The following is a 144179-nucleotide window of genomic DNA, read 5'->3' as shown; positions in this document are numbered from 1 at the left end:
TGAGGGAATTAAATGCAGCATCTCCAAGTTTGCGGATGACACGAAGCTGGGTGGCGGTGTTAGCTGTGAGGAGGATGCTAAGAGGATGCAGGGTGACTTGGATAGGTTAGGTGAGTGGACAAATTCATGCAGATGCAATTTAATGTGGATAAATGTGAGGTTATCCACTTTGGTGGCAAGAACAGGAAAACAGATTATTATCTGAATGGTGGCCGATTAGGAGAAGGGGAGGTGCAACGAGACCTGGGTGTCATTGTACACCAGTCATTGAAAGTGGGCATGCAGGTACAGCAGGCGGTGAAAAAGACAAATGGTATATTGGCATTCATAGCAAAAGGATTTGAGTACAGGAGCAGGGAGGTTTTACTGCAGTTGTACAAGGCCTTGGTGAGACCGCACCTAGAGTATTGTATGCAGTTTTGGTCCCCTAATCTGAGGAAAGACATTCTTGCCATAGAGGGAGTACAAAGAAGGTTCACCAGATTGATTCCTGGGATGGCAGGACTTTCATATGAAGAAAGACTGGATCGACTAGGCTTATACTCACTAGAATTTAGAAGATTGAGGGGGGATCTTTTTGAAAAGTATAAAATTCTAAAGGGTTTGGACAGGCTTGATGCAGGAAGATTGTTTCCGATGTTGGGGAAGTCCAGAACGAGGGGTCACAGTTTAAGGATAAAGGGGAAGCCTTTTAGGACCGAGATGAGGAAAAACTTCTTCACACAGAGAGTGGTGAATCTGTGGAATTCTCTGCCACAGGAAACAGTTGAGGCCGGTTCATTGGCTATATTTAAGAGGAAGTTAGATATGGCCCTTGTGGCTAAAGGGATCAGGGGGTATGGAGAGAAAGCAGGTACAGAGTTCTGAGTTGGATGATCAGCCATGATCATACTGAATGGCGGTGCAGGCTCGAAGGGCCGAAAGGCCTACTCCTGCACCTATTTTCTATGTTTCTATATGACGGGCAGGTGGATAAAATGAGGGAGGAGATCAAGTGGGTAGTAGATTAATGGAACCAGATTGAGAAGTGGTTGAAAATGAGGAGGGAGGTAGGACCATGACAGGGTGTATATGAAAAAGGCAACAGAATGGGAAGACTGGTGGTAAATTGAAAGGAGAGACTGGGGAATGTGAGGGAGTAGGAACACTGGAACTAAGCATTATCTAAAATTAGAAAATTCAATGTTCATACATTGGGTTGTAGACTACCCAGGTAGAATATATGGTGTTTTTCTTCTAGTTGTGTTGAGTCTCCTCATGCTGGAAGTGGAGAAAGCTGAGGATAGACATGTCAGTGTGGCATGTCATCTATAGCTTTGACAGACTTTTACATATGTATGATGGAGAGTATATTGACTGGTTGCATTACAGCCTGGCATAGAAGCACCAATGCCCTTACAAAGCTTTTAAAAAGTAATGGTTACAGCCCATACCATCACAGGCAAAGCCTTCCCCACCATTGAGCACATCTACATGGAGAACTGTCACAGGGAAACTGCATCCATCATTAAGGACCCTCACAATCTTGACGGCACACTCTTCTCACTGCTGTCTCAGTGAGGAAGGATGTAAAGGAGCCTCAGAACCCATACTATCAGGTTCAGGAATAGTTATTAGCCCTCAATCATTAGGCTCTTGAACCAGAGTGGATGACTTCACTCAACTTCGCTCACCCCAACATTGAACTGGACACAACCTATGGACTCATAGTCAAGGATTCTTCATCTCATGTTCTCAATATATATTGTTTATTTTTTTTAAACCTTTTTGTATTTGCACACTTTGTTGTCTTTTGCACATTGTTTGTCTGTCCATCTTCTGTGCAGTCTTGCATTGATTCTATTATGTGAATAACCGCAAGAAAATTAATCTTAGGGTTGTAAATAGTGAGATGTATGTACTTAGATAATAAATTTACTTTTAATGGGAAGAGAAGAAATGGCTTGCAAACAGGCACTAAGTAAAATCGGCACTTCTTACTGTTATCCACAATACTAATACTATTACATGTGGAAAGAACAGAGCTCGGTCCTTAAGTGGCATTTTGGTTGATAGATGAGCGATGGGTGGAGTCTGTAGGATGGTGTTTTCTGTAAATTATTTTTAAGAAGCATATTTCCTGAAGAATAAAACTGCATCTCCATCTTCCTCAAACAATCATATACCTCAAGATTTCAGGCTTCTCCCAAATAGATCATGTTTATATCTTCTCAATGGGATACAAACTCCAGAAAGCAACAAAAGTTCCTCTTTTTGGAAGAGATGGCAGTTCTGCAATTAACATTGTTGAAAAGGAAGCTTATTAGAAATAAGGAAGCTTAAAACTTATTATAAATGGGGCCTTGTGTTGGCAAAGCAACGCAAAGGAGTTGATGCTCCATTACCACATTTGGCAATGCTAATACAGGCTGCTGACAAAATCCCATTTTTGCAAACATCAGTAAATTGATTTTGTCCACACATCAATTTTATTGTTAGTTGGAAAGTACACCTAAATCTCTGTATATGCCAACTATACCTCCATAGAATTGTGAACAAAAAGTCATCAAAAGCACATAAGTACAACTACTGAAAGTAGAGAGTGAGAGGATATCAGTTCTACCATTTAAAAGAATGAATGTATATGTGTACACCACACTTCTGAATGTAATATTATGGGAACCCTTTCATAAGTACAAATGTCCATAAGTCAGGCGTCTATAACCCAAGGATAACGTGTAACAGGTTAGTGGAATTTACTAAATACAGGTAGAGAAACTGAATAATATAATCCCAGGTAGAACAGAGCAATAAGTTAAGCTTTTTTGTTCAGCAATTTTACCTCTTTAAGATTACTTCTGAGTACAATTTCAGACCCCTGGGGCTCACTATAACATTTTATCTTATCAAATGCAAGTACACTGTAAATTATAAATGCAAGTACACAGCATGCACTGGTTCCTCTTGATGCAACCTGGTTGTCATAATCTCAAAGAACTGTAAGAACTGCCAAATACCATTTCCATAGTGACTCTGTCTGATTCCATATTGTTTTCCAAATATCTTGATATGTAATGAAGTGACACTGGAAAACATGGAATGCTGCATTTCTGGGCCGTGCACATGATGATAAATTTGATGTTTATGGATGGCAATAAGAAGCATTGCTTCAAGGGACTGTGACACTGTAGGCATGAAACTTACGCTTCACTTAATTTAATGAAATTCATACTTGAAAATGACCCACTGCAGAGTTGCAATTTCCACTACCACTTGTATGTTTTCACTGGGTTTAGTATGGAACACTACTGCAATAAAGCAGCTCCCTTAAATCAAGTAATAATGAATTGATTGTCCCAAAAAAATGATGATCCTTTGCTTTAGCTTAATATAAACCATCATGTGATTTGCTGAAATTATAAAAAAGCTGAAGACTGCATAATCTATCAGTCATCGGTCAGTTTGCAAATTGCAGCACTGGGTGGATTAATTTGTTTCTCTATGAGTTTTGGTATTTTTTTGCTTATCCCCTGCAGAAGATGTGGAATAATTCACAACACCACTGGGCTCACAGAAAGCATTTACCCTCAACAAGACCACACTGAGTGCAATGAATCATACGAAAAAGTCTAATTTGTCTGAGCTTTGGATCCAGGTGCATTACTTGAGCAGCAGATTGAAACCTGTGTTCTCTATTTTTCCCTCACAAATGATTTAGATGTTTTTTTTAAGCTAGTCATCCATCAGAGGCGATGCTTTATACTAGTGTTAACTTTCTTACCCTCAATCAGCAAAATAATATGGAAGAAATGTAATTAAAATATTCTGATACAATTTTTTTCCTTGTAAATGTATTATAGTATAATTTTACTTTAAACCATAAGCAATCATGAATATATCAGACCTTTTATGCTATCAAACATTTGGGTGCACAAAATTCACTTAATTGTTAGAGACAGGAGATGTCAGAAGACCTACAGTAAATCAACAGAAAATTACTTACTGTGACAGATAGCATTGTGCGTAACTCAGAATTGAATTGATGACGTAAAGTCACTCGACAGCTGGAGAAACTGGATAGCTTTAACAAATAAGGGGAAAATCACATAATATCATTTCTAAAATAAATACTTATGGGTTTGGAAAGCTGACAATTCCATGAAATGTGATAGAATGCAAATTGTTATCTCATTGCTATTGTGTTGTTATGGACTATGCAGTGACTTGATAAAGTAGTGTATTTTTTTGGTGTAACGGTCCAATTTTTTTAACTGGACAGCGGCAGAATTATGATGTCTATAAAAACAACACAATTCACAAAGTTTTCACTTCTGAATTTGTACTTTATTCTCATTTTTATTTTTATTTGTATGGAATTTTAAAAATGCATCACTTTTTATACAGTTAGATAGATAGATAGATACTTTATTCATCCCCATGGGGAAATTCAACTTTTTTCCAATGTCCCATACACTTGTTGTAGCAAAACTAATTACATACAATACTTAACTCAGTAAAAAATATGATATGCATCTAAATCACTATCTCAAAAAGCATTAATAATAGCTTTTAAAAAGTTCTTAAGTCCTGGCGGTAGAATTGTAAAGCCTAATGGCATTGGGGAGTATTGACCTCTTCATCCTTTTTCAAAAAGTTGTCCTTTTTCAAACATAGTCATTTCCTGAATTCATATTGTTATTGTATTTTCACTGAATCTAGGTGCAACTGACAAGGACAGCCTTAATTGCCTTTGAGATGGTAAACTGTCTTCCTGGATTGCTGCAAATGATGCTGTAAAGGAATTTTGACAATTGATAATGAAGGAATAGTGACTAAGCTCTAAGTCAGAATGATGTGAATCTTGGAGGTGATGTTCCCTGATGCCCTTTTGCACGTTGGAAGTTTATCAAAGAAGCCTTGACGAATTGCAGCAGTATACCTTGTAGATGCTACACAGTGCACCATGATGTCCTGGTGGTGGACAGCAGGAGCGGCATATGCGGTAAATACTTCAACAAGATTTTTTATCAAATGCTCATTCTCTCATTCTCAGGTACATACAAATCTCAATTTTACCAATAGGGGTATTATTTGGAAACAGCTTTGTCCTATTACATACTTTCTGGTGAAAATGCTTAGATTAATACTGCTGTTTGAGCTGAATTATTAGACATGTTTACATTTCATACAACATGGAACATCGAAAACCTACAGCACAATACAGGCCCTTCAGACCACAAAGCTGTGCTGAACACATCCCTACCTTAGAACTACCTGGACTTTGCCCATAGCCCTCTATTTTTCTAAGTTCCATGTATTCTTCCAGGAGTCTCTTAAAAGACTCTACCGTTTCCGCCTCCATCACCACTGCGGGCAGCCCATTCCACACACTCACCAATCTGCGTAAAAAACTTACCCCTGACATCTCCTCTGTACCTACTTTCAAGCACCTTAAAACTGTGCCTTCTCATGCTAGCCATTTCAGCCCTGGGTAAAAGCCTCTGACTATTCACACAATCAATGCATGTCATTATCTTGTACACATTTATCAGGTCACCCCTCATCCTCCGTCGATCCAAGGTGAAAAGGCTGAGTTCACTCAACCTATTCTCATAAGGCACGCTCCCCAATCCAGGTAACATCCTTGTAAATCTCCTCTGCACCCTTTCTATGGCTTCCACATCTCTCCTGTAGTGAGGTGACCAGAACTGAGCACAGTACTCCAAGTGGGGTCTGACCAGGGTCCTATATAGCTGCAACATAAACTCTTGGCTCTTAAACTCAATCCCACAATTGATGAAGGCCAATGCACCGTATGCTTTCTTAACCACAGAGTCAACCTGTGTCGCAGCTTTGAATGTCCTCTGGACTCGGACCCCAAGATCCCTCTGACCTTTCACACTGCCAGGAGTCTTGCCATTATTGCTATATTCTGCCATCATATTTAACCTACCAAAATGAACCACTTCACACTTATCTGATTGAACTCCATCTTCCACTTCTCAGCTCAGTTTTGCATTCTATCAATGTCCCGCTGTAACCTCTGACAGCTCTCCACTCTATCCACAACACCCCCAACCTTTGTGTCATCAGAAAATTTACTATCCCATCCCTCCACTTCCTCATCCAGGTAATTTATATAAATCACAAAGAGTAGGGGTCCCAGAACAGATCCCTGAGGCACACCACTGGTCACCGGCCACCATGCAGAATATGACCCGTCTACAACCACACTTTGCCTTCTGTGGGCAAGCCAGTTCTGGATCCACAAAGCAATGTCCCCTTTGATTCCATGCCTCCTTACTTTCTCAATAAGCCTTGCATGGGGTACTTTATCAAATGTCTTGTTAAAATCCATATACACTACATCAACTGCTCTACCTTCATCAATGTGTTTAGTCACATCCTCAGAAAATTCAATCAGGCTCGTAAGGCATGACCTGCCTTTGACAAAGCCATGCTGACTATTCCAAATCATATTATGTATCTCCAAATGTTCATAAATCCTGCCTCTCAAGATCTTCTCCATCAACTTGCCAACCACTGAGGTAAGACTCACTGGTCTATAATTTCCTGGGCTATCCCTACTCCCTTTCTTGGATAAAGGAACAACATCTGCAACCCTCCAATCCTCTGGAATCTCTCTCGTCCTCATTGATGATGCAAAGATCATCGCCAGAGGCATAGCAATCTCCTCGCTTGCTTCCCACAGTAGCTGGGGTACATCCCGTCCGGTCCCGGTAACTTATCCAATTTGATGCTTTCCAAAAGCTCCAGCACATCCTTTACCTTAATATCTACATGCTCAAGCTTTTCAGTCCGCTGTAAGTCATCCCTACAATCGCCAAGATCCTTTTCCGTAGTGAATACTGAAGCAAAGTATTCATTAAGTACCTCTGCCATTTCCTCAGGCTCCATACACACTTTTCCACTGTCACACTTGATTGTTCCTATTCTCTCATGTCTTATCCTTTTGCTCTTCACATACAAGCTAATGTGTTAAAATAAAACAGTTAACCAGATTTACCCGGATATAAATTTTATTTTTCTATATGATTTGAATCATTAATTGGTCACTGCTTATATTTTATTTCATTACATAATGTCCCAGAAGACCTGACTTATGAAAATCAAAGCTTATGCAAGTTCTCCTAGATTCTGATCTCAGGGACAGTACACAAATCTCTTCATGAGATTCAATGGAGAGATCATCCATTGAAAAAGCAATTGCTCTCTCCGAATTCTCCCTCTGGTAAGGTCAAACTTTGGAATCCCAAAGCCATTTTTTGTTATTAAAGAGTCCATAGTTTTCTGGTTGAATACAGGATCAGCTCTTCCCTCCCTCCACCCATTCCACCCCATGTCACTGCTCCCGGGCTGCATTCCAATATTTGTCAAGTTGCAATCCTTATCACAGACGCTAATCTTCTCCACTCTACTTTTTTTGCAAATCAGTCCCCAAGAGCAATTGTGGCTAAATAGTTCACATTATGAATTCGGGAAATTGTTCATTTACAACCTACAGTAAATTCAATTTGTGGATAGTAACCCCCAGGAACAGAACCCTGGCATTTATGTTTGTATTTATGTGAAAAGGAAAATACAAAGCCATATATACCTCCAGTGAATTAAAAAGAGATTCTGCTATCCATAATGTATCAAAAAATTAAGTCAATGTCATTGGGTTACATGGGTCATCTAAGTTCATTAAGGTGGAAGAATTTCTGTTGTTGGCATCTGACAATTCATCAAAATGCCCAGATTTAGTTATCCCTGCACACCTTCAAAATCAAAGACAACAGTAAATTTATAAGTACAAACAGAGTATTCCACTATATTCTACCTTAAAATCCATTTTCTTGCCAGCATTTACAAGATAATAAAGAAATACAATAGAATTTAGTAAAAACTGTACATAAATAATGACTGACAAACTACCAATGTGCAAAAGAAGGCCAATTGTGCAAGTAGAAAAAAATAAATAATTCTCAGAACCTTGAAAATGAGTCTGTAGATTATGAAATCAGTCAGAGTTGAGGTGACTGAAGTTATCTACACTTGTTCAGGAGCCTGATTGTTGAGAGGCAATAACTGTCCTTGAACCTCTCCTGCACCTCCTACCCAATGATAGACGCGAGAAAAGAGCATGAGCTGTTTGGTGGTGAGTCTTGTTTGTGGCAGTACCTTGTACATGCACTCAGTGGTGGGGCGGTATTTTCCTGAGATGGACTGGGTGGGCTGTATCCACCACCTTCGACGTCTCAGTTCCTGGGTATTGGTGTTTCCATACTAGGCTGTGATGCAGCCAGATAGGACCTGCTCCATTGTGCATATAAAAAAAAGTCAATGCTTTAGATGACGTGCTGAATCTACGCAAACTTCTAAGAAAATAAAGGTGCTGTCGTGCCGTCTTTGAAATAGGATTTGCATGCTGGTCCCAGGAGAGGTTGTCATTTGATAATGCTGAGAAATTTAAAATTACTGACTCTCTCCTCCTCTGACGTGGACTGGCTCATGAACCTCTGGCATCTCAGCTCTTCGATTTTGCTGACCTTGAGTGCAAGGTTATTGTGGCACCTGTTAACCAAATATTCAATCTCCGTCCTACATGCCAATTGATCACCACCAATGATTCGACCAGCAACAGTGGTATCTTCAGCAAACTTCTTACGTATGGCATTAGAACTGTACGTAGCTGCACAGTCATCAGTATAAAGTGGGCATAGCAGAGCATTAAGTACACAGCCTTGTAATTCACCTATGCTGATGGTGATTGTGGAGGAAATGTTGTTGCCAAACTGAACTGACTGGGCTCTGCAAGTGAGGAAATGGAGGATCCAGTTGCACAGTAAGGTGTCAAGGCCCAGATCTTGGAGTTTAGTGATTAGTTTCATGGGGATGACAAAGCTGAATGATGGACTGTAATCAATGAAGAGCATCCACACGTTCCAGAGTTTTCAGGAGCTGAGTGAATGAACTTTGAAACGGCATCTGCTTTTGACCTGTTGTGACAGAGGCAAATTGGAGCTGATCCAGGTCCTCCTCAGGCAGAAGTTGTTCACCTTCATAACAAACCTTGCACTGCATCACAGTGGGTGAAAATGCTACTGGATGATATGCCCAGAGGCAGTTTATCACATTCTACTTTAGCACCAATACGATTGAAGCCTGCTTGAAACAAGTGAGTACTTCAGAGTGTCAAAATGAGGGGCTGAAGGTGCCTATAGGCACTCCAGCCAGTTAATTAGCGCAGATCTTCAGTACTTGGTCAGATATGCCGTCCGTGCTGGATGCTTTCCATGGATTCACACTCCTGAAGGATGCTCTCAGATTGGCCTCAGAGACTGAAATCACAGGGGCATTGCGGGTTGTCATGGTTTGTGAAGATGCCCCCATGTTCTATCAATCAAAGCAAGCATAAAAGGCATTGCGATTACCTGGAAGTGAAACCTTGTTGTTGTTTATGTTGTTTGGTTTTGCTTTCCAGGAGGTAATGGCATTTAAACTCTGTCATGCATGAACCTCTTGTACTTTCCTGGATCACCTGTCCTGAACATGACCGTAGCAGATGGTAAATTTCTTGGTTCACTCAGGGTTCCTGCTTGAGAAAGACTCTGAATGATTTTGTGGGGACACCCTGATCAACTAAAGGCATGTTCAACTCTGGCATATTTATTCAGGTCTTCAGATGTGTCCTTGAAAATGCCCAGTCCACTGACTCAAAGAAGATCCATAGCCACTCTTCTCCCTCCTGTGACCACCTCTTGTCCTTACCTCTGGTGCCTTGTTCTTTAGTTTCTGCCTATATGCAGGTAAGAGGAGAACAGCCAGATGATCAGATTTCACAAAATGTGGCCTAGAGATGGAATGGTAGGCATCCTTGATGATCAAACATGTTTGGTCTTCTCATGCTGATGTCATGTGGGCAGAGATTTCTTAAAGCCTGATTGAAGTTCCAGGCAAGGATGTGGAAGGCATCATGGTAGGCTGTTTCTCGTCTGTTAATCATGGCACTCAATACATTGCTTGCCAGCTCGACATCTGCCTTTGGCAGTATGTAAACTGCAGTAAGGATCACAGTGGAGAAATCGCTTGGTAAATAGAATAGTCGGCAGATGTTCCAGATCATGAGAACAAGAGTGAGACAAGACCGGAATGATTGAGCATCACAATGAGCTTATCACGAAGGAGATGCTACTGCCTCTGCCCTTTCCTGATGCCACAGTCAACTTGTGAGAAAGAAGGCTTCCTGCCATTGACTTTATTATCACCATTACTAGTTTGACCCTAAATTGCTTAGTTCTAGTGGTTTAATCCTTCTCATTAACTTCCTGTATTCACATCATCAGTTAATAAAACAATTTTCCTAAAATTTCTCTCAATGAATGGTTCCATCCCTTTGTGCAAAACTTTAAATTTTCTTATATTTCTTTAAAATGAAAAATGGCATGAAGCTTAAAGTTCTTAAAATTGGCTGAGTAGAAGCTGAATGAAGTCTCCCAGCCCATCTCTTTTACATCCGATTCCTTCCCCTATGGACTGGCATTCAGAGGTGGAACAAAGTGGTGATGCTGAAGGCCTTTAATTCCGCTAGAAGCCTCTACTTCCTACAAATCCTTCACATTGCTATATCACTATCAAGGGTTGAAATTCCTATTAGTTGCAGAGTTCTACTGCCCCATACACATGCTTTGTTACTTCTTGCAAGGCTATAGATTCCTTCCTCTCATGAGAAACTCCCCGAAAGATAGTAACCCCACTCCATTTAGCTCCATGGCTTATTCCTTTCACTGTATAAGATGAAATTTTTATTAATGCATCATCATTTATCGTCTCACAGCATCCTACTGCTATCAAGTACTAATGAAGTAGAATTAAAGGTAGAAAACACAAGAAGCACATTATAAGAAAAATACAAGAAACATGAAACATCAGTGAGCTAGTTAATCATATTATCTATATTTTGAGGTGTTGACTGAGGGACTAGTTTAATCAAGGTTCTCTGAGAATTCCTGCACCTGCATCAATACAGCTTGAATCTCTGGCATACAACTAAGTGGACAGACAATCTCTCCTTATTTAAAGCAAGACAGTACAGAAGTCCAAATAAACTGCTTTACTTACGCTAGACTTGTGTTTTATAGAAAACCTCTAGTGTAAGGGAAGGGCATACTTGTATTACATTCATGTGCTAAATTATATACTTCAAAAGTCATTAATTTAAAATTGAATTTAAGAAAGTTTGCTCTCTGTGAAGATACTTCACAAATTTGAAATAAAAATTCATTTGACAGCAACACCAAGTGTAATTTTTGATTCAACTAATTTGGGTAAATGCAGCATAGTCTTCACAACAGGACATAATCTCTCCACAGAATCTACCCATTAAAATAACATCACTGCTGTGTGACTGTTCACTGTCTCTTTTCCATTTGAGGACCATAAATTGAAAGATCTTTAGTCTTAATGAAATTTTGCCAGATTCTCCAGTTGTTCAGTTGTTCTTAATGCTAAGCACAGAATGTCCATTATAGAAAGAGCTCCCTGCCAAGGCTGTCTGCCTGTGTAGATAACATTCACATTTCTTCAGAGACCATCTCGGTTTTGTGCACACATAGTTCTGCTGAAATAAGATTCACAAACTTTTTTTTAAGCAAGAGACTTAATTCAAAATTGATTCAAAATTAGTTTCTTAAAACTTTCAACAAAGCATAACAAAATAAAAGAAACCATCATTTATCAGTTTCCACACCATTTTAACACACAATTCGAAGTAATCAAACAAGACTCAAATTATTTTACAGAAACCACATTGTTATATCACTTTTCTCTTGCTGAAGGCAAGTTGGAATTTCATTGAAAAAGTTTTAATGAAATAAATATAAAGATTTGACCAGTAAAAGCAGATAGACAGTTGCACAATATATATAAAATAAATAAAACTGTTTTCCTGTAGTTCCTACCAATGGATGATTACATCCTCTTGGTACAATGATTTTGATGTCAGATGAAACATCAGCAACTTTGGTTAAATTCTCATCAGTTACTTCCAGCTTATCAAAGCTAAATGATATAGTAGCTTAAAATGTAGGTTTTATTTTCTTTGGATTATTTTCACAGGATTGGATCAAAGTATTCTGTCTGGTAACTCTTAAGTGAGTTCTGCTTGAGTGTCTTAGTCCATTTATTAGCACAATTGGTGATTATGTTTTGAGACAGGTCATAGTGGGCATAAGGAGAATTAGTTATCTTCCCTGTGCTCTAGTGGGAATTATTCTTTTGAGGTTGCAGGTCTGTTTATAGCTGACTGTGCTATGATTACCCTGGGATTGTTTGATGTTGGCACTGAAGGAGTAATTTTTTGAATCGGCACCACATGTGGGAGACTGATCAGTTACCAGCACACACTGTGCCTGATTTTCTGAGATGTGTTGCCAACAGAGGAAGCTTCCAACCACAAGGAGAAAATTGGAAAATTGCCACCTGAGTTAGCAATGCAGCAAAGTGTTAGTTTCTGAAGATTTTCTGCTCTTCTACTTCCCCTGGAAACTGAAGTGAGTCTTGCTTCCAATGATGAAATTGGTCAAGGGTAATTATAGGAGTAGAATTATTGATGAAGCTAGTGCTACATGCATAGCCTGCAAAAACAACCAAATACAAGTTGGATATAAAATATTTGTCATCATTAGTGCAGCACCAATAGTCTCATTGAAACTGGTGTATTTACTTTGCTTTTCTTGATCCTTTGTGAATATGTACCAAAGCTGATAATGTCATGTTCACATCTCTTATGTTATGTATGAGGTACAATAACAATACAATTTGCAAATTATGTTATTTTTTAAAAGATTAATTTTAGTAATTTTTGAACATGTTTTATAAAATGCTTCATTTATTTCTGTCAGTCTCTGTTATACTTTTATTAGGAATAAAAACAAGGAATACATGTAAATAGGTGACAGGACATAATTTTTTTTTCTTACAAAGGCCCATAATTAATGTTACTAATTCATTAATCAATGCTAATTTCTGCTCAGCATTAAAAATGATGAACAAGAGAACTTTTGAGAAGGTTATCAGTAATTTGGGAATACACTCTCAAAAAGGTTTGCCACTCCAGAAACAGACTCATCTTTCTTGTTTTGACTTCTGTCTCAGGGAATAGTTTCACAATAAAATATCCATCATAACTGCAGAGGCTCCTACAATTACCTTGACTACACCTCCCCTACCTTGCTTCTCATAATATCTCTCTTCATTCCTCCATTTTAAGTGTTCTGATGATGTGACTTTCCACAACAATACTTCTCTTCAGCTATGGTTTTCCTTCCACCATTGTCAACAGCACTTACAATCACATTTCCTCTAGTTCCCCCACACCTTTGCTTTCCCCTTCCTTTTCCCCACCCAGGACAAAGTAGGATTTTACTTACCTAATCTTACTTCTACTCCATTGTCTCCAAATGCAGAGAATCACAGACTCCATATGATTTGACAGCTTCAGTGAGATTCTTTCATCAGATATATCTTCCCTATCATTCCCTCCATTGAGGACTCTTATAGCAGCAGGAGCAGTAAGAAGGCATGAAAGATCACTGGGGACACCAGTCACCCCAACCATAAACTGCTTCATCTGCTTCCGTCTGGCAAACGCTACTGCAGCAATAAAGCCAGGACCAATAGGCCACAGGACAGCTTCTTTCTACAAGCCATTAAACTTTTAAATTCACATGTCTGTAACTTGCAAATAAAGTCATAATGCAAAGACTTTTACTCCTTTATGTTACGGGATGGATATAAGATTTACATAAATACTAAATTCCTTCTGAAGAGACAATTCACTCTACATTGCCCTGTTTCATTCTGTGAGCTCTCTTCCTGCAGCATTTTCTCTTGTAACTGCAGGAAGTATAATATCTGCCGTACTTCCACATTTCCTTATGAAATAAAAGACCATTTGGTCCATTCAGAATATGTTAAATCTCAGAGCAATCTATTCTCTCACTTAATTTTCCTCTCAACTTATTCTCTCTATATCCCTGTAGCTCTCCCCAGATTCTACCACCTATCTATACATTAGTAGCAATCCATTGTAACCTTCCCCCATCAGTTTCCAACTATACTACTCTTCTGCTTTAATGGTTCCCATTATCATCTTCCTTGCCTATCAAATTCCAGCACTTATAGCCTTTGTGTCCCATTCAAAAACAATGGGACATTGACAGCGTAACTGGTAGAAGGATTAAGGAGGCAAGTGGAAGATTTTCTCACCCAGAGTGTGGTGCATTTCCATAGCTCACTACTGAAACAGTGGTGGAGGCAGAAATTGTCATTACAATTAATGGTACACAAATTTGATCTTGAAGAGTCGAGGCCCATTAGGCTGTGGACCCAGTAATGGCCAGTGAAATTAAGCCAAGTCATCCAGGAGGACGTGATAGATCCAATAGCTTCTTTTTGTGTTATTCTGTAATGACCAACTCTGCCCAGTGGTATGGATCTAAATGGCACACTAGTTCAAACTAGTTCAGCAATGGAGCATCAATGTAAAAAGGGCAATAATTGTAGGAGTAGTCATTGGTCTTTGAAAGATAAGATGCAATGGCCCACAACAATTTGAGGGCACCTTCAATCAGATGGCTGTTAAGACTACATTATGGTAGGCTGTTGACATCATAATCTTGCCAAGCAAAGGCAACAGTAAGGAGGAGATCAGAAGCCTAAGGGACGTGAAGCACAAGTTGGAAAGCAGTAGGAACAACATGCAATGTCACAATGATAGCTGGTTGAGCCAACAGGATGTATAGAACTGCAGGTCAACTGGTAGTGATTAGAACATAGCAACAGATGACTTCCTAATCCTGGAAATTAAATGGTTTGTTTCAGCATTTCTGTATTTCCTCGAAGAGCACATAAAGAACCCTGATTTCCACACACAATAAACCTCCCTTGCACCTTGAGCCCTTTGGACTGTTACTCAATGTCAGCTGTAATCATGTAGTCATGTCAACAGAAAAACGTGCATTGCAACTTGTTGATCACGTTCATTGTGAAGGGCAGTTCATTAAGAGATAAACATCTCAATCTATTCCATTCAATACTGAGAGATCTATCATAAGGTTCCAACTGAAATTCACTTTGAACCGTTGTACCAAATGACAATTTCATTCTATATAATGAGAAAGAAATAATGAAATCTCATCATTATTGGAATTCGCTCATCTTGCAATGGTTCCATCTAAGCAATGTCTTGTTTTCATCTTCTACAGATTCAGGTTCAGGTTCAGTTTATTGTAATTTAGAAACCACAAATGCAATGCAGTTAAAAAATGAGACAATGTCCCTCCAGAATGATATCACAAAAGCACATGACAAAACAGACTACACCAGAAAATCCACATAACGTTTGGCAATCCCCAATCCAGAGTCCGGAGAGGCTGCTGCGTATTAATATCACGCTACCATCTTAGTGCGTTCCCCGGAAAGGAGCTCCAAATCCACCAGACAAAACAAGACCAAAAACTAAAGCTACAAGACCTGCACAAAACCACATAGTTACAACATATAGTTACAACAGTGCAAACAATAGCATAATTGATAAAAAAAACTATCATAATTGATAAATGGGCACAGTAAAAATAGTCCAAAGATGTTAAAAGACTATCAGTTCAAAAGAAACCACCACACAGTTTCCACAAGTCCTCAGGGTCCCGATAGACTCATCATTCCACGCCGGCGGCAGAAGGGAATACCCCTGCTATGGACTTACACGGCACTGGACTCAGCCTCGCAGACACAGCACACAGTGAAAGTGCCCCAACCGCAGCGGACTCTGAGTCCGCCAAACCTCTGAGCCTCCGACCATCCCCCCTGGCACAGCTTTTCCGAGCACTATCCTCTGCCAAGCATATTAAGACACCCCCGCCAACAGCCACTGACAACACGACCCCGAGGATTGGGGGCCTGTTCTTCTCAGCAGAGACCCAGACCTCACAGCAGCAGCAGCAACGAAGAAGGACGTCCTGGAGATTTCAAGGTGTTCCTCCGTGCTCCCACGTCCGTTTTTCATCAGATTAGGATTGCGCACGGTGCCCCACTTAACAAATAAAACAAATAACATATCAGCTCCAGAGTGGCCGCTGCAAGCTGCATCACACCGCCATCTATTATTCTACACGTTATTGTATACGCCATTATTGTTCTACACAAGCAATGACAATTCACCTGTTCTTGGCCAACTCAATGCTTCATATTAACGGGATTCCCAGAGAAAAGACAAAGTAAAGCAGATGTTTCATCTCAGTATGTGATCTCACTCATATCCTGCTGCCTCTCATAGGTGTGTCGCCTTCAGAGTTGGCTATTATAAACAGTGGAACAGCAGAACAAGAAGGGGATAAGAATTGCAAGATAGTAATCAAAGTTGCAGTTGCCATGATAAATAATCATGGTCATAAAAATGAGGCAGTTAAGAATAAATTAACTGCTGTTGTAAAGCTATAATTTCTGAGGAGAATTCTTCAGTCAATGTCCAGCTACAATCTCAACTTTGATTGAACAGATTCAGACATTAGCAATCTTTCTATCATTAACCATGCCAGTTCTGCAGCAAAATTGCAATACCAGCAGTTGCCACACCAGTGTAACCAATGAATGATGATATTTGTCCTAAATGAAAACACATTTGAATAGTGCTAGTGCCTTGAGAAATGTTTCTAATGAAGCAACATCAAATAATACAAAAATGGGAAATCGTCATTTATCTCTGAAATTTCACACCCTAGTGCCTTTCCCATTTGTCAAACTAGTACATGAGTTTTGATGTGCTTAAACAATATTGTAGTGGCTATTTCTGTGGCTTCAGCCTTGCTGGTGGGAGGTGCTTTAAGTCACACAAATGTCACTGATGAGCCTCATGAAGCTGTTGTCCTGGATGGAACATCTTCCTAACTTTGTCCAGAGCCATTGGGAGGTGTGGTCTAAAGTGGCTGTCAATGGGACACAAATGTCTGTAGGAGTGAACATGAGAGATGAACTGATGTTCATATGAAGGGGAAACTCTCAGAATTCTGAATCTAAACATCAGCCAACCTCTGCCCACAGAAAGTGCTCTAACTTTGAAAACCTGAAATGAGCCAGCTGACACATCACAAATCACACATGCCTGTTCCCTACTGCCTTCACCCTTCTCTGGGTGAGCTTCCATACAGTTTGAGCAGGACTTTTCACAGGGCAAAGAGGTGCCAGAGTTGGGAAATGTGGCAGCAGTGCCACCTTTGCTGCCACAGAAGAGAGACAAGTTGTCGTGTGCCATTACCCTGCTCCAGGATTGAGCCACCTGCTCGTACAATAATACATTATCTCTTTCTCTGTTTAAATTAATCTGAATCTATGTTGTTGATCCTATTGTGTCAGGGTGAAAGGGATTTTTCTGTCACTGCGATGACAATGTGGCAGTAGTTAGAATGCATTAACTTTTATCTTGATGCAACAAAACAGATGTAATAAAATGTGTCTATTGTTCATCAAATTAAAATACAAATGAAAGATTTTTTGTGAACAGATCTGGTGTACAAAGTGAAGGGGTAGAAGGTGAATGGAGGGACGGTTCATCACTCACCTTGACATGCCTTGGAGATCTTGAACTTTCTTCCACAATTTCTGTATTGTGCTGGAACTGTCACTCGTGGAGGAATACAATGATAGCTGCCTGCTGCCAATCTCCTCTCACAGTACCTTGCTTTCCTAAATATCCTCCTCTGCTTCAGTGTGCAAAATCTCTCTTGCAGGATATGTTCTCATTCTGAAATTAGGGAGTCCATTCCCTCTCCTACTCCATCCCCATTCTTTTCCACAGCAGCCACGCCGTGTGCTGCTGCTGCTGTTCATTGGCTGCAGTTCAACTGATGCTCTTCTCTGACTTCTGCACAGTACAGTGGAGCTGCATTTCATTGACTGAAACCCTTTCAACCAAAGAACAGCATATTACAGGAAAAGGCCCTTTGGTCCATGCAGGCGTGCTGAACTAACTGGGAAGTTGACAGGAACTAGAAAGGTCATTTGTTTGATTGGCATTTAAACAACAACCTAGCACTCAACATCAGCAAGATGGGGAATTTGGAAGAATGCACAGCAGTCCTTATTGAAGCATTGGTCGTGGAAAGGGTGAGCAGTTCCTTGGCATCAACATCCCAGGGGATCTAAGCTGGACCAAGTTATTGATGCAATCACAAAGAAGGCTTTATTTCAAAGCCAAAGTCCAATTTATTATCGGAGTACATACATGTCACCACATACAACCCTGAGATTATTTTTCTGCAGGCATACTTAGCTAATCTATAGAATAGTAACTGTAAACAGGATTTGTAAACTGTAGACATCAGGAATGTAGACATCTATAAACAAACTGTGCAAATGCATAGAACATAGAACATAGCACAGAGAAATCTACAGCACATTACAGGCCCTTCAGCCCACAAGTTTGTGCCCACTGCGTAACCTACTCTAGAGACTGCCTAGAATTCCCCTAGTGCATAGCCCTCTATTTTTCTAAGCTCCATGTGCCTACCTAAGACCCCATTAAGTTTGCTTTCACCACCGCCTCTGGCAGTCCATTCCATGCACCCACCACTCTCTGTGTGAAAAACATACCTCTGACATCCCCTCGGTACTGTCACGAGGTGGGGACAAGGGTGCTGGGAGAGGACCCACACGCAGGACACAAACATGTCTTTCTTAGGTACAATAAAATAGTGTTTATTACTCGCTACACAAGATCGGGAAATCGAGGACAAAGAGGAACACGAACCTCGGACTAGGGGACTAGGGACTTGGATAGCCGTGGACTTTGGACTTGGACCCTGGGGACTGGGATCGCTATGGCCCTTGGACTTGGAGACTGGGGAACATGGACAGCCGCGGACCTGGGACTTGTTCAGGGGGAACATGGACAGCCGCGGACCTTGGACTTGGACCCTGGGGAACATGGACAGCCACGGACCTTGGACTTGGACCCTGGGGAACATGGACAGCTACGGACCTTGGACTTGGACCCTGGGGACTGGGATCGCTATGGCCCTTGGACTTGGAGACTGGGACCTTGATTCACCGCCGCTAGACACTTGGATACCATGGATCGCTGCAGCCAGAAACGTGGACACCAAAACACAGGACAATGAATCTTGAACCAGGACTCCTCCTTCAGATCAGGCATCGAGCCGGGACTCTTCTTCAGGGGTAGACACAGACAATGGTTATGAACATCGAGCCAGGACTCCGCCTTCCACTCAGGCACTGAGCCAGGACTCTTCGAGGGGTAGACACGGACAAGGGGCATAAACGTCGAGTCAGGACTCCGCCTTCACTCACCCCTGGTAGATTGACCTTGTCCGGACCCACTCTGGTGACGGAAGGTGAATTGCTGGTACTCCGATGCGGGCTGGATCACTCTTGGCTTGTCATAGCGGCGGCGACTTGCGAAGGCTTCTTAACACTCTCACCCCGAACGGCTAAAGCCAGGGGCTTATAAGCTGCCGGTTCGGGTCGAGGGTAGATTACCTTGATTGCCAAGCTCAAAGGATGCGTGAAACGGAATTAGAAGGGAACAAGGCGTCAATGGTCCAGATCGCAACCTAATTAAATTTAAAGGGGAACTGATCTGTACCATGACAGGTACCTATTTACAAGAACCTTAAAACTATGACCCCTTATGTTGGCCAGTTAAGCCCTGGGAAAAGGCCACTGGCCATCCACATGATCAATGCCCCTCATCATTTTATGCACCTCTATCAGGTCACCTCTCATCCTCTGTTGCTCCAAGGAGAAAAGTCCAAGTTCACTCAACCTACTCTCATAAGGTACTCCTTCCAATCCAGGCAACATCCTAGTAAATCTCCTCTGTACTCTCTCTATACTATCCACATCCTTCCTGCAGTGAGGTGACCAGAACTGGATACAGTACTCCAAACGAGCATGAAATAATAAGATCAAACAGTCCTTAAATGAGTGTAGTTATCCCCTTTTTGTTCATGACCCTGATGGTTGAGGGGTAATAACTGTCCTTGAACCTGGTGGTGCAAGTTCTGAGGCATCTGTACCTTTAACCTGATGGCAGCAGCTAGAAAATAGTGATGAGAATCTTTGGCGATAGCTGCTGCTTTTCTATGGCGACATTTCTTGTAGATTGTCCCCAGTGGTTGAGATAGTTTTACCCATGATGTACTGGGCCAAATCCACTATCTTTGTAGGATGTTCTGCTCAAAGGCATTAGTGTTCCCATTCCAGGTGTAATGCAGCCAGTCAGAAGACTTTACACTGCACATCAATAGAAGTTTGCCAAGGTTTGAGATGACATGCCAAATCTCCAGAGACTCCTGAGGAAGTAGAGGCACTGTTGTGCTTTTTTTGCCATTATGTTTATATGATGGGTCCTGGGTCGGTTCTCTGAAATAGTGACACCCAAAAATTTAAAGTTACACACCCTCTCCACCTCTGACCCTCCAATGATTACTAGCTCATGGACCTCTGGTTTCCTTCTTCAGAAGCCTATCAGTTCCTTTGTCTTATTGACATTGTGTGACAGGTTGTTGTTATGATACCATATAGCCAAATATCCAATCCCCCTCCTGTATGCTGGTTCATCACCACCGTTGATACAGCCCACAACAGTGCTGTCATCAGCAAACTTGCATATGGTGTTGGAGCTGTTTTTAGCTATGCAGTCACAAGTATAAAGCGAATAGAGCAGGGGGCTAAGCACACATCCCTGCAGTACTCCTATGCTGATAGAGATTGTGAAGGAAATGTTTTTGCAAATCCAAACTGATTGAGGTCTACAAGAGAGGAAATCCAGGATCATACAAACATAGAACACAAGTGCACAATACAGGCACTTCAACCCACAAAGTTGTGCTGAACATGTCCCTACTTTAGAAATTACTAGGCTTACCTACAACCCTCTATTTTTCTAAGCTCCATGTATCAATCCAAAGGTCTCTTAAAAGACCCTATCGTATCCGCCTTCATCATCATTGCCGGCAGCCCATTCCATGCACTCACCACTCTCTGAGTAAAAAACTTACCCCTGACATCTCCTCTGTACCTACTCCCCAGCACCTTAAACCTGTGTCCTCTTGTGGCAACCATTTCAGCCCTGGAAAAAAGCCTCTGACTATCCACACGATCAAGGCCACTCATCATCTTATACACCCCTCATCCTTCATCACTCCAAGGAGAAAAGCCCGAGTTCATTCAACTTATTCTCATAAGGCATGCTCCCCAATCCAGGCAACATAATTGTAAAACATCATTTGGAGTTTGAGGAGATTTGGTCTGTAATTGATTTATTGATTTATTCTTTTGTTTTGTAATTTATTTTTTTATTGAAGTTCGTCATCAAACAAACATTTCCATAAGATGTATTTCAGACATTGTACATATATATCATATAATCATATATATCACAAATCTCCACAAAGTATTTATCTGAGGTATACACTTATAGAAAAGAGTGGAAAGAAAAAAACAAGCAAAAGGAAAGAACTATGTACAAATAGGGAGTGATCTTTTTTTACAGCAGATTCATTGATTTGTGAGAATAAAATCAGGCCTATGAGGCATTATGTAGTTAAACCATTTTTCCCAGTATGAATCAAATTGTTCCAGCTTATGATTAACAGATGCAGTTATCTTCTTCATTTTGTAAATGTCCGTTGTAATTTCCATCCATGTATTTAAAGTTGGGCTCTCCTGTGATAACCATTTCCTAGTAAGAGTCTTTTTACCAGCCACCAACAGTATATTCATTAAATATTTATCTCTTTTCAACCATTCTTGAGGTATATATCCAAAATATATGGTCTTACTCTCTAAGGGTATTTTATATTTAAAGAATCTCAGTTCAAGGATTGAGTCTATTAAAATGAATATGCTGCCCAGACTGTTATATCTCTTTCAGAGCCTACCAATAGAGATTAATCAAAATCAATTCAATGAATGGAACAAGATGCTATCAAGGTATATTTGGCAGGGTAAAAGGTCTAGAGTTCATCTCAAAACTTTGCAATTAGCAAAGAAAAAGGGGGGGATGGTGCCTACCTTCTCTTAGAGATTATTATTTTGCAGCACAGTTGAGAGCTGTGATATGTTGGTGCAACCCATCATATGACGCTCAATGGAAAAAGCTATTAGTAATGCTTTTTGAGATAGTGATTTAGATGCATATCATATTTTTTACTGAGTTAAGTATTGTATGTAATTAGTTTTGCTACAACAAGTGTATGGGACATTGGAAAAAAAGTTGAATTTCCCCATTGGGATGAATAAAGTATCTATCTATCTATCTATCATTGAGGAGCGGGTACTTCCCATCCCCATACAAGCAATTTTGGCTGATAACAACCTGCAAAGGTACATAAATACTATTGATAACCCATGGGTGAAATTGACTCTTAAAGTATGGAAAACTACTATAAAAGAATATAATCTAGAGGGAGATATTGCAATTCTTAAATGGTGTGCATATGACTCGGATTTTACACAAAATAAATTGGATGCTAGATTTAAGGACTGGACAGCTAAAGGAATAACAGTTCTTTGCAACATAATGGAGAAGGAACACTGTTCAGATTTGAAATGCTTAAAGAGAAACACTTAGTTGAAAAACAAGATTTTTATCGGTATTTACAGATGTGACAATATGTTAATAAGATGCTTAAAAATGTAACTAAGGCAAGTACATGTTTGATAGAGCTCTTTAGAAAAGCATATAATTCAGATAACGACAGTAGAATCATTTCAAGCATGTATAAGGGGTTGTCAAATCTTAAAACACATTCGACTTCATACATTAAAACAAAATGGGAGAAGGAAGGAGGGATAATTATATCTGAGGAAGAAAGGACAACAATATGGAGGTATCAATGGAAGTGTACCAGTTCACAGAAATGGAGGGAGTTTGGATGGAAAAACTTGATAACATATTTTATTACACCCTCTCAGAAATCCCATTATGATAGTAACCTCCCTGTTTGCTGGAGAAATTGTGGAAATCAAAATGCAAATCATTATCATATTTTTTGGGACTGCCCTGTTATCAAAAACTATTAGAGGGGGATACACGATGCTATACTATTGAACTGCTGCTGCTAAGTTAACAAATTTCAGAACACATGCTGGTGATAATAAACCTGATTCTGATTCTGAAGATTATATTAAAACTGTAAAATGTATCAGGCATTTATTCTATTCACATATATGTTGGGTTGGGGTGTAGGATTTTTTTGTAGTTTAAATTTTCTATGCTTACTTGAATTTGTATACAATCACTTATGTACATGTAATTGTACAGTTAATTTTCCAGTAATTACAGTATAGTTGTTTCTGTATTTCTCTAGAAACATCTTAGCTTTCAGTAGCAGATATCATGTTATTTGAATCCGGTTAATTGGTACCACTGGAATTTTTGTTATCTCTAGTAAAAGTCTGAGGCAGCCATGGCTTCTTTTTCCTTGTTCTCTCAGCTCTCCTTTCGTTTGATTTTGCAACATTTAATAAAACAGACATAAGCTAAAAATTTTATGCCTCATTCTTGAATTCCAAAGGACCTTTGGATTCCAACGAAGGATGTGAAGGTGCTTGGGAGGCCTAGTAACTAGTTTTAAGGATGAGGACGGGAAACCTTACACTATTTGGAGAGATTAGCTAGATATATAAAAGGGCTTTATAAGCTTATGGAGCATAGATAAGGAAAGCTCATTAGTAATCTCTTTACCTACTTATTTATTTAGGGATTCAGCGTGGAATAAACTCTACTGGCCCTTCAAGCCCTGCTGCCAGCAACCCACCAATTCAACCCTAGCCTAAACATAGGAGAATATACATTCACCAATTATCCTATTAACCAGTATACCTTCGGACTGTGGGAGGAAAGCGGAGCACCCAGAGGAAACTCTCCCATTCCATAGGGAGAACATTTAAACTCCTTACAGCGGATGCTGGGAATGAACTCCAAATTCTGATGCCCCTGAGCTGTCATAATGTCGCACTAACCAGTTTGCTATCATGACACCACAGTAGTGGTTCAAGGACCAGTACTCGCAGATTTTAAGATATGAAAAAGAGTTAAAGAAGGGATAAGAGTTAGAATGAATTCAAAAAGAAAAGTAGTCAGGACTTTGTAAAGTGAATTAGATAAGCACAAAGCAACGTTCTTTGCAGACCCAAAGGAAAGAGGAAGTTAATGTAGTTGATCAGAATGTTCTGCTGGGTGCCAACAGGCTGAGTGGTCTCCTCCTGTGCTGTAACAGTTTTATTAATCTCTGATTCAACATAGGAATTGTGCTTTAAATTTTCCTAGGACTCCAATCAAATCATCAGATTACCAGCCTGAATCCAATATATGTTAAACTATTTTCACACTTCACAAGCATTAATAATTTATCACAACTAAAAATACCTGTGTAGTTTTTTTACAACTTTTTTCCTATCCCTGCTGGTCTCTGCCACATGCATATTCTATACTTATTAGGTGGAGATCTCACAACATTCGTTTTACAAATATAAAAAGAGTTATGTTGTATCTGTTCTTGCAAACCTCTGCAATGTGAATAGCAAATCATTGTAAATACAATTGTCAGTAACCTCAAGTTAATACAGAGAGAGATGATGTATCAAGATCCATACCGTTATTTACACAAAGCTATAACACATAAAACCAGACACTGCTGGAATTATTCAGCAGATTAGGTATCACCAGTTGAGAGAGAAGCAGAACTAATGTTTTATTTCGATGACATAAACACCAACTATGAAAAGTGATCCTTAATATTCCTCATTTACTAATTCCTCTTTTTTCTCAAGCCCCTGAATTCACATTGCCTTTTGCTGGTGGAATGTGTTACCTGCAAATCAATGCTTGAAACTATTTGATGCTCCCTACAAAAACTGACAGCCAGAAGTTAAATCAATGGGTGATATTTTGTGTTTCTGCTGGAGACCAAATGCATTCCAGGGACAATTTAATTTGTGTCTGGGCAGATCTGAGGACGTGAGGAAAACATAGATTGATGCGATTGAACAATATGTGGGAAAGTAATTGGTGGTCAGTTCATTCAAAAAAACAGGGGAGCTGCTCTCACCATAACAAGTGCTGAGTGTTTGAGAACTTCTATCAAAATATTAGAATGCATGGCCCTAGGCCCTATGTGACTCCGTTTTCATAATTTATTTGCCAGACATATCTGGCAACTATGTGGTCACTATGTGCTGGGACCCTGAGGCCCCAGTGGACTGATATTCCTGTCTCATTAAGATAGATAGATAGATAGATAGATAGATAGATAGATAGATAGATAGATACTTTATTCATCCCCATTGGGAAATTCAACATTTTTTCCAATGTCCCATACACTTATTGTAGCAAAACTAATTACATACAATACTTAACTCAGTAAAAATATGATATGCATCTAAAATCACCCTCTCAAAAAGCATTAATAGCTTTTAAAAGTTCTTAAGTAGTTTACTTAAATACATTGAGTCCTAACCCCGGCACTTTAACATATCTTACTCCTGGCGGTTGAATTGTAAAGCCGAATGGCATTGGGGAGTATTGATCTCTTCATCCTGTCTGAGGAACATTGCATCGATAGCAACCTGTTACTGAAACTGCTTCTCTGTCTCTGGATGGTGCTATGTAGAGGATGTTCAGGGTTTTCCATAATTGACCGTAGCCTACTCAGTGCCCTTCGCTCTGCTACCGAAGTTATACTCTCCAGTACTTTGCCCACGACAGAGTCCGCCTTCCTTACCAGCTTATTAAGACGTGAGGCGTCCCTCTTCTTAATGCTGCCTCCCCAACACGCCACCACAAAGAAGAGGGCGCTCTCCACAACTGACCTATAGAACATCTTCAGCATCTCACTACAAACATTGAATGACGCCAACCTTCTAAGGAAACCTCAGCAATCTGGATGAGGACCAGTGTTTTCAGATGCATTGCTTGATGTTTTTTCTTGGGCTTGGTTTTTGATATCCTTCTTGTTAAAAATAAGGAGTAGATCACACGTTGGGGTTATATCAAAGTTAGATAAGAAAGTCAAGAACAGATTTTTTTCTTTCTTGGTTTTCCTTACGTGTACAATGTCCTGTGTATGTTACTCAAAATGGCTTCTTTGGTTTGTTAAGAGTAGGAATGCTTCTTTGTCTGATAAGTGTTTCTCTCGCAGTTGTTTAGCTTTAGACTTGCTGATATGGGGATTGTATTCATTTGTTAACCAATGGGGAATGTTATTTTGTCTTGTGAGGCTGGGAACTTGGGGGGGGGGGTTTCGCGGGTTTTCAGGAGAGTAGGGAAGGAAACGCTGAGGAAGGTGGACATGCGCTGCACTGCTTGGTTGACCACCGGGGGTGGTCCCGGGTGCGAAGACATGGAGGTCGGAGACAAGCGAAAAGGGGTCGAATGGTTCAATGGTTGAGCTCCAACGATGTGCACTAAACTGACTGAACTTTGATAAGTTGGCGCCTTTTGCTTTTTCTTTTCTTTCATATATATTGTATTGCCTAGTACTCTTTTAGTTTTAGTAACCTCTTTAAAGTGTATTTCATAACAGTATCTGGTGTGAATTTGATACTGTGTGCGGGCGCGAGGCATAAACTTGATTCTCACAGCACCTGCGTGTACGGGAGATGGGGTTGGTGTGTGGCTGGATCTCCTTTTCCCCTAGACATATACCAGCCTGTTGGTTAAGTGTTACATACGTTTGGCACAGGTTGATCAAAATGCATAATGAATACACTTGCTAGGATTTCCAGTGCAACTTAACCGATTTACTTTTTGGAAGTGTGGGAGAAATTTAGGTAAACATCTGGATACTCTAAAGCAAGGTCATCCACTTTGGAAGGAAAAAAGTGGAAAAGCAGATTATTATATAAATGGTAAAAAAAACTGCAGCGTGCTACTGTGCAGAGGGACTCGGGAGTGTTTGTGCATGAATCACAAAAGGTTGGTTTGCAGGTGCAGCAGGCTATCAAGAAGGCAAATGGAATGTTGGCCTTCATCACTAGAAGGATTGAATTTAAGAGCAGATAGGTCATGCTGTAACTGTACAGGGTACTGGTGAGGCTGCATCTGGAGTACTGCATGGAGTTCTGGCCTCCTTACTTGAGGAAGAATATACCGGCTTTAGAGGCGTTGCAGAAGAGGTTCACCAATTTGATTCCAGAGATGTACGGGTTAGACTATGAGGAGAGATTGAGTGACCTGGGACTGTACTCGCTGGAATTCAGAGGGCTTAAAGGAGATCATATAGAAACATCTAAGATTATGAAAGGGATAGATAAGAGAGAGGCAGGAAAGTTATTTTCACTGGTAGAAGAGACTAGAACTAAGGGACTTGGCCTCAAGATTCGGGGGAGTAAATTTAGGATGGAGAGGGTTTTTCTCAGGAAGTGGTGAATCTATCAAATTCTCTGCCCAATGATGCAGCGGCGGCTACCTCAGTAAATATATTTAAGACAAGGTTGGATAGAGTTTTTCATAGTGGGGAAATTAAGGGTTATGGGGAAAAAGCAGGTAGGTGGAGATGAGTCAATGGCCAGATCAGCCATGACCTTATTGAATGGCAAAGCAGGCTCGACGGGCCAGAAGGCCGACTCCTGCTCCTGCTCCAATTTCTTATTTTCTTCTGTTCTTATGATCAAATTGGACGATGAGGGAGGGTAGCAAATTAGACCAGTGCGTGAAAGAAAATTGTAAGGGGGAAAGAAGGAGGTTGTGGTAGTCAACATTGATAAAAGAAAAAGGTGGTTAGTTAAGTGCAAGAGATTCTGCAGATGCTAGGTATCCAGAGTAACACACACAAGATGCTGGAAGAACTCAATGGGTGAGTCATCATCTATGGAAACAAAAGGATATGGAAGGATCTCGGTCTGAAATGATGACTGTTTACTTTGTAAAGGTAAATTTTTAATTTCACAGCCAGAAATTTTAAACCAGCACAGCACTGGGGAGATCATGCTGTCTTGGCGATGTTGAACAACTGGCTGTCCATAAGTAATGTGATGCAAAGTTTCCCCACGAACCTTTAAAAGGACACTTGTGAAGGTATTATCCCACATGCAAAAGGTATACTGCAGGACAAATATTGCGGAAGTTGCAATGACGGTGCTAAAATAACTTCCATCAGGAAGAGCAAAACGAATTTCTAGTGAAGCAACCAGAAAATTATGCTCATTGCAAACACCGGCAAAATAAAATGCCGTTATGCAATCACATTTCTAGGCATATGTTCCATTGCAGTTCAACCATATTGTACACAGTTTGATAGTAATGAAAATGCAAACCAATAGATGGAGTATATGCAAGTTCAATTTTTTATGCAAATAAAGGATTTTTTTAAATGGTGTGACAATGGAATCACGCAGAATAAAAGATGCATAGAAATTGTGAGCTGTTTTAGAATTGAAGACAAATGTTATATGTTGGGTGGTGGCCTTTTTAAAAGAGGTGTACTGTTCCATATATAACTCCCAGAAAATCTTAAAATCTTCTTCAAAGCACATGTAGAATTATATACGAGTGGTTGAGCTTTGATGGAGGACAACAAACTGAAAGCAGAGTGATATTTGTTTGATGCACCATCAATAACTCACTCTGAGACGTAAAGGTGAGATATCGGCTTTTATTGACTGGAAGAAAGAACAAGCAGTAGTTGACCACCATACTACATCCTGGAGACTGAGGGCCGGGCTCAGGCCTCAATCGCCTTTATACCGGGGTCTGTGGGAGGAGCCACAGGAGCAGTCAGCAGGGGCATGTCCAGACAGGTATATGTAGTTCACCATATTGTTACAATACATGGGACTTAGCCACGCTTAAACCTTAGCTGACTCACACCTGACAACTATAGAGCTGGAACACAACAGACTGCAGCCATTCCCTTTCTATGAGACACGAATACTTTACATTGCCAATGTAGAATCACATTCCAGGAAACACAATCTGATTGCCTTACTGGAAGATTTGAGCGTATTACAGTTCCATTCTGATTTTAACACTTTGATAATTTATTTTGTATTAGATATTTAAAAAGATGTCTGTTCCTACTTTGTATTGTTCACCAGTCATTGGCACAAAACCTTAAACAACACTAAATTATAGGGCATCACTGCCTTTCAGGGTGGTTGGGGTTCTGTTGAAAACTCTGACCTGGATTACACTCAGATGCCAGCTCTTTGTAGCAGTGGAACCCGCTCCTAGGGGCTCATGGCCGGCCGCTTTTTGATATCCAAAGGACGTGGCCTAGAAGACGAGCGCGCCTTTGGGGTACCAAGCTTTCGTGGCTCTGTCGCGTTGCAGGAGAGAACGAACATCGGGAAAAGCGGATCAGCTGTCAGAGGCTGTATACACAGCGATTTGTACTCTTACTCTCTCTCTCTCTCTCTCGTTGGAGATTGTTGCCGATTCTTGGGTCACAGAACCTAGAAAAAAGCAGCAGACAGATTTTTAACACCGTAAATCAGCGAGTTGTTTTGTTATGTCTCCTCTCTCCCTTTATTAGGTGGAGAGAGCACCTGTGGCATGTCGATTTGTTAGGTGAATGATTAGTTTTTATTGTAGTGCAGATCATGGTCTCTACTGGGGGCCTTGCTATAGCTTTCTTGGTGGGTGGAGGGTGCTGATGCTTTTTTGTGCAAATGGGTGGAGGTGGGGGGGGGTTGTTGCTTTGCTGCTGTTTGTGTGTGGGGCATGGTGGGTGGCTTTTGGTTCTAACATTTTAACAGTCACTCATTGTTTGGGGCACTCAAACAGTCACTAGCCTTTTGAAGACTTCACTCAATAAAGTATAAAGGGAAAAGGATGAAATGATGGAGAAGGGTTAAAAGAACTGCACTATAATGTAAAATAAATGCATCTTTTCCAGTTGAAGGCTATTTTATTTCACATGAATTATTGTGTGTATCTCTGAATATCAAACTGCTTAAATTAATACTTATGTTTACAAATCACACTACTGAAAGAGATTGGTTTTGCAAAAGAAACTACTTTGGCCTCAGGTAAAGACATATCTTTATAACCTTTGTTATCAGAATTACCCATACACAGCTTTTCATAGCCATTCAGTACTGCATTGGCTATGCTCGTGCAAAACCTAAAAATATGTTTCCTTAAAAGCTGGCAAACAAGACAGTTTCTATGTGATAACATCATTTTATGAAAATGCTGCATTCTGAGGAACAAATTGGACATTAAATTACAAATGTAAGGGCAAATGTGCAAAGGCTGTCTTAATAATGCTATATTGAAATGAAAACTAAACACATTATTTAACCAGTTACATTGATAAAAGAAATATAAAAACAGTAACCACAATTTGTGTAATGTTAATTTCTCAGCTATTGATCTGGAAAATAGATTTCAACAGAAGAGTAAGCAATGAATCACTTCAGGTACTATGAAGTGGTATCAGGGTGTAATCTATATTATATAGTGTCCAAGTCCAGTGAAATGCTGCATTAAGAAGGACTGTGCTGCAGTATACGTCATGGGTTGATCATCTTGCAGATTCATCATTCTTCATTCTGCCCTTCCTCCAATGTCATTGCTTGCTAGTCTTCAACTTCCAGTGCTAACATCAATAGGTTGCATCGTTCAGATCAATGCAAAATTGAACAAACTTCTTTTTATAAACGTAACTAATTCCAAAAGCTGCAAGAATTTGTACAAAAGCTTTGGGGCTTTTATATTTAATTACTTTGCCAAGCACTTCCCCTAAGATAATTTCATTCCATTTTTTTTATTAAATACATTAATTTTTACTTTAAAATTAGAAAGTGGAAGTACACATATAGGCCAGGTGGTCACTAGGCAACCTCACATGGCGCTGGCCACAGAGGTAGTCAAGCATTCAAGAAAAACTGGTAAGACGCTTTAGGAATTAGTCCACCCATGCGGAGAAGCGCAGTTGTAACGTGAGTGCATCATCTGAGGATTTCCAGAAGAAAATGGTGTTTAGGAATGCAGGGACAGTTAGAAGAAAATTGATGGGGTGAATAGGCGGCATTTAAGAAGAAAGAATTAACAGCAGTTTGAAAATAAATGATGAGACCTGAACAAGTTAACAATTTCAGCCAACATGAAGATAGAAGATGCTAAATGGTTAAGGTATTAGGGATAGAATTAGAACATAAAATTAATTAGAGAGGACAAAAAGAAGAAAGAAACTGCATCAGTTAGGATTCTGGAATTTAGTGAGATGGCAAGATATTATCAAATGTGTATGGGCAATTTTAATAAGAAAGGTTATAAAGATATGCATCTCCCGGTAGCCAAAGCAGTTCCTTTTGCAAAATCAATCTCTTTTTCCATAGTGTGATCTGTAAACATAAGTATTTATTTAAGCAGTTTGATATTCAGAGAAACACCCAATATTGCCTGCTAAATAAAATAACTCTGGGTTGGAAGCGGTCTAGTTATTTCATGCTGCAGCAAACTATCTCAGTCTTAGAAAGTGTCTTTTTGAATTTAGAATGGGAGGCAAAGGTGATGGTGTGAGAAAAAAAGATTTAAAGCAATATGGAATTTTGAAAATGGAAACCCTTTGTTTAGTTAGCCAAGTAGGATGCAATTTAGTGAATGATGTATAGCATGTCATGACATAGCAGAGTCTTTTCTTAGATGCTCTTTAATTTGCAGCTTCCTGAGTTGAAGTGAGTAAAAACGGCAAATATGATGTAAAAAATTCAGAAATGGAAACCAGGGGTATTTTTTATGCATTGCAGCATCAAAAGTGATAGAACATAATAAAATAATCCTGTCATCAGTCTAATGCTGGGACTGACAGAAGACAAGAGGAAAACAAAGTGAAAGGTTCCCCGTCTAATATGGCTTTTCCTTTGTTTTTATTTCATTTCACACAACAAAGCATTTCAATCTCTCTTCCACTCCCTTGCCCAGTTTGACAGGGTCTTTTATGTCTTTAATAAGGAAAATTTTATTCTGATTAAGGCACAATATAAATACAAACCATCTTTGTAAGAATATATTATGTAGCTTTTATTTCCCTTTTTATTTCCAACCCTCCCACAAAGAAGCAAAATACATTTAATAAAGTTTGAAACAAAGATAACATTCTTTAGAAAAGACTGGATAATGAGAAACAGATTGGAATAGGACATTAAAGCTACGTGCTGAGGATTTATCAGGCACTGGTCAGGCCTCATTTGGAGTATTGTGAGTAGTTTTGGGCCCCTTATCTAAGAAGGGATATGCTGGCTTTGAAAAAAGTCCAGAGGAGGCTTGTGGGAATGAAAGGGTAAATAATGTATGAGGAATGTTTGATGGCTGGGCCCATACTCATTGGAGTTTTACAGTATCTCATTGAAACCTATCGAATACTGATAGATAGAGTAGACATGGAGAGGATGTTTCTATAGTGCTGAAGTCTAGGACCAGAGGGCATAACCTCAGAATAGAAGGACATCCCTTTAGAACAGAAGTGAGGAGGAATTAATTTAGACAGACAGTGGTGAATCTGTGGAAATCATTACCATGGACAGATGTAGAGGCCAAGCTATTAAGAATACTTAAAGTAGAGGTTGAGGTTCTTGACTAGTAAGGCTGTCAAAGGTTATGGGGATAAGGCAGGAGAATAGGGTTGAGGTTGATAATAAATTAGCCATGGTGGAATGTTGGAGCAGAATTGATAATCTGAGTGGCCTAATTTTGTTCCTATGTCTTATGATCTTATATGCTTAAGCCCTTTACCTGCTCTACCATTTAATATCTTGGTTCCACTTTCATCCACTAACACAATATTCATTGGTTCCCTTATTTTCCATTAAACCAGCAACATTTATATTGAATATACTCAGCTGCTGAGTTTCTACAACCTACTTGGGCAGAGAATTCCGAAGATCCATCGCTCTTTCAATTATTCACACAGAATTTCTCTGCAGAAGATATAACAATCTGTGTAGCTTTTGTTCAAAAGCATTTATAATTCGTACCTTTACCACACAGGGGAATTTGTAATAATTACACTGTAGATTGTTTAAACCCTCCAAGATTTTGTTTGATTTGCGGAGACGGAAGCACAGTAGATTAGACCATACAGGCCCTTGAGCCTGCTCTGCCTTGCAATGAGATCTCGACACATCTGTACATAAACCTATTCACTTGCTTTGATTCCAATTCTTATATAATCCTGACTAACCAAATTCTTCAATAGCAGATATAATTTATTAATTGAACATAATTTATTTTTGTGAACAAAAGCTCTACCTTTTTACCCTATCTTTACAAGGACAACTGTCTTCTCATCTTTCTCACTGAGAAATTTCATTGAATTATCCAGAACTGTAAGGAGCCTCATAGGGGTGATGTCGAAATTATTCTGAACCAATTGTCTATTGCAAAATAAGGGATTGATAATTCCGGAGGGTGCAGAAGAGGTTTCCTGGAGTAAAGGGTGTGTACTTTAACGAGAGGTTGCAGAAACTTGGGTTGTTTTCTCAGGAGCAGCAGAGGCTGATGAGAGCTCTGATTCAGATTTATAAGATTATGAGAGGCATAGATAGAGTAGACAGACAGTATCTTTTTCTCAGGGCTTAAATGTCTAATACCAGAGGGCATGCATTTAAAGTGAGAAAGGATAATTTCAAAACAGATGTGGGGGGGGTGTCAAGTTTTTTTTACGCAGACAGGTGGGTGCCTAGGGTAATGGCAGAGGCAGGTACATTAGGAAATCTTAAGAGACATTTGGGTAGGTGCATGAATGTGAGCAAAATGGTAGGATATCGACATTGTGAAGGCGTAAGAGGGTAGTTTAGTTAGCAATTTGATATCTAATTTATTTGGTTCAGCCCAACATTGTGGGTCAAAGGGCCTCTTTGTAAACTGTATTGTTCAAATGAGAGGACATGATTTGAGAGCTGAAGGGAAACACAAGGGGGTATCAGAGAGTGATAGCTGTGTGGAATGAGCTTCCTGTAGAAGTAGTAGAGGCCAGTTCAGTTGTGTCATTTAAGGTAAAATTGGATAGGTATATGGACAGGAAAGGAGTGGAGGGTTATGGGCTGAGTGCGGGTAGGTGGGACTAGGTGAGATTAAGAGTTCGGCACGGACTAGGAGGGCCGGAATGGCCTGTTTCCGTGCTGTGATTGTTATATGGTTATTATATGGTTATAATTAACCTAAAGCATAAATAAATTTATTTTGTAATTTACCCTATTCATGAAGAAGGAGATCAGAGAATCCACAGGAGTCTGCCTTCACCAGTTTATGTTTAGATACAGGATGTTCTATATAAAACATGGGGTACAATTTTACCAGACATCCTTTTGACAGATGTTCTTATTATGAATATAAATGTTATGAATTGGTGATCTCATCATGGGCTTGCATTTGACAGGAAGATAATAGAGACCATTGCTCACAGGAATCTGAAGGGTTTTCATGATTTTCTGACAGGAAAATTACTAATTGTTGATTCAGGAAGAATGCAAATCATTTGCACTGACCTCTGCATGGCATTGTGTGTGTAGGCTCTTTGCTGAGTGCTGCACCCCATAAAGTATATTCCTCGATATCAGAAGTGATGTTTCTTTCAGCAGTAAATGTAAAACATTTTGGAATACTCAACAAGTCAGCAGCTCCTGTGGAGAGAGAACTGAGATTAACATTTCAAGTCAATGTCCTTGCAAAAGAATTGCAAAGAATTACATATCAATAAGATTACAAATCAAATGCATTTCAAGCAATGGGGAAAAAAAGGTAAAGGGATTGGGAGAGTTTTGAGAAGGCCTGTGAGAGCCTGTGTTGCTGGCTGAGACCAGGTAGTGCCAGCTTATCAAGGGTAGATCTTCTTTCTTGAGGAGATGAAAAATAAAGAAGAAAGATGAAAACAGAGGGGGGTAAAAACCTGTGTGAGGCAAACTGCAGAAGCAATACTCGGCAGATGCTGGAAATCAGAATTAAAGCAGAGACTGAGCCCGCCATGCAACTTCCGTGGAAGGAAACAGAGGTAACGCTGCAGGGAATTGGCCATTCATCAGCCCATAGAAACAAATATGATCTAATATAAACAAAAGTGTATTTTTTAAAATTGTTGAATTTATTGTCAAATCCTGTGAAACATAATGAGTTTAGTCAGAAAATTAAATGCTGCTTCTCAATTTTATAATGAGTTTCATTGGTAGAGCTCAAATGCAGAGAAGTCAGAGAGGAAGTGGCTTGGAGAATGAATATGGCAGCCAATTACAAGCTTGAGATCACCACTGGAGACTGAGCAGAAGTGTTCTACAAAGCAAACACACAATCCACGCTGCAATTTGAGGAGACCACTTCATGAGCATCAAATGCAATTCAACATTGGAAGATGGGTCGTTGAATTGCTATTTCATCTGCAAGGAGTTTCTTTAGTTCCTTGATGACAGGACAGGTCTGTATCTCATTAATGGACCATGAGAAAAGAGTAGAATCTTGCAGAGATGGATGAATGGATCAAGAACAGAACAACCCCCACAGAATGTTGAAAGGGAAGTATGCCTCAGGTTATCAGATTGTATAAAGAAGAAATTACAAAGGAGATATGTTGAACTTATAGGCTGTTGAGGTGAAAGATGAGAATATGGTATTCTTATATTTGTAATAGGTGGAAGGAAACAGAAGTGAGAACAGAAACACGGGCAATGGAACAGATGTGGCGGAGAGCTCAATTAAGATATGGGGGAAATTATTATTGGTGGAAAATTATCAGCAACACTGGTGTGAAAAATGTGATCATTAGGTATGAGGAAGCTGCAGAAACTGGGAGAATAGATTGGAGCCTTTCCTGAAATCAGGGTTTTAAAGGAGATGTCATCAAGGAAACTGGGAGTTGGTGAGCTTGTAATGGATTCTGGTCACAAGCCTAGTTCTGAAGTTGCAGTTAGAGAAGTAAGGGAAGAGAAGATTCAAATATAGATCACATCAACATGAGGACAGGATGGAATTAGCAGCAAAGGGGAAGCTCCGCATAATAGACAAGAAGGAGAGCCAATATAACAATTATTATACAGGGAAATGAGCTGAGAGGGGCCTGGGAAAGAGTGAAACAAGGTCTGTTCCACATGTCTCACAAAAAGTATACTTCAGTCCTATATTGTTGCCCAATTAATTTGTCTGCGGTGAATGGAGTTAAAGGAGAAATTAGTCAAGTGAGAACTGTTTCAGGCGGGTGAATGAGGTTGGTGGTGAAGTGGGACTGGTTGAGCCTGAGTAAAGAAAAGGGCTCTAAGCCTTCCTTGTAAAGCATAGAGATGTGGAGGGATTGGATTTGAACTTCTAATCAGATTTTGGTCTCTTACACTGTTCCAACAGAACCCACTACAAAATTATCTCATCATCTATTGGGCATTGAAATCCAATCATTTTAGACAATCAGGATTTCCAGTTTGTATCAGAAATGGGCTGTTGTGATGAAAGGCTTCCAACTTGAAAAATTAACTTTGATTTTCTGTATATACATACTGCAGTGATTTGCTTTTCCAGCTGTATATTACAGTTCCAGCCTTTTTAAAATTTTAGTTTTCTCTCCCCCTCCACTCTATCCTAATTCTTCGATTCACATATTTCCTAGAATGAGATTATTGGCTGTTAACAAGCTTTCACTACCCTCTCTCAGCCATTACCATTACCTTTTGTTTCATTCAGTCTGTCTAGGTCTCCATCTTAAGGACAGACATTATCTACATACTGTCCACCTCTCAGCTTCTATTCAGTTTAAAACATGTTTGATTTCTACATTTTCCTTGTTCTGATAAAAAGTCATTTAATTGAAATGTTGACTATTTCTCACTCAGAAACAGGAGCAGGTGCGGGCCATTTAAATCTTCACACATGCTTCACCATTCAACAAGATCTTAGTGTCACTTTCCTGCTCTCACTTTTTGTCAAATGGACATAATGACACAGCTTTCCATATGGTTGGGTAGATAACAGAGCTGCTACTGTACTGAAATAACTTGACTAGAATCACAACTAGTTCCAGGGAACAATTCTTCAGCATCACAGCTGTGTGTTACTGAGTCTCAGCATTTTGCAGCTTTTGAAATACAATGAAGTTATGCCTTCTGAATCACTACCTTTTATAACAAGAACAAACTGTGCTTTGATTATGTAAAATACATCTGAAGAAATGTTTCCCCAAGTGTAATTTCTATTCAAAAATAGCAAGATAAAACACAAGAACAGTTTCATCAAACAGCAAGGTGAAAAGCAAAACCTCCCTCGAGTCTATCATGCAAAGCTTCTTTCTTGACCGTTCATTTCACGTGTAGTGTTTCACCTAAAAATAGAAGTGGGAGTAATTGCTTCAACAATACAAAATGACTGACTGCGTATTCCTCTCGGGTATTATTGAAACAGCCTTTGACAAAATGACTGGAAGAGCTGTCTTGCTCTTAATTTGTAGATTGCTGGGTTTTTGAAAGCTTGAGAAATGATAAGTATATCTTTTATTTTCAGTCAATGGTCACAAGGGCAAAGCCTTAGGGAGATAAGTCTGTTATATGAATCACCCCTTGTAATAATGATCAGTGAGGTACTGCAGTTTCTTCTGGCCAACAAATCCAATAAACCACAATCTATATATCTATTATACTCTAGTTTCAAGCCTGTTTAATGATTGCTTCTGTTTATACTTAATTCAAGTACATATTACAAAAATATTAGAGTTTTGTAATTGCAGGATGTTATTTGAAAATTAGTCTTCTTGATTTCCTTTGCTGAGAAAGCTGATTACACAAACAAATATAGAGAAAAAATAACTTCTCTTTAGATTTATAGTATAACTCCTTTCTGCAAAGTTTGTTTTTATATATCTTAGAACTTGTTCACAGTATCTGTCCAGCTTCTCATTTGTTACCTGATTTACTCAGTTTTTTCCCCACTTGCAGACGCATTCAGTAAAGACTCAAATCTAGTTTAGACACTTTCTGAGGAAAATCAATATGTTGAAGTCATGAATCTGTTATGTCAAATTTGTGGTAGAAACTCTATATTATTTCACCTTCTCCCAGGACTTCTCAAGGAAATCACATGACAGATCTATTGTTATTGTGATTAAACTTTCTTCTAACTGATAATCTAGAACATAGAACAGTAGAGCATAGGCCCTTTGACCTATGATGTTGTGCTGACCTTCAAATCTACTCTATGATCAATCTAACTCTCTCCTCCTACAGGTACATAGCCATTAGCCCTCAATTTTTGTTACTTCCATATGCCTATCTAAGAGTCTCTTAACTGTCCCTAATGCATCAACCTCTATCACAGCCCACAGTAATATTTTTCAGGCACTTACCACTCTCTGTGTAAAAAACCTCCCTCAGACACTTGCCCTAAACATTCCTTCACTCACCTTAAAAGTATGTCATCTTGTATTAGCTATCACCATCCCTCCTATAGTTTCCCCATCCTTCCTATAATGAGGCCACCAGAACTGAACACAGTACTCCAAGTGTAGTCTAACTAGAGTTTTACGGAGCTGAAAATTACCTCTTGATTCTTGAGTTCAGTCCCTCAACTAATGTAGGCCTGACACTCCATCTGCCTTCTTAACCACACTTACAATTTGCTCAGCAACATTGAGAGATCTATGGGTTTGGACCCCGATATCACTCTGTTAAGAATCACGCTGGCAACCTAGTACATTACCTTCAAGTCCAATCTTCCAAAATGTTTGATTTCACACGTTTCTGCTTCTCTGCCCATGTCCATGTATTCTGTCCATGTCATGTTGTATTGAATGACATCCATCCACACTATCCGTAACACCACTAGCGTTGATGTCATCTACAAACATACTAAGCCACTTGCTCATCAAAGTTATTTATAAAAGTCACAAAGAGCAGGGGTCCCAGAACAAATCACTGCAGAGTACCATGAGTCACATGCCTCCAGGCAGAACCCGCTCCATCTACCACCGCCCTCTGCCTTCAATGGGCTAGCAAACTCTGAATCCATGCAGCGACATCTCCATCCATGCCTTATGACTTTTTCATTGAGCTCGCCATGGAGAGCCATCTCAAATGTTCCAATTCTAACTGGGAACACTATTGATAAATAAATTTAGTTATGATTTAGTCACCTACACTGTCATCAGTATATACCATTTTCCATTTTAGCTAATATGATTAAAATTATTAAAAGCTCTTCGTTTCATTTTACAAAAAATCCTTCCATGAGCTGACAACTCTCTTTGCACAGGAAAAAACACAAAATGCTGGAGGAACTCAGCAGGCATCTACGGAAGAGTATAGTAAATGTTCCGGCTAAGACCCTTCATCAGTCCTGCCCATTCACCTCTTCCCTCACCTCCATTCAGGACACCAAACAGGTCCTTCCAGGTGAGGCAACACTTCATTTGCAAATCTGCTGGGGTTGTCCGTTATATCTGATGCTCCTAATGCAGCCTCCTCTACACTGGTGAGACCCATCGTAAACTGTGCAACCACTTTGTCAAGCTCCTCTGCTCCAGCTGCCAAAAGTGGAATTTCTTGGTGGCCAACCATTTTAACTTCTAATCCCACAGGTCAATCCATGACCTTCTCTTGTACCGTGATGAGGCCACTCTCAGGGCAGAGAAACATCACCTCATATTCCGACTGGGTAGATGCCACCCTCATGGCATGAATATCTATTTCTCCTTCTGTTAATTTTTTCCCTCCTCCTCCCCTCTTCTTCTATTCACCACTCTGGTCTCATATCTCTTCTTACCTGCCTACTTCCTCACACTGGTACCACCCCCTGCGACTTCTTCCCTTTCTCCCATGGTTCACTATCATGGACTACTATCAGATTTCTTCCTCTCCAGCCCTTTACCTTTCACACTCACGTGCCTTCATCCTTCTAATTATTATCCTCCCCCTCCCCCAAATGTTTAGTCTGGCATTTTCCCCTTTCCTTTCTAGTCCTGAAGATGGGTCTCAATCTGAAACGTCAACTGTTTATTCATTTCCATAGATGCTGCCTGACCTGCTGAGTTCCTCTAGTATTTTGAGTGTGTAGTGAATTCAAAATCCTGGCAGGAATGTTGTTCACTAACACTGCATTTCCAAGGACAGTTGATATGTTCCATTTAACAATATGTTCTAATTAACTACTGTCCTCAACAGAAAGTTAGGTGGTGTGTATGAATGTGCACTTTCCTCCATTTTACACACAAGTAAAAATTGTAAAAAATGCTGAAAATCTTGGTTGAATATTTTAAAAGTACATCTTTGATGGAGGTACTTAAAATACTTTTTTTAAAACCAGAAGTTTACTGGGGAATATTTATTTTTTTCTGGTTCAAGAGTCAATGTTGAGAAGATTTCACAAAGGCAACAAGGGGGAAGGTCAAGGGAATTTCCTTCTGCATTGATGTTTGTGCTATCCTACAGTTAATAATTGTAAGAGACGAATCTCTTAAAGTGAAGAATAAGGGAAGAAATTGTCATTCTTGTTTACTCTCAATTAGACTCTATTGGTTATCTTTGAAAGACAGATTACGGTATGATGTTCAACAAGTTGACTTCTCTTCATGCATTCACTTGCTAGATTCATATTTGAGTAGTCTTCTTTAGTCTGAGATGATATTCTTTGCCTGTGGAATTATACTATTTTAGACATGTCAAGGTAAGAAATTCACCAAAATGCATAAATTCCTCCACAAAATCATGATTTAATTTAACTGGAACAAAGTATAATACACCTGAATTCATAAGTGATTTTAACTGAGTAAAGCAAATTATTATCAGACTAAGTGTTTACCTAACATATTGCTGTTTGTACTGCTGGCATATAACTGAGAATACAATGAAATTTATGCATGTTCAATTCTTGCTGTGAGGAATAGTACAGAATATAAACAACTGAAAATACAAATTGCATTCTTTCCTTGGAATGACAACTAATAAAAAATGATCATATTAAAATTCAGTTTAATATCTGTTAGAGAAAGGTATTCCTTAGCATTTATCAGTCAGCTCAGATATTATTGGTTTGTATCTTGTTGCAAAAAATAATTTAGTCTGTGCTATATTGTATCTGGTTGCTGAACAAGCAACAAATCTAATGTTGTGTATCCATCCCAATCACAATTGGCTGAGGATTATCATCAGAACAACTCAGTGAACAATACTGCAGCAATGATATATGAGGCTCCTGGAAATAGTTTCATTTAACAATAATTTTAAAATAGGCTTTTAATTAAAGAAATGAATCTCAGTACAATATTGTTATAGCTAATTTCCAGACTTGAAATAGATGCAACATAATTTAAGTAGGCAGGGCTGGGACCTGCTACTCATCTGCCTGGATGTGTTAACCCTGTTAAATTGGCTAGAGTCCTTGTGTCAGCTGCCTTAACCTATAATGTTCCAAAATCAAAGGAATACAATTGTTGTGTCTGTGCACAACTACATATATATTAAATAAAAGTATGCACATGGGAGATGGATTAAACTGGTGTTTTCACATTGCAGCGAGAGAGAGAGGGGGAAAACAATGCCTATGTGTAGACAACAGATCCATATGTAATGCAAAGGGGAGGGTCATTGCCCTAAAAGAAATAGATCCATACATTACTCTTTCTCCCCCTTTAGATTAATGCAACATAATACTGTATATGTATAAAACATTCAATTTCCTTTTTATAAACCCATATTCCAAATAAACGAGTTTTCAGGATAACAGTCCAGAACTAACTTACAGTTCTAAAGGTTCAGTCTTTTGGGTGGCACGCTGTTTCTTTCAAGACCACAGAACCTCTGGACCTGTGTAGTGGCATCAGGTTTGATAGGTGCCTTGTCTGAGACAACGGTCTCGGTTTCTGGGGTCACTTTGCTGTCAGTGACATGATCATCGCTGAGAAGTAAGTCCGGTAACCCTAATGTGTCCTTCTTGTTGGATGCAGTCAGCTCAGGTATGTTCCTTGGTTGAACATCCCGTAAGTGTCTGGTCCACATAACGTCTCTATGTCTAATTGCCAACATCCACTGTGTACGTCAGTAGTCCAGTTCCTGTAGCTATCCTATTGGGCGTCCAGTTGCCTTCTCAGTAATTACGTGTGAGGACTTCCTGTCCAACCTCAAAGCTCCTTGATGATTCACTTGGCAACAGTCTGAACTGTTTATTCTGTATTTCCCTCCAGAGGTCTGTGTTCAGGTGGTCTATAGGAGATCTCAGATTCCTGTTCATGAACAGCATTGCAGGAGTTTGATTTGTCGTCACATGAACCTAGTTCTGATACACAAAAAGGAAGTTGTCCATCTTGTGCTGTACGGAAATGTCCTCCTCGTCTATTGCTTTAATGGACATCTTGAAGGTTTGGATAAACCTTTCAGCTAATCTATTTGTTGCTGGGTGGTGAGGAGCTGACTTGAAATGTCTAATGCCATTTTTCTTCATGAAGAGTTGGAATTCTTCTGATGTGTATTAGGGTCCATTGTCACTCACAATTTTGTTCTGTTAAGCCATTCCTGGTGAAGATAGTCCTCAGGTCAGAGACAGTATTTGCTGAGGTGGTTGACTTCATTGGTATAACCTCCAGCCGCTTTAAATGAGCATCCACAGCAATCAGAAACATGTAATCCATGAATGGCCCAGCAAGGTCAATATATACTCTTTGCCATGGTGATGACGACAATTCACACAGGTGTAACGGTTTCTGTAGAAGTGCATTTTGAACTTTTGGCATCTGGATCAGCTTTTGGCCAAGACTTCAATCTGTTTATCTATTCCTGGCCACCACACACAGTTCTGGGTGAAACTCCTCATCTTGACTGAACCCAGGTGTCCTTCATGCAGATTCTCTAACACTCTGGTGCACAGTTTAGAGGGAGCCACAACATGCAATCTTCACATCGCGTTCTTGGCATAGCAACCGTTGGACTCACCTTGCTGAGAACTCTGGAAACATTGGGTTAGCATGAGCTGGCCATCCCTGCATGATGATATCATAGACTTTTGACAATGTCGGGTCATTCCTTGTTTCTATTGTAATTTCAGAATTTGTTACTGGCAGCTGGTCCACCAATGTTGTGTGGAACATTTCCCATGGGTCACAGAATGAAGACTTTCCTTCTTCAGTTGTCAACAGTGGAAAGTATGACATGCCATCAGCATTACTATGTTGTCTGGTATGCTTGAACTCTAAGTCATAAGAATGGGCTCCTATGAAAAGTACCCAGTTTTGCAAACGAGTAGCAGACATCACTGGATTTCCCTTCCTGGGATTGAAAATGGACACAAGGGGCTGGTGGTCTGAAACTAGCAAAAACTTTTGTCCATAGAGGTAGTAGTGTAACTTCTTTATTCTCCATACTAGACTAAGTTCCTCTCAATTGATCTGTGCGCAGTTGCATTCTGCACTTGTCAGTGATCTTGAAGCAAATGCAATCAGACATTCAAATTCTTCTTTCCTAGTGTGTGACAAAATGGCACCAATGCCAGAAGGGGACACATCGCATGCCAGTCTGGTGGTCAGAGAGGAATCATAATGAATGACTACTATCTGATGTCCGATAGTGAGGTGACCAGAAATGAGCACAGTACTCCAAGTGGGGTCTGACCAGGGTCCTATATAGTTGCAACATTACCTCTCGGCTCCTAAACTCAATCCCACGATTGATGAAGGCCAATGAACCATATGCTTTCTTAACCGAGAATGAAATGTCATACTGTGGACATGTCATTGACAATCATGGTTTACATAAGTCACAAGAGAGGACTGAAGCAATACTACAGGCACCCAAACCAGAAAATCTGTCACAACTCAGGTCATACTTGGGCCTTGTAAACTACTACCAGCTGTTTCTCCCAAGCATTGCTAAAGTGCTGCATCCATTAAATGCACTGTACAGACAGGAGCAAGGTGGGAATGGTCAGAAAGATGTGAAAAAGCATTCAATGAAACCAAGAGACTAATAAAGTACGTGGAAACCATAGAAAGGGTGCAGAGGAGATTTACAAGGATGTTGTCTGGATTGGGGAGCATGCCTTATGAGAATAGGTTGAGTGAACTCGGCCTTTTTTCCTTGGAAAGATGGAGGATGAGAGGTAACCTGATAGAAGTGTATAAGATGATGAGAGGCATTGATTGTGTGGATAGACAGAGGCTTTTTCCAAGGCAGAAATGGCCAGCACAAGAGGGCACAGTTTTAAGGTGCTTGGAAGCATGTACAGAGGAGAAGTCAGGGGTAAGTTTTTTATGCAGAGAGTGGTGAGTGCGTGGAATGGGCTGCCGGGAACGGTGATGGAGGCGGTTACAATAGGGTCTTTTAAGAGACTCCTGGACAGGTAAATGGAGCTTAGAAAAATAGAGGGCTAAGGGTAACCCTAGATAATTTCTAAGGTTTGGCACAGCTTTGTGAGCCAAAAGGCCTGTTTGTGCTGCAAGATTTCCTGTTTGACTCCTCAATCTCCATTTGCAGACAGGATTGTGACGAGTCAATCTTTGAAAACCTCTCCCCACCTGCCAAAGATGCAAACATTTCTTCCATTCATGGCAGGAGATACTGCATAGTACACAGCACTGGGTTGATGCTCACCTTGAAATTCCCACGTATACAAACAGCTCCAGCCTTCCCTTTCTTCATCACCAAGATAATGGGCATGGCGCAATCACTCTACTCAACCTTGGAGAGATTTCAAAATGCCTCCAACTTCTGCAGTTCAACATCCACTTTAGAACGCAATATATAAAGCAATGAATATATTTAGGAATCTTGTTGTTCCTGTTTCATCCAGCTCAATTCTGACCTTCATGTCTTTGAGTTAACCGATACCCCTTCTCAAACGCCTTCTCATTAGCATTAAGCAGCTGTCTCAGTCTCTGGTTATTATTACCATTTGGGCTGCCGTTGCGTGTTGATGTCACACTGAGAGCTTTGACTGAGTGCCAGTCTGGTTAGATTTTTCTCAACCATTCACATCCAAGAAGTTCTGGCCTCCATGCATCACATTTACTTTCAGATTGTCTTTTGGGAAACACTTATTTGTCTGAGTAAGCCTTTAGTATTATTGAGGTCTTCTTTAATGGTATCTTAGAAAACAGTCTGTTGTAGTCAGCCTCTGGAATTATGCACAAATTATCAGACTCACCTATTGTGATTCAAATGACTTTGTGAGCTACTTCAAATATAATATGCATTTCTCAGTATGGCAGTTCAACTTTGTCAGACTCAATGTTGTCTGATTCTGTTTTACATTCGGTAACTTTATGCATTTGTTTAGTTTTGTGTTTGAGATTTTTCGTTCAGTTGTGCTTTCTGTCTGCCTTGCCAATTCTCTCCATGTGACCTTGTCTGTGACACTTTCTGCAGACTTTTTCTTTGAGCCGACAGTCATTTGCATAATGAGAGGATGTGCCACATCGATTATATCTTTGTTTTTTTGCACTTTTCAGTGACATTTTATGGTTTTCACATTCTAATCTCCTTTTCTGTAGTTCTGCTGCATTCTTTGCTGCAATCTCCAATGACATCTTGACCTATCTAAGATGGCGGTGCGACACAGCTTGCAGCGGCCACTCCGGAGCTGATTATCTGTTATTTGTGAAGCGGGGTGCCATGCGCAATCATAATCGGATGAAAAATGGACGTGGGAGCTCAGAGGAACAACTGGAAATCTCCAGAAAGACCTTCTTCATTGCTGCTGCTGCTGTGAGGTCCAGGTCTCTGCTGGGAAGAACAAGCCCCCAGTCCTCGGGCTCGCGTTGCCGGTGGCCATCTTAATACGCTCGGCAGAGGATGGTGCTCAGAGAAGCTGTGCCGGGGGGATGGTCGGAGGCTCGGAGGTTCGATGGACTCGGAGTCCGCTACGGTCAGGTGGCCTTCTATATGTTCTGTGTCTGCGAGGCTGGGTTCAACGGAGCTTTCATAGTGTGCTGTGTCTGCGCGGTTGAGTCGTGCGGGGCCATGGAGGTCTATAGCGGGGGTATTCCCTTCTACCACCGGCGTGGGATGACGAGTCTATCGGGGACCCTGAGGATTTCTGGAAACTGTGTGGTGGTTTATTTTGAACTTATAGTCTTTTAACATCTTTGGACTATTTTTACTGTGCCCATGGTCTGTTTTTTTAATCAATTATGCTATTGTTTGCACTGTTGTAATTATGTGGTTTTGTGCAGTCTTGTAGCTTTAGTTTTTGGTCTTGTTTTGTCTGGTGGTTTTGGAGCTCCTTTCTGGGGAACACGGTAAATGGCAGCATGATATTAATACGTAGCAGCCTCTCCGGACTCTGGATTGGGGATTGCCAAATGTTATGTGGATTTTCTTGTGTAGTCTGTTTTGTCATATGCTTTTGTGATATCATTCTGGAGGAACGTTGTCTCATTTTTTAATTGCATTGCATTTGTGGTTTCTAAATGACAATAAACTGAATCTGTATCTGAATCAATGGTCAATGCCCGTTCTAAGGTTAGGTCTCTTTCAGATAATAACCTCTCTTGAGTGCTTTGACTATGCATGCCACATACAAGCATATCCCTTAGTCCATTAGAAAGTCCATCTTTAAAGTCACAGTACTGGGAAAGTTTACGCAGTACTGCAATCCATCTTGTGGCTGGTTCCTTTTGTAAAATCTAAATCTAGGGCTCAAGTGATCTTGTAAAATTGCATCAATTTCATCAAACGTTTTGCTTGCTGGCTTTTCAGGGTTTACTAGGTTGTGTAAGAGATGCTGTCATTGCACCCATTAAGCTAAGAGTGCAAGGATTTTCTTTTCCTCCTCAATATATTTCACATTACAATACATTTGAACCCTCCTGATATACGACTCCCAGCCTTCATTAGCGCTATCAAATTCATCAACTTTCCTGATTGAAGTCATTGCCACCTTATTTTCACTTTAAGTTCAACATTTCTTTCACTGCTACTATGCATTGTACTGACGAGTTTCTTAGTGTCTCCAATGGCCTTCTCATGCTGTTTAACACTCGCTGTTTCGTCCTGTAACTTTCGGTGCATTTTGTGACATACAGGTTCATACTCATCGCTAATTTGTTGTGTCTGTACAACTACATATATTGAATAAAAGCACGAATATGGGAGATGGTTTTAATTGGTGTCTTTACAATGCAGTGAGAGAAAGTACAATGTACATGCGCAGACAACAGATCAATACGTAATGCTAATGGGGAGAGGTAATTGCTCTAAAATAAATAGATTTATACATTACAACAATGTTTATTGAGTGGTGCTTTCCTCATTTTGTTGTGCAGCTTGCTTAAAGGGCCAACTTGTCATTTCTTGGCCAACATTTTTATATGCTATTGCCCAGCAGCTGTCATTTTCTTTGTAAAACATGCCCTGTCATGATATTGTATATGAGACCATGAATACATTGCTTCCAAATATTAATCATAATTGTACTGGTCAACCATTCAGCTTCCTGATAAACCACTCAGATGTAATTTGGATATATTACCCATTCCAGGCTACCTCCAATTGTCAGTTTTAAATATTAACGAAGGCAGATTCAAGGCAATAAGTACCTTTATATAATGAGATAACCAGTGCTGGAAATGTTCAGAAGCTGAAGCAGAATCTAAAAAAAAGAGAAACATAGCTAATAGAGTTACTGATGTTCATAGAGTCATCCAAATAATTAACATAGATGACAAACAACATTGGATCCAGCACTGATTCCTGTGATACGCCACTAGTTATAGGCCTCCAGTCAGAGAGGCAATCCTCTAATACCACACTCTGGCTTCTCCCACAAAGCCAATGTCTAATCCAATTTACTACCTCATCTTGAATGCCAGGCGACTGAACCTTCTAGCACAGATTCCCATATGCGACTTTGTCAAAGGCCTTGCTAAAATCCATGTCCATCTACTGCTTTTCTTTCATCAACTTTCATGGTAACATCCTCGAAAAAAAACAATAAGTTTTTTTTAAGTTATAGAGTTTTAGAGTTATAGAGAGTTTAAAAACAACGGACCCCACTCACTTTTAAATCTGGTGCTTACTCACTACATACATCCCTATTTGAAAGATTAGCTCCATTTGTCTCTCTACTCCTGCCACCTGACCTGCTCAGCATTTCACAGACTTTATTTCAGTTCTTCAGTATCTGCAGTATTTTATTTTTAGATTTTCCTTACAATCTCCTCATATAAGAGGTTATTAAAATATTCTTTTTACTAATAAAACTTTAATTTCAATAAGTTATTTAAAATGCATTTGTTCCTAGTTTTCCTTTGTCAATAAATGAATACAGTAGTGTGTGCACATTACACATATTTAACCAACAAGGACTGATGTCACACTTGTTCTGCAAACTCATGTGTGGGCCTTCTGTCAGCATAAACCTGAATAAACCCTGCAACCACTGAGAATATTTTAAAGAAAACTCACATTTTTAAAAAGATGCTTTTTCTCCATTCAACAAAAAAAGTTAGTGTCCATTGTTAACTGCTTCTGAAGCAAATAAGGTCGGGTATTCAGATACAAGAAGACACAAGAAGATTGTGTTTGCTGAAAATCTGGAATAACACACAAAATGCTGAAGGAACTCAATGGGTCAGACACCATAATGGGAGAGAAATCAACAGTCGATGTTTTGGGTTGAGATCCTATATCATATCTGGAAAGGAAGAGGAGAGATAGCCAGCATGAAAGGGTTAAGGTCCTGGCTGCTGATAGGTGAATCCAAGTTACAGGGGGAAGGAAGGCTGGTGGTGGAATAAAAGAGTGGGAATGATGTAAGAATTTGGGATGTGATTGTTGGAAGTGACAAAGGGCTGAAGAAAATGCAATCTGATAGAGGAAGGCAGCGGAACAAAGAACTACGGGAAGTTGATGAGAAGGGGAACCAGAAAGAAGAATATGGGAGATGGGCAGATTAAGAAGGTGGCAAGGAAAAAGAGAAAGGCTAATGGGATGGTTGGAAAAGGGAAAACAAAAGGGAGATAGAGGGGAGCGACCAACCGGTTCCCTCCTCCACCAACCTCTTCCGTCTGACAGAACTGGTGGTTACCTTCAACAATTCTCATTTGGCTGCTTCCATCTCCTCCAGACCAAAGGTGTAGATAAAGGCACGCACATGGGTCCCTTTCACTGGCTATGTGGAGCAGTCTATGTTCCCAAATTTATACCGGTGATGCTCCTGAACTCTTTCTCCATTACATTGACTACATTGGGGCTGCTTCTTGCACCCATGCTGAGCTCATCGACTTCATCAGCTTTGCTGTCAACTTTCACCCTGCACTTACATTTACTCCATTCATCCCTGACTCCTCTCTTCCCTTTCTTAATTTCTGTCTTCATCTTGTGAAGCAAATTATCCACTGACTTCTTCTACCAACCCAATGAGTCCCACAGTTATACTGACACCTCTTCCCTCCCCGTTAGTTGCAAGAATGTTATTCCTTTCTCCACCATATCTATTCTCATCATGAGACTTTTCATTCTAAGAGATCCGAAATGTCCTATTTTTTCAGAAAAAGGGGTTTCCACCCTAACCAATGCAGCCCTCACAAGCATCTTTTCTATTCTCCACATGTCTACCCTCAATACATCCCCTCCATAGTCATAACAGGGATAAAATATCCTTTATCCTCATCTACATCTCCATGAGCCTTAACATCCGATCATTCATTCTCAGCAATTTCCACCATCTCAAGGACACCCCACCACTATCTTCTCCTTCCCTCCCCTCCCTACTTTCTGCAAGGGCTATTCTCTCTATGACTCACTTGTCCCCTTTCCACCGACACCCCTCCAAGCACATACCTGTGAACATAACAAGTACCTGTCCCTACAATTCCTTCTCACCACTATTCAAGGGCCTAAACAGTCCTGGCAGGTGAAGCAGCACTTGACATATCGAGCTATTGGTATCATTTATTGTATCTAGTGTTCCCACTGTAGCTTCCTTTACACTGGTGAGATCCAGTGCTGATTGGGAGCTTGTTTCGGTGAGCACCTTCACTCTACCTCTCCATCTGCCATAACAGCCGGGATCTCCTGGTGGCTAAAAATTTTAATTCCACTTCTCGTTCCCATACCACCATTTCTGTAAAATGGCCTCCTCTACTGTCAAGTTGAGTCTACGTGCAGATTTCAGAAACAGCACCTCATACTCCACCTTGGTAGACTCCAACCTGACATCAAGAACATTGATTTCCCCTAACTTCTAGTAACCATTTTGCTCTGTCCCTCCTTTGTTTCCCTTATTCCACTGACCCCATCATTCCTTCACTATCCCCACCCTCTCAATCTGCCTATCATCTACACATTTCTCACTGTGTATCACCTGCACATTTCTCACTCTTGTTCTCCTCCTCTCCTCCTTCCCTTTATTCAATAGCCCACTACTCTCTCCTGACCGGCTTCATTTTCATTTGCCCTCTATTTCCATCTATCACCTACCAGTTTCTTAAATCATTCCCACATTTTCCCTCCCCCACATACCATTCTTCCCTCCCCCTTACCTGGATTCACTTACCATCTGCTAGCCCTTGCTCCCACTCCCTCCACTTTTTTATACTGGATATCTCACCTCGTTGTTTGCAGTCCTCGGGAAGGGTCTCCACATTGATTATCGCTTCTCCTCCATAGATTCTGCCTGATCCATTGAGTTCCTCCAGAACCCTTGGACAATACCTCACTCTTTAAATATACAGCATTTCTGTTTTTTTGCATGATTTTTAATCTATTTGATATATGTACACTGTAATTGACTGACTTATTTATTATTATTATTTTATTTTTGTGTTTTTTTCTTCTATATCATGTATTGAACTGCTGCTGGTAAGTTATCAAATTTCACGTCACATGCCAGTGATAATAAACCTGATTCTGGATTTTGTGTATTCAGATAGTTCACTGAAAAACAAAAGTCTGACTTTTATTGCCCAAAACAAGAAATCAACCATTATCCTCTGAAGGATTAAACTTGTTACCTATGCAACTGGAAAGCAGCTTGAACTTCAGCAAATTACACAGGAATTTATTTTAGCAAATATCAGCCAGAATGTTCCAGGGAGGACACTGCTACTTCGCTGTCTCTATGAACACATTGCCTTTTCTCTTCAAGTTGATGTTGAACTGGTGAGCTTACTGAGTCGAAATAATAATTAACAAAGAAATAAAATGGATGAAATAATTTGTACTTTAAGATACGAAAGTAAAATAAACCAAAATAACATGTTATCCTTGGTCAATGCATTAATTACATCTAGGTTTCCAGAAACCTGTTCCATTGAAATCAATGGAAAAAATGCTGCATCATTGAAATTAATTTGGTTACATTCCTGCTGGTGGCGTAGTGGCATCAGTGCTGGACTTTGGGGTGAGAGGTCCAGAGTTCAAATCCGGCCACCTCCCTTGCACGCTCTCCATCCATGCCTGCATTGAGTGTCGAGCTAGCAATTTGACCTGACAAAAAAAAAACCTGGAGAGGGATGGGCTCCACCAGGTTTCAGATGCCCAAGACATGCCATACGATGTATTGCTCACCAAAAAGATCGGTGCAAAAAGCTTGTCATGATGGCACCCCAACGACTCCACCAGGAGTTAAGAGCATGCATACACACACACACACACACACACACACACACACACACACACACACACACACACACACACACACACACACACACACACACACACACACACACACACACACACACACACACACACACACACTCACACTCCTGCAATAAATAAAACAATTTAACACATAGAAGCGTCAAATGGTCATGTCCTCAAAACTGGCACCATTTGGCCATTATTACTAATTGTATACAGACAATTATGCTGAATTAAAAGCTAACTCCCCCAAGACATTTTCTGGGGTTTCTGAGCTGGTCCTTCACAATACCAAGGATGAAATCTAATTAAGCTTTATGAGAAAGCTAATTAAGGCCCTTACTGTTCCTGTGTGGCAAAGAGAATTTACCAGTATTAATTATTAAGTGTAGCACAGCTGGTTGCTTTTCACTTAACTAGTCAACATAGCATCAGCCTCATTAAACATTCAACTTATCTATTTACACTGCAGTGAAATGGTCCCAATAGTTAATTTCAATGTTTCCCCTTTTAGGAATTTCTTCGATTTTCTCCCCCAAATACAATTTGAATGAGATGGTTGGTGGTTAGTAGTCATTCTTCATAGCTTGGAATTAAATAGAGGCTGGAGCTTCATAAAGAAGTGTACCAGTCAAGGATGTTCATTACATACTGTATCATCCCCAGATGAGCATCTAGTGCACGTTGTAACAGACAACTATAGTGTTAGCTGGAGATTTTAGTTAAGTGACCTCAAATCCACATTCAAATGCAATACCTTCATTTATAATAAAAGATCCCTCAACAGACAAATAATAAAGTATTTCACACAGCAATCAAAAATTACTTCTTTATACTAAGCAATAAATATATTAATACAGTACTCAGTTCACCTCAAATCCTCTGTGAGTAATGGTGACTGACTTAGTCTGTGAGAGTAGTCTGAGCATGTTACGAAGACACAGGTGTGAGTGAGGACTACGTTACAGAAGCTCAATGACTGCAGACATTGCTGCAGAGCAAGGATATGTAAGAGCGTGAGTGGACTGTGAAGTGGTAAGAGCCATACATCATGAAGGCAGTCCCTTGGACTCAGTTTGTCTATGTCACTCATCAAATACCTATCAGTAGTAATCCCATTTTCCAGCACTTGGCCTGCAGCCTTCAATGCCAAAGTATTTCAGGTACTCACCTCAATACTTCATCATTCTAAAATTTCCAAGCTCCGTCATCCCCTCCAATTGGGCGTGACTAGATTTAAAACATTTTCTGAAAGGAAAACATTCTGCTTCAAATTTCCCCTGAGTTCTTTAACCTTTATCTTAAATATATGTCCACTATAGATTGTTTCTGCTGTGGGAAAATATTTCTTCCAATCTGATTTGTACTTCTTCTAATTTTGCATTTGTCTTACAGCTTTCTGTGCTCAGTCTCTCCTTATACATGAAGTATTCTATATCAGGAAAAATCCTGGTGAGCCTGCACCCCTGCAGTGCAATCGCATCCTTCCAATGATGTAGTAAATAGAACAACACAAAGTGCGCCGGCTATGTCCTAACTATTTTTTTTATATCGTTGTATCATAACTTCCTACTGTAATATTCTATGATGTGTCTAACAACTGCTGCTGTCTTCACAGATCTGAACCAAGTTCCTCTCTTCCTCAGTACTTCCAAAGGCACTGCTCTATTCTTTTCGGTCCTGAACCCTTATATGTCCCTCGTATGCCCTCAATGGCGTGGTCACTGTGGCTACTGAATGTAGACCCATGGCATCCATCAAGGGAAGGAGTAGTTCTAGGGAAATGGCTATTGAAATGTTAGTCCTAATTACAGCAAGGCTGTCCAGGTGTGAGCAGTATGCAGTGTAACGACACAGCCTGCAACTTTATCATTTACTGGTACTTTACATGGAAATCTTTGAGGGAGAAGCTAATTGTTGTATCTCAGGCTAATGTGGTTAAAATTCTTACTGATGAATGCTGGGTGTTGTAATGCAGCTGACACCATTTAGATAGTTTGATAGTGGTAAAATAGCATAGGTGATCACAAAAATCACGTGCAACCAATTTATTTGTCAATCACACAAAGCTATTTACTTGATGCTGTATAGACAAGCTTCTAACACAGACTGATCACTATCACAGGATTGAGGAAAATCTGTAATCTGTGATCTGCAATGGTATAAAGTCGTCAGGCTTTTGAATTAGACGGGATAACTTGATATATTTACTTTTATTACAGGTGTCCCCCGCTTTACGAAAGTTTGCTTTACGCCACTTCGCTTTTACAAAAGATCTACATCAGTAACCTGTTTTCGCTAACCGAAAGAAGTCCGAAGAGGATTTTCGCTTTTACAAAAAAATGCCTGCTTTAAACTTGTGTTTACCCCAAGAAAGACTACCATGACTGTGAAGCCTTTCACGGGCAGGTGTGTGCACATGCGTGTATGTGCCAATTTTATTTCTATGAATCATTTTTGGCTAAATCTCCCTACACTGTACATACATTATTTCTACTTTATATAGACTGTATTTATCATATAATTCCTGCTTTTACTATATGTTGGTGTTATTTTAGGTTTTATGTGCTATTTGGTATGATTTGGTAGGTTATTTTTTGGGTCTGGGAACGCTCAAAAATTTTTTCCTATATAAATTAATGCTAATTCCTTCTTTGCTTTACGCCATTTCAGCTTACATAGAAATGCTCTACTTTCAGATAGCAGGGAAAACCTATATTTTGTTTTTCTTTCCTTTTTGAATTTAGATAGTATGCTATCTTTTGCACATTGGCTGTTTGTCCAGACAGTGCATTTTTTCATTGATTCATTTACGTTTCTTTGCAGTTACTGTGAATGCCCACAAGAAAATGAATCTCAGGGTAGTATCTGGTGACTTTGATAATAAATTTATTTGAACATTTGCACTTTGCACGCAACATCATTAGGAGTTTGAGTAGATTCGGCATTTCACCAAAGACTCCAGCAAATTGCTACGGATGTACCGTGTAGAGCATTCCAATTGGTTGCATGACAGTCTGATGTGGGAGTGCCAGTGTACAACATCATTAGAGGTCTCAGACTCACTCAGCTGCATTATGTGTATGAGCATCTCCACCAACAAGGACTTCTTCAAAAGGTGGTGCCTCAGGAAGGCAGTATCCATTAATAAAGATCCTCACCATCCAGGACCTGCCCTCTTCTCATTGTTGCCATCAGGGAGGAGGTAGAAGTGTGAAAAGACCCACATTCAATAATTTATGATCAGCTTGTAGACCTCTGCCATCATATTTCTGAATGGACCATGAACACTACTTCACTATTCCTCTTTTGCACGGTGTATTTATTTATTTATTTATTCATTTTCATGGTAGCATAGTAAGTTATTATGCCTGTCACAAAACAACAAATTTCACAAATTATGTTTGTGACAATAAACCTGATTCTGATTCTGTAACTTCAACAAAGAGGCTGCAGCATCCGACAGGTATATTAGGACCAGTCAAAGATGCGATAATTTTAATTGTTGCCCATTTATCAAATTCTGTTGTTGGTTTCCAAATCTCTTCATTGCCAGTCCTTATCTATTTTCCTCTGAGATATCTGTACTCCACCAATTCTGGCTGCTTACTGTATGTAATAAGGATTTTAATTCTTCAATCAATGTCTGCGGCACCTTCAACTACCACGGCAGATTAATCTCTTCAGCCTTTCACTCACCATTTTACATTGAGATGGTTTTTACAGCCAATTTCTTTGATCCAAACATAGTTACACTTTCTTAAAATCCCTTATGCCATTTCATATTTGATTTTACTTGATAAAGTTTCTGTAAAATGCATAGAGCCATTTTACCATGTTCAAGAGCTACTTTTAGTGAAATATGCCCTCCTTTATTTTATTTCACTTATTCCAGGTGAACTGAATTTTGCTAGACAATACACATAAATTTTAAAAAAACATTTTAACCTGTTTCTCTTTAGAAAGGATGAACATTATTAATTGATTATATATAAATCACAAATTTCACTCCACACTTTACGGAGACAAAAGACAGGAAATTGTAGGCCAGCTCACCTAAGTTCAGTGGTTAGAATGATGTTAAAGTCCAATATTACGCATGAGATTTTGGGTACTTGAAGCCTCACAGTTAAATACTGTCGACCAACATCAGCATTGCTTCCTTCAAGAAAAATCTTGCCTGACAAATCTTCTGAAATGCGTTGAGGAATTAATAGGCAAGATAGAGTGAGTAGACTTGGGTTTTTAGAAGGCTTTTGAAAAGGTATTGCACATGAAGCTGATAAACAAGATATGAGCCCACAGTATTACAAGAAAGATAGAACATCGGCTGTTAGAAGGCAAAGAGTAAAGGGGGCTTTTCTGTTCAGCTGCCAGAGACTATTAGTGTCTGCGGGGATCAGTGCTGTGTGCACTACTTTTCTTGTTATATTTTAATGATCTGGATGGCTGAATTCATGGCTTTGTGAACAAGGATGCAAATGATACAATGATAGGTGGAAGAGCAGGTAGTGTTGAAGAAACAGAGAGTTCATAGAAGGATTCGGACAGAGCAGGACAATGGGCATGGGCAGAGTAGTGACAGATGAAATGTATGGCAAGCACTTTGGTAAAAGGAATAAAGGCATAGATTATTTCCTAAATGGGGGGCAATTTTAAAATCACAGATGCATAGGGATTTTGGTCTCTTAACTTCCAGGTTGCATCGGTAATAAGGAAGGCAAGTTCAACGTCAGAAGATTGAGTGGGGAGCTCATTGAAATCATCCAACTATTGAAAGGCCTGGATCAAGTGGACATGGCGAGCATGTTTTTTTAATAGTGGGAGAGTCTAGAATCAGATGGAACAGCATCAGAATAGAGGAATGTCTCTTTAGAATGGAGATAAGCAGGAATTTCTTTAGCAAGAGGGTGCTGAGTCTGTGGAATTCGTTGCCACAGGTGGCTGTGGAAGCCAAGCCATTGGGTATACGTAAAGCAGAGGTTTCGTGATTAGTAAGGGTGCCCATGGTTATGGGGTAGACACAGAAGAATGGGATTGAGAAAGAAAATCAATCATTTATGATGGAATGGTGGAGCAGGCTCAATGGACCAAATGGCCTATTTCTGCTCCTACGTCTTGTAGGTTTCTGTTGTTTATGTGAACTGTTTTCAAACATGCTTATTCATATGGATGCGCAATGTTAGTCTATCTGGCTGCAGGGTAAATTATTTCTTGAATCTGACCTCAAAGACCCGTGCCTTCTTTATTCATTTCCTATCAACATCAATAGCTAAACCGTAGTCCTATAATTAGCCTGCTTGCTAGCTGTGTCCATTGCTGGGAAACGCTATGGATTTTACTTTGTAATAAACTATAAAAAGTGGTAACATAAAGATAATCCCACTTATTTAATGAGGAATTAGTTACAGCACTTCTATTAACAGGATTAATTAAAATAATTTTCAAGTGCAAATATTTGCTACTGCCCGCAGACAGGAGATGAAGGGGATATTTGTGTCAGTTCAGCTGAGACATCAGTCAATGATAATGTCCAACAGTGGCAGCCTCTACAGTAATGAAGAATTGTGCAAGATTTATTCCAGAAGCCCTAAAGGAATACAGATAATTCTTGCAGCAAAGTCATGTAATACTGGAAGCTAAGTTTAATTGCTTACAAGATATTTAAATGAAAACTATTGGAACAATAGCAGTTCCCTGTTATTTCCATGACAATCTCACGCTTGTGCTCATTTCCAAATCATGCTCCTGCTGATACAGGATCCCATTCGTATCGCTTTTCATCAATATGACATGCCATATTCAACTCACATCTGATCAATCTCTGCTACTGAATGGTAGCCACAGTCTAGGTTCTAGTTAAAGCAACATTCTGGTTCAATTGAACCATTAGAATAGAGGATATTGCTATTGTCTGACGTGCAGAGCATATTCATGGAAAAGAGCATTGAAGCTAAATAACCTTTTGAGTAAGGCTGACTGTTGATTAAAAGAGCAAGAAAAATGGAGACAGTATTAAAGCGTAAAGAGCAATAGAAACATTCATAATATTGTTTCAGATTAAAGAACGTAGCCGTGACCAGAATCTTATTCAGACCTTCTATAGTGTTGCCACTGTAACTTTGATGGATGAGTCCCATTTATATGGGAAAGTGGGTGTTGGTCACAGTTTTAGCAAAATTAACAAGCAATAGTAAAAGTAATTTCATGGAAATTCAGGGTATATCATTGATAACTGGAATTTCAATGGAAGTTGGAATGGGAGGGGGAAGATGTGGTGTATGGCTGTCTGGCAAAAGGGGTGTCATCTGAATTAGGCTGTGAAGCCTGATGGATACTGAGGGTGGAGAAGGAGAAGGGAAACCAGCAGAGAATTTGACTGCAGGAGACATCTCAGTCTGCAGATAGGTATTACTGAAACTGATTTTATAAAGGGAAATCACATGCAGGCATTGGAGACACAAGGGACTCTGCAGATGCTCAAAATCTTGAGTAGCACAAACAAATTATTGGTGGAACTCAGCAGGTCAGGCAGCATCTATGGAAAGAAATAAACAGTTAATGTTCAGGCCAAGACACTTCATCAAGATTCAATGTTCAGCTGGCGTCCTGATGAAGTGTCTCAGCCTGAAACATCAACAATTTATTTCCTTCTATATGTAGCTCCCGTGCCCCAGTTGAACCCTGTTCACCTAGGGTGAACCAGCGTCACCCCGCCAATAGTGCAATACTTTGGTGTAAATACGGAGTAATGCCCCCCCCAGTACACGCTCGTGTTACGAATGTGCCACAACTCTGAGGGGCCGAAGGGTACAAAGTCGCCCCCTCCTTTTCGAGAATCGCAAGATCGCTATTAATTCGGGTCTGGGGACCCAGGAAATGAGAGAGAGATGTTTGGAATGTGTCCTGGCCTCCGCGATACAAAGCCACGGATAACGGCCATTGTCTCTTGGAGACAGAATTGTGTATTGAGTACTGTACTATTCATTGAAGTCCTCAGGGAATGACCAAAGTGAGCTGGTTGAGGGATGGCATCATCCCAACCTGATTGACGTCTGAGACCCCGTGAGTAAGGATAAAAGGGGGTCTGGGGAACAACCCCTTCAGACGCACCAGGAGAAACGCTAGAAATCCCGTGACAGCATTTAATAGCGACAGCTGGTGGGGCCCGCGTGCGTCCTTTCCCGTTGCCTGGGATTGGCGGGACTGACCACGGAAGAACGGCTTAGCTAAAAGGAAAAGGACACCAACGACATTTCGAAGGATCGACATCATAAAAAGGGAAAATCTGGCAAGTTCCAAAATCTCTCTCTCTTGACTCCAACCAAAGGCTGCAGCCTGAATGAACTAAAGTGACTTTTATATTTCCATCGGACAATACATTATCCCCTAGACAACGATAGAGCTATTCTTATTGATTATTATTATACCCACACTTTTAGATTTAGTATTGACGACGTATATTATCTGTATGTTTGCATTGATATTATTTTTGTGTATTTTTATTAATAAATACTATTAAAAATAGGACCATCAGACTTCAACGGACCTCTCTATCTTTGCTAGTAAGTGACCCAGTTACGGGGTACATAACAACTTGAGGTTCTCATCACGGGATTTGATACCAAATTGGGGAGCCAGTGAATCGGGCTTGTAAGTCCAAACTTGGATCTGGTTACGCGGGTAGCCAGACGGGAAACCAGCAAAGATGGACTTGGATGAATTTATAGAAAACCTGACTCTGGAAGCGCTAGAGGTGGCCACCAAGTCAGAATTAATAAATATTGCGAAAGGACAAAGCCTCGCAGAAGTGAGGTTGTCGATGAAAAAGCGGGAGGTGCGGAGGGCCATAACTCAGTATTATATTGTGAAGGATGTGTTTTCAGCTGAGGTATTGGAAAATATCCCTGAAAAGGTACCAGCTAGTGGGACGGCTCAGTTAGAGTTGGAGAAATTAAGGTTGGAACATGAAATTAAATTAAAGCAGCTGAAAAGGAAAAGGAAAGAGCTGAGAAAGAGAAAGAAAGGGCCGACAAGCAAAGGGAGCATGCGCTCCAGCTAAAGGAGTTAGAGGTGAAAAGGGAGCATGAAATTCAGTTAAAACAGCTGGAAGCAGCTGAGAAAGAGGGAAAGAACTGAGAACCAAAGGGAGGCAGAGAAACAGAGGCAACATGACTTGGATATGGAGAAGTTAAGGCAAGAGCGAAGAGCTCAAGGGTCAGACCGAGAGGAGCAGTTTAATGTTAGTTGGGAGTTGAGGGTAGTACCTCCGTTCGAGGAGACGGATGTTGATAGTTATTTCTTGCTTTTTGAAAAGGTGGCAGTGAATCAGAAGTGGCCCAAAGAGCAGTGGGTGGCGTTGTTACAAAGTGTGTTAAAAGGGAAGGCACAATGGGCATATGCGACATTGTCCATGGAGGAGGAAGAGGCAGAGAATTATGACAAAGTAAAGGAGGCCATTCTCCGGACCTACGAATTGGTACCTGAAGCGTATAGACAAAAGTTCAGAAATTTAAAGAAAGGGTGGAATCAGACGTATACCGAGTTTGCCTATGAGAAGGGTGTGCTCTTGGATCGTTGGTGTACAGCAGAAATAGTGGAAGAGGATTTGTGGCGTCTTAGGGAGTTAATTCTGATTGAGGAATTTAAAGGTTGTGTTTCAGAGGATATCCGGATGTATTTGAATGAGAAGCCGAATAAGTTCATCTCTGAATTTGCTAGGTTCGCAGATGAATATGCCCTAACCCACAAGACAAAGTTTTCCTCGAATAAAAGTTACCAGAGAGACCGTGGGAATGGTAGAGAAAGCCTACCGGCTGAGGCAGAGGTCCCACCGGGAGCTAGTGGTAAGATTGAGGAGGAGAGGCAAGACAGCCAGAGATTTCCGGGCTTGACCTGTTTTAATTGTGGAAAGGGGGGACATATTGCATCCGGGTGCCTTGCTCCGAGGAAGGAGACAGGAAAATGGAAAGCAGCAGTCCCTATAGGATGTGCCGTGGTGATCAGAAAATCGACAAGAGAGCCCTGGGTAGACAGAGTATGAGAAGTGTCTGAGACATGTATGTCAAAAGGAACCGTGTCTGTGAGAGAGGGAGACCTACCAGTTCCCGTGCGGATCTGGAGAGACACGGGAGCTGAACTGTCATTGATTAGCAGTAAGGTACTGGATTTTGGTCGCAGGACGGGAATGGTAGCTTTGAAAGGAATAGGAAAAGGGACAGAAACGATGCCCTTGCATAGGATCATTATAAATTGTGAGCTGGTATCTGGACCAGTTGAAATGGGGGTGCGATCAGAATTCCCGAGAACTGACGCAGACATCCTTCTGGGTAATGATTTCGCCAGTGGTAAGGTTTGGTCAGCCATGAAGCTGACGAGACAACCGGTGAGTGTTGCGGTCCCGCCCCTAGATTCCAAGATCTATCCCGCATGCGCGATCACTCGCAGCATGTCGAGAAAGGCAGCTGAGAACGAGAGCAGTTTAAATCCGGCCAGTATCAATTTGGCCGAGATGTTTTTACCGACCCTGTACCACGAGGGTTTAGAGGGTGGTAAAACGAAGAGTAGTAAAGTGAAAGAGAGTAAGGGAGAGGAGGTAGACCTACCCTTAGTGAGGAGAAAAGTTATAGAGGCACAAAATAAAGATGAGAAACAGATAAAGCTGTTAAAAGGTCCAGAGTTGGACATGGATGATCTGTCTGGTTTGGCAGAACTGTTTGAAGAAGTTGAAAATTCTAAAGGTGTTCCCGATAATGAAATGAGGGCAGTCCTAGATGAAAAGGATGCCATTACCTTGAAGAAGTCTGCTGGGTTGGCAGATGAGGTTGTTTCAGCTCGCGGGGTTGAGTTTACTCCGGAAGGGAGTTGCCCAGAGAGTAGCTGGGAGGATCAGGGGAATTTAGAATTTGAACAGGGTACGGGTACTGAAAGCCTGGAAGAGGCAAATGTCCCATTTGAGTGTGTCCAAGATGTGGATGCACGTGGTACTGAACCTAGTAATGGAGCTCAGAAAAAGTCTGAGGTATTTGATTCAGTTGAAAAGGAATGCAGTCCTTGTGGGTCAGATGGACTTGGTTCAGTGAAGAAAGGGTTAACCTTGGTAATAGTGGGAAGTGAGAATTCCCAGCTGTTTGTGCTCGAAGGTGTGTTAAATGTTAGTGAGGAGTTAAAAGGTGGTGAGGTGAATATTATTATTGAATGAAAAGGGAAAAGCGTAGTTCCCAAATTGAATGAAGAAAATTTAAAGTCTGAACTGGTGTCAGAAGCAGTAACCAGGCTGAAGGGAGAATGGTTTGTTAACATGGTGCCTGCGAATCAATTACAGTTTGATTTGGAAGGTAAAGGTGCCCCACACACTATTGTTATTCAAGAGTGTGGTGTGAAAAAGCAGAATTCGGAATGCTGTTTGAACAAAGAGGGATCGCTTTCAGATTTTAAATTGAGAATTAATCGCATGAAGGGTCCTGAAGAGAAAACTAGCAACTTGCTTAAACTTAAAGAATTGTGTGGAAATTCGGAAAATGGTCTAAGTTTGGAACACATTGCTGATAAAATAACTCCTATGAAAGGAGCGGGCGAAAGCCTATTTCGCCATGGGGCACAAGCTCACCACGTGGGAGTTAACTGGAAAAAAAACTAGGGTTAATGGGGACGCCATTTTTAAATAGCAGAAGCCAGTTTTAAGGGATTTCGACAAAGCATGTGAATAATAAAGACAACCCCCATGGAAGCTTGACTGTTAAGTTTGAAAGTAACATAAAGATTAGTATTTGCATGAACTTTTGTAGTATACACGTAAGCTAAGATCACAACTCTTTAGTTTTTGTTTGCTGAAGGAAAGAAAATAAAAAAAAATAGGTGGTTATTAAATTGGAGTCTGATGCTACAAGACTTTAGTAAGGTACAAGATGTTAAAATATTAAAGGAAGTGACAATGTAATCGGTAACTGTTTAGAGGCTGAATTGAATGTATAACTGTATTACTCTGTAGTGAAAAAAAAAACTTTTGTATTGTGTTAGATTCTAAAATCCTGTAAGACTCTGTATTACTTCGTTTTTACCGATGGTAAAAACACGTTGAAGAAAGGGGGTGTTACGAACATGCCACAACTCTGAGGGGCCGAAGGGTACAAAATAGCCCCCTCCTTTTCGAGAATCGCAAGATCGCTATTAATTCGGGTCTGGGGACCCAGGAAATGAGAGAGAAATGTTTGGAATGTGTCCTGGCCTCCGCGATACAAAGCCACGGATAACAACCATTGTCTCTTGGAGACGGAATTGTGTATTGAGTACTGTACTATTCATTGAAGCCCTCAGGGGATGACCAAAGTGAGCTGGTTGAGGGATTGCATCATCCCAACCTGATTGACATCTGAGACCCCGTGAATAAGGATAAAAGGGGGTCTGGGGAACAACCCCTTCAGACGCACCAGGAGAAACGCTAGAAATCCCGTGACAGCGTTTAATAGCGACAGCCGGTGGGGCCCGCGTGCGTCCTTTCCCATTGCCTGGGATTGGCGGAACTGACCACGGAAGAACGGCTTAGCTAAAAGGAAAAGGACACCAACGACATTTCGAAGGATCGACATCATAAAAAGGGAAAATCTGGCAAGTTCCAAAATCTCTCTCTCTTGACTCCAACCAAAGGCTGCAGCCTGAATGAACTAAAGTGACTTTTATATTTCCATCGGACAATACATTATCCCCTAGACAACGATAGAGCTATTTCTTATTGATTATTATTATACCTGCGCTTTTAGATTTAGTATTGACGACGTATATTATCTGTATGTTTGCATTGATATTATTTTTGTGTATTTTTATCAATAAATACTATTAAAAATAGGACCATCAGACTTCAACGGACCTCTCTATCTTTGCTGGTAAGTGACCCAGTTACGGGGTACGTAACACTCGCAATACAGATACCAGACAATACACGCAAAAGCAAGTAAATAATTGCAACTTTATAGTTATCTCTTAGTGATGGGTTAGTAGAAACAGATAATCTAAAGGCGCCAAGTAAATAAGGTTATCAGTTTGTGCACATAATATTTTAATACGTTGGAGCTCACGCTTCCGGTTCCATCCACAACGACCTTCCGAGCCTTCAGCCACCATCCGAACCACCGATGTCCAGTATCCATCACTCTGGAACCTCTGTCCGCCCCTCACAAGTCCGTCCTCCTCACTCTCCTCCTGAAAAAGACCGCGAACTCCCGCTCAGCTTACACATACAAGAGAGCATAACAATTCTCCATTGGTATTTTTCCCCCTTATCAGTAGTCATAACCCAAACATACCAGACACAGAAACCTATTACAGCATTATAGAGAAGCCATTTTATTATAACAATACAGAGAAGCCATTTTGTTAACCTGAACAGTTAACTCCACTGTTACTGGGACTGAGAGTCTTACATATAGATACTGCCTGACCTCCTTAGTTCCACCAGTATTTTGAATGTGTTGCTTATTTTGAATACCTGCAGTAAACTCTCCACCACACATCTATAGAAGTTTGTCAAAATTTGAGGTGGCATACCAAATCTTTGTAAACATCTAAGACAGCAGAGGTGCTGCTGTGCCTTCTTTGTAGTGGCACTTACATGCTGGACTTAAGACAGATCGTCTGAAATGAAATCGCTGAGGAATTTAGACTTGCTAAGCCCTCAACCTCTGATTCTCTGATGAGGGTTGGCTCATGGACCTCTGGTTTCCACCTCCTGTGGTTTTGATGACATTGAGTGAGATGTTATTGTTGTGACACCGTTCAGCAAAATTTTAAATCTTCCTCCTATTTGCTGATTCATCACCGCTTATGATCTGGCCAACGGCAGAGGTGTCATCAGCAACCTTACATATCGCATTGGAGCTATGCTTAGCTTCACAGTCATAAGTGTAAAGTGAGTAGAGCAAAGAGCTAGGTAGACAGCCTTGTGGTGCAACTGTACTGACAGTGATTGTGGAGAAGCTGTTTTTACCAATCCTAACTGACTGGGGTCTGCAAGTGAAGAAATTGAGGATGCAATTGCAAAAAAAGGAATGGAGGCCTAGGTCTTGGAGCTTGTTGATAAGTTTTGAGGGGATGATAATATTGAGTGCAGAACTGCAGTCATTGAAGAGCATCTTGTTGTATGCATCTTCACTGTCCAGATCTTCTGTGGTTGAGTGAAGAGCCAATTAAATCAATATCTGCTTTACACCTGTTGTGATGGTAGGCAAATTGGAGCAGATCTAAATCGCAGGAGTTGACATATTTAATTGCCAATCTCTTTACTAGTTATTGTGATAGTTACTAGTGATAGTTATTGAGGCAGGTTACCATGTTCTTCTTGAGTACCAGTATAATTGAAGCAATGCACACAAAATGTTGGAGGAACTCAGCAGGCCAAGCAACATCTATGGAAAAGAGTACAGTCGACGTTTTGAGCCAAGACCCTTCATCAGGACTGGATAAAAAGATGAGGAGTCAGAGTAAGTAAGTGAGGCGAAGGAAGGAAGAACCACAAGGTGATAGGTGAAACTGAAAGGGGGGAGAGGAAGTAAAGAGCTGGGAAGCCGATTAGTAAAAGAGACACAGGGCTGGAGAAGGGGGATCTGATAGAAGAGGACAGAAGGACATGGAAGGAAGAAAATAGGGAGGAGGACCAGAGGGAGGTGATAGGATCATAAGGAGATGAGCTGAAAGTGGGAAGTGGGAATGGGGAATGGTATAATTCTCCAGAACAGTATAATTGAAGCCTACTTTAAGCAGGGGGGTACATCCTATTGCCAAAGCGAGAGGTTAACGATATCAGTGAACAGTCTAACCAGTTGATCAATGCATGTCTTCTATACTTAGCCAGATAGCCCCATCTGGGCCAGATGCCTTCACCTTCCTGAAGCATGCTCGCATGTTGGCCTCAGACTGAAATCACAGGGTCATCAAAGGCTGTGGGACCTTGTGAAGGTGCCTGCATGTTTTGTCAGTCAAAGTGAGCGTTAAGTCATTCAGCTCATCTGGGAGCAAAATCTTAGACCATAAAATATAGAGCAGAATTGGACCACTTAGCCCATTGAGTCTGCTCTGTCACTTCCTCATGGCTGATCTAATTCTCTTCTCATCCCAATCTCTTGCCTTCCTCCAGTATGCTTTCAGGCTCTGATCAATCAAGAATCTAGCAACCTCTACCTTAAATATACATAAGGCATTTGCCTTCCTCATCGCAGACTCAGCCTGGAAATTAACCTTTAGGGAGTCCTGTACAAGGACTCCCAAGTCTCTTTGCACTTCAGTTTTTTGTATTTCCTCTCCATTTAGAAAATAGTCAAACCTTTCATTTCTTCTACCAAAATGCATGCCCATACACTTCCCAACACTATATTTCATCATCGATTATTTTTCATATTCTCTTAATCAGTCTGAATCCTTCTTTAACTTTTCTATTTTTACAAAACTACCTGTCCTTCCACCAAGCTTCATATTGTCTGGAAACTTTACAACAAAGCATAAATTCAGAACAGATGTTCTCAGGGAAATGTACAGCAAAAATGTGGCAAATGTTCAAGGGATATTTGCGTGGTGTTCTGCATAATTACATTTCAATGAGATAGGGAAAGAATGGCAGGATACAGGAAATGTGGTGTACAAAGGCTGTTGAAAACCTAGTCAAGAAGAAAAGTTTACAAACAGTTCAACAAACTAGGTAATGAGAGAGATCTAGAGGATTATAAGGCTAGCAGGAAGGAGTTTAAGAATGAAATTAGGAGAGCCAGAAAGGGCTATGAGAAGGCATTGGTGAGCAGGATTAAGGAAAACCCCAAGGCATTCTACAGGTATGTGAAGAGCAAGAGGATAAGATGTGAGAGAATGGGACCTATCAAGTGTGACAGTGGAAATGTGTGTAAGGAACTGGAGGAGATAGTGGAGGTGCTTGATGAATACTTTGCTTCAGTATTCACTATGGAAGAGGACCTTGGTGATTGTAGGGATGACTTACAGCGGATCGAAAACCTTGAGCATATAAACATTAAGAAAAAGGATGTGCTGGAGTTTTGGAAAGCATCAAGTTAGATAAGTCACTGGGACCAGATGAGATATACCCCAGGTTACTGTGGAAGGCGAGGGAGGAGATTGCTGAGCCTCTGGCAATGATCTTGCATCATCAATGGCGATGAGAGAGGTTCTTCAGGATTGGAAGGTTGTAGATGTTGTTCCCTTATTCAAGAAAGGGAGTAGAGATAGCCCAGCAAATCATAGAATTATAGACAGTGAGTCTCTGACTGTAGGCCTATGACTAGTGGTGTGCCACAGAGATCTGATGTTGTTTGTTATCTATATCAATGATCTGGATGATAATGTGGTAACTGGATCAGCAAATTTGCAGATGAAACTAAGATTGGAGGTGTTGTGAACAGTGAGGAGGACCTCAAAGTTTGCAACAGGATCTAGAAAAATTGGCTGTAAAATGGCATATGGCATTTAATGATGCAGACAAATGTGAGGTGTTGCCCTTTGGGAGGACAAACCAGGGTAGAACTTATAGGGTTGGTGGAAGAACAAAGGGATCTGAGAATACAGATCTAGTCTCTTGAAAGTGGTGGCATGGGTAGATGGCGTAGTAACGAAAGCTTTTGGTGCATTGGCATTCATAAATCAAAATACTGTGTAAGGAATTGTGCTGTTATATTAAAGATGTATAAAATGCTGTTGAGGCATAATTTGAAGTATTGTGTGCAGTTTTGGTCACCCACCTGCAGGAAAGATGCAATTATGTTTGAAAGAATGCAGAGAAGAGCTACAAAGATTTTTTTCAGGACTTCGGGACCTGAATTAAAGGAAAAGATTGAATAGTTTAGGACTTTATTCCTTAAAGTGTAGAAGAAAGGGGGGGTGGTATTTGATAGAGGAATACAAAATTCTGAGGGGTGTCAATAGGGTAAATGCAAGCTGGCTTTTGCACTGAGATTGGGTGTGACTAGAACTAGAAGTCATGGGTTAAAGGTAAAAGGTGAAATGTTTAAGGGGAACATGAAGGAGAATTTCTTCACTCAGAGGGTGAAAGTAGATGTGGGTCCAATTTCTACATTTAAGAGAAATTTGGATAGGTAAGTGGATGGGAGGGATATGGAGGGCTGTGGTTTGGTGGATTAATAGTTTGGCATTAACTAGATGGCTGAAGGGCCTGTTTCATTGCTGTAGGGCTCTATCATTTTATGACTCCATGAGGCACCTAATATAGTAGACATTGAGTGTAGTATAGAAATACAGGGCAGAATTGAGGGCAAATATCTTAACATGAAGTATGTTTTTATATTAAGTAGTTATGTTAGAGTTGAGTATTCATATCCTCAAATCATTTGGATATACGCTATCAGATAAATTAAAAGGTCTGTTGGTAAAAAAAGATCCACAGGGAAATTATATCTTTTTGCTTGAGAAATGCTATGTTAAAGATATGGGAATTGACACCAAATATATGATTCATGACTAGGGTTTCATGTTGTATTAAAATTTTTAATACATTACTGAACTCCAATCCTCATGACTTTGCCTGATCATAGAATATCGAAATGGCTACAACGGTAAGGTAAAAGTGATTGCCCTTTTAAATCAAGGAAGGCTGAAGTTGATGGAAGTCAGGTGAATAACCTTCCAGCAACTGGAGTTACACCCAGCACAACTGAAGAACTTTGATCTTGTTTGTGGGGAATTGCAGAGGATATGCCAGGTGACTGGAAATTTGTGATACTTAAATTCAAAAAGGGCAGCAGGGATAATCCAGGTAATTACAGGCTCATGAATGTAACATTTTACCTGCATGACATCATTCAAGAAGTTCCTTAATGCAGTTCAGTTCAAATTGTCTTCAGTTATTTGAATAACAATCTTCCTTCCAATGTATTAGAAGAAGAATTATTACTTCTGATAAATGCACACATTCACGGATTAAGGCTGTTGTTGACAGTGAGAAGGGAAGTCATCAGCTACAGGAGAATAGTGATTATCTTGCATGACGTGCATAGAAGTGGTAGATGGAATTTAATCAGGTCAAATCTAAACTTTGGGAATTCGAGGCAGGATAAACTCATGGAAATACAAGAGACTGCAGATGCAGAACACAAATGCTGCAGGAACTAAGTGGTTGAACAGAATCTATGGAGGGAAATGAACTGTCTACAGTTCAGCTTGCCTAAGGTCTCTGTCCATTTCCTTACATAAGTGACGCCTGGATAAACAACTAATGATAGCATTGAGAAGTAGAGTCACCTCGCAAGTACATGCCCGAAGATCCCTGAAGACAGCTGCACACCTGAACATAGGATATAAGAGGTAAAACGTTATAAGACCATAAGACATAGGAGCAGAATTAAGCCATTCGGCCCATCGAGCATCCTCCATCACTTCATCATTGCTGAACCATATCCCTCTCAACACCATTCTTCTGCCTTCTCCCCATAACGTTTCATGCCCTGACTTATCAAACCCCTATCAACCTCCAATTTAAATACACTCAATGACCTGGCCTCCGCAGCCATCTGTGGCATCGAATTCCACAGATTCACCACCCTCTTGCTAAAAATATTTCTCCTTATCTCAATTGTAAGTTGACATCCCTCTGTTCTGAGGCTCTACTTTCAGGTCTTAAACTCCCCCATTCCTCATTACTGGAAACATTCTCTCCACATCCACTCTATCTAGGCCATTTAACATTCAATAGGTTTCAATGAGGTCCACCACCCCCGTTCTTCTGAATTCCAATGAAAACAGACACAGAACCATCAAATGCTACTTGTATCATAAACCTTTTAATCCTGGAATTATTTTCATGAACCTCCTTTGAACTCTCTCCAATGACAGAACATGTTTTCATAGATAAGAGGGCCAAAACTGCTTACAATACTCCAAATGAGACCTCACCAATGACTTATAAAACCGCAGCATTACATCATTGGTATTATATTCTGGACCTCTCAAAATAAATGGTAATATTGCATGTGCCTTCCTCACCACCAACTCAAACTGCAAGTTAACATTAGGGACAAGGGCTCCCACGTTCCTTTAGGTTTCAGATGTTTGAATTTTCTCCCCATTTAGAAAATAGTCTACTCTTTTAAGCCTTCTGCCAAAGTGCATAACCATACACTTCCCAACATTACTCCATCTGTCACTTCTTTGCCCATTCTCCTATCTAAGTCCTTCTGCAGCCTCTCTACTTCCTCAACACTACCTACCTCTCTGCTTAACTTCATATTGTCTGTAATCTTGGACACAAAGCCTTCAATTCCATTATCCAAATCACTGACATACAATATAAAAAGCACTTGCCATAGTGATCCCTGTACCACTCATCACTGGCAGCCAATCAGAAAAGGCTCACTTTATTCCCACTCCTTGATTCCTGCAAATCAGTCAATGTTATTTCCATTCTAACATCTCACCTAAGCAGCCTCATGTGTTATACTTGTCAAAGAATTTTTGAAAATCCAGGTGCACAACATCCACCAATTCTCTTTTGTCTATCCTGTTTGTTATTTCCTCAAGGAATTCCAACAGATCTGTCAGGCAAGATTTTCCCTTGCTGAATTTGGCCCATTTTATCATGTGTCTCCAAGCACCCTGAAACCTGATCATTAAAAATTACCTCCAATATCTTCCCAGCTACTGAGGTCAGGCTAACTGGCCTATAATTTCATTTATTCTTCCTCCCTCCCTTCTTGAAGAGTGGAATAACATTTGTAAGTTTTCAGTCCTTGGGTACCATGTCAGAATCTCATGATTCTGAATAATCATTACTGATGCCTCTTGTCACAACCATGGACTCGTCACCGCAGTAGATATGGCAATTGCGCTCGTAAATTTGCATGTGTTAGCTAATTGTTATTTAATTGTGATTGTATTTAACTCCATACTTGTCGTGGTAGCGCTTGTTGAGACTTGGACAGAGCACAGCAACTCCTCACTGCCTGTTAGCTTTCGGCCTTCCCTGAGAAATTGGACTTCTAAGTCAACTGACTTTGAAGACTAGCGGTATTCATTTAATGTTTAGATTTTCTTTTCAGCTGCAGTATAGGCTTCGTTTCCCATTTGAGAGTTTTAGTCAATGACCCTATTTGGCCCAGAATTATTGTTTATTTCCCTTTAACACTGTTCACAGTAAAGTTTGTGAACTATTGACCTGTTTCAGTGTCTCTCACTCTGTACTTGGGCCATATCCAAACCTGGTAGCAGCGAGTCTCAAACACACAAAGATGGTTCCAGCAGAGAAAGAGAGCAGCTGACCTTGGCCGTGAGATTCATTGGTCAGGTAGGAGACAAACTACAAACAATGAAATCTGTTCTCAGTGAATTTATGGAGGCAATGAGGCAGATAACCTCATGCTGCCAAGCTCAGTCTCATTTGGAAGAACAGGTATCATCCCTAGCCACAACTGTTCAACAGCTCACCACAGACAATCGGACACAGGTGTCTGTGTTTTCCTCACACATAGCCACCGTCCACGAACTTACTGTGAACTGCCATTAACGTTCTCGCCAGCTTAATTCAGCAGCTTCAGGAAGTCTCAGTCCCACTCCCAGCTTCTCACAGGTCTTCCTTTTCTGCTGCCCCAATAATCTCTACTAATGCTCCTGCTCCCACGCCCGGACCAGAGCCAACTCCCACGACCATACAGGAACCAAGTATTCCACCACCAGGCAGATATTCTGGTGATCCCAATGACCGAAGGAATTTTATTACTCAATGTGAGCTGCCATTCCAAGCCCAGCCTGGTTGTTTTGGTGATGCATAAAAATTGGCATACATGGTCAATCTTCTTGAAGGACCTCCACTCAGCCTTTTCAATACTTTACCGGAGCAATTACCCCACAGTCCAATCGTTCTGACATTTCATAGCAGAGTTAAGGAGGGTTTTTGATCTTCCAGTACAGGGTCAGGAGGCTGCCGACTCTTAGACCTGCGCCAAGGCAGAGGAATGGTGAGAGCCTGTGCAGTGAAATTCCATACCCTTGCAGTAGGGATGGAATGGAATGAGAGATATCTCATCACTGCCTTCAAGCGTGGATTGAACACAGGGGTCTGGCATGAGATCGCCGTCCTGGATGAGCACGATAGTCTGGATGACCTGATTAATCTGGCTATTGGAGTTGACGACCGGGTAACTGAGTGGCGCAGGGAAAGAATGTTTCAAACTTCCAACGTGCTGCCTGATCGTCGTCTTTCCTCACCCTCTCCCCCTCCCTCACCACCCAGCCCCCAGCCCCCGGAGGAGCCTATGCAAGTGGGGCGCGTGCGCCTGTCTCAGGAGGAACGAGAGCGGTGCCGGAGGACAGGTTCCTGCCTCTGTTGCGGTGATCCAGGACACTTCCAGGCAGCATGTTCCTAGCGTCTAGTAAAAGAAAATACCCATCAGCAGGGAGGGGAATCCTGAGGGGTCGGTTCTCTTTTTAATCAGCTTCCCCTAATTCTGCAATGCTCGCAGCTTCCTTGTCGTGGAGGTCTCAGACCCATGCACTTAAGGCATTTATTGATTCTGGTGCAGCCGGGAATCTCATGGACATCTCTCTAGCTCAAAGTTGGATAGTTCCAACTCAAGAATTAAGAGAGAAGATCAACATCAAGGTGCTGGACGGTCAACCTCTGGGAACCAGCCAGATCCACCTTTCCACCCAACCCTCTAACTAGTGCTCGAAATCAACTATCATGAAGAAATACCTTTCTATCTGGTTAATTCATCTGAACTGCCACTGGTGCTTGGTCTCCCCTGGATATTGCGACATAACCCACAAATCGATTGGTCTCTGAAGGTACTCCAAGAGTGGAGACCGGCATGCCTGCCTACCTGTCTGGGTCCCGCTCAAGCTCCATTCCATGAATATCCTCCTGTGTCAGCTGAGGATGTGGACCTGTCCAGGATTCTGGCTGAATATGCAGATCTCCTTGATGTTCTCTGTAAAAGAAAGGCCACCACCCTGCCCCCCCCCCTCCCACCGGCCATACGACTGTGCCATAGACCTCCTACCTGGTACTAGTCGTCTCCAGGACTGGCGCTTGTCCCTCTGAAACGGTGGCCGTGGAGGAATACATTATGGAGGCATTGAACATGGCGTCAACCTCGCCAGCAGGAGTGGGCTTCTTTCTTGTGAGCAAGAAAGATGGCAAGCTCCATCCCTGCGTCGATTATCGGCCCCTGAACAACATCACTGTGAAGAACCGCTACCCTCTTCCCTTGCTGGCATCTGCATTTGAACATCTCCAGGGAACAACAATATTTTCCAAAATTGATCTGCTCAATGCTTACAATCTGTTTGGCATAAGAGAAGGGGATGAGCGGAAAACAGCTTTCAGCACCTCTAAGGGACATTATTAATTCCTGGTGATGTCTTTTGGTCTGGCCAACTGTATTCCAGGCCTTGGTTAACGATGTGCTCAGGGACATGTTGAACCAGTTTGTGTTTGTATATTTAGATGACATCCTTATCTGTTCCTGCTCTCATCAGGAGCACATCCAGCAAGTCCGGAGAGTACTCAGACGCCCTATTGAAAATAACCTGTACGCCAAGCCCGAAAAATGTAAATTCCATAAAGAACAGGTGTCCTCGTTGGGTTATATGCTTACCCCATCCTGCGTTCAAATGGACCTTAGTAAAGTTCAGGCATTTGCAGAGTGGCCCAAACCATCCACAGTCAGACAGGTACAGCGCTTCATGGGGTTTGCTAACTTTTATTGCTGCTTCATCTGGAATTTCGGCTCTATTGCGGCTCCAATTAATGCACTTACCAAGAAGATCTCTGCAGGATTCCATTGGACGGACGATGCCGACCAAGCAATTTCCGAGCTAAAGCGACGTTTCACCGCTGCCCTGCTGCTGCAAAACCCAGACCATTCTCAGCCAATCATTGTTGAGGTGGAAGCAATAAAATGTAGGCATTGGAGCTGTCCTCTCTCAGTGCTCGTCTGTGGATAGCCGGCTGCACCCTTGTGACTTTCTTTCCCATCACTTGACTCCGGCTGAGAGGAATTACGATGTTGGGAACCGGGAGCTTCTGCCTGTCAAGGAGGCCCTGGAGGAATGGTGACACTGGCTGGAGGGGGCAGATCATCCATTCTTGGTCTAGAGAGACCACAAGAACCTCTGCTGTATTCAGAATGCTAAAAGATTCAACTCTCATCAAGCCAGGTGGGCTCTCTTCTTCACACGGTTCAATTTCGTCCTCACTTATCATCCCAGCAGCAAGAATACAAAGGCAACCCTCTCTCCCAGCAATGCCGATCCAGAGCCCATTCTTCCTCGCTCGTGTTTCGTTGCTCCGGTGATCTGGGGAATAGAGGCAGAGGTGAGGGCCACCCACAATCAGATCCAGGCCCAGATCGGGGACCCCACCCCAAACTGGCTTTTTGTCCCCGCTGCGGTGCATTCCAAAGTGTTGGAATGGGGTCATTCCTCCCGTCTGACTGGACATCCGGGAACTCAAGACACTCAGGGGTCTGTAAAAAGACAATTTTGGTGGCCATCTATGTCCCAAGATGTCCACGACTTTGTATCTGCCTGTCCTGCCTGTGCTTGGAACAAGACATCACACCAGCATCCTGCAGGTCTGTTATATAACCATATAACAATTACAGCACGGAAACAGGCCATCTCAGCCCTTCTAGTCCATGCCGAATGCTTACTCTCACCTAGTCCAACCGACCTGCACGCAGCCCATAACCCTCCATTCCTTTCCTGTCCATATACCTATCCAATTTTACTTTAAATGACCATATTGAACCTGCCTCTACCACTTCAATTGGAAGCTCGTTCCACACAGCTACCACTCTGAATAAAGAAATTCCCCCTCGTGTTACCCCTAAACTTTTGCCCGCTAACTGTCAACTCAGATCCTCTTGTTTGAATCTCCTCCACTCTCAACAAAAAAAGTCTACCAACATCAACTCTATCTATCACCCTCATAATTTTAAATACCTCTATCAATTCCCTCCTTAACCTTCTTATCTCCAAAGAATAAAGACCTAACTTGTTCAACCTTTCTCTGTAACCTAGGTGCTAAAACCCAGGTGACATCCTAGTAAATCTCCTCTGTACTCTTTCTATATGTTATGTCCACTGCCTTTGCCTCACCGTCCCTGGTCCCACCTCTCAGCAGATTTCATCACTGGTCTGCCCCTGTCTAATGGTAACACCACCATTTTGGTCGTTGTGGATCAATTTTCCAAAGCTGCCCACTTCATTGCCCTCTTTAAGCTTCTATCGACTCATGAGACGGCCACACTCATGGTTCAACATGCGTTCAGGCTCCGTGGCTTTCCTCAAGACATGGTGTCTGCTCATGGACCACAGTTCACTTCCTGCTTTTGGAAAGCTTTCTGCTCTCTTGAAGGAGCCACGGCCAGCCTTTTGTCTGGTTTCCACCCCCAGACTGAGAGAGTGAACCACGAGTTGGAGACAACCCTACGCTGTCTTGCCTCTTCCAACCCCACGTCCTGGAGCTCCCAACTGGTTTGGGCAGAGATCACCCACAATAACCTCCAGTCGTCCTCCACCGGCCCCCACTCTTCCCTGATGAGGAGATCGATGTAGGAGTTCCTGCTGCTGAACAGCTGATCCAGCGCTACAAGCCCACCTGGAGACGAGCCAGGGCTTCTCTGCTGCGCGCCCAGAAACAACATGCCCGGCAGGCTGATCGGCTCTGTCGACATGTAAGGCCATTCAAGCCAGGAGAGGAGGTCTGGTTGGCATCACGGGATCTTCCCCTGAAAGTTGAGAACCAGAAATTGGCACCGCACTTTGTGGGAATGTTTGTAGTGGGAAAGGCTTACAACAAGGTGTCCTATAGATTATGCCTACCAGCATCACTGAAAATCCACCCAATATTCCATGTTTCCCAGCTCAAGCCGGATACTACCTCTTCTCCGGCCACAGTCACCCCACCTCCCCCTTGCCTGGTAGATGGTTCCCTTGTCTATTCTGTGTGGTGCCTCCTGTTATCTTGCCGGGTATGTCGTAAGGTCGAGTACCTTGTGGAATGGGAAGGGTATGGCCCTGAAGAACGTACGGTGAATGACATCTTGGACAAGTCGCTGATCTGGGACTTCCAGCAGACACAGGTCTGTGGTGCCTCAGGGGCTGAACCTAGAGAGGGGGGACCTGTCACAACCATGGATTCGGCAGCACAGGAGATACGGCAATTGCGCTGGTGAACTTCCACGTGTCAGCAAATTATTATTTAATCTTGATAGCATTTAACTCAGTCCTTGTCATGGTAGTGCTTGTCAAGATTTGGACAGAGCACAGTAATGCTTCGCTGCCTGTTTGCTTTCAGCCTTCCCTGAGAAATTGAACTTTTGAGTCAACTGACTTTGAAGACTAGCGGTATTCGTTTCATGTTTAGATTTATGTTTCAGCCACAGTGTAGGCTTCATTTACCATTTGAGAGTGTTAGTTAATGGCCCTATTTGGCCTAGCATTTATTGTTTATTTTCCCTTTAACACTGTTCGCAGTGAAGTTTGTGAACTATCGACCTGCTTCAGTGTCTCTCACTCCACGCTTGGGCCATATCAGAATCTAGTAACACCTTAACAATCTCTTCAGCATCATAATATTGGCCAGCTTACCTTCATGTTTCATATTTTTGTTCCTTTTGGCTTTTTAGTTGCCATCTGTTCGTTTTTAAAAGTTTACCAATTCTCAAACTCTCTACTAATTTTTGCTCTATTATACACCCAGTCATTTGCTTTTATTTTGTCTTTGACTTCCCTTGTCACCCACAGTTGTGTCATCCTGCCTTTAGAATACTTCTTTTTTGGGATGTATCTATCCTGCACCGTCTGAATTTCTCCCTGAAAATCCAGCCATTGCTGCTCTGCCCTCATCCCTGCTAGTGTCCCCTTCCAATCAACTTTGATCAGCTTCTCTCTCATGCCTCTGTAATTCACTTTACTCCACTGACTTTAGCTTCTCCCTCTCAAACTACAGGGTGAATTCTATCATATTATGAGCAGTTCTTCCTATGGGTTCCTTTACCTTAAGCACCCTAATAAAATCCAGTTCATTACACAACACCAGTCCAGAATAGCTGAACCTCTAGTGGGCTCAACCACTAGCTGCACTAAAAAGCCATTTCGCAGGCATTCTACACGTTCTCTCTCTTGGGATGCAAAATTAGTATCAATCTGATTTTCCCAATCTACTTGCATATTGAAATCTCCCTTGACTCTCGTAACATTGCCCTTTTGACTTGCATTTTGTATCTCCCATTGTAATTTGTAGCCCATGCCCTGGCTACTGGTCAGAGGCTTGTATACAACTCCCCTTGGGGTCTTTTTGCACTTGCAGTTCCTTAACTCTATCCACAATGAGTCTAGATCCTCTGATCTGATGTCAACCCCTTTGAAGGCTTTGATTTCAATTTTTAGAAACACAGTAATGCCACCCCCTCTGCCTACCTGTCTGTCCTTTCAATACAATTTGTACCCTTGGATGTTAGTCTTCCAACCATAATCTTCTTTCAGCCACAACTCAGAGATGCCTGCAACATCACACCTGCTAATCTCAACCTGCACTAAAAGATCACCTACTTTATTTTGTATACTGCAGGCAATGAAATATAGCAGCATCAGTCCTGTATTTGTCACCCTTTTTGATTTCGTCCCCATGTTACACTTCAACTCATTCCACTGACTGCAATTTTGCTCTATCATCTGCCTATCCTTCCTGACAATCTCATTACACACTGCCTCTGCTTGCATACCAACTACCCCATCCTCAGGACCCATCCCACTGCCGAAACAGTTTAAACTTTTCCCCACAGCACTAGCAGATCTTCCTGCAAGGATATTGGTCCCACTCAAGTTCAGGTGTAGCCTATCCCTTTTGTACAAGTCATACCTTCCCTAGAAGAGATCCCGATGATCCAGAACTCTGAAATCACCAGTTCCTCAACCACACACTCACCTACCAAATCAACCTATTCTCTCCCGCACTGGCACGTGGCATAGGCAGCAATCCAGAGATTACTACTCAGGAGTTCTGTTTTTCAGCTTTCTACCAAGCTCCCTAAATTCTCTCTCTCTCTTTTCCTACCTATGTCATTGTTGTCAGTAAGTACCAAAACTTCTGGCACACCCTTCCCCTTTAGAATGCCATAAACCCTCTCTGAGGCATCCCTGATCCTGGTACCAGGGAGGTAACAGGCCATCCAAGTGTCTCTATCACATCCACATCATCTCGCATCTAATTCTCTACCTATGAAATCCCCTATCACTACTGCGGTCCTCTTCTTCCCCCCCCCCCCCCCCCACCACTCCCTGCCCATTTGAGCCACAGTACCAGACTCAATGCCAAAAATCCAATCGCTGTGGCTTCCCCCTGTAGATTGTCCCCCTCAACAAAGTGGTATATTTATTATTGAGGGGAACCTCCTCAGGATTATTCTGCAATGGCTGCCCATTTTCTTACCCTCTCCTGACGGTCACCTAGGTACCTGCCTCCTGCAACTTAGAGGTGACCACCTCCACCTCCCTGGAGCTCCTATCCATCAGCTCCTCAGTTTTCTATATGAATCCATGGTCATTGTATTGCAGTTCTCTGAGGAGCTGCAGATGTGGCTATCTGAGAGGCTGGAGGTCTACCAAAATTCCCAGATCTCATGCAAAGAACACAACACAGTCCATGGAGCCATCCTTACTGAACTAACTATGTAATAACAGAGGAAGAATGAAGAAGAAGAAACTTACCACATACTTACCTTGTCCAAGCCTATTCTCACCAAAGCCTCCCCACTCCAGCACTGGTCCACTCCCACAATGGCTGCTCTGCTTGTCCCTGGCTTATTTTTATTTGTCCTTCCTAATGAATCACAATTTGACTGGGCTATTAGAAAATGCTGAAAGCCCACAAACATTCCTTTTTTAAATCTATCTCATGGATCTGTGAGTAGCCTCCTCTCTCAACTGGGCAGCTGAAAAAAATAAAATTATGTAACAACTTTGTAAACCAGAGTAATGTATGAACCTCTGACCACAGTACCACAGGAAGAATGTGATTGCACTGGAATGACTGCAGAGAAGAATGTTTTCTGAGGTGGAGTGTTTCAGCTATGAGGAGGGACTGGCTAAACTAGGATTGCATTCATTGGAGTTGAGAAAGCTGTGGAGGATCTAGTAGAGCAATGCAAAATTATGAGGGGAATATACTGGGTAGATAGTGAGAAACTTCCCATCACAGGGATGTCTATAACCACAGGACATAGATTTGAAGGAAGAAATTTAGAAGGGATTTGAGAAAGAACTTTTTGCACTCAGCGGGTGGTTGAAATCCAGCAAACAGTGCCTGTTTGAATGGCAGAAGAAGATAAAATCACACCATTTAAGAAGTTTTTAGCTGTAAACCTGAGTCACCATGGTGTAGATAGCTCCAATATGAAGGCTGAAAAATAGAATTCAAAGAATGATGTAAGTTGAACTAATAAATTGATGGCTTGTATGGTGATAGTTGTCTGAAGGGTCCATTTCCTTGCTGCCTCTATGACAACAAGTACAAGAAAAAAATCCATTATTTAATAAATAAAGAGTGATTGTAATCCAAAAATGGAAATCAGTCTAGATTTCTCTTGGTAGCTACTTCCTTACACAATATTGTGGAGTATCAATGAATGTCATCTTATCTAAGTGCATAAACAAATAAGTCAGTCCTTCAACTGACATTGAAGCAACTCTCAACTGCTGATAAATTGGTCCAACTGTCTGGTAAACATACAATTTAAATAATAGTATTAATCATCAACTTTCTGTTAGCCAGTGAAATGAGCTGAATATGACAATAATTTGCCTGTTGTATGGCAAACAACATCAATTTACTCAGTAAGCTGTCTACTTAAAGAACTGCCATCATTTCTCTCTGGGGAAAAAGGTGATAAATGATTTTGCACTAATTATGTGAGTAGGGAAGGCTCATCAATGCCTATATGCTCTTAGGAGTTTAAAGAGAGCAAGTCTGCCCCAAAAGCTGCTGGTAAACCTTCATCAATGTGTAACTGAGAACATACTAATCTACTGCATGACAGTATGGTAACTAGCTGCAACAAGATCAACCAAAAAACCACATCAACGAATGATTAGGACTGCACAGAGTAACATTAGGACACAACTACCAGATATGGAAACCATCTACAACTCACAATTTCTACAGCAGGCTCGCAAAATCATGATTGACTCAACCCACCTCTGTAATTACCTGTTCAATTCACTACCTTTCAGCAGGAGATTCAGAAACATCTCTGCACAGACATCCAGGCTGAAAAACAGCTTTCTCCCCAGGGCTGTCATGCAACTGAATATTGCTTTATTTTAGAGGTGTTTCTTTTTAATTCAGATGTAACTTAGATGTCATTCTAAATAGCACAGACGTTATTTTAAATTTAGTCATTGTGTTTTTAGTAATTGAATTGCCAGTATGCCTTTTTTGCACTGAATGGAGTAAGACTGCATTCTTGCTGTCTTCAGCAAGGATAATAAAGCTCTAACTAAAAAAAACTCAGTCACCTATAGAAAAGTAGCCACTGGTCTTGATTAACCAATCACTTCTCCTGTGGTTGCCACCATTATATAGACCTTAAATTAAAATTCTGGGAATTTATTGGAGTTTTTTTTTCTTAATTTAGCAATCAAAATGATTAAAAATTACTGACATCTTCAAGGAAGCAAACTCATCTATTTGTCAGGATTGATGATGTTAGCCATTCTATGAGGCTGAATGCATTGAAAACCTTCCCGAATGAAATCTTGCCTGCCAAAATGAACTGTCATCACAGAAGATAACAATGAATATTACTAACTTGGAAGTTACTGAATTGCGTGAAATATTCTAAGTACTGCACAAATTCAGAAAAATCCATTCATGAGTCCTGGAATTATATTGTAGAGAAGAGACCTTTGGACTATAGTATCTGTGCCAGGTCTTGATAAAGAAACTTGGAACTAATCTGAATACTTTGATCTCTCTGTACAGTTTGTCTCTTTCCCAATGTTGCAAATCTCATTTACATTCCCAACAGAAGATACAACACTGCCCATATCAAACGTTTGTTGAGCAAACATATTTCATGCTTGACCACACTTTAAATATGAGTTTAGATTAGCTTTATTTGTCACATGTATATTGAAACATCAAAACATGTGGTGAAGTATGTTGTTTGCATCAACTACTGACAGCCTGAGAATGTGCTGGGACAGTTAGCATAGCGTTCCCATAACTTACAAACCCACAGAAATGTGGGAGGTAACTTGGAGTACCCAAAGGATACCCATTCTGTCATGGAGAGAACATACAAACTCTTTACAAACTATGATAGGAATTGAACCCGGATCACTGGTGCTGTAAAATGTTACGATAACTGCTATGCTCCTCTGCTACCCATCGTTAACTGGGCATTCCTCCCAGGTAGCTATTCTCCTTACTGGTGCACTGACAATTTCAAATTTATCATCTTTCCTCACTGAACCTCCCATAGAGAAGAAATGGACTTTCGCATTTCAAGACAGCATCTAATTACATGAAAAAACAACAATGTGCATTAATTCTATTGTGCATCTCTTACCCTTTAAAAGCTACATGATGGAAAATCTCAATTTCAGTGCACACAACAAACAACATGTTTGTACAGCCTGCAAAATTGAACTTTGTACAATCACAAGTCATTAGCATGCGTAGTGCATGCAAATGACATAAATCATCATGAAATGTTATTTTTGGAGTTTTATGCTGAAATCACTTTATGTTTGTCTCATCTGGAAATACCCTAGACCACATGGAAAAAGCCAAGTTAACAATATCTCCCTGCTCAACACTGTATTATTAACCTCTTTCCAATTTTGGAGAATCAGGTGCCAGTCCTTTGCAGGGAAACAGAACCTAGCACTGACTGTGTTCAGAATTATAGAACATGTTCTCTTGAATCTTTCAGTAATAGTTGCCCTGTACAGAACCATAATGAAAAGCCAAAAAAAGAGTAAGGCAACTTTCCAGAGGATCCAGTGATAAAGCCAAAGACTGATTCTTTTCCACAGATCTAATCTCCCAGGAGTCAACACAGAGTTTGGTAGTGAAGTGCTGAGCATTATCAATCTATATCACTCACTGAGGAATGTGGTTGTCATAGTTCAAGTGGATAAATGCCATCCTGTGTTGAGAACAACAGATTCTTGTTCCATGGCTCCACATGTGCTCTTAGAAGCAAAACCCCAGAATGACCTGTAATCAGATGGAAGTTGAATCTCACCACTCTCATCACACTTGAAGAAAACATGGGAGCACTGTATCTTGGATTGGTGGAAGCATAACTTTGCCCACTGCAGTCTGAGTTTCCATTGTGAACTAGGTGTTCTCTGTTTCTAATTACAAACAAGAGAAAGTCTTCAGATGCTGGAAATCCAAGCAGCACACAAATTGCTAACATTCAAAATGTTACATTCACTCTTTTCTATAGATGCCTATTGAGTTCCTCCAGTATTTTGTGTGGGTTGCTCTCTGCTTCTAATTGACTCTCATTTCAGAGCTTTAGGCAAGTGAGTTATGGTGAGTACAATGGCAACAGCAAAGATTAATACTTCAATGTTGAAGACCCGCTCTGTAGTTCAGGACACTTTTTTGGTCAGAATCTTACACTATAATTGTGACATTAACAAAAATGAGAATGTTACAAAATGAACCATATCAACAAAATACAGAATACCTTCTGGTTAAACAAAGATTGTGCAAGATGATAAAGATTGTTAAAGATCAAACACTTTTCTATCTTAATGAGTCACTGCCAAGAATTCTTATCCCAGAAGTCTGCCCTTAGGTTTTTCTTGGGCTGAAAGTCCTTTCTATGTTCAGCTTTTTGAACTCAACTCCAGACTGATTTTGTCTCAGGCACTTTTGAAAACTGAAATTCCTGTCATCACTGAATATTTGTTGTTCTTTGAAGGCTCACAATCATTATTATTCTCTCACCGTATCAAGATTTCTGGACTTGGAACCCTTGATGGTATTAGTGACATACTTAAAAAGATAAATGTGCTTTCACAATTGTGAGATCAGCTTCCACAATCAACTGCAATCCTTTGCATAAGACAAGTGGATGGTAAAGTTCACTGTAAATATTCACTGCAGTTTACTCGATCTAGTTAAGTGCTGGGAGAGTTGTGAATCTGCCAAATCAAGACTGGCCTGTAAGAATCCATAGGAGCAGTGAAAGATACCACAGTGAAAGCTGAAAATGAGACCAAAACTTTTACTCACACCACTTCACCATAGAGGTCCACGGGGCTGTCATTTCTGCAGGCTAAATACACTTCCTCCATGTTTTGCAGGTTTTCTTACTTCTCCCCTAACTTTAGAACAAAAACAAACACCACTTATCAATGTACTATAGCTGCTGAGGCGAGAACAGTGGGATGTGGCTGTATCCCATTGTTGATAAATGTACCATCGACAGCCTTTTACAGGTCCACAGGGGTAAACGCACAAACTTCCATATGATCCAGTGAGAGCTGTGATCATGAAGAGACAGCTATTATCCTACATTCGTCAAGCTCCTGAACCAGTAGGGATAACTTCACTCACCCGAATACTGAACTGACTGCAGAACCGATAGGCACACTTTCAAAGATTCTACAACTCATGTTCTCAGTAGTGTTTATTTACATTTTCTTATTTTTACTTATTGTTTGCATGATTTGTCCTCTTTTGCACATTGGATGCTTTTTCAGTCTTGTAATAGGGCGTGCCTCAAGACATATATTGTTTGGACGAAACATAACAAAGGGAAGACACTATGGAGAGCGGTTCAGAAACTGCTCAGTTACTGGTGCATTTATTCTTGCAACAGCAACTGTGTATGTGGAATGTACAATATTTAATAGCTGCAGTGACCAATATTTTCCATTGTAACATCATGTTCCCAGCCATAAATATAGAGGAAGAAGTTGTGAACAAAATCATTTAGGAATTGGTAATAAAACAAAGTGTAAAATACTTCTAAGGAAGATGACAGATGGAGCACATTTAAACATTGTGGTGTATTGATTTGTTACAAAATAGCTTGTTGCAATTACGTACACACTGAAAGTTTAGTTGTGTTTGTGAAGTTAGATAGCCTCTAAAAATAGATCCAATAATCCAATATCAAATCAAGGTGAAGCAGATAGTAGAGCAAGTTCACTACTGCAAATTGCTCAGTCAAAATCTACCTTATGTACCAGTAAATCATCAGAAATCATACATACAATAACTTGTAAGTGTCCTGCTTGAAGCTTGTATGTGCCCCTGAAAGGGAGGCAGAGTAAGACTCTCAGGTCTAACATGCACAAAATGCTGGAAGAACTCAGCAGGCCAGGCAGCAACTATGGAAAGGAATAGAGTTAATGTGTCGGGCTGAGATCCTGGAGGAAAAACACTTCATACTCCTTCTGAGTAGCTTCCAACCTGACAGCATGAACATCAATTTCTCTAATCTGGTAATTTTTCCTGTCTCCTTCTCTCTTTTTTTATTCCCCATTCTGACTTTCCTCTTACCCTTTCTCCTCCATTCACCTGCCATCACCACCATCTGGTGCCGCCTTCCTTCCCTTTCTCCCAGTCTTCTCTCCTATCAGATTCCTTCTTCTGCCCTTTAACATTTTCACTTATAACCTCCCAGCTTCTCACTTTATTCCCCCATTCCCCACCCACCTATCTTCCCTTCCCCTGGTTTCACCTATCACCTTCTAGCTTGTACTCCTTCCCTCTGCCCCTATCTTTTAATTCAGGCTTCTTCCCTCTTCCTTTCCAGTCTCAATGAAGAGTCTCAGACAGAAACATTGACTGCTTATTCTTCTCCACAGTTGCTGCCTGAATTGCTGAGTTCCTCCAGCATTTTGTGTGTGTTGCTCAAGATTTCCGACATCTGTAGAATCTCCTGTGTGCAAGACTCTCAGGAATATTTTTGAATTGAAATTGACCTGTGGAAGAGGAGAATCTCTGCCAAAAAAAGAGAGATGGCAATGCTGTCTCCTTGAAATTCCTGATAAGAGGAATCAAGCGGGAAAGGAACCACATTTGTACGTCAAAAAGAGGAAGCAAAATGAGCTGAATGTAGTGTTACGAGTTCAGACGTCTCACTTAAATGGTCGAGGTCTGTGAAAGCTTCTTCAAATAACACATTAAAACTATTCCATCAGGATTTGTTCAGACCACCACATCTCCATCATTCATCTCCTGACAGTATCTATCAATCAGGATTCATGCCTAACATTTGTAAGGTTTAGTGCACCTTCATATATTTAGCTCTGCTGCATTATTGCAGATACATTATTCCACAATGATAGAGATGTCACTCTGACATATTACACAACACACAGTGATGGAGGAGGTAGTGCCTCACAATTAGAGGCAGGAGAACCTATCAAGAGAAAAAGAGGCATGCCTACATGCTCTAAAGCTCGTGGGGAAGATCATTGCCCTTTGCTGGGATAGCTGTAATCTATATTGAAACTGAATTCAGTTAATGTCTTCCTTTTTAGCTTTACCTCACAACATCTTCTGACATACAGGCTGCAGATGGTGTAGATATACATATACTGGCCACTTATTTATACGTATAACCATTGCAGCCTTTATTTCCAGTTGATTTCTGAATCCTTAGAAGTGCTTGCTAGTCAGGCATTAAAGGGAAAACTCGGGACTAATGATCCAAATGCAGTATCTCTTAACTTCACCCCCACAAGTCAATGACCAAATCTGCAGAGAAAGGATTTATAAATGGAACAAAGATGAGCCTTAGTGCACTGTAGCCAGGAGACATACAAGAACTAGCTCACAAGAGAGTAAGGTTATACATAAGTCATGCTGTTAGAGGCTCCCATAAGGAATTCAAAAGACCAGTTTATAGTAAGTGTGATGATTGAATGCACAGCCTATGGGAGAGCCTGCAGTCAAGCTTAATGAATGTGAAGGAAACAAACATTGATAAACATGAAGTAGGCCAACATCAACTTGGGACCAAGTGTCTTACCATTTCTTTTTGTTTAATTGAGCTGGTTTACCTTGTCCATATCATAACACGGTAATTGAAATCCTCCCAGATTTTCCAGTAACAATCTCCTTTGAGAGTCCCATTTTAGGAACTCCGTGACAAGACATATACAAGTAAATTTGCACTTAGTTTGGGATTCCAGATATAATGTATGGTCACTGTACATCACCATGCAGTTGCATGCAAAAATAATTCTCCTCTATCCCAAAAACCAGCACTGGATTCCAGTGCAGTGCCATTACACTGCACAGTTCTGCATAAAATATATTTTCTAGAACTGTGATACTTTCAATGTAATTTACCAAAGCCAGCATAATTTTCTGTCACTTCCACATGCACTGTTTGTTTTTCTTTGTTCATCTTTGGCAGAGAAAAGATATAAACTGACCACAAAACAAGGTAAATGCTGCAATTACCTCCTTATCTCTTCCCTTCTCACGATCCTGAGATCTAAACATTCCTTCCAGGTAAAGCAACCATTCATCTGCAGTTATTCAAACAAAGTGCACTGTATCAGGTGCTCCCGTTGTGGTCTCCTCTACAGTGGAGAACAAACACAGGTTGGGAGACTCTTTGCAAGTACTTACATTCAGTCCGCAAGGCTGAGCTTCTATTGCCCGTCACTTTAATTTTCTGTCTCATTCCCCACTGATATGACTCCTGTCTCCTACACTCTTCTACTGAACCCTAACATTAACCCAAAGAATAGTAGTACACCTTGTTTTTATGTACACTGCACCTATGAAGTGTTAAATTCCATAATTTCAAATAACCCACTTTTCTGGTTTCATAGATTAAACATTCTAAAGGTTCACTCCCTTCACATTGCTTTCTATTTGAAAGTAAACTGACACACCTTCTCATTTTTCCCAGTGCTATTGACCGGAAACATTAACTCTCCACAGGCACTGCCTGACAAGCTGTATATTTCCAGGATTTTTAATTCTTAACATCTACAATGTTTTGTCTTCAGATAAAACAAACAATGTAACAGCCTACCAGGACGCATAAGATGTACAAACCAGTATGGGAAGTGAGGGTCCTTCCCAATTTAATTGTTACCAGGAAGATCAACAGTGTGTTAGACATAGACAGCTGGGCTGGAGAAAGATATTACTGATTACCACTAGACTGAGTTAATGAAAACAAGTTGAATCCTTATGAATGATAGCAGATAAAATTTGCATCAAAATATGGACAATGAAGCTCAACATTTGTCACATGATGTAATACGTATTTGCACATGCTCTGTTTCCAAACTTGGTTCCATTAAGAATATTTTCCTAAGAATAGGAGGCACTAAGGTATTTTGTAACTAAGAGATTATACTTCAATGAGGATTGTGTTGTCTTATGTTTCAGAAAATCAATTAACAGAAAGATAGCTCTGAACTGGAAGAGAAAATCTCCAATTTCCCTGTCTTTTCTTGCCGTCACTAACCTGAAGTTCCAAAGCCTATTTTTGCACAAGATTCATTAAGGTAATAATACTTACATCAATAGCTGACAAAACAAGCTAGATTTTAAGTTATGAACACACTGTGAACAAGAGGAAATCCAAAGATTGTTGTGGTGCATGTGTAGTAGCTTGTCAACCCAGATGCTTCGTTAATCAGATCAGATTTCCCATTACTGGCAAACCAGTCGAGAGTTGGAGAGTTACAAGAGAGGAGATGGCACACAGGTCCGGGAGCAAAATTTAAAAAGGGAAAGCTTTACGGGAACTTGGCTATAACTGAAGCACTAATCGTGAGTTGGAGTGCTACGAGACAGGAGGTGCACACAGGTCCGGGAGCGAAGTTTAAAAGGGAAAGGCTTCACGGGAACTTGGCTATAACCAGCGCATCAATTGTGTGTTGGAGAGCTTGGAAGGTTCAGACATAAAAGGAAGACACTGCCTAGCAGAGCATTCATCAAAAGAGAGGTAATCGACAGAGTGGTTTGAGTTAGAGTGGTAGGGCTTTGGCTCATTCAGGCATCAACGAGGTAAATGCGTAAGTGGACTTCGTTTTATTTCTTGCATTTTTTTTTTAGGAATAGCGAGCATGTCTGTAAGGTTAGTACTCTGGTCTGGGTATCTCCCAGATGAGCACATTTGTGCCAGGTACACCGAGATGCATTCCTGAGAGACAGTGTTAAGGATCTGGAGCTGCAGCTTGATGACCTACAGTTTAAAGACACGTACGTTTGAATGCTGTTCATAGACTTCAGTTCAGCAATCAACACAATCATCCCTCAGAAACTGATTGGAAAGCTGAGCCTACTGGGCCTGAACACCTCCTTCTGCAACTGGATCCTAGACTTCCTGACTGGGAGACCTCAGTCAGTCTGGATCGGGAGCAGCATCTCCAACACCATCACACTGAGCACGGGGGCTCCCCAGGGCAGTGTGCTTGGTCCACTGCTGTTCACTCTGCTGACCCACGACTGTGCTGCAAAACACAGCTCAAACCATATCATCAAGTTTGCCGATGACACGACCGTGGTGGGTCTCATCAGCAAGAGTGACGAGTCAGCTTACAGAGAGGAGGTGCAGCAGCTAACGGCCTTCAAGAGGGCACGGAGCAATCACTCCCCGCTGAACATCAACGGCTCCTCGGTAGAGATCGTTAAGAGCACCAAATTTCTTGGTGTTTACCTGGTGGAGAATCTCACCTGGCCCCTCAACTCCAGCTCCATAGCAAAGAAAGGCCAGCAGCATCTCTACTTTCTGTGAAGGCTGAGGGAAGTCCATCTCCCACCCCCCATCCTCATCACATTCTACAGGGGTTGTATTGAGAGTATCCTGAGCAGCTGCATCACTGTCTGGTTCAGAAATTGCACCATCTCGGATCGCAAGACCCTGAAGTGGATAGTGCGGTCAGCTGAGAAGATCATCGGGGTCTCTCTTCCCGCCATTATGGACATTTACACTACACGCTGCATCCACAAAGCAAACAGTATTATGAAGGACCCTACGCACCCGTCATACAAATTCTTCTCCCTCCTGCCATCTGGGAAAAGGCACCGAAGCAATTGAGCTGTCACAACCAGACTATGTAACAGTTTCTTCCCCAAAGCCATCAGACTCCTCAATACTGAGAGCCTGGACTGACACCTTACTGCACTGTTGCCTTGTCTATTATTTATTGTAATGCCTGCACTGTTTTGTGCACTTTATACAGTCCTGGGTAGATATGTAGTCTAATGTAGTTTTTTTCTGTGTTGTTTTTTTTTACATAGTTTAGTCTAGTTCTTGTACTGTGTCATGTAACAGCATGGTCCTGAAAATATGTTGTCTCATTTTTACTATATACTGTACCAGCAGTTATGGTCGAAATGACAAGAAAAGTGACTTGACTTGACTTATTAGCAAAAGTGAGCAGGAGATAGATAGGAGCTAGAGGGAGTTAGTTACGCCAAGGCTGCAGGAGTTAGACAAGTGGGTGACTGTCAGGGAAGGGAAGAGCTCAGATTGTAGAGAGCACCCCTGTGGCCAGCCCCCTCAGTAATTGTTACCTCATTTTGGATGCTGTTGAGCAAGTGACCTGACAGAGGCCGACCACAGCAATCAGGTCTCTGGCACTGAGCCTGGTTACATGGTGCAGAATGGAGAGAAGAGGAGGAGAAATGTGGTAGTCATAGCTGATTCCATAGTGAGGGGAATGGACAGGAGGTCTTGTCAGCCTGATAGAGATACCCGCATGGTGTTTTGCCTCTCAGGTGCCAGTGTACAGGATATCTCGGATTGGGTGCTGAGTATTCTGAAGGGAGAGGGTGAACAGCTCATTGGGGTCCTTGCACGTTGGTACCAATGACATAGGTAGAAAAAAGGAGGAGGTACTGAAGAGAGAATTCAGGAAGTTGGGTAGGAAGCTGAAAAGCAGAACCTCCAGGGTAGTAATCTTGGGATTGCTGCCTGTGCCACGTGCTAATGAGTGCAAGAACAGCATGATCAGGCATATTAAAGCACAGCTGAAAGACTGATGTAGGGAGCAGGGCTTCGGGTTCTTGGACCACTGTGGCCTCTTCTGGGGGAGGTACGACTGGTACAAAAAGAGCCGGTTACACCTGAACCCAAAGGGATCCAATATCCTAGCGGGCAGGTTTAATAGAGCATGTAGGTTTAACACAGTGTTAGGGAGGGTTTAAACTAACCTGGCAGGTCGATGGGAACTGGAGTGACAGGGCTGAGGAAGGGGAAATAAAGAAAAATCAAAGATAGCATGCAACAGAGATGATAGGAAAGACAGGCAGTAGATAAGGCATAAGCACAGCCAGCGGGATGATTTACAACAGAAAGCAACAAATACTGGACTGAAAGTGTTATATTTGAATGCACGCAGCATAAGACATAAAATAGATGATCTTGAAATTCAGCCACAGATTAGCAAGTATGACGTTGTGGCCATCCCTGAAACTTGGCTGAAGGATGGTTGCCATTGGGATCTGAACATCCAAGGATATACAGTATATTGGAAAGATAGGTTAGTAGTCAGAGGGGGTGATGTGGCCCTGTTTATAATAAATAATATTAAATCATTAGAAAGAGTTGATATAGAATGGGAAGGTGTAGAGTCTCTATGGGTTGAGTTAAGAAATGGCAAGGGTAAAAAGACTCTAATGGCAGTTGTATACCGGCCTCCAAACAGCAGCCGGAATGTGGATTACAAATTACAGCAGGAGATAGAAAAGGCATGTCAGAAGGGCAATATCATGATAATCATTAGGGATTTTAACATGAAAGAAGATTGGGAAAACCAGCCCAGTACTGGACTTCAAGAGAGCGAACTCGTAGAATGTTTTTTTATAGAACAGCTTGTTATTGAGCCCACTAGGGGATCGGCTGTGCTGGATTGGGTGTTGTGCAATGATCCTGAGGTGACAAGGGAGCTTAAGGTTAAGGAACCCTTAGGGAATAGTGATCACAATATGATCGAATTCACTTTGAACTTTGAGAAGGAGAAACTAAATTCCAATGTGTCAGTATTTCAGTGGAATAAATGAAATTACAATGGCATGAGAGGGGAACTGGCCAAGGTTGACTGGAAAGGGACATTAGCAGGAAGGACGGCAGAGCAGCAATGGCTGGAGTTTCTGATAAAAATTAGGGAAGCGCAAGTCAGAAATATTCCAAATAAGAAAACATTTTCAAATGGAAGAAGGACACTATCGTGGCTGACAAGTGAAGTCAGAGCCAAAGTAAGAACAACAGAGAGGATTGGAAAGCTTTTAAAAACTTGCAGAAGGAAACTAAGAAGGTCATCAGGAAGGAAACGATGAATTATGAAAGGAAGCAGGCAACTAAATCAAAGAAGGTACTAAAAGCTTTTTTTAAGTATATAAAGTTGAGGGGAGATATAAGACCAATAGAAAATGATGATGGAGATATTGTAATGAGAGATGCAGAGATAAGAGAGGAACTGAATGTGTATTTTGCATCAGTCTTCACAGTGGAAGACATCTGCAGTATACTGGACATTTAAGAGTGTCAGGGAACTGAAGTATGTGCAGTGAAAATTATGACTGAGAAGCTGCTCAGGAAGCTTAATGGTCTGAGGGTAGAAAAATCTCCTGGACCTGATGGAATGCACCATCAGGTTCTGAAAGAAGTAGCTGGAGAGATTGCAAAGGCATTAACAATGATCTTTTAAGAATCAATAGAATCTGGCATTGTACCGGATGACTAGAAAATTGCAAGTATTACTCTGCCATTTAAGAAGGGTAGGAAGATAACTATAGACCTGTTAACCTGACATCAGTGGTTGGGAAGTTGTAGAATTCGATTCTTAGGGATGAGATTATGGAATACCTGGAGGCACATGACAAGATAACCAAAGCTAACATGTTTTCCTGAAATGAAAATCCTGCCTGACTAAATTACTGCAATTTTTTGAGGAAATAACAGGTAGGGTAGACAAAGGAGATCCAATAGATTTGGTGTACTTGGATTTTTGGAAGGTCTCTGACAAGGTGCCACACATGAGGCTGCTTAGCAAGATAAGAGTCCAAGGAATTACAGGGGAGTTACTAGCATGGGTGGAGCACTGGCTGATCGGCAGAAAACAGAGAATGGGAATAAAGGGATCTTATTCTGTCTGGCTGCTGGTTACCAGTGGAGTTCCATAGGGGTCAGTGTTGGGACCACTGCTTTTTACGATGTATGTCAATGATTTGGACTTTGAGATTAATGGATTTGTAGCTAAATTTGCCAATGATACAAATATAAGTGGAGGAGCAGGTAGTGTTGAGGAAACAGAGAGCCTGCAGAGAGACTTAGATAGTTTAGTAGAATGGGCAAAGAAGTGAAAAATGAAATACAATGTTGGAAAGTGTACAGTCATGCACTTTGGTAGAAGAAATAAACAGGCAGACTATTATTTAGAAGGGGAGAGAATTCAAAATGCAGAGATGCAAAGGGACTTGGGAGTTCGTACGCAGGATACTCTAAAGGTTAACCTCCAGATTGAGTCAGTGGTAAAGAAGGCAAATGCAATGTTGCATTCATTTCTAGAGGTATAGAATATAAGAGCAGGGATTTGATTTTGAAGCTCTATAAGGCACTCGTGAGACCACACTTGGAGTACTGTGTGCAGTTTTGGGCTTCTTATTTTATTAAGGATATACTGACATTGGAGAGGGTTCAGAGAATATTCACAAGAATGATTCCAGGAATGAAAGGGTTACTGTATGAGGAACGTCTGGCAGCTCTTGGTCTGTAATCCCTGGAATTCAGGAGAATGAGGAGTGATCTCATAGAAATATTCCAAATGTTAAAAGGCCTGGACAAATTAGATATGGCAAAGTTATTTCCCATGGTAGGGGACTCTAGGACAAGACAGCATGACTTCAGGATTGAAAGACGTCCATTTAGAACAGAGATATGGAGAAATTACTTTAGTCAGAGGCCAGTAAACCTGTGGAATTTGTTACTATGCGTGGCTGTGAAGGCCAAGTCATTGGATGCATTTAAGGCAGAGGGAGACAGGTTCTTGATTAGCCAGGGCATCAAAGAGCACGGGGAGAAGGCAGAGGAGTAGGAATGACAGGGAGAATTTACTAGAAGATCAGCCCATGATTGAATGATGGAACAGACTTGATGGGCCAAATGGTCTACTTCTGCTCCTATATCTTACGGTCTTTCTTGTCCATATTCAGCTTCTGCTGCTGATATAATGTGACTGGGAGATCACCTGGGAATTCAGGAGTCTTGCTGTCAGATGTAACATCCGAACTAAACAACAGACTGAATTTATGCCACAAGAATCTCAGACATTCTGCTTGTACAAAGCTGTATTTGGCTATTTCTTAAATGTTTCCCGTGAGTGGGTGTGATAACTTCTGACATAAGTCAATTTCAGCTTCAGTATTTGAGCAACTGTAAAAAAAAAGAAACACTAGACTGTGGATTTGCAAAAACCACAGGAAGTAATTGGCAGAGCAGAGGCCATAGAGTGATTCAGCCCAAGCACTAAATGGACATTGAAGACAATGGAAACAGACATAGAAACATAGAAAACCTACAACACAATATAGGCCCTTCGGCCCCCAAAGTTGGGACAAACATGTCCCTACCTTAGAAATTAATAGGCTTACCTATAGTCCTCTATCTTTCTAAGCTCCATGTACCTATCCAAAAGTCTCTTAAAAGACCCTATCGTATCCACCTCCATCACAGTTGCCAGCAGCCCATTCCACGCACTCACCACTCTCTGCGTAAAAAACTTACCCAACATTTCCTCTGTACCTACTCTCTGTGTCCTCTTGTGGCAACCATTTCAGCACTGGGAAAAAGTTTCTGACTATCCACACGATCAATGCCTCTCATCATCTTATGCACCTCTATCAGGTCACCTCTCATCCTCCGTCGCTCCAAGGAGAAAAGGCCGAGTTCACTCAACCTGTTTTCATAAGGCATGCTCCCCAATCCAGGCAACATCCTTGTAAATCTCCTCTGCACCTTTTCTATGGCTTCCACGTCCTTCCTGTAGTGAGGCGACCAGAACTGAGCACAGTACTCCAAGTGGGGTCTGACCATGGTCCTATACAGCTACAACATTACCTCTCGGCTCCTAAGTTCAATTCCATGATTGATGAAGGCCAATACACCGTATGCCTTTTTAACCACAGAGTCAATCAGTGCAGCTGCTTTGAGCATCCTGTGGACTCGGACCCCAAGATCCCTCCGATCCTCCACACTGCCAAGAGTCTTACCATTAATACTATATTCTGCCAGCATATTTGACCTACCAAATTAAACCACTTCAGACACAAACAGTGGGAGGGTGGTCAAAGCTCTCTGCTTAGCACTCATGGCCTAAGAACAAATACATTCCTTCAAGATTCAAAAGCCAGACCTTTTGTTTTAAACAAACCTTACTTGGGCAGAATATTGTGCATGAGGACTCCAGTAAGTGTTTCTAGATCCAGTGCCAAAAGCAATTTATTTACTTCATTAGAGCACAGGTGGAAGGTATAGAGGCACACACACCTCACTGATCTGCATATTACTCATTCTACTCACTTTGGCACAGAGAACTTTGGATACAACTTAATCCATCACAAAGAAACAAACCTCCCTTCCATTGACTCTGTCTACACTTCCCAGTACCTTGGCAGAGCAGCCAACATTATCAAAGCCCCTGGTCTACCACAACCCTCTCCATCGAGCACAAGATATAAAAAATTGTAAGTACAGTATGCACTACTAAGCTCAGAGAAGAGAATCAGATAGAATCGGGTTTATTATCACCGGCATGTGACATGAAATTTGTTAACTTAGCAGTAGCAGTTCAAAACAATACATAATCTGGCAGAGAGAAAAAAAATAATAAATAAAATAAAAAAGTAATAAATATTAAATCAATTACAGTATATGCATATTGAATAGATTTTAAAAAAGTGCAAAAAACCCAGAAATACTGTATATTAAAAAAGGTGAGGTAGTGTCCAAAAATTCAATGTCCATTTAGGAATCGGATGGCAGAGGGGAAGGAGCTGTTCCAGAATCGCTGAGTGTGTGCCTTCAGGCTTCTGTACCTCCTACCTGATGGTAACAGTCAGAAAAGGGCATGCCTTGGGTGCTGGTTGTCCTTAATAAGGGATGCTGCCTTTCTGAGACACTGCTCCCTGAAAATGTCCTGGGTACTTTATAGGTTAGTACCGAGATGGAGCTGACTAGATTTACAACCTTCTGCAGCTTCTTTCAATCCTGTGCAGTAGCCCCTCCCATACCAGCCAGTGATGCAGCCTGTCAGAATGCTCTCCACGGTGCAACTATAAAGGTTTTTGAGTGTATTTGTTGACATGCCAAATCTCTTCAAACTCCTAATAAAGTATAGCCGCAGTCTTGCCTTCTTTATGACTACATCGATATGTTGGGATCAGATTAGATCCTCAGAGATCTTGACACCGAGGAACTTGAAACTGTTCACTCTCTCCACTTCTGATCCCTCTGAGGACTGGTGTGTGTTCCTTCACCTTACCCTTCCTGAAGTCCACAGTCAGCTCTTTTGTCTTACTGACGTTGAGTGCCAGGTTGTTACTGCGGCACCACTCCAGTAGCTGGCATATCTCACTCCTGTATGCCCTCTCGTCACTAAATGTATTGAAGATTATAATGAATGCAAAAGATAAAAAAAAGGATCAGCCATGATTGAATGGCAGAACAGACCCGATGGGCCACTGCAGTTTAGAGGAATGAAGGGGGATCCCATGAAAACCTATCGAATACTGAAAGGCCTAGATAAGTTGAATGTAGAGAGCATATTTCCTATAGTGGCTGAATGTAGCCTTAGATTAAAGGCATGTCCATTTAGAATGGAGATGAGGAGGAATTTCTTCAGCCAAACAGTGGTGAATCATTGTTACAGATTGCTGTGGAGGGCAAGTCATTGAGTATATTTAAAGCAGTGGTTGATAGGTTTTGAATTAGTCAAAGGCTACAGGGAGAAGGCAGGAAAGAGGGGTTGAGGGGGATAATAAATCAGTCATAATGGAATGCTAGAGCAGACTTGATGGGCTGAATGGCCTAATTTTGCTCCTATAGTCTTCAAGTGTCCCATAGTGCTGGGCGACTATGCAACTCCTCAGCGAGCTTAATCCTGATGCTGATGTACTGTCATGTGATTCTTGCAAACCATATTGCAGCTCAGCTACTCAGCTTTTGGTGAGAAAGTAAAGCAGTCATGTTTTTATCTGGGTTGTCTCACACATCACGAGCGAGTGAGAACAGATGGCGAAGGGATTGACACCACAGGAAAGCTGATATGAGAGGGAACAGGACTTAGCTCAGGTGAGCACAGATGCTGCACCAGTGAGGCTGTCAATACACCCGGGAGCTCTGGAGAATATACTGGCGAGCCATCTGACCATACTGTGCACACTCATAGAGAGACTGGAGACATCTGCCTTGAATCCAAACAGCCAGTAACACTGAACGTGCTACAGAGCCGAGGCAGCACAATCTCTGTCTCTAGAATCAATTCACTTGAATGAATTTTGAAGGGAAAATATGGCATGATTTCACTACAAACGATAGCATGTTTGAGGCTATTGATCAGAGAAGAATTTCTAGCTATCTGTCTCAACATGCTGTCACAGGCATTTGTACTGGTATCTATTTCTATGGAAAGTGTGGTTACTTGGAGCATCAAAAACATAAATCAGACAAATGCTTTCAGGCTTTCAATTAATCAATTACAACTTGGACGCATCACTTTAAGCAGTATACACAGTGCTCTGAGCCTGTTTGATAACCATTCTATTAATCTACAGCATAGGTTTTCATGAAAAACTTTGGCCTTTGAGAGCTTTGTTCTAATAATGCTGAGAGTGGCTGTATTTTTATGTAATTACTTAATAAGTAATTTGAGTCTTTGTAAAATGTTTATAAATATCTTAATTTGCTATCTTTCTGATCTGTTGGGGTGGAAGAGCATTAAAACATACTTATGCATTCAGCAGAGCCTGTATCATAGAGCAGACTTTAATGCACTCTTTGCAACTACCCACACACTCACCACCATTCCAAAGAGGAGGTAATTACCTCAGCTTGGAAACCTCTATGAAAACACACTACTAACTGCTCAGTAAGTCTAATATGGCCTGCTCCATTATTAGTTTTGAGCATATTGTTGCAGTGATCAGGTATAGGATTAGTTAACACTATTCATGTAACTGTGCTCACGAGTACAGTCAAAAGTATGACCAACTACTTTTTAATGAATTTCTCTGTGGTAGGCAGCTATTCCATAGAGAAGGGTTCCTCATGATATGCTCATCCTGTATAATATTGGGCAACAGGGAGCTCAGCTAGACATGGATGATGTCATCATGGGGTGAGAATATTGAAAAGGTAAAAGAGAAAGAGGAATGATATGAAGCAGCATCTACTGTCAACCCATCTGCTCAGAATGTCACAGGATTCCTCATTGATCAAAGAGTCCACTTGTTCCGATTAGGACAAACAACAAACGGTAGCCATCACATTTGCTGATGTGACAATAGTAGCCAAAAGACTTGTGACACCTGACCAGCACAATTCCATTCCGCACTCCTCCAGAAAAGCCAGTGAGCACTCAATGAATTTACACCCCTAAAGATAGATATGCAATCATGGATATTATTTTGATTCATGAGCAATGTATGAAAGTGGTAAAAATCCTTAGATTTAACATGACACTATAAAGGTGTTTAACAATATCACAGTAATTGTTAAATACTCAAGAGCATTCTCTTGGCACATTTGATTTGGCTTGTGGATTACATGTGAGATTGTGAGCAGCAATATACTCTTGAATGCCAGACCCACACTGACACTCACCTGGAATCTTTCCAAAGTCAGCTTTGAATTAGCAAGACTTGGCCCAGTAGAAGACTTTGCTTCCATAAAAACAGGTCTAAATTCAGGCAGCCTTAACCTTTTGTTAAGCCACGGACTTGGTTCACTGCCTGTTAAAACTATCGAAGTACTCTAAATCTATGTAAATTTCACCAACTTTGAAAAACATTCAAAACCTATAAAATACTAATAGGTTCTGCAGATGCTGGAAATCGTGAGAAACATGTACAAGAAGCTGGAGGAATGCAACAAGTCAGGCAGCATCTATTGAGACTAATAATGAATTGAGGTTGTGGGCTGGCACTCCTCACCAATTGGGAATATCAGGTTGGTAATTGATCTCAAGAATAAGTTTCTTGAATGCCTGTGTTTTTAGAGCAGTGTGTCATTGAGACTGCAAGGGGATGAGCAATACTGGATAAGGTGTTATGTAATGAACCAGGGGTGATCAAGAAGCTTAAGGTAAAGGAACCCTTTGGTGACACTGATCACAATATGAATCACAAAGTTCAACTTGAAATTTGATGGGGAGAAAGTAAAGTCTGACTGAGCAGAATTTCAAATGGAGTAAAGAAAATTACAATGGCATGTGAGAGGAGTTGGTCTTAGTAAATTGTAAGGAGCGGCTGGCAGGGATAACAGCAGAATAGCAATAGCATTAGTTTCTGGGGGAAAATGAGGAAGGTACAGTACAGATGTACTCCAAAAACAAAGAAATACTCAAACGGCAAAACTGTTTAACAGTGGGTGACAAGGAAGTCAATGCAAACATAAAAGCAAAAGAGGGCATACAACCACACAAAAATTAGCAGTAAGGCAGAGGATTGGGAAGCTTTTAAAAACCTATAGCGAGCAATAAAAAAAACATTAGAAGGGAAAAAATGAAATATGAAAGCAAGTTAGCAAACAGTAAAAGCTTTTCCAATTATGTAAAAAAAAGTAGTGAGAATGAATATAGAATGATTAGAAAATGAGGCTGAAGAAATAATAATAGGGGACAAGGAGATGGCAGATGAACTATTTGAATATTTTCATTTGTCTGCACTGTGGAAGACACTAGCAGTGTTCCAGATGTGAGGGAACAGAAGTAATTGCAGTTACTATTGCAAGGGAGAGGGTGTTCAAAACTCTGGAAGACCCAAAGGTATAAGTGTCACCCAGACGAGATGAACTGCACTCTAGGGTTCTGAAAGAGGTAGTGGTAGAGATTGTAGAGGCATTAGTAATGACCTTTCAAAAAAGTCATTGGACTCTGGCATGGTGCTAGGGGACTGGAAAATTGCAATTATCACTTCACTCTTTAAGAAAGGAAATTATAGACCAGTTAGCCTAACCTCAGTGGTTGGGAAGATGTTGGATTCATTTGATAAAGATGAGGTTGTGGAGTACTTGGTGACATTGGACAAGATAGGACAAAGTCAGCATGGTTTCCTGAAGGGAAAATCTTGCCTGATGAATCATTTGGAATTCTTTGAAATTACAAGTAGGATAAATAAAGGGGATGTAGTGTATTTGGCCTTTCAGAAGGCCTTTGACAAGGTGCGACTCATGAGGCTGCTTACCAAGTTAAGAGCCTATGCTATTACAGGAAAGTTACTGGCATGGTTAAAGCATTGGCTGATTGGTAGAAGGCAGCGAGTAGGAATAAAAGGATCCTTTTCTTATTAGCTTCCAGTGACTAGTGTTGTTCTGCAGGTGTCAGTGTTGGGACTGCTGTAACCTCTGACTGTCCTCTGTACTATCCACAATAACCCCAACTTGTCTGTCATACCCCACTCTTCTTCCTCAACCAGGTCATTTATAAAAATCACAAAGAGAGGGGACCCAGAACAGATCACTGCAGAACAACACTAGTATCCTCCATGCAGAATATGACCCACTTACAATCACTCTTTGCATTCTGTGGTCCCCTTGGAACCCATTCCCAATTACTTTCTGAATGAACCTCACATGGGGAACCTTATCAAATGCCTTACTGAAATCCATATACACTAAATCCACTATTCTACTAACATCAATGTGCTTTGTTACACCCTCAAAGAATTCAATCAGGTTTGTAAGTCATGAGCTGCCCTTGACAAAACTATGCTGAATATCTCTAATCAGATTAGTTCTCTCCAAATGCTCACAAATCCTGCTTCTCAGGACCTTCTCCAATAACTTGCTCACCACTGAAGTAAGGCTCGCTGGTCTATAATTTCCTGGGTTATCTCTACTCCCTTTCTTGAACAAGGGAACAACATTTGCAAACACCCAATCCTCTGGTACTTCTCCCATCCCTACTGACATACATGTCACTGCCATAGGCTCAGCAGTCTCCTCCCTTGATTTCCACAGTAGCCTGGTGTATATCTCATCCAGTCCCAGTGACTTATCTAACTCAATATTTCAAAAGCTCCAGCAAACCCTCTTAATGTCTACACACTCAAGCATTTCTGTCCACTGTTAAGTTATCACCATCCTTTTCACTGGTGAGTATTGAAGTATTCATTAAGTATCTCTGCTATTATCACAAGCTCCATGCACATGTTTCCATTCTCACTCCTCATTGGTCCTATTCTCACACAGTTCATCTTCTTGCTTCATTCTACATACTTGTAAAATGCCTTGGGGTTTTCCTTAATCCTGTTCATCAAGGCCTCTCATGGTCCCTTCTAGCTCTCCTAAATTCATTCAAGATCCTTCCTGGCATCCTTGTAATTTTCTAGCACTCTAACAGTACTTAGTTTCTTGAACCTTTTGTAAGTGTCAGGGCACTGGAGCAGGGATCCAATCACAGACAGTGATATTAATTGAGTAACAAATCCCAAGGTGCAAACAAAGTCAGCATCAAAGCTCAGGCAGCGATCAAAACATCCAGAGAAATATAACCATAACCTACCCCTACCCCTACCCCTACCCCTACCCCTACCCCTACCCCTACCCCTCAAAACAGACAGAGTCCATATTCAGATAATCTGACCACACATAGGTGAAAACACAGGACTGAAATACACTGAGCAATAAACAAAGAGGCAGATGATAAGTGAAGCACAATGAGACACAGGTGGCAGCAATACAGGTAATAATGAGAAACAAATAAGTGACAGAGTACTCAGTAATACAGGGGCCGGAGTAGAGCAGGAGTGGGGACAGGAGCACATGGTAATATAAAGCCACAGACTGACACACAAAAAAGATAGAGTTGAACTGGAGATACTGACAGTAGGCCTTTTAAAAAAATTCTTAACTAGATATTCAACATCCCATGTACACCATAGTTCTTTTAACCTACCATCCTTTCCCTGCCTCAATGGAACCTACATATGCAGAATGCCATGAAAATATTCCCTGAACATTTGCCACATTTCTGCCGAGCATTTCCCTGAAAACATCTGCTCCCAATTTATGTTCCCAAATTCCTGCCTAATAGCATCACATTTCCCCCTCCCCAATTAAATGTTTTCTGCTCCAAATTTTTTGCTCCTCTCCCTTTCCAGTGTTATGGTACAGCAGATAGAATTGTGATCACTACCTCCCAAATCTTCTCCCAGCAAGACACCTGACCAGGTTCATTTCCCAATTCCAGATCAAGTACAGTCTCTCCCCAGTTGGTTTATCTACATATTATGTCAGGAAACCTTCCTGAACACACCTAACAAATTCCACCCCATCTAAATCCCTTGTTCTAAGGATATGCCAGTCAATATTAGGAAAGTTATAATCACCCATTGCAACAACCCTATTATTGTTGCACCATTCCAGAATTTGTCTCCCTATCTGCTCCTCAATGCCTCTGTTACTATTTGGGGGGGCTATAAAAACACCCAGTAAGGTTATTGCCCCCGTCCTGTTTCTGACTTCCATCAACTGGTAGACAATCCCTCCATGACTTCCTCCTTGTTTGCAGCTGCGATAATATCCCTGATTAGCAGTGTTACTCCCCCACCTCTTTTGCCTCCCGCCCTGTTCTTTTTAAAACATCTAAAGCCAGGCACACTCAGCAGCCATTCCTTCCCCTAAGTCATCTAAATCCCTGTAATGGCCACAACATCATAATTCCATGTATTGATCCACACTCTTAAGTTCATCCGCTGTGCTCATGATACTGATGAAATAAATGTGCAGACTATTTTCTAAATGGGGAGGAAGTCCAAAAATCTGAGATGAAAGGGGATTTGGGAGTCCTTGTGCAGAACACCCCAATGGTTAACTTGCAGGTTGAGTCGGTGGTGAGGAAGGCAAATGCAATATTCACATTCATTTCAAGAGGTCTACAACTCAAGAGCAGCTATGTGATACTGAGGTTTTATAAGGCACTGTTGAGGCCTCACCTTCGGTATTGTGAACAGTCTCTGCACTCCTTATCTGAGAGAAGGTGTGCTTGTATTGGAGAGGATTCAGAGGAGGTTCACAAGGATGATTCTGGGAATTAAAAGTTTATCATATGAGGAAAATTTGATGGCTCTGGGCCTGTCCTTGCTGGTATTTAGAGTGATGGGGAGATATCATTGAAAACTTTCGAATGTTGAAAGTTCTAGACAGAGTAGATGTGGAAAAGGTATTTGCCATGGTGGGTGTCTCGGACAGGAGGGTACAGCCTCAGAATAGAGGAGTGTCCATTTAAAACAGAGATGCTGAGAAATTTCTTTAGCCAAAGCATGGTGAATTTGTGGAATTTATTACCACAGACAGCTGTGGAGGCCAGGTTGTTGAGTGTATTTAAGGCAGAGATTGAAACATAGAAACATAGAAAATAGGTGCAGGAGTAGGCCATTTGGCCCTTCGAGCCTGCACCGCCATTTAGTACGATCATGGCTGATCATCCAACTCAGAACCCTGTACCTGCCTTCTCTCCATACCCTCTTAAATATACCAAAAGAACTGGCCTCAACTGTTTCCTGTGGCAGAGAATTCCACAGATTCACCACTCTCTGTGTAAAGAAGTTTCTCTTCATCTCGGTCTTAAAAGGCTTCCCCTTTATCCTTAAACTGTGACCCCTCGTTCTGGACTTCCCCAACATCGGGAACAATCTTCCTGCATCTAGCCTGTCCAATCCCTTTAGAATTTTATATGCTTCAATAAGATCCCCCCTCAATCTTCTAAATTCCAGCGAGTTATAAGCCCAGTCGATCCAGTCTTTCTTCATATGAAAGTCCTGCGATCCCAGGAATCAATCTGGTGAACCTTCTTTGTACTCCCTCTATGGCAAGAATGTCTTTCCTCAGGTTAGGGGACCAAAACTGCACACAATACTCTAGGTGTGGTCTCACCAAGGCCTTGTACAACTGCAGTAGAACCTCCCTGCTCCTGTACTCAAATCCTTTTGCTATGAATGCCAACATACCATTTGCCTTTTTCACTGCCTGCTGTACCTGCATGCCCACTTTCAATGACTGGTGTACAATGACACCCAGGTCTCGTTGCACCTCCCCTTTTCTTAATCGGCCACCATTCAGATAATAATCTGTTTTCCTGTTCTTGCCGACAAAGAGGATAACTTCACATTTATCCACATTAAATTGCATCTGCCATGAATTTGCCCACTCACCTAACCTATCCAAGTCACCCTGCATCCTCTTAGCATCCTCCTCACAGCTAACACCGCCGCCCAGCTTCGTGTCATCCGCAAACTTGGAGATGCTGCATTTAATTCCCTCATTTAAATCATTAATATATATTGTAAACAACTGGGGTCCCAGCACTGAGCCTTGCGGTACCCCACTAGTCACTGCCTGCCATTCTGAAAAGGTCCCATTTACTCCCACTCTTTGCTTCCTGTCTGCCAATCAATTCTCTATCCACATCAATACCATACCCCCAATACCGTGTGCTTTAAGTTTGCACACTAATCTCCTGTGTGGGACCTTGTCAAAAGCCTTCTGAAAATCTAAATATACCACATCCACTGGCTCTCTCCTATCCACTCTACTAGTTACATCTTAAAAAAATTCTGTAAGATTTGTCAGACATGATTTTCCTTTCACAAATCCATGCTGGCTTTGTCCGATGATTTCACCTCTTTCCAAATGTGCTGTTATCACATCTTAGATAACTGACTCTAGCATTTTCCCCACCACCGATGTCAGGCTAACCGGTCAATAATTCCTCAGTTTCTCTCTCCTTCCTTTTTTAAAAAGTGGGGTTACATTAGCCACCCTCCAATCCTCAGGAACTAATCCAGAATCTAAAGAGTTTTGAAAAATTATCACTAATGCATCCACTATCTCTTGGGCTAACTCCTTAAGCACTCTGGGATGCAGACTATCTGGCCCTGGGGATTTATCTGCCTTTAATCCCTTGAATTTACCTAACTCCACTTCCCTACTAACATGTATTTCCCTCAGTTCCTCCATCTCACTAGACCCTCGGTCCCCTACTATTTCCGAAAGATTATTTATGTCCTCCTTAGTGAAGACAGAACCAAAGTAGATATTCAATTGGTCTGCCATGTCCTTGTTCTCCATGATCAATTCACCTGTTTCTGATTGTAAGGGACCTACATTTGTCTTAACCAATCTTTTTCTTTTCACATATCTATAAAAGCTTTAACAGTCAGTTTTTATATTCCCTGCCAGCTTTCTCTCATAATCTTTTTTCCCTTTCCTAATTAAGCCCTTTGTCCTCCTCTGCTGGACTCTGGATTTCTCCCAGTCCTCAGATAGGTTCTTGACTGGACATGGCATCAGAGGTTACGGGGAGAAAGCTGGGGAGTGGAGCTGAGGAGGGTAAAAAAAATCTGCCGTGATTGAAAGGCAGAGCAGACTCAATGGGCCAAATGGGATAATTCTACTCCTATGTCTTTTCATCTTATGGTCTTATGGAATAGAAGGGGCATAACCCAGAATAAGAAATATTAAATTAAACAATTATAAAATAATTTGAAAACTATTTAGAAGCAATTCTTTAAAGCACTCAGAGACAATTGGAAACTGAATTAAATGTAAATAGGTCAATAGGTTTCAATAGGTACATTTAATGTCAGAGAACTGTATGGAATATACATCCTGAAATTCTTTTTATTCGCAAACATCCACAAAAACAGAGAAGTGCCCCAAAGAATGAATAACGGTTAATAGAACATAGAATAGTACAGCACATTACAGGCCATTTGGCCCACAATGTTGTGCCAACCCTCAAACCCTGCCTCCCATATAACCACCCACCTTAAGTTAAATGTTAGAACCCCAAAGCCCCTCCCAACTCCCTCTCCCACGCACAAGCAGTAGCAAGGCAACGACCCCCCTCCCCCACCAGCAAAAAAGCATCAGCGCCCCCCACCGAGCACTCAAGCGTGCAACAAAGCATCAATAAAGACACAGACTTGCAGTGCCCCAAAGAGTACTCGTTCACCTGGTAATTCGACATAGCACAGGCTCTCTCTCTCCCTAATACGGGAAAAAGAGGTGTTTCCGTTTCACAGTGAGAGGGGAAACAGAACAAAACAACTCGCTGATTTATGGTTAAAAGTCTGTTCCAACTTTTTTTTCAAGCTCTGTGCCCAAAGAACTCGTGTCTCTGGGCACACAACCATCAGCCAGCTCGTTGCTTCCGACCTTCTGTATTCTCTCAGGACACATCAGGCGGTGGCACCGACCTTGAATCCGCCCGACTCCAGAGCCATGAAAATCCGTCACTCTGAAGGCGTACTAGTCTTCCAGACTGCGTCCTTGACGTATTGAAAAGCAGTCGTGAGGCCCTGAGAGTGGGTCCCATTTCCGCAAAGAACCAAAGTCAGTGTGTAACTCCAGGTCAGGGTCTTCAAAAGAACCTTGAAAGGGTAAATAAAGAGATACCAAAGATAGAAATAGAGCTGTCTCCAAAGATGCAAGCCATTAGGCACCATCATCCTAAACTCCGCAAAGTACAATCACAAAGTACACTGCAGATGCTGTGATCAAATCAACACGTACAAACAAGCTGGAGGAACTCAGCAGGTCGGGCAGCATCCGTGGAAACGAGCAGTCAATGTTACGGGCCGAGACGTTGACTGCTTGTTTCCATGGATACTTAACAATCAAATACATTTAAGTTGCTGATTAATGCAATTAATGCCAACTACCTGAAACTTGTTTGCATTTCTTGCAATGTTACCTTACACTGGAGTGCATTACGTTCTCAAGTGGGATCAGTCATCCTGCTGCCACTCCTGGCAGAATCATAATCATTGCCAGGACATGAAACAGACCAGAATTCATTGTGGTTTGGTGCCAGACAAAAAATACAGGACAATAGCAGAACAGACAACATAGTAGCAGTCAACGATTTACAAGACAATAGAACAAACAGCCATGAGCAATCAGTGTAAATGTCAATTAACAAAGTATCCACAGAATAAGAAGAGCAGGAAAGACCATTTAACAGATGTTGTGCAGGATCCGCTTAGGAAACCACACCTAAGTGAGTTTTTTTGAGAAGCAACAGGAAAGAAGCTCCTGGTGATACCATCTCCCTGATGGCAATTTGGTGAATAGATGACTGCTGGGTGGGTGGAGTCAGCAGTCATTTTTCTTGATCTTCTCTTTGCTCTGGCGATGACCAGGTCTCTTAATGTCAGTAGATGACAGCCTCCTTCTCTGCTGAGTGGACCACTCACAGCAACCTGGCAAAACATACAATCCTGATGAAGGGTGTCGGTCCGAAACATCGACTGTTTACTCTTTTCCATAAAGGCTGCCTGCCTTGCTGAGTTCCTCCAGTATTTTGTGCGTGTTGCTTGGATTTCCAGCAGCTGCAGATTTTCTTGTGTCACTGCAACCTGGACTTGCAGAGGGAGGAGGCAGCTTGAAAACACAGTGATAGAGGCAGTCACAACACTCTTAATGACAGCTGAGTAGAAATTACCGTAGATTCCGGATTTTAAGCCGCTACTTTTTTCCCACATTTTGAACAGCTTTGAACTTTGCGGCCTTTAATCCGAAGCGGCTAATACATGATTTTTTTCATGCCGCCTCGTAAACATTTTGCCTCATAACAGTAGACCAATAAAATTGATGAGTAGTTCACAGAGGTCCAATGAAATTGTACGATAAATCAAGCGCACTTTCACAATTAAATTATTGTAAATCAGTCATTTGTACTCACCCTCATCAACATGGAAAACACTCGAAGCATTGTGCTGCCTTATGGCAGTTACTTAGTTTATAATATTTTCGCTTAGTAATTCATTTTCTAGTTAAAGTTAGAAGAGTTTTAACTATATTTGTTTTCTGTACTACATCGCGGGATGCTATGACGTCACACCCGGTTTTGCGGTGTCTTGTAGGAAAACGCCGGTTTGCGATGAAACGGGACGGAGGGAGGGAGCGCATTACGTGAGCGGCTTTGGATCTGAACGAACGCTGCTTTTAAGTTAAAGGCGATCAATAACTTTTCCTGGTAGGCTGCAGTATATATATTTTTTACCAGTCGTTAGGAGATATTGGAATGTTGTTCAGTAAAGAAGTATACGCAACGTATATTTAAAAGTAGCCGCGTTACGGGCACGGTTCGAAAAAAAGCATTTGCAATATGTATTTGTTTTTGTTACCATATGGATTTAATTAAAAGTTAAAAAATCCTCACGTGTAATATCTTTCTGTGTAAATATCTCATATTACAACGTGGGACACCTGCGGCCGAAAATCCGGTGCGGCCTAAAATCCGGTGCGGCCTTTACAATTAAAAAATTGATTTTATTTCTAAAATTAGAGCCAGCGGTTTTTAATCAGGTGCGCTCTGTAGTCCGGAATCTATGGTAATCAGGATACACCGTGAGACCTTCAGATCTTCATGATGTTGACCATAGGTACCTCCTTCCCACTGCTTTGCAAAATGCATATCACTCCTCCTCCTGACTGTCCCCAAGAGAAATCAGAACTTCAGCCATCTCTGAACTCTCTTTCCAGTTTTTGGAATCTGAATAGTGGATATTAGTTTGATTCATAGAAACATAGAAAACCTACAGCACAATACAGGCCCTTTGGCCCACAAAGTTGTGCCGGACATGTCCCTAGCTTAGAAATTACTAGGGTTACCCACAGCCCTCTATTTTTCTAAGCTCCATGTACCTATCCAAAAGTCTCTTAAAAAACCCTATTGTATCCGCCTCCACCACCGTTGCGGGCAGCCCATTCTATGCACTCACCACTCTCTGAGGAAAAAACTTACCCCTGACATCTCCTCTGTACCTACTCCCCAGCACCTTAAACTTGTGTCCTCTTGTGACAACCATTTCAGCCCTGGGAAAAAGCTTCTGACTATCCACACGATCAATGCCTCTCATTTTCTTATACACCTCTATCAGGTCACCTCTCATAGCTCCAAGGAGAAAAGGCCGAGTTCACTCAAGCTATTCTCATAAGGCATGCTCACCAATCCAGGCAACATCCGTGTAAATCTCCTCTGCACCCTTTCTATGGCTTCCACATCCTTCCTGTAGTGAGGCAACCAGAACTGAGCACAGTACTCCAAGTGGGGTCTGATTAGGGTCATATATAGCTGTAACATTACCTCTCGCCTCCTAAATTCAATTCCATGATTGATGAAGGCCAATGCACCATAAGCCATCTTAACCACAGAGTCAACCTACGCAGCTGCTTTGAGCATCCTATGGACTCTGACCCCAAGATCCCTCTGATCCTCCACACTGCCAAGAGTCTTACCATTAATACTATATTCTGCCATCATATTTGACCTATCAAAATGAACCACTTCTCACTTACCTGGGTTCAACTCCATCTGCCACTTATCAGCCCAGTTTTGCATCCTATCAATGTCCTTCTGTAACATCTGACAGCCCTCCACACTATCCACAACACCTCCAAACTTTGTGTCATCAGCAAACTTATGAACCTGTCCCTCCACTTCTTCATCCAAGTCATTTATAAAAATTACATAGAGTAAGGGTCCCAGAACAGATCCCTGAGGCACTCCACTGGTGACCAACCTCCATGCAGAATATGACCCGTCTACAACCACTCTTTGCCTTCTGTGGGCAAGCCAGTTCTGGATCCCATGCCTCCTTACTTTCTCAATAAGCCTTGCATGGGGTACCTTATCAAATGCTTACTGAAATCCATATACACTACATCTACTGCTCTTCCTTCATCAATGTGTTTAATCACATCCTCAAAAAATTCAATCACGCTCGTAAGGCTCAACCTGCCCTTGACAAAGCCTTGCTGACTACTCCTAATTATATTATACCTCTCCAAATGTTCGTAAGTCCTGCCTCTCAGGATCTTCTCCATCAACTTACCAACCACTGACGTAAGACTCACTGGTCTATAATTTCCTGAGCTATCTCTACTCCCTTTCTTGAATGAAGGAACAACATCCGCAACCCTCCAATCCTCCAGAACCTCTCCCGTTCCCGTTGATGATGCAAAGATCATTGCCAGAGGCTCAGCAATCTCCTCCCTCGCCTTCCACAGTAGCCTGGGGTGCATCTCATCCGGTCCCAGTGACTTATCCAACTTGATGCTTTCCAAAAGCTCCAGCACATCCTCTTTCGTAATATCTACATGCTCAAGCTTTTCAGTCTGCTGCAAGTCATTACCACAATCACCAAGCAACACACACAAAATGCTGGTGGAACGCAGTGGGCCAGGCAGCATCTATAGGAAGAAGTACAGTCGACATTTCGGGCTGAGACCCTTCTCTGTCCTGACGAAGGGTCTCGGCCCGAAACATCGACTGTACTTCTTCCTATAGATGCTGCACGACTTGTTGTGTTCCACCAGCATTTGGTGTGTGTTGCTTGAATTTCCAGTATCTGCAGATTTCTTTGTGTTTACCACAATCCCCAAGATCCTTTTCCATAGTGAAAGTTTGAATCTGAATGCCCTACAGCTCCCCCCACTCCCTAATTCAGAGACACACTCTCATCCCCTACTAGTCACTTCTCATCTATTTCATATATTTATATGACGGCTTGTTTTATTTTACTAGTGTTAGTAATATTGTAATATCTTACATAATCATTCACTATGCCACTATGATGTTGAGCAGGTCAGTGTCAGCTAAATCAGGTGAGAGTGGGCAGTTGCGCAGAACGTGTTCAATGTTCTGTACCCTTTGGCCACAATCACAGGATTCGCTGGTCTTTGAACCCCACTTCACCATATTGTCTCCCGTCCTACAAACTCCCGCTCTCGCTCTGTTGAGAGTGCATCATTTCCATCTGTCAAGCAGTGCCCCATCTGGCAACGTTTCTGTGGGGTCTTGCACTGTATCGTTTGGTGGGGTTCTGGCTTCTGTTTGTTGCCAGAAGTCAATCCTGTATGTTTGGGAGGATGTTCCATGCGGTAGTTCCTCCACTGTAGCAAAGCTTTTCCTTGATTTTAGGCGGTTGGAAACTGGCATATGATGATGTAGTGGGTACCTTGGATCTGAGTTCTGTTTACCTTTTTCAATTTTTGTTGTAGGTTGTCTTTGGATCTCTGGGGGAGCAATGCCAGCAAGTCTGTAACTGTTGTTAGTGTGCTGTGTGGCACATATATTTTGTACCTTGGCCCTGGAGAAATATTTCATTTAGTTATATACATGTGAATGGTTGGATGATAATAAATTTGAACTTGTATTATTGGACTGGTTGACTGCACAGACTCTGGAAGGAAATGTTCAGTAGTTCAGTGAAGCTGAAATCAATTATTGCGAACATTGATTTTATATTCCATGTAAATTCGTCTCCCACCATGACCACTTTACATTAACATTGGGGCCACTCGATAAGCGCAGATGAGTAAAGAGTATGAAACTGCCTTACTGACAAAAAGGCGTTGGCAGGGTGAAAATTCAATTGGGACACCTTTAGCTGTTTTCCTCCACTGGGCAATACACATTTCTGATGGCAAGTCTCTGAGATAATGGCTGTTATAAAATGAAGTTGAGAAATCCTAAGGCTGATCATCCAGCTACTAATAGCAGAAGCTATACTGTGAGCTTTCCCATAGGCTTTGTGTCATTGTGTGTCCATCAATATCAATTCTTTTAATAGATTTACAAGTGTAAATTTCAGTATCTCAGGCTCTCAATCTAGGCACAGGGACCCATTTTGCATGTTTCAGTCATACCAATGACTGTCAATGTCAATCCTCCCTCTATTTTAATGCGTTAAGCAGTTTCCAAGATAAAATATTGTGTCAGCCAGTTCTCTACCCATGGATATTTTCAGAAGGTCAGAAGCACAGAGCTTAATTCTGCTTCTTCATTACAGCATATGAAGGCTCTGTCTATAAAGCACAGAGCTTGCGATACACTCGTATGCTCTCACATCAGAACAGAATTCACAGAATTGTATTGCAGCATATCATGGAAAACGCTTTTCTGGTCATTTGTTCTAATGACCTCATTGAGTCCATGTCCTTAAGGAAGGAAGTGATAGGAGCAGAGAAGGTATATAGAGGCTGACAAATGTATTTTTTTTAAAAATGCATCAGAGGTTCAGAATGGAATTCCTAAGTACAACAGAGGCTGGTAGAAGATGAACTGTTGTGTATAAAATTATGACAATTCCAGAGAATGTAAAGGAAGGATCTGTTTCTCTTAGGTTTACAGATTTAGAAGGAACAGGCTGGACTGAAATGATGGTGAGGCTGTGGAAATCACACCATGATAGAGTGGTAGAAGTTGAAACCACTACTAGTGGTCCTCAGAGTTCAGGCTCGAGTGAGGAGGAGGTTTTTGGAGGACAGAAATGTTGATCAGAGCTGTTGATTAGACACCAAGGATCAGTTAGGCTATTTGAAAACTACTGCAAGAAAAATCTACAGTGCAATCTAAGTAATTGGAGGTGACTGTAAGGGCTCAGATTTAACTCTGATTTAACAGTATTTAAACTTTACCAACAAAAGCTATTTATTTAATATGTTAAATGTGATTAAAACAAATTAATTAAATAAATATAATCAACACACACAAAATGCTGGTGGAACACAGCAAGCCAGGCAGCATCTATAAGGAGAAGCACTGTCGAAGTTTCTGGCCGTGACCCTTCGTCAGGTCTTGGCCTGAAATGTCGACAGTGCTTCTCCTTATAGATGCTGCATGGCCTGCTGTGTTCCACCAGCATTTTGTGTGTGTTGTTTGAATTTCCAGCATCTGCCGATTTCCTCGTGTTTGCTCTTTAAATAAATATAATAATGGGAGAAAAAGAGAACATTGCTCAAGGTTTCACTCTCTGTGGCAAACCTTTGTATCTTGAGGAACTTCAGGTCCAAGTTGTGCAGCTAGACTCTGAACAGCAAAGGCATCAATGAAAGGGGGACAGAAATACCTGCACCATTTTCTCTAAGAGATAAGATGTATCCCCTAGTTTTAAGAACTTGAAATTAGCAGGTGTTGAGAAACAGGTTGATGTGATAGTGAAGGATCCAAGAGATAGTATTGCACATATTTGTGTCCATGCACTTGTAATATAAACTTGAAGTTCAAATAGTTCAAATAGTTCAATTTATTATCAGGGAAATGTATATGTAATGCGCCGTAAGGTTTCACTGCTAATGTAATGGTTTCTTTGTAATGTTCACTGAGGAGGTAACGGTTTCTCTGTAGCAGCCAATGTTTGGGTTATGGCTGGAGACAACAGGACTATTAGCCAATAAGAGATTGTTGCTGTGTCTTGTGAATCTGGAAAGATGTTTTTTCGAGGTCATTTGTCGAGGAGAGATGAAGAGGGAAGACGCATGTGGAGAGAGCTGGTAGACCACCAGACGGAGTGCACTGGGATCTGAGGGTCTGAAGGTCGGCAACTCTCCGAGGAGACCAATGGTGGAAGAATGACTACTGAGTGAGCTCAAACGTGAACTTTTGACTTTTCCTTGAATTGGGCCCTTTTTAAAAATTTTCATTACTAACCCTATATTCAGATTAAGATTCATAAAGTTCAATCATTTAATTGCATATGGTGTACTGTCTGATATTTTGCATTGTGGGTTTGTAACTGGGCGGTACATTAAACAGCATCCACACAAACAAGATTTCCTAGTTTGGCGGGGCCAAAAGCTGTTTCCCCTAGACGAACATGAACTGGGCAAGCCTGAGGGTTACATATACAGTATACAATCTGAAATATTTGTCTTCACAGACATCCAGGGAAAACAGAAGGGCCCCAAAAGAATGAACAGAAAAACGTTAGATCCCCAAAGCTCCACCCCTTCCCCTGCATAAACAGCAGCAAGCTTCAATGCTTCAATTTCCCTCATACCCCCCAGCTCTTTCAGCAAAAATCATCAGCGCCCACTACCCACCAAGCAATAGCAAAGCACCTAAAGAGAGACCATGATTTGCAGTCAACGAAACTATTGTTTACCCAACAGTTTGATAAGCTACAGGCTCTCTTTCTCTCACTAAGATGGAAAAGACAGATATCACCCATTTTCAGTGAAAGTGGAAACTGACAGTCACTGTTACAATATTGCAGTCTGCCGCATTGCTTTTTATTCCAAGATTCTCCGACTCGAGAATGGGCAGCAAACTCTCCCACCATCAAGAGAGAGAGAGAGAGAGAGAGAGAGAGAGAGAGAGACTGCAACTGCTCAACTACAGAGACCTCTGTCACTACATCCGCCGCAGCGAAATCCCGATGTTCCATCTCCCACGATGCCTTAGTCGGCAACTCCAGCCTGGAATCGGTCGCCCACAGGGCTGCATCCTGGAGGCGCCATCTTCCAAGCCGTGCTTGGAGAGTGTCAGAAAACGGTCGACCAGCAAGCTCCAGGAATGGAAACTCATCTGCTACATTAAAAAATGTAGTTTGAATGCCATTTGCAAATCAGGACCTTGATAAAACCCCAACCACATTGAAAAGAAGAAAAAGGGACATTAAAGGGAGGAATTTAAGCTGTTTCCGCAAATGAGCTTGAAGGGGCAGCCACTTAACTCCACCCCTTCACAACCTCTGTGGATGAGAGTGAGAACTGCAAGTTGGTTGATAGAAGTGAATGAGACGCTGTGGTACAGGAAGTTGGAGAGGGAATGAAAATATGTTTGTAAATATTAGTGGCAGAACAATCAGAAGAATACACTTGTGTTAGGAGAATCCATAAATGTGTTAATTTCTGGATTATTATCCAATGCATCAGTAAATTAGCATAGGATCAGGGAGATCACGCAGTTTGGTGTAGGAAAATTTCCACTGAGGTGAACATCACCTGAACCAGACTGGGACTAGAGCTCCGGTGAAGTCAAAAACTAAGGAAAAAATAGGTTAATAACGTATGGTTTTGGTGGTGGGAATTACAGAATGCTACAAGGATGCCACAGAAAAATGATTGGAGATTGCGTCAGGAAAATATGGAGTATTAGCCAGACAGCACATGCTGATTTGTGTGTAATTTTGGGAAAGGAAGAATATATTCACCAAAGACAGAGTACAGTGAATCTTCACCAGGTTGATTCCTGGGATGACAAGACTGCAGTGAGAGGAAAGAATACATTGACTGGGTTTGTATTACTTGAGTTTAGAAGATTGAGACTGACATAATAAAAAAAACAGCCAATATTCTTATAATGCTCAGAGGGCTGGATGCTGATAGGATTTTGTATTTTTGTCTCAAGGTGTTACAGTCCTAGGATATGGACGATCCACTCCACTCAATATTTTTAAGCAGTAACATAAACTCATACCACATTTATAAACTCATAAATGTGGTATGAATTGGAGACAATTCCATGTGGACTTTATGTGCCTGTTTTAAAAAGTGAATGGGACCTGCAATGACTTGTTTGCGGAGCAGAAGATTGCTTAGGTTAACAGTAACTTAGCAAGGGCCAATAAAAAGAAGCGAGGTTTAAGAAGCAAGGGCATTATTAGAGTAGACAGTGTTTGAGTGGGCGAGCTTTGGCACAACAGGTTAAGGCGAGAACAGCTGCAGGCTAGAAATTAACTTTGGGAAGTTAGAACTATAAAAAGTGTAAGCTGGTTGGTAATTCAGGCAGTGGAATGCTCCTCCTGTGAGATGTGGGATCTCAGGTACCTAATGATCTCCCTGATGACTGAAGGAAATGGAAACGGAACTGGATGAACTCAGGACCATCTGTGAAACAGAAAACTTCATAGAGGAACCTTTTGTGAGATAATCAAAATTATAATCAAAAGATACGGAGCCTTTTGGATAATCCCTCTCACCCCCTCCATGAAATACTGGACAAACAAAGGAGACCTTTACTGATTACACCAAGGTGCACCAATGAACACCACAGAAGATCCTTTCTCCCTGTGACTATAAGACTCTACAACTCCTCCTCCTTAAGCATGTAAGTATATGGTTTCATTGCACATCTATATTTTTCACTATTACTTTTTAATGCATATTTTGTATTTTTTCATACCTCAAAGCTTACATTTTGTATTTTAAAGTATATATTTCTAACTGAGCAACCTTGCAACAATAATTTCCTTTGGGATAAGTAAAGTTTAATCTTATCTTATCATATAATCACACTTAGAGTGTATACCTCTGTTAGTAAATAGACGATCATCAGACCAAACTCAGAAATGGTGATGAATACGGGACTGAAGGTGATATATTTGAATGCACGCAGTATATGGAATAGCGCAGTTAGATATAATGCTGAGTCGTGTCGGAAAGAAGATCATAGTTGGGAGCTGAACATCCAAGGTAAACATTGCAGTGAATGGACAGACAAATAAGTAGAGGGTGTGAGGTGGCTCAGTTGGTAAACATTGAAATCAAATCCTTAGAAAGAGGTGACATAGGATCAAAAGATGTAGAATCTGTGTGGGTAGAGTTCAGAAACTGCAAGGGTAATGAGATCCCGATGGGAATTATACCACAGGTGCCTAAACAGTAGCCAGGATGTTGGAGATAGAAACGGTACATCAAAAGGGCAATCTTACGATAGTCATGGAGGATTTAAATATGCAAGTTCATTGGGAAAATCAGGTTGGTGCTGGATGCCAAAAGAGTAAATTTGTAGAATGCCTACTAGATGTTTTTTTTGTTAGAGCAGCTTGTGGTTGAGCCTACTTGAGGAATGCCAGTTATGGATTGGGTGGTACTTAATGACCCAGTTTTGATTAGGAAGTTGAAGGTAATGGCTGGAGTTTCTGGGAGCAATTCAGAGGGTTCGAGAGAGACACAACCAAGAAGTAATCTAAAGGAAGCTGAGGCATCTGTGGCAAAGAAGTGGCCGATGGACTATAATGCATGGAATTGCATGACCATGAATTTTGGTAGAAGTAATAAAGGCATGGACTATTTTCTAACTTGGGATAAAATTCAAAAATCGGAGGTGCAAATGGTCTTGGGGTCCTTGTGTAGAACTCCTGAAATGTTAACTTGCAAGTTGAAAGGGTGGTGAAGAAGTCACATCCAATGTTAGCATTCATTTTGAGAGGACTAGAATACAAAAGCAAGGATGTAATGCTGAGACTTTATCAGGCACTTAGAATATTGTAAGCAGTTTTAGGTCCCTTAGCTACGAAAAGATGTGCTGGCATTGGAGAGGGTGCAGGGAAGGTTTATGAGAATCATTCCAGGAATGAAACTGTTAATATATGAGGAGTGTCTGATAACTCTGGGCCTGTACTTGCTGGAGCTTAGAAGAATGTACGGGAATCTCCTTGGCATCTATCGAATGTTGAAAGGGCTAGATAGAGTGGATGTGGAAAGGATAATTCCAATGAAGAGTGAGTCTCGGAGCAGAGAGCACAGCCTCAGAAGTGAGGGATGTCCATTTAGAACAGAGATGAGGAAAAATTTGTTTATCCAAAGGTTGGTGAATCTATGGAAATCATTGTCATGGACATTGGGTAAATTTAAGGCAGAGGTTGTTGGTTTTTGATTAATCAGGGCATCAGGGGAGATTATGGGGAGAAGAATCTAATTCTGCACCTATGTTTTATGGTCCTGTGGAGCAACAGCCTGGCAGTAGCACTGCAGCTGGCTCTGACTCTCAGCAGGGAAGAATAAATTTAGGCAGAGCATTATTGATGGTAGACTCAGTGGATGGACAGCAGATTCGGTGGCGGCAAGAGAAGCCAGGATGGTGTGTTGCCACCCAGGTGCGAGAGTCCAGGATGTCTCAGATGGCTGCAGAAAGTTCTCAGGAGGGATGGTATACAGCCAGAGTTTGTGGTGCACATTGGCACCAATGACATAAATAGCTCAAAAGGAGTAAGAGCTCCAACACAGTGAACATGGGAAGTTAAGGAAAAGACTAAGGTAGAAATCTCTCGATTACTCACAGAATCACGTGCTAATCAGGGCAGGAATAGAATGATTGTACAGATGAAAGAGTTGTTGAGGAAGTCATGCAGGGGGCAAGCTTTCAGATTTCTGTATCATTAGGGTCTCTTCTGGAGAGTTATGACCTGTGCGAAAAGGACAGGTCAAACCTGAACTCAAGAGGGATCAATATCCAAGCAAGTAGTTTTGCTAGATCTGCTGTGAAGGTTTTAAACTAGCCTGGCAGTGGGATGGGAACTGGAGTGGTAGGGCTGAGGACAGGGCAGTTTGTATATAAGTCAATACTGCATGTAGTGAGACTGTGAGGAAGGTCAGGCAGATGATAGGACAGAAATTGCAGTCAGTGGAATGAGTTAAAGTGTATCATCATGGGGGTAAAATCAAAAAGGGTGATGTATATAGGTCTGGAGATATTATAAACCTGTTTGCTTGAATATTGGTCCATCTTGAGTTCAAGTTTAACCAGTCCTTTTTGTACAGATCATAACTCTCCAGAAGAGATCATTGGACTCTGGCATGATGCTAGAGGACTGGAAAATTGCAAATGTCACTCCACTCTTTAAGAAAGGAGTAAGGCAGCTGAATAGAAATTATAGACCAGTTAATCTGATCTCAGTGGTTGGGAAGATGTTGGAGTCAATTGTTAAGAACAAAGTAATGGAGTAGTTGGTGACACAGGACTAGATAGGACAAAGTCAGCATGGTTTCCTTAAGGGAAAGTCCTGCCTGACGAATCAGCTGGAATTTTTTGAGGAGATTACAAGTAGGATAGATAAAGGGGATGTAGTGGATGTTGTATATTTGGACTTTCAAAAGGCCTTTAACAAGGTGCCATACATGAGGTTGCTTACCAAGTTAAGAGCGAGTGGTATTACAGGGAAATTACTAACATAATTAGAGCATTGGCTGATTGGAAGGAGGCAGTGAGTGGGAATAAAAGGATCCTTGCCTGGTGACCTGCCAGAGGTTAGTGGTGTCCCACAGAGGCTGGTGTTGGGACCACTTCTTTTTATGCTGTATATAAATGATTTACATGATGAAATAGATGGCTTTGTTGCCAAGTTTGCAGATGATACAAAGACTGGTGGAGGGGCAGGTAGTGTTGAAGAAACAGGTAGGATGCAGAAGGACTTAGACAGATCAGAAGGATAGGCAAGAAAGTGGCAAATGAAATATAATGTTGGAAAGTGCATGGTCATGCACTTTGGTTGTAGAAATAAATGTACAGACTATTTTCTAAATGAGGAGAAAATCGAAAAATCAGATGTAAAGGGACTTGGGAGTCCTTGAATTGAATTGACTTTGTTTCTTACATCCTTCACATACATGAGGAGTAAAAATCGTTATGTGACGTCTCCATCTAAATGTGCCATCTGCAATCATAATAATTTATAATAAATAGAACAGTCAATGTAATACAGAATACACTCAAATCAGCATGGGTTAATCAGTCTGATGGCCTGGTGGAAGAAGCTGTCCTGGAGCCTTTTGGTCCTGGCTTTTATGCTGTAGTACCATTTCCTAGATGGTAGCAGCTGGAATGGATTGTGATTGGGGTGACTCGGGTCCCCAGTAATCCTACGTGCCCTTTTAATACACTTGTCTTTATAAATGTCCTGAATCGTGGGAAGTTCACCATTACAGATGTGCTGGGCTGTCTGAACCACTCTCTGCAGAATCCTGTGATTAAGGGAGGTACAGTTCCCACACTAGGCAGTGATGCAGCCAGTCACGATGATCTCAATTGTGCCCCTATAGAAAGTTCTTTGGAATTGTGGGCCCATACCAAACTTCCTCAAGCGTCTGAGGCTAAAGAGACGCTGCTGTGCCTTTTTCACCACACAGCTGGTGTGTACAGACCACGTGAGGTCCTCAAGTGATGTGGATGCCGAGGAACATCAAACTGTTTACCCTCTCATCCCCAGATCCGTTGATGTCAATAGGGGTTAGCCCATCTCCATTTCTCCTGTAGTCCACAACCAGCTCCTTTGTTTTTGCGACATTGAGGGAGAGGTTGTTTTCTTGACTCCTCTGTGTCAGAGATGACTTTTTCCCTGTAAGCCACCTCGTTATTGTTTGAGATAAGGCCAATTGATGGAGTGTCGACAGCAAATTTAATTAGCAGATTAGAGCTGTGGGTGGGGACTTCGTACACAGCCCTGAGGGGCTCCTGTATTGACAGTCAGAGAGGTGGAGGTCAGAGTGCCCACTCTTACCTTCTGCAGCAATCTGACAGGAATTCCAGGATGCCGCTACACAAGACAGGGTCAAGACAAGGCAAAGTTGTGCAGAACACCCTAAAGGTTAACTTGCCAGTTGAGTCAGTGGTGAGGAAGGCAAATACAATTTTAACATTCATTTCAAGAGGTCTAGAATACAAGAGCAGGGATGACACTGTAAGGCCTCACCTTGAGTATTGTGTACAGTCTTGGGCTTTTTATCTTAGAAAAGATGTGCTGGCATTGGAGAGGGTCCAAGGATGATTCCAGGAATGAGAAGTTTATCATACGAGGAACGTTTGATGGCTCTGGGTCTGTACTTGCTGGAATTTAGATAGACAAGCGGCAATCTCATTGAAACCTTTTGAATGTTGAAAGGCCTAGACGGAATATATCTAAACAGTATATTTCTCATGGTGTAAGAGTCTAGGGCAAGAGGGCACAGCCTCAGGGTAGAGGGGTGTCCATTTAAAACATAGATGCAGAGAAATTTCTTTAGCCAAAGGGTTATGAATTTGTGAAATTTGTTTCCACATGCAGCTGTGGAGGCCAGGTCATTGGGTGTATTTAAGGTGTATTGATAGGTTCTTGATTGGAAATGGCATCAATGGTTATGGGGAGGAGACCGAAAAATGGCATTGAGGAGGAGAATAAAAAGGATCAGCCATGATTGAATGGCGGAGCAGACTCGATGAGCCAAATGGCCTAATTCTGCTCCTATGTCTTATATCTGAATGCACACAGTATATAGAATAAGGCAGATGATCTTATAACACAGTTAAAGATTAGCAGGTATAATGTTGTGAACACCGCTGAGTCATGGCTGAAAGAAAGTTATAGTTGGGAGCTTAATATTCAAGGTACACTTGGTACTGACATGTGGGATCTTCTGCAGCCCTTCTGAGACATCATGGTAGACAAGGCGAGTGTGATGACTCTGTTGATAAAAAAAAACGTAATCAAATCCTTAGAAAGAGGTAAAATAGGATTGGAAAATGTAGAATATTTATTGTCAAGGTTAAGAAAATGCAATGTTATGAACATCATGTTGGTAGATTAGGAAAATCCAGTTGCTGGATTCCAAGAGAGGAAATTCGTAGAATGCCTAAGAGATAGCTTTATAGAGCAGATTGTGGTTGATCCTTTTAGGGAAAAGGCAATTCCTGATTGTGTGTTGTGTAAGAAACAAACTTGATTAGGGAACTTTATGTAAAATAATCCTTAGGAGACTGTGATTATAATATGATAGAATTCACCCTTCAGTTTGAGAAAGAGAAGCTAAGATTAGGTATATCAATACTATAGTGGAGAAAAGGGAATTACAGAGGCATGAGTGAGGAGCTGCCCAAAGTTGATTGGAAGGGAACAGTACCAGAGATGACAGCACAAAAGACGGCTGAAGTTTCTGGCAGCGATATGGAAGGCACAGAATAGATACACACCAGAGATGAAGAAATATTGTAAAAGGAGGATTTGGCATCTCTGGGTTACAAGGTAAGTCAAAGATAGCACAAAAGAATAAGAGATGGAATATGATATAGCAAAAATTAATGGGAAGTTATATGACTGGGAAATTTTAAAGCCAACAGAAGACAACTAAAAGAAACATAAGAAGAGAAAAGAAATATAAATGTTACAGGGTGATTGCAGGAGAAAGAGGTTGAGAGGGATAATAAATCAACCCTAATGGAATGGCAAAGCAGACCCAATGGTCCTATGATAAGGTAGCCAATAATATCAAAGAGAATAGCAAAAGTTTATTTTCAGCTATATAAAGAGTAAAAGAGAGGCGAGCATGTATATTGCAATGCTGGGAAATAATGCTACAAAGCTAGCAATAGAGAACAAAGAAATGTTGGATGAACTTTTTAAGTATTTTACATCAGTCTTCAATGTGAATTGCTGTTTTGGCAAGAAAAGAGGAACTGCTGTGTTCTGTGTTTCATAGAGACATGGTTCACCTCGACAAGCCGAATATGTTGATAAACCAAGAAGTCTTCCCTGTACACCAGATGAACCAGACTGCTGACTCAGAGTCAACAAAAAGTGGGGTTCTGTGTTTCATGATAAATTCTTTGTGTTACCTGGATGTAGCAGCCTTGTTGCATTCTTCTTCTCCTGAACTGGAACATTTAATGATGAAGTGCCAACCATTCAACTTAGCAAGGGAGTTTTCCTCTGTGATCCTGACTGCAATGTACTTACCTGCAAAAGCTAATGCTAATCAGGCACTTGAGATATTGAATGCTGCCTTCACCAAACAAGAAACTGCCCATGCCAAAGCATTTCAGATCATGATCGGGGACTTCAGTCATGCTTGTTTAAAGAAATCACTAACATACACCTAACATACTTGACAACTGTGAAACTATGATGAGGAATGCCTACCATTCCATGCCAAGAGCACCATTCAGGAAATCTGATTACTTAGCTGTCCATCTCTTAAGGCCAGCTGGTGGCGTAGTGGCATCAGTGCCGGACTTCGGAGCAAAGGCTCTTGAGTTCAAATCCAGCCAGCTCCAAAAAACCTGGAGAGGGATGGGCTTCACTAGGTTTCAGATCCTCAAGACACGCCGTACGATGAGCAATCACCAAAAAGATCGGTGCACAAAGCTTGTCATGACGGCACCCCGACGACTCCACCAGGAGTTAAGGGCGCGCACACACACACACACACACACACACACACACACACACACACACACACACACACACACACACACACACACACACACACACACACACACACACACACACACACACACACACACACACACACACGCATCTATGGGATTCCTTCGAGTCAGTAGACTATTACCTCTTACAAAGTGAAACCTAGCGACACAAGTCACAAACAAAAAGCTTCACTCCCAGTTAAACTTCTGTGCTCGCTTTAATAGTTAGAATATGGACCAAATCTCACAAACTCTCAGAGCCACCAATGACCCCATGATTTCAGTATCTGTGGATGAAGTAAGAACATCCATCAGGAGGGTGAACCCATATAAATCATCCACCCCAGACAGGTATGTGTCTGACTAAAAACCTGTGCTGGTCAACTGGTTGGAGTATTCACCGACAACTTTAACCTTTCGCTTTTTTATCCACCTGATTCAAGCAGGCTTGAATTATATCGATGCCAAACGTTATGGGTTTAACTCCAAAACATTACAACTGATCACAGGAGATTGGGATGCAAGAGTGTTTAGTTTTATTTTGTTCTTACTTTAGTGAGGCACGTACTTATGATGTGGTAGTGTGATGATGTATGCCATTCAAGTACATGACCTGTAATGAATTATGTAAACAAAAAAGAATGCTTAATCAAACAATATATTTACAATACTAGTCAAATATTACTGAAATATTAAATGCACAATACACATCCCTGCTTAGCTATAAATTCCTACCCAATATAGAGTGCATCTCAACATACATACATACATACATATATATAATGTTCAGTGTCAATGTCATTTTAGTGTGTCCTGTTGGCATTGCTCACAGTGCATTTTTTTTTGGACAAACATGTCTGCCTAGCCATTTGTAGCTGGTGGTACAGTGCAGGTGTAATAAGTCTTATTCCATTCATTTTCAGGAATGACTGAAAATGTTCTGCAAACAAGCTGTGGCCCATTGTCACTGCCTAAATGTTCTGGATCACCAGTCCTTGGAAAGAGGCTCCACAACACACCAACAGTGTTTGAGGATGTAGTGGAGTCTATTGGGAATACTCTTCACCACTTTGTAGCTGCATCCACTGCTACCAAGAAATCTGCGCCCATGAATGGTCCAGCAAAATCCAGTTGAATCCTCTGCCAGGGCAATGCAGGACATTCCCAGGAATGCTCTGGTATCTACTTGATGTGTTGGCATTCCAAACAGTACATGGCAAACCGATCAAGCTGTTGATCTAACCCAGACCGCCAGACAAATCTTTGAACCGATGCCTTTATTTTGACTATGCTTGGATGACTATTACGTAGCTCCTCCAATACTTTAATCTCAGCGTGGACAGTACAACAACTCTCATTGCCCACATAAGGCAATCTCTGTCAAGGGCAACCTAATCCCAGCACTGGTAAAAATTGGGGATCTGGAATTTCTGCTGACCATTTCAGTCACTGAGACAGTGTGGAGTCTTTCTAGATTCCCTTTGGATCATTTCTGTTATAATAGGGAGACTTTTGAATTGCATTATGGAGAATACGTCAAGAGGAGTGGTTTATTTTGTAAATTTTTCAAGTACTTCCTTTCCCAAGGGTGAAAGAGACAAATCATCAGCATTTTCATGATTAGCTGTCCTCTTGAATTTGATGTCACCATTTCCTTTATCTTTTTGGAAACCACCTCACACTGTTTTGTGCATTGCCAGTAATGTAGTAATGAGTTCAAGTGGTGGAGCATGGTAGCCAGGTTTGACAGGAACCTGTTCTAGGAATTGACAAATCTGAAAAAGGACTGCAGCTGTGACACGTCTTTTTGGCCTTGGGGCATCCACCACAGCTTAAACTTTCTCAGCACACTTGTGTAATCCTTGTACATCAATAGTGTAATCATAGTAAGTGATGCTTGGCTAAAAGAATTCATGTTATTGTGTCTTGCTCTGGGCCCATAATCATTTTAACACTGTCTTGAGATTTTGGAGATGTTCCTTGCCATCCTTACTAGTAACAATGATGTCATCCAGGTAACACTGAGTTCTGGGCAGCCTTACAGCCCCTGGGCACATAGCTTTGTGCCAGAGTGCGGGTGATACTCCAAGTATAAGCGTATTACAGCAATAAAGCCCTTTGCGAGTGTTTATGCTGAGAATCACTTTGTACTCTTGGATTTCCATTTCCATCTGTAGGTAGGCTGCAGCTAAGTCCACCTTGCTGAAGTGTTTTCATCCAGAAAGGTTTGCAATGACATCTTTTATCTTGGGCAGAGAGTATTGATCTACTTTCAGCACTGGGTTGATGGCGAGCTTAAAGTCACCACAGATTCTGACAGACCCATTCTTCCTGGCTACTAGGACCACTGGCATTGCCCATGTGCTCCACTCAACTGCAAAAAGAATTCCTACAGAACCTATATGATTTAGCTCACTTGGCTACTTTATCACAGATGCTATAAGGAGCTGGACAGGGTTTGTGGCACAATCCTTGGTTGTGGCATTTTCATTTAACACTATTTTACTCTTGATGATTAATTTTTCCAATGCCATCCTTTCACACTGCTATGGCATCGTGCAGTACTGCTCTTAAGTTGCTTTCAGTTGGCTCTGTAGCAGGGGGTGTGGCATGCAAATGTTGGATGGATCTCCATTCAGGTTCTACATGATCCCACAATGCTGGCCCTTCTGTTTCTACCACATACAAGCCCAATGTGGCTTGTTACTCGTCGTATTTCCCTGTTACGAATGTCATTCCCACAAGAGCTATCTTTTCTCCAGTGTTCTTAGATGGATATCTGCAGGCTTCAATTCAATACCTTTGAATTGCCATTCAAACTCATTTTGTGGAATGACTGAAATTGGCGAGCCAGTGACCAATTCCATTTTCATTAATCTGCCGAACTCTTCTAGTGGTGTCAAAATGGTTGTTGTGACGTGTCTAGTGCAGTAATATAGTGGGCAGTGCTTGTCACTCTCACTTTCAGCTTCCACTGCTGGTGAGCAGTCTTGTGAAAAGGAGAGCTGAATGTGCAAGTCTCTCTCTGCCAGTATGTAGCCTCTCCAATAGCAAGCCTCATGTAGCGCCTCCTAGCTGGTGACACACGGAAACTGAACTCTTTTCAGACTCAGGCTGAACTATAAGGATGGGGTGGAGCACCTGCACACATAGCACACAGGCTCACCGGTGTGTGGAAACGCCCTAGTGCTCATGAACCAGATCCCCATTTATAGGTAAATAGCACCATTGGCTTGTAGGCAATCTTGGGAGAGATGAATTGTCTGGGAGTAAACCCAGACAGCAAATCTGGAATGGAGTTCCAAAGGTCATTGGATGTCATTGAACATCATTCCAGCAGCTCCTGCATCCAAGCTGGTGCCAAACATTTTGCTTCATAAGCTTTCCTTTGGACTACACTGGTGAGGCTGAGAGGGGGATCTTGATGACTGGGCATCTCAGGATCTCCATACCTTCTGCCCAGGCTTGTGATAATGATCATCATTTCCCATTGTCCTTTGAGATAGACAGATCTCAACCACTCTTCTGGGGTAAGCTAAATTACCTATCTATTGTTAGATTTCACATTATAAATCTCAAAGCCACCATTACCAGATTTTTCATGCAGATTATCGTTATCTTTGAAACTGCAATTTAACTTTTATCTGTCTCTCTTCCCTGTGCATTCCCTTTACTTTTGTCTGCTCATCTTTTGATGTACCCTACTTTGTTCCATTTTCTGCAAGTTTGGCATTTAAACTTGCACTGGTCTGATGAATGTGAGCCCCTGCCACAACAGTAACGCCATTTGTTCGGCCAGGCAAGCTTCTGTTTAGAGGTTGTGATTTGGTTCACACTCACTTTCATTCCTGACTGCAACTAATTTCCTCCCTGGCTACTGTTTTCATTGATACAGCTATTTCAACTGCTCTTTTAATTGTGAGTGCCACTTTAAAGAGCCACTTTAAAATGCTTTCTTGTAAGATTCCACAAACTGAAGGATCTCTCAGCACACATTACTGAATGAACGATGCTCAAACAATATCTTCAATTCCGCCTCATACACTGGAATGGATTCCTCCTCCTTTTGTTCCACTCATGAAACCTAAAGCATTCTGCAATCAATAATGGTTTTGGTTCTAATTGTTCTTGCATTACTTTCATGATAACAGCAAAGCTCATTTTGGCTGGTTTGGTTGAAGCAGTGCACTTCTAAGTACACATCTAACTGTATGTTCGTGAAATCCCTTGGTGTTATCAGTTCAGAGCAGCACCTCTACTTCCTTAGAGGTTTGCAAAGATTCCACATGACATCTAAAACTTTGACAAACTTTTATAGGTATGCAGTGGAGAGTATATTGACTGGTTGCATCATGGCCTGGTATGGAAACACCAATGCCCTTGAACGGAAAATCCTACATAAAGTAATGGATACAACCGAGCCTATCATGGGTAAAGCCCTCGCCACCAATGAGCACATCTATATGGAGTGCTGTCACAGGAAAGCAGCCTCAATTGTCAAGAACCCCAACCAACCAGGCCACACTCTCTTCTCAGAGGAAGAAGAGTCAGGAGCCTCAGGATCCACAGCACCAATAGAGGTAGGTACAGTCGGCCCTCCTTATCTGTGAGGGACTGGTTCCAGGACCTCCCGTGGATACCAAAAATGTGGATGCTCAAGTCCCTTATATAAAATGGCGTAGTATTTGCATATAACCTACACACATCCTCCCATATACGTTAAATCATCTCTAGATTACTTATAATGCACAATACAATGTAAATGCTATGTAAATAGTTGTTATACTGTAATGCTTAGGGAATATTGACAAGAAAAAAGCTGTACATGTTCCTCTCACTCACATCACAAGCAGTGAACGAATGAGACGCAAGGCAAACAATGATCAAACAACAAGTAAAGCTTGTAATAGCTGTACAGTAGTTGTTACAGTGTCTTGTTTAGGGAATAAGGATGCTTTGGAGGAGGCTCAATAACACTAAAGTTAAGAACTGTGGAGTTTGAGGGCTGAGGATCTTCAAGCGTTGAATGTTGAGACTTCAGAGTTGCAGATACTTTAGTTAAAAACATTGTTATAGGAAGCTGTCTCTTCTTTTTCTTTGCATCATCAAACAAATTTTGCAAGGTAGCCTTTCTCTTCTATGAGTTTCTTGAGCTCCTCTGGGAATGCTGCTGCGGCCTCGGCATTAGCCGATGCTGATTCTCCGTGATCTTTACGTTCTTGAGGCTGTAGCGCTTTACACAGCCAGCCAGCCATCCCTTACTATCCTTAAACTCTTTTCTCTTGCTCTCATCAACCTCGAAACAGTAGTGCTCATAGAGACTAAGAGCTTTTTCATGTTTAATTTGTCCATCGACAGGGATATGCTTCTATGTCCTCTAGCCACACACTCGGCGAGAGATAGCACTTTACGCTCCCTCTTTGCCTTTGAGGAATTGCTTTGACCACGTAATTGCTTTATAGGAGTCAATTTTTCACAGAAACAAAGTAGTGAACGAACGAGACACGAGGCGAACAATGCTCGAACGACAAGTGCTGGAAGAGCACTTCCGGGTTTCCTCGATTCGCGGTTGGTTGAAATCCCGCATGCGGAATTCACGGATAAGGAGGGCCGACTGTACATCAATGTCATTTAAAGACACCTGGGCAGGTACATAGATTGGAAAGATTAGTGGGAACTTGGAAATAGCTTAGGTGGAATCTAGGTCGGCATAGACCAGTTGAGCCAAAGAGCCTGTTTTTGTGCAGTGTTACTCTCTGTCTGAAGAGATCCCTGATAGTATTGCAAGCATAGGAGCTTGGAGGCGGAAAGGAATCCTCATTCTGAATGATCGATTAAATAATCCGAAGCAGCAAAGTGCAATGTTCTATCCAGTACCACAATGACTTGAATGATAATCATAAATAATTTTGATTGGGATTATCTACAATATCTGACCAGATGTCCAAAAATTTGCGTTCCAAACCATCAGGCAAAACATGAATTTTTAATACAAATAATTCTCTCTACAGGAAAATGTCGTCTTTAATGCAATACAATTGATAGCTATTGGTATGACAAAAAATAAACTAGAGATGATGTATGTTTTGGCTAATTTACAGGTTTAAAAATACACTACATCACATTTTTTTCATCACGAAGATACATCAATTTAGTGAAACTGTATTATTACTGATTTATAAGCTTTCGTTATAAATATAGAATTGCATTTGTCTTCTAGGGGTTCAATACTTTCACAGGTCTGCTTGGCGGCTCCCACTGCAAATGGCCAAGAAGACTCACCTAATCGTATTCCAAAGCAAATCATTCACAATCAGATCACATTTAAAAATGCAATAATATCTCTTCAAAATGACACAAACTGTAATTGCTTGATTGAACTTTCTTTGATGTTGCCTTAGAAATCATTGATGCAGGCTCATTATTTCTCATTATTTGGACATGTGTCACATGATTTCAAAGAATCGAATGCCAGTTTTTGACAATTTAATTCTTCTCCATTTTGCCAACCAAAATGCACATTATGAAATCAAGCAAGAGGTGACCCATGGTCTGTAGAGATTATTCTATAACATAAGCTGTCCCTTTTTTTAATTATATCTTGCCTGTGCTGCACAAAGTTTCAAATGTATTCATTCAAATCCTTTAAAAAATGTGTTTCTTCTGAGGAAATAAAGATTTCTCAAATATTGGGAGTGTTTCTGTGTATAAACATTTGAAAGTCGACCGAGAACCATAGTGATTACTTTAATTTGGATTTTTAATTCGATTTGAAATGTCATGGGAATTACATTTGTAAACTGCTGCTCCCATCGTTCATGTAAATGATGGTAGATCTATTACATTTTTCCAGGATTTTTATTGGAATTCATATTCCTTGACACAATAATTATTAAATGAAGCTGTAAGACTATTACAAAGAACAAAATAGTGCAGTTATTGAGAGTGTGCAACAGATCTCTTGACAGACTGCAGAAGGTAGAAGACCAATTGCAAAAGCACTAAGGCAGTAGTGGGGGAGGAGGTAGAAATGTAATATCCTTAACAGTAACTGGGATAAAAACAAAGCGAAAGATAAAGACGGCTAAAAATTGAAACAATGCGTTCAGATTACCTTTTTGGAATAAAGCAAGCCCAGAAAGAGGAAGAAAGAGGAGAAAATCTGCAGATGCTGGAGATCTAAGCAACACACACAAAATGCTGGAGAAACTCAACAGGACAGGCAGAATCTATGGAAAAGTGTGTTTACCCTTTCCCATAGGTGTTGCCCGCCTGTTGAACTCCTCCAGCATTTTGTTGTGTTGCCAGAAAGAGGCAGTGTGGTGAGGACAGGGAGTGTGGCTATTGTGGGAGTTGTTGGAGCAGGAGAAGCTAAGTAGGAGAAGTATTGGTGGGAGCTCATTCTTGTGGCAGTGATAATTTGCTTGGATTTTACATTAATATGCAAGAGAACCAAGATAATTTTAAGGAATAAGTGTTCTAATCCCGGAAAAGGCAACTTTACTACACTGAAATGTCATTTGGCAAAAGTAGGTTGAAGGCAATGACTGAAAAGTAAATCAGTGTCAGAGCAAAGGAGACACTTCTGAAAGTGATTCAAGGTTCCCACAGAAAGAAAATGTGCTTCTGTCAACTCAAGAGCATTGACAATGTAGATGCAGTGTACAGTAAGGCAAAAAGGGAAATTTATGTTAGGGGCTCTGTCAACAGAAATTTAGAAAGCTGGAGAGTAATCAGGGAAAGTCAGTAAGGATTTATTAAGGCATGGCCATGTGTGACCAGCTGCATGAAACTTCTGAGGAACTAAAAAGGACAATGTGTTAATGTCATATGCATGGATGCTAGCAGGGCTTTTCAGAAGGCTGAAAATTAGATCCAGAATTGGGTCAGTGGTAGGAAGTAAAGAGCAATGATTGATTAATGTTTAATACTTGAAGGCTGTTACCAGCAGGGTTCCAAGTGGCTCAGTATTCAGCCCCTTGCTTGGTGTAATATGTATTACTGGGTTAGACTTAAACACAACAGGTGTGATAAAGAAGTTTGCAGTTGATACAAAAAATGGCAACTAGAAAGCAAAAACCTGACTAAGGGAAATATAAATAGTTTAATCATCTGGGCAGAGAATAGCATATGGAGTTTAATCCTCAAAACTGTGAGGTGATGCCTCTGGACAAGTGCAGCAAGACGAAGGAGCTTACAGTATACAATACAGGGGATTATATTGGGAGTGCAGAGAAACCAAGGGGCAGAGAAATACAGTATGATGCACTGATTGTTAAGGTTGTAAGACAAATGCATAATATCCCTTAGCATAATAATCTCTTAGTTTAGACATAGAATACAAGAGTAGTGAGGGTATATTGGAAGGGTATACATCATTAGTTCAATTACTGTTTGACAACTGCCTTGAGAAAAGGTAAAATTTCATTGGAGAAGCTGCAGGGAACTTTAAAATGACTTAGCCAACAATTTTAACTATGAAAAGAGACTGGTTAAAGTAGAGGTAATTTTCTTTGCAACAAATGATTCTGAGGTAAGACTTAATCGATTAATAGGAAATATAATTTGCCCATAGCAGGCAGGCCATAGGACATAGGGTATAGATTTAAATAATCGTCGGAAAGATTAAACAGGGGATGAGGAAAAGAATTTTCAACCAGATAATGATAAGTGTTCGAAATTTACTGACTGAAGTTGTTAAAGCAGAAACCCTTATCATATTTAAAAGATATTTGGAAAACTATATAGCTAAAGACCTAGAGCTGGTAGATGACATTACAGTGAGTAGCTATCTTTGACTGGCACAGATATGTTGGTCTGAATGGCCTCTTTCATTGCTACACATGTTCCACATGTCAATTTTGTTTTAAAAATTTTATCCAGGATTTTCTGTTTTTTTAAAATTAATATTTGGAAGATATTTATTGATGGCACTGGAATAGGAATCACAGGAATTGGTGGTTTCACCCACCCGATCTGTGCAGTCAGCGCAATATGCTCTATTTGATTTCCACGAACAAAAGCTCTGTATCCTTCTCTTACATTATTTATCCAGCTATCCCTTGATTGTTCACCTCTAATACTCCTTATGGGGCTGACTTCTATATTCTCACCTTTCTCTGTGTAAAGGTGCTTTCTTCTGTTTTCCCTCATTAATTTCTCAATGATGCTTTTATGTTTAAGGATTTTACTCTTGCTTGACCCCAAATAAATAAATGCTCTTCTATCATCTTCCTTAAAACTCTTCATAATCCTAATGACCAACACTCAGCCTGTTCAATCTTCCCTGACAGAGATAATCACTTTATTACCATGTTGAAATAAATCACCTTCTTCAGTGTTTTAATAGCCTTTTAGTAATATGGCAACCAAAACCATGCACTGCAGTTCAAGTGTAAACTGAGATTCAATACAAAATAATATATTTTTTCCCACTTTTCAACTCTATCCCTTTAGAAATAAATTGCAATGATTGGTTTGTTTCTCTTATGGGCTTATTATATAAATTATGGAACATGATGCTAGTTTTAGCCATGTTGACTATGAAATTTTCATTAAAAATTAATTTGTTTCATTGGTGTCTTCTGTGGCAGCAAATGTTACCCACGATCTTTATTCTGCTTTCATTATTAACTTCCTAATTTCTTTGTGTACTTCTTCCTCAGTCTTTCTTACTACCCTGAGTAGTGTGTGATTGTTATTTTATCTTTGACCTTCATTTACATGGATTCATTATCACCCATACCCTTAGCTTCACCTCCATGCATCTTTCATTGGAAGCCTTCCAATTCAGGTGATGCCAAATGATGTGGTTTCTTCCTGTTACAGTACTGATTACAATATACTGTCAAAAAAAAATCCTCTTCCTTTTGCCATTCCTTAGCCACAAGCTAATCTTTTCACAAATTTGAAGCTGCCTTGCATGATAGTTCAGAAATCAATCTCCTTGAGGACCTTTAGTTTTTACTTCCAGTGCTTCCTGTGCTGAACTTTTTCCGTTCTCCTGTCTGTCCATAGCAGCTAAATCTACTCTCTGTTTTTATACGTTCCTTTCTTACCATCTTGAACTATTCCTCCTTGAAATTAGTCGGCAATGTATGCTCTGAAAATTTGATTCATGGCTCTAGTGATGTTATAAATTAGAGAGCCATCTATCCACAATCCCATCTCTCCTCATCTTGTACCCTTTCAGCTTGTTGAATTTCTGCACCATGGCATATATAACAAGTAAATTATAACTCATTTCCAAACTCTCCAAATCCTTCTCCCTGGTTCCTGATCATTGCTTCTTGAAACTGTGCTTTTCTCTCGGATGTGTTCATTTTCCAATTAAAACTGTCCTAATGTTTCTCTCCCTCCTTTATACTGCAATATATTCCAGCTCATCCTCATTACAGCAGGAATGGCTCAAGTTAAAGACATTTCCTACTGTTGTGTATTTAATATTTTGATAATATTTGAGTAATCTTGTATATATATATTGGTTGAGTAAGCGTTCTTGTTCATTTAAATAATTAATTCCAGGTTACATGTAAAAATACACTAATTGCATGCTTCATCACACTACCACGTGATATACGTGCACCTCGCTAAAAGTAAAAAGACGAAGTTTGACCTGTATTTTGGACTCCCTGCACCTTACTTTGAATTAGTTTAATGTTTTGAAGTTACAAAACATAACAGAAGAATGGAAATCTGGAATAGACTCTACCCACAAACTTCCAGATACTATCTGCTTTCAAGTTCAAGCTGAAGATTATTGTCATCCAACCATACACGTGCATACAGCTAAAAGAATCAACATTCTTGCAATGCTACTGTAAAAAGATAGTACATACATTACATAAAGTATCATTAACACATTACCTTTAATGAGCAATAAAATACATTTCTGTATGGAACCTTTCATGCTACACCCCAACACTTTCATTTTGTTGGTTACGGATAACCCAAACTAAAATGAAGTAAATGGCCTTGATAGAAAAAACAAAATTACTTATTGCTTACTCACCTGATTTAATTATCTGTCATTCTTACTCCATTATGCTTTAACATATGCTTTGCTGCCTCTTGATAAATTAATTGTTAGTCATTCATTACTCTAAATATTTGTTTTATTTGTGATAGATTTTTTAAAATGTATACAATTCTTCATTTATTACAGATAGACTACTTCTGACATTTGAGTTCTGAAACCACTTGGAGATTTTTCTTAGGTAAAATCAATCATTGCTCTTTATTTTCTACCACTGACCCAATTTTGGATCTAATTTTCAGCCTTCTGAACAGCCTTGCTAGTATCCATGCATATGACATTAAATGCATTGTCCTCTTTAACTTTCTTTGTTAGTTCCACAAAAGTTTTATTCAACTGGTCACACATGACTTTCCCTTAATAAATCCATACTGACTTTCCCTGATATAAGCAGTTGTAGTATCCACCTTGTTTTATCTTTTGTTTGCAAAGAAACCATGGAGAAGTGGAATTAATTGATCTTGTCATAGGTAAATTTAAGGTAATGCCAATTCGCTACATTATCTTTTGTTCCCAGAATCATCCTCGTGTACCTTCTCTGGACTCTCTCCAATGACAACACATCCATTCTGAGATATGGGTCCCAAAACTGTTGCCAATACTGCAAGAGCCACTTGGTTAGTGTCTTATAAAGCCTCAGCATTATTTCCTTGCTTTTATATTCTATTCCCCTTGAAATAAATGGCAACATTGCATTTGCCTTTCTTACCACAAACTCAACCTGAAAATTAACCATTTGGGAGTCTCCTAAGTCCCCCAGCACCTCTGCTGTTTGGAGGTTCTCCCCATTTAGATAATAATGCATTACCGTACATTTCCCAGCACTCTCTTCTATCTACCACTTGTTTGCCCATTCCTCCAATCGCATTGCTTCCTCAGCACCACCAAACCCACCACCTATCTTTGTACCATCCGCAAACTTTGTCACAAATCCATCAATTCTGTTATCTAAGCCACTGAAAAACAATGTGAAAAGTAGCGGCCCCAATACTGACCCCTGAAGAACGCCACTAGTCCCTGGCAGCCAAACAGAAAAAGTCCCTTTTATTCCCACTTGCTGCCCTATGCCTGTCAGCCATTCCTCTCCCTAAGCCAGTATCTTTCCTCTAATGCCATAGGATTTTATCTTCTTAATCAACCTTATGTGTGGCACCTTATCAAATGCCTTCTAAAAATCCAAGTAAATTAGGTCCACTGCCTCTCCTTTGTCCACCATGCTTGTTACTTCCTCATAGAACTCTAATTCATTTGTCAGGCAAGGTTTCCCTTTAGAGCAACCACCCTGTCTTTGACCTAGGATATAGAACATAGAACATAGAAATCTACAGCACATTACAAACCCTCCAGCCCACAGTCCTGTGCCAATCATGTAACCTACTCTAGAAACTGCCTAGAATTTCCTTAGTGCTTAGCCCTTTATTTTTCTAAGCTCCAGGTACTAATCTAAGAGGCACTTAAAAGACCCTATTGTATCTACTTCCACCACCGCCACTGGCAGTGCATTCTACGCATTCACTACTCTCTGTGTGAAAACCTTACCCCTGACATCCCCTCAGTACCTATTTCCAAGCTCCTTAAAACTATGCTCCCTCATGTTAGCCATTTCAGCCCTGAAGAAAGTCTCTGGCTATCCACACGCTCAATCCACATCCTTCCTGTACTGAGGTGACCAGAATGGAACACAGTACTTATTTCATCATTAGTCTCCAAGTACCCGGAAACTTCATCCTTAATAATAGACTCCAACACTTTCCCAGGCACTGAGATTAGGCTAACTGGCCCATAATTTCCATTCTTTAGCCTTCCTCTCTTCTTAAAGACTGGAGTGATATTTGCAATCTATCAGTCCTCCAGGACCATGAAAGATCATGACGAATACATCTGTCATCTCTCTCAGGACTCTGGGATAAAGTCCAGCTGGTCCAGGTGACTTATCCACTTTAGGATCTTTCAGTTTGCCTTGACCTCACTCCTGCTCCCTGATGCTCATAGACCTCTGGCACACTGCAGTGTCTTCCACATTGAAGACAAAGTACTCATTAAGTTCATCTGTCATTTCTTTGTCCCCCATTACTACTTCACCAGAATCATTTTCCAGTGGTCCAATATCAACTCTCACTTCCCTTTTACTCTCTATATAACTGGAAAAAATTCATATTCCATCTTTTCTCTTCCTATAACTTTTTAAGTTGCCCTTTGTTGGATTTTAAAAGCTTCCCAATCATCCAACTTCCCACTCACTTTTGCTACCTTATATGCCCTTTCCTTGGCTTTTATGTAGTCCTTAGCTTCCCTTGTCAGCCATGGTTGCATAGCCCTATTTGAGAACTACTTCTTCTGTGGGACATATCTATCCTGCACCTTGTGAACTATTCCCAGAAACTTCAGTTACCTCTGTTCTGCCACCATCCCACCAGCATCCTCCTCCAATCCACCTGGGCAAGCTCCTCTCTCGTGCCTCTGTAATTCCCTTTACTCCATTGTGATACTGATAAATGTGACTTATACTTTACCCTCTCAAGTTGCAGTTTGAATTCAATCATATTGTGATCACTGCCTTCTAAAGGTTCCTTTACATTAAGCTTCCTAATAAGATCTGGGTTATTACACAATGCCCAATCTAAGATAGTTGTGCCTTGAGTGGACGTCCCTCATTACGATTGTGTCATTACCCTTATTACATGCCTTTTCCAGCTCCTTCTCTACCCCACATCTCGGTACTATTTGGAGGCCTATGTATGTTCCCAGAACGTTCTTTTTACCCGTCCAGTTTCTTAACTCCACCCACAAAGATCCAACGTTCTCTGACTCTATCTCACCCCATTCTGAAGGTGTAATTCCCTCTGTTACCAACCGAGTCACACCACTTCCCATACCTCCCTGCCTGTCCTTTCAATATAAAGTATATCCTTTGATCTTAAGCTCCCAACTATGGCCTTCATGCAGCCATGATTCAGTGATACCCACAATCCCACAACGTCAGACTGAACAATCTCTAATTGTGTCACAAGTTCATCCACCTTATTCCTAGTTCTATGTGCAGTTAAATGTGTGTGTGTGTCCTTAACTCCCGGTGGAGTTGTCGGGGCACCGTCATGACAAGCTCTCTGCACCAATCTTGTTGGTGATTGTTCATCATATGACGTGTCTTGGGCATCTGAAACCTGGTGGAGCCCATCCCTCTCCAGGTTTTTTTTTTGCAATTAAATACTTTAAATCCTGCATTCCTTGCACTTTTGAATTTTGCCTCTATGGTACAATTTAACTTCTTGCTCTAACTTCATTTGTACCCATTCATTGGCTTGACTTTTGTTATATTCATGTTACACCCATCATCTGCTAGTAAGCCTACTGGCTCATCCCCTCCCATATTATCCTAAACCACACTGAACAGCTCTAGGAAAGCCGCTGGCAAGAATATTGGTCCTCCTCAGATTCAAGTGCAATCCATCCCTCTTGTACAGACCTTTTGATTTGTAATTTTTTCTTTAGTCTTACCAACATCTGCCTCTACAACCAGTACACTAACTATTCTGGCACTCTGGTTCCCATCCCCCTGCAACTGATTTGCATGCCGCCATGCAACATTAACAAACCTTCCCACTAGGACATTAGTCCCCTTCCAGTTTGGATGCAAATCATCCCTTCTATACAGGTCTCACCTTCCCTGGAAGAGAACCCAATAATCCAAAAAAATTATGCCCTCTCTCTTACACCAAATCCCTAGCCACACATTAAACAGTATAATCTTCCTAGTTCTGGCCTCAGTGCCAGAGACACGACCACTGTGACTTTCCTCTGTTAGGCCACCCCCCCACCCCCCAGTGGTATCCTCAGTGATATGCCTATTTCCCTACACAAACTTCTGTCATCTGCCCTGTCTCATTCCCTAATAGAAGAGCATGTATTGCACACGCACGTGCTGATGAAGGAAACTTTCCCTAACTCATTTGACAAACTCTATCCCATCTAATCCTTTTACTGTATGGGAGTCCCACTCAATATGCGGAAAGTTAAAAAATAACCGACTATCAGAAGCTTATGTTTCTTACAATTACCTGGGATTTCTCTACAAATGCGTCCCTCTAAGTCTGCAGACTGTTGGGTGGTCTATGATATAGCCCCATTAACAGGGTCATATCTTTCTTATTCCTCAGTTCCACTCATAAAGCCACACTAGATGAGATTTCCAGTCTGTCCTGACTGAGCACCACCATTACATTTTCCCTGACTAGTAACGCCACTCCTCACCCTTTAAACCCTCCTGTTCTATTCTGTCTAAGACAACAGAACCCTAGAATATTTAGCCACCTGTCCTGCTCCTCCTGCAGCCGAGTCTCACTAATGGCTACAATATCATAATTCCAGGTGTTGGTCCATGCCCTGAGTTCATCTGCCTTTCTGACAATGTTTCTTGCATTGAAATATATGCAGCTCAGAACATTAAAGCCACCATGCTCAAACTTCAGCTTCCTAACTTTGTCCACACCCACTTTACTATATGTACTGGTACTCTGATTCTCACGCCCCTACAGCTCTAGTAACCCTTCCCGTGCAGCACTTCAATCCTTCCAGCTAGGTTGTGGATACCAAGGAGAAGTGGAGAGGAGATCACATTCATATTCCTGTAGCACTGTACTCTGAATATGCAAATGGCTGCAGAGAATCTGAAGCAAAGAAAGTGAGTCATCAATTTTCCATATTCGAAGTGAATTTGAGGAAGAATCAGTCATTTGGACGACGAACTGGAATGACAGTGGAAATGTGAAATTAATGTTGTAACACAAAATTGCTTCAGTTTTATGCAGAATGTTTAGTGAGCACTGACTCTGACATTGTTAGAAATCTATCTGCAGCAGCATGTAAAAAGCATTGTATCACATGGACTATTTGTTAAACACACTCTTGCTCAAACTTCTGTTCCATTGATATTACCTCAGTCACCATTTTTCTGCAGTAATACGCATTTGCCTTGAAAAATACAGAAGCAATATATTTAAAGCAGCAGAGTTTTACAATGCTACAGATCTTCCTTGAAAGGGACAGCAGGTCATTTGCCTGGTGCGGATATAACTCTCCCAAATTCCCTGATGTGGAATGGATGGTGGAGATGTAAAGCATACTGAGCCATCAATTGATGTAAAATTCTAAGTGGTATCCTTCTGATCCAGTGGATCAAGTATTTTTTTCAATCTGTCACTTTCATTTCATCTCCTACTTCTTCCATTTATTTAGCCTTTTCACATTGGTTGTTTGTCAGTATTTATTTATGTATGGTTTCCCACAGATTTTATTGTTTTTTTTCTTTATTTTTCCTTCAAAGTCTACAAGAAACTGAATCTTAAACTAGAATTTATATTGCACCATACTGTATACGTACTTTGATAATAAATTTACTTTGAACTTTGAAATATGTACTCCAATTCATAACACATGAGACAGAGATTTCCTCAATGAAATATATTTTTCTAGTGCAAAATTTATTTTTGTTCAATATAAGGAAAATGTTTTTTCATATTTTATATCACAGAGCAACAAAAGTCTTTGCCCCGGGAAATCAGACAAAAAATAAAGCAATTTCACCAAAAAACTGGCTCCCTGGATGTGATATTTTCCATAGAAATACTGTTGCACTGTTGAGCTTATCATACCTTCAGTGAAAGAGAGATGTTATATAGTGAGGAATCAAAAGTCAAATTGCAGGACTCATGGAAAATTATTGTCTTCACCCACTTTTTTTGCGCTTACACTTAATAGAAGAACCACCCATCCAGACTAACAGATTTTCTTGAGCATTCAAACAGTGGCTAATTGTAATGTTTGAATTGTGGCAGAAAATCACAACACTCTTTGATTTACTCTTTATCTTTACTGCTTCAGAACAGCAGGAAATAATTCTTGCTAAGAGCTGGCTCAGTTACCTGCATCAGCAGCAGGTACTACATTTACCACCATTCACTAGTTTCAATGAAGAAAGCGACAGCAGGTTTTATTTCAAGGAGTTTTATTTCATAACCATTGCTAATTTCCATTAAAATTATCAAAATGGAGACAGGAACTGAGAGCTATCCAAAAAGGATTAGGCTTCAAGCTTGATGGCCTTTGCCATTTTAAAATTTGAAAAGTATTCTTCTGTCTTTGTAAATTTAATTCAACTTTTTCATCCTGTAAAGAAGTTGACAGCTCTTTCTAACAAAGCGTGCCAGCTCAATGGACATAAGTAGCACAGGAGTATACTAGCTTCTTGCCTGTGAGTTTTTGGAGTTCCTAGGTGAAGTGCTTTTAATAAAAATATCCAGTCACTTCCTAGTGGGTATAAGTTTCTAGCTCAAGGGTAATCATCATTTACCACAGAAATGGCAGTGAATCATAAATTCCACAAGGATCGACAGTGTGAAAAATGAACGTTCTCATATTGTTGCTTTGAGGGCATTTGCTGCAGTCTAGCGCAGATGGAGATTTACTTTGCATCTGACAAAGCTGACCGCAGTAATGCTAAATGCACACCAGGAAAGGATTTCACTCCCAGTGAAGACATTGTTCACATCAATCAGTACATATCATAGCCTCCTTTCCCAAGAAGTCCTCTCTAACTCCATTATCCACCACCTTTCTTGGCTATGTGCTCCCAGCTAACAATACAGATAAGACACAGAAATTGAATTGTCACTGATAAAAAATTATATAAACAATGTCAAAACATAAAACCTGAAATATAAAAAAAACACTTGCTCCTGACTGAGATACAATTGTAAGTTAGCAATCATTCACAACAAGCTGAAGAAAAGTACGCAGAATTACATCAGAGCTTAATGGTGTTGCAGACTGCCTTCAGAAAAGAAATTTCCAACTGAGATATTGGTGATACAGGGGTCAAAGCTGTCAGCTTTTTATGGTATGGAGGATCATATTTGTGACAGTGAAAGAAAGATTCATCAGTCAAGACAGCTATGACAATAAGTGTTTTAAAAAAAGGAAAAAAGGTTTGCATTGTTGAAATGCTTATCAAAACTTAAACACTCTTGTGTGTTTCACAGACAAAACAGTACATTCAAAGTGTATGATTATTACTCATTACTGACAGGGAAAACAAGGTTATCAATTTATGAAGAGCAAGATGTGACAAATTTCAATGAAGTGAATGACTGAGTAATCATGTTTGTGACATTAGTTGGGGTGTTATTACTGGCCTGGTCATTTTGAGCTCTTGCAATTAGAATGTTTATAGTGACTTAAGAAGACAGATAAAGGGCCCCACTTAAGTGTCTTACATGGATAACAGCAGTGACAGAAGTGGGGAATGAGATGAATGGGAACCTTAGAACTTTTAACTTCTAAGAACAGGGGCTCTGCGCATAAAAATACAATAATCATTTACAATGGCCATAACTTGGTTTGTTACTGTTGTGACCACAATTGAAGTCACTGGAGAGACTGAAGCTGATGAGATAGAAATCTTTATTCATCACGACAAGCAGACATTCTTCTGTAGATCCTCTTAGCAGAGCTACAAGCTCAGAAGTACATCATATTTTGTACCCTTAAGATCAAAGGTAACTGTAGGTGATTCACTACAATTTAAGTAGGTATCATGACATTTGGGTGATGGGCTGGAGATATGTTCTACCAAAGAGGTGTAAGATGCTTCTTCCCTCCACTAGCCTGCAGGTAACCCTTTGGCACCTGCTTAGCCCCCCATCAGGGTGATGTGAAGCCACGGGAGCAGGTAGAAATGGTCGCATAAGCAGCTGTTGCATATCACAACTCCTGGTTATGTGACCTCTGATGCCAGGCAGACAATCTCTGATGAGTATTAATAATGGCTGGGGTCAGCTGTCCTGTAAAGACACTGAGCAGAAGAAGGCAATGGAAGCAAAATTCTGTAGAATCCTCCAAGAACAACTATAGTCATAGACCAAAATCACACATGTTATATGACATGGCACAAAATGATGATGATGATGAAATTGTTCACTTTATTACTTTGGGTTGACAATGCTGCCTTTGAGTTACTTATCGATAGTGGGAGACACCTCTAAATCTTCAAACACCCTTGCTGTCACAAACTAATTAATACAGTTATTCTAAAAAGTCATGAAGACGGACAGCCAGGTGCCCAACATTAATATTTGTGAGACCTGACTCTCCTAGTACACAAATCTCTCAAGTATTTGTATATCAGCACTTTGATGTGCTAAATGATAATTTCAGTAGGGTCAGCAAGCTTCCTTGGACTAACTTACAATGGTGCAAATTACTTACCCAGGTTTCCTGGCTTGATGCAGATTCATAAGACCATAATATATAGAAGCAGAAGTAGGCCATTCATCCCAGCAAGTCTGCTCCGCCATTCAATCATGGGATGATCCAATTGTTCCGGTCATCCCCAATCCCCAGCCTTTTCCCCATACTCTTTGATGCCCTGGCTAATCAAGAAGCTATCTATCTCTGTCTTAAATACATCCAATGACTTGGTCTCCACAGCCACTTGTGGCAATAAATTCCATAGTTTTACCACCCTCTGACTTAAGTAATTTCTCTGCATATCTGTTCTAAAAGGAGGTCCTTCAACCCTGAAGTTGTGCCCTCTTATCCTAGAGTCCCCTACCTTGGGAAATAACTGTTCCGGCCTTTTAACACTTGAAATGTTTCTATGAGATCCATTCTCATTCTCCTGAAATCCAGGGAATACAGCCCAAGAGCTGCCAGATGTTCCTCATACGGTAACCCTTTCATTCCTGGAATCATTCTTGTGAATCTTCTCTGAACCTTCTCCAATGTCAGTATATCCTTTCTAAAATAAGGAGCCCAAAACTACGCACAATACTCTGTGTCTCACAAGTGCCTTATAGAGCTTCAAAATCAAATTCCTGCTCTTATATTCTACATCTCTCGAAATGAATGCCAACATTGCATTCATCTTCTTCCACCAACTTAACCTGGAGGATACCCTTTAGGGTATCCTGCACAAGGACTCCCAAGTCCCTCTGCATCTCTGGATTTTGAATTCTCTCCCCATCTAAATAATAGTCTGCCTGTTTATTTCTTCCACTACAGTGCATGACCGTATACTTTCCAACATTGTATTTCATTTGCCACTTCTTTGCCCATTCCACTAAACTATCCAAGTCTCTCTGCAGGCTCTCTGTTTCCTCAACACTACCCGCTCCTCCATCTATCTTTGTATCTTGGCAAATTTAGCTAATCTCATAGTCCAAATAATTTACATACATTGTAAAAAGCAGCAGTCCTAACACCGACCCCTGTAGAACTCCACTGGTAGCCAGCAGCCAGCCAAAATAGGATCCCTTTATTCCCACTCCCTGTTTTCTGCCGATCAGCCAATGCTTCACCCACGCTAGTAACTTCCCTGTAATTCCATAGGCTCTTGTCTTGCTAAGCAGCCTCATGTGCAACATCTTTCAAAGGCCTTCTGAAAATCCAAGTACACTACATCCACTACATCCCCTTTGTCTACTCTGCTTGTAATTTCCTCAAAAAAATTGCAGTAGGTTTGTCAGGCAGGATTTTTCTTTCAGGAAACTATGCTGGCTTTGGCCTATCTTGTCATGTGCCTCCAAGTATTCCATAATCTCATCCCTAACAATCGATTCCAACAACTTCCCAACCACTGATGTCAGGCTAACAGGTCTATAGTTACCTTTTCTGCTGCCTCTTACCCTTCTAAAATAGCGGAGTAACATTTGCAATTTTCCAATCATCCAGTACAATGCCAGAATCTATCGACTCTTGAAAGATCATTGTTAATAGAACATAGAACATAGAATAGTACAGCACTGTACAGGCCCCTCAGCCCACAATGTTGTGCCGACCCTTAAACCCTGACTCCCATATAACCCCCCACCTTAAATTCCTTCATATACCTGTCTAGTAGTCTCTTAAATTTCACTAGTGCATCTGCCTCCACCACTGACTCAGGCTGTGCATTCCATGTACCAACCACTCTCTGAGTAAAAAACCTTTCTCTAATATCCCCCTTAAACTTCCCTCCCCTTACCTTAAAGCTATGTACACTTGTATTGAGTAGTGGTGCCCTGGGAAAGAGGCGCTGGCTGTCCACTCTATCTATTCTTCCTAATATCTTGTATACCTCTATCATGTCTCCTTCATCCTCCTTCTCTCCAAAGAGTAAAGCGCTAGCTCCCTTAATCTCTGATCATAATGCATACTCTCTAAACCAGGAAGCATCCTGGTAAATCTCCTCTGTACCCTTTCCAATGCTTCCACATCCTTCCAAAAGTGAGGTGACCAGAACTGGACACAGTTCTCCAAGTGTGGCCTAACCAGAGTTTTATAGAGCTGCATCATTAAGTCGCAACACTTAAACTCTATCCCTCTACTTTTCTATGCTATTTTTCTACGAAAATATGAACACATGGTACTTCATTATCTGTAAACACATGTGCACATGCACATATATTCCTGCAGAAGTATCACCAGTTAGTTCCCAGGAATGGAGACACTGCCTGATTTAACCTCTCCCAATTATAATGTCCTTTGGCAAAGTAGAGATGTGTCTGTACCAAAAGGTGTAAGGCGCACTTTCCTTCTGCCACACTGCAGCATCTGCTTAGCCCCTCGATCAGGGTCAACTGAAGCCATGGGAACAGGTGATGGATGGTTGTATGACCATCTGGTGCGCATCACAGGTCCTGGTTATGCGATCACTGACACCAGGCAGACAACCTCTGAAGCGTATTGAAAATGGATGAGGTCACCTGTCTTGTAAAGACACTGACCAGAAGAAGGTAATGGCAAACTACTTCTGTACAAAAATTTGCCAAGAACATCATGATCGTGGAAAGACCATGATCACCTACATCTGACAATATGGCACAAAACCAACTAACTATTCTAGTCAATATTGGTGACTCATGGACTCAACCCCACAGAACAGGTGTTGGATGCATAGAAATGTGCAGTTCAGGCCAACCTGTCCATGAAAACCAAGTTGTCAAGCTGGTCCCATTTGTCTGTGTTAGGCCCATATCCCTCTAAACCAGGGATTCCCAACCAGGGGTCCACAGACCCCCTTGGCTAACGGTAAGGCTCCATGGCATGAAGGAGGTTGGGAAGCCCTGCTCCAAACCTTTTTGATTGACGTACCTATCAAAATGTCTTGTGTAGCTTCCTCTGGCAGCTTATTCCGTATACCTACCAACCTGGAAGGAAGCTTACCTCTCTTACCTTAAACTATACCCTCTAGTTTTAGAATCTGGGAAGAAGACCGTGACTTTATCCATACTTTTATTATACTTCTAATGTCACTGCTCAGCCTCTTATAATCCAGGGAAGAAGAGAGCTAGCCTATCCTTCTTTTTTCATAAATCACAGACTCAAGCTCTGATAACATTCATCATGTTGTTCTTGTGCTCGTTAGCATGTGGCACAGGCAGCAATCCTGAGATTACTACCGTGAAGGTCCTGCTTTTCAGCTTCCTACCCAACTTCCTGAATTCTTTCTTCAGGACCTCCTCCCTTTTTCTACCCATGTCATTGGTACCAAAGTGTACCAAGACTTCTGGCTGTTCACCCTCTCCCTTCAGAATACTTTGCACCTGATCCAAGACATCCTGTACCCTGGCACCTGGGAGGCAACACACCATGTGGGTATCTCTATCAGTCTTGCAGGACATCCTGTCCATTCCCTTCACTATGG

The sequence above is a fragment of the Hemitrygon akajei genome, chromosome 9 (assembly GCF_048418815.1).
Source record: "Hemitrygon akajei chromosome 9, sHemAka1.3, whole genome shotgun sequence".
Lineage (NCBI taxonomy): Eukaryota > Metazoa > Chordata > Chondrichthyes > Myliobatiformes > Dasyatidae > Hemitrygon > Hemitrygon akajei.
The sequence above is the reverse complement of the archived record's forward strand: the minus strand, read 5'-3'. Positions refer to the sequence as shown.